At 36.0% G+C, this 104,510-nt stretch overlaps 1 protein-coding gene across 3 annotated transcripts; it reads left to right on the top strand.

The window, feature by feature from the left end:
- Positions 1-8,585: 8,585 nt before the first annotated feature.
- Positions 8,586-83,518, top strand: ZDHHC21 (zinc finger DHHC-type palmitoyltransferase 21). Of its 3 annotated transcripts, XM_044939847.2 has the most exons (10): positions 8,586-8,826; positions 10,029-10,130; positions 17,047-17,180; positions 27,928-28,126; positions 28,967-29,065; positions 35,231-35,342; positions 38,605-38,743; positions 61,918-62,034; positions 75,027-75,070; positions 75,617-83,518. In XM_044939847.2, exons 4-10 carry the CDS (start codon positions 27,973-27,975, stop codon positions 75,747-75,749), a joined length of 798 nt encoding a protein of 265 aa, XP_044795782.1. In that variant the 5' UTR covers positions 8,586-8,826; positions 10,029-10,130; positions 17,047-17,180; positions 27,928-27,972; the 3' UTR covers positions 75,750-83,518. The 3 variants fall into 3 exon arrangements, with proteins under 3 accessions (XP_044795782.1, XP_006061327.1, XP_006061330.1); XM_006061265.4 differs by lacking the exon at positions 10,029-10,130; XM_006061268.4 differs by lacking the exons at positions 8,586-8,826; positions 10,029-10,130; positions 17,047-17,180 and adding an exon at positions 19,871-20,286.
- Positions 83,519-104,510: the final 20,992 nt, after the last annotated feature.

A 104,510-nucleotide genomic window follows, 5' to 3' on the forward strand; every position in this document is an offset into this window, starting at 1 on the left:
ATTAACATGCTCCTTTAATATCTACAGCATGCCCGTAAAAGACTTTGATGATGACAGTTGGCGATTTCCGTGGCAGTTAATGAATGACAGCACATGGTGATCAGATTGCTTCAGGAAGGAGTCTCTCAGAATGCTGGTATTCAAAGATCCAGACCACAGGATGAATCCTGGGTGCAGGACTTTCTAAACCTAAGGCTGACCCATTTCATTGTTGCCTATACGGTTCTATAGGGTCATATCTCTAGGTTCTCCTCAAACAGCAGAAGTGGACTAGGAAAAGGTGAAGGGAATAAGGGGGTCACTTGCTAGAATAGGTATGAACTTAGGACAGACTTTTTGTTTTTGTGATGCAGTTACAGTGAAAGTATTTTTTCTTGTTATTGTTTAGTTGCTAAGTTGTGTTTGACTCTTTTGTGACCCTGTGGACTGTAGCCTGGCAGGCTCCTGTGCCCATGGAATTTTCCAGGCAAGAATACCGGAGTGGGCTGCCATTTCCTTCTCCAGGGGATCTTCCTGACCCAGGGATCGAATCCTCATCTACATTGACAGGCAGATCCTTTACGGCTGAGCCACCAGGGAAGCCCACGGTGAAAGTTAACTGCTTGATTAAGAGAGCGAAGAACAAAGACGTGTGTGCCTATGGTATGCATGTCTATCAGTTTGGCAGGCGTTGCTATCCAAAGCAGCACAGGTATTTAATAAACTGAAGATGTGGTCAGTGTACTCTAGCTGTTCATTAATCTTTCACCATCTCTTGCACTGAATTCCTCAATTATGCATTTGCTTGCTTCATGCTCTTCTCCATTGTAACATCATTGCCTATGGAATTTTCCCTGGCATCTCTGCTATTCCACCCATGTCAACTATATTTTTACCACTGAAGGCTCTGGCTCCCTGCTGTGGCACCGCAGGTGTCAAAAGGTGAAATATCAGGTGTCCTCTTTTTTAATCTATTGGATGTAGATTCCATGGACCCAAATCAGGTCCATTGAGTTAGTAGGCTTGGAAACCAACAAAAGTTAAGTCTCTAAAGTGTTTTACAGCCATAAATATGATAATACCCAACAGCCGAAAGTACTATTTTCATTACCTCTGGCACCTAGGTTTTCTTTGAAGGACTCAGAAACGATGTTCTTCTCCTAGTCAGCAGTCTCTCCACATGAACCACATGGGCTGTCCCTTTCGGTCTCCTCATCACCATTCCTGGTGCTAAACAGGCTCATGTTTTCTCTCTTTCAGAGAGCCCAGCATCTCCTGGGCTTCCCTTGTGGCTCAGCTGGTAAAGAATAGCCTGCAATGCAGGAGACCTGGGTTTGATCCCTGGGTTGGGAAGATCCCGTGGAGAAGGGAAAGGCTACCCACTCCAGTATTCTGGCCTGGAGAATTCCATGGACTGTATAGTCCATGGGGTTGCAAAGAGTCGGACACGACTGAGCCACTTCACTTTCAGCACCTCCTGTTCTTGTTTTTATACAAAGATGGGAGACATTCAGTTTTAACCCTTAGTTTTCCTCCTGTCCCCATCAAAATTTCCTGCTTGGTCATCCTTTGGCTCTTCTTTGCTTCTGACTGGGAATTAAGCAACTGTTTCTTTTCTTGCAAAGATAGCCCTCCTATTTGGACACTTGATTTTCCTGGTGCTCTTGCCCTTCACTTTGTTCAAGTTTCCAATTCTGACTTGTATATTCTGCTTCTCAGTTTTTATGGTCTTGTCAGTTTTCTCCATCTCTTTTTGCTATTTTCTTCATAATAACATCTCTCAAAGAACATCTCACTCCGTCTTTCTCCCATCATGCAAAGAGGTCAGCATCATCAAAACTGCCCTATTTTTAATATGTTCTTTGCATTGAATCAGGGCAGAACTTGCCATCGTCTTTCTAGGCCCATTTTATTTCTGTCTTGGAACTCTGTTAATCCTGTTTACTTAGAATAAGTTGTTTTCTGAAATACCACTCACAAAAATAGTTTTCCAAAGGAATAAAAAGCCTTCTACTTCAATCCACATTTCTCCAAAGGCTCAGGGCAGGCTCTGCCCAAAGCATCACTTCCTCCCATGTTGGAAGAATCCACGTGGGAAACTGCTGAGTCTCCCTACTGAGGATGGCAGCTATTTTGCTGTGCCTTTGACACAAAAAGGGAGACCTCTTTCCTGAAGAATCTTGACTGTTGAGTCCTGACAACATGTGGCTTTCATTATCAAATGGGCTCTTAAAACTTACTCAGTCCAGGACTACCAGAAACAAGTCTGTAGCATAACAAAAGCAGATTTATTGCCTTGGAAAAAGGGAGGACACATCAGAGGAGTGCCTGCCACTAGGCTGGTGGGTGGAAGAAAGCATCTTTGTGAACTGGGCTTTTACTGAATGACACTGAAGATGGTCTGAGGGAAGCAGGGATCATATCCCACTGGTTGTTGTTCTGAGGTGCGATTTGAAAAAGAGGGTATTTACTAGGAATTGGGTGTTGTCAGCAAGTGAAGGTGTCAAGAAGACTGAGCAATTGGGTATCCCTGCTGCTGCTGCTGCTGCTAAGTTGCTTCAGTCATGTCCAACTCTGTGCGACCCCATAGATGGCAGCCCAACAGGCTCCTCTGTCCCTGGGATTCTCCAGGCAAGAACACTGGAGTGGGTTGCCATTTCCTTCTCCAATGCATGAAAATGAAAAGTGAAAGTGAAGTCGCTCAGTCATGTCCTACTCATAGTGACCCCTTGGACTGCAGCCTACCAGGCTCCTCTGCCCATGGGATTTTCCAGGCAAGAGTACTGGAGTGGGGTGCCATTGCCTTCTCCGTAGTAAGACATGAAAAGAGCACGTGGTCTGGGGCATTATTGTAATTTCTAACTGCTGCATGACCTTGGCAGAAATAGTGTTTTCTATTAACGTTGCAGCTGCCTTCATCTGTGTCTGTCCTCCCAGCCTGATTAGTGGCAGGGCTTTTTTTTTTTTTTCCTCTTTTCAGTCCAAGTTAATTTTCGCTCTTTCAATTCCAAATAGATTTTAACTCTTTCAGCATCGTAGACTCTAAACTCACCTGATCATTCACTGGGATACATTTCCCCACCTAAACAGTTGTAAGCATTTTAGTTCATCTTGGTTTAAATTAGTAGGAACTTCTAGAGCAAACATCAAGCAACTTAAGAGCTTGAAGCAAAGTCATGTGGCTTCACTCCTAGGTTCCATTTTAGGATATTTAGAGCTTTTCCATATGCCCCAGACCTCCCCACAACTTTTGATAATGCTACTGCCCTCGCATAAAGTCTTTCCAGAGTATACAGCAGGTCTATTGTTGTTGTTCAGTTGCTCGATTGTGTCCAACTCTTTGTAACCTCATGGACTGCAGCATGCCAGGCTTCCCTGCCCTTCGCCATCTCCTGGAGCTTGCCCAAATTCATGTCCATTGAGTTGGTGATGCCATCCAACCATCTTGCCCTCTGTCGTTCCTTTCTCTTCCTGCCTTCTACCTTCCCCGGCATCAGGGTCTTTTCCAATGAGTCGGCTCTTTGCATCAGGTGGCTAAAGGATTAGAGCTTCAGCTTCAACATCAGTCCTTCCAATGAATATTCAGGGTTGATTTCCTTTAGGATTGACTAGTTTGATCTCTTGGAAGTCCAAGGGACTCTCAAGAGTGTTCTCCAACACCACAGTTCAAAAACATCAATTCTTTGGTGCCCAGCCTTCTTTATGGTCCAACTCTCACATTCATACATGATTTTCCAGTAGAAAATCATGGAAAAATCATAGCTTTGATTATACGGACCCTTGATGGCGGGTCTATTACTCTACTCTGAAAGCTTAATGCCTCCTCACTGGAAATCTCATTGTCTTTGAAGCTCACCATAATTGGGCTTTTTTCTACCTTTCCATTCTCTTCTCTGTCTTTCTCTGTGTTTTACCTTTGAGCCACACCAGAGGGAACCTTGCAATTCCACACCTCCATGCCTTTGCTTACACTTTCCCACATCCTGGAGGGATCCTCTGTCTAATCAAAATCTTACTCTCACTTATCTGATGCAAGAACTTTCTGTGTGAACCCACCCCCAATCATCTTGTTGACACTGTTAGCTGCTTCTTTAGCACTTCCCATAGTAACTTGTCCATACCTCTGGTTGGCATCGCATTTCTCCTAAGAATGCAGTATTTTTTAGAGTTATCATTAATATTTTTTGGGGGAAAAGAGTTATTTTACCTACTCTCTATTTCCTAGGGAAAGTTCTTAATGTGAAACTTATTAATTCATTGTGGTTCTCTGGGAACATGGGAAAGTAGAGCATTTTGTGAAACTCTAGGTATAATTCTAAAGGTATAAAACATGTATGTACATGTTTATATACTTGTGTATTTTGTTAGGAAGAGAGTCTATGACTTTCTGCAGATGCTCAAAGAGATGCATAACCCCAAAGAGGTTAAGAACAACTATTCAAATATTAGACTGTTGTGGAATGGGCACTCTGCCACTCAAACAGATGGGGGAGATGACTATAAGCAACCAAGAAATCATGAATGTGCATCAAATGTGGGTGCTTAGGGCATGGTACCCAGCTGGGCAGGTGGAGAAGGCTATCCATCCCAAGCTGCCAAGGGCTATTAGCCAGTACTGATTAAACTCTGGACTGCACTTGTTCTGACTTAGGGAAATTGCAGTAAAATTCTGTCCTCCCCAGTCAAGGCACAGAAGCACAGTTGTTGGCTGAGTTTATCCACATAAATGCCCCGACTGTGCCTTTGTTGAGAAGCCAAATTGGCAGCGGCAGCAGTGCTACTTGTCCTTTCTACTTTGTTCTATTCCCAGATAAATATTAGTTTGATTAATAATCACAGTTCAGTCAGTCACAGGCACCATGAAAACTAGAATTCCGGAGGGGGAAAATAAATAGTGCATGGCATATGTCTTCTCTAAGAGTAAGTAGAAAAGCTCCTCAAAAAGATTACAGGGTGCCATATCTTCCTATTCTGTCTCTATACATGGCTTCTAAGTGTATATGTTGCAGCACAATATAGTCAATGTTTAGCATGAATGATAAAATTATGACTTGACCTTCAGTGTAAGGGATAGGTCCTTGATGATACTTCTTAACTGCACATGCCCCCCCCCCAAAAAAAAGGCTCATGATTCTGAGAATGTTTTTCCTGCCACTTATCTCCTTCCTTGCCTTCCTTAGAAAATTCTCTGTGGAACTGATTTGCCTAATAATATTTTAAAGATGCATGAATAGCATGTACACTTCCATAGTCATGGGCATTCACACGCTCATTAACTAAGTCTCAACATTTTGGAACCTGTTGAGATTATTTGCCACAAATTATTCTCTTTCACAAGGGTATACTAAGAGGCAGCCAAATAATATGCACTTCAGTACCAGGGTTTAAGGGTGGTAAAACTTCACATGTTTCCTCTTCCTCAAAGCGACTATCACTATGACTTCTTTCTTTTCAAACAAATCCAGTTATAAAAATCCTACTACATCAAAAGCATTATGATAAACAATGATAATTCTTCCAAAAGCAGGTGTTCAGTTCAGTTCAGTCGCTCAGTCGTGTCCGACTCTTTGCAACCCTATGAATCGCAGCACGCCAGGCCTCTCTGTCCATCACCAGCTCCCGGAGTTCACTCAGACTCACGTCCTTCGAGTTAGTGATGCCATCCAGCCATCTCATCCTCTGTCGTCCCCTTCTCCTCCTGCCCCCAATCCCTCCCAGCATAAGAGTCTTTTCCAATGAGTCAACTTTTCCCATGAGGTGGCCAAAGTACTAGAGTTTCAGCTTTAGCATCATTCCTTCCAAAGAAATCCCAGGGCTGATCTCCTTCAGAATGGACTGGTTGGATCTCCTTGCAGTCCAAGGGACTCTCAAGACTCTTCTCCAACACCACACTTCAAAAGCATCAGTTCTTCAGCGCTCAGCCTTCTTCACAGTCCAACTCTCACATCCGTACATGACCACAGGAAAAACCATAGCCTTGACTAGACGGACCTTTGTGGGCAAAGTAATGTCTCTGCTTTTGAATATGCTATCTAGGTTGGTCATAACTTTCCTTCCAAGGAATAAGCGTCTTTTAATTTCATGGCTGCAGTCACCATCTGCAGTGATTTTGGAGCCCCCAAAAATAAAGTCTGACACTGTTTCCACTGTTTCCCCATCTATTTCCCATGAAGTGATGGGACCAGATGTCATGATCTTCGTTTTCTGAATGTTGAGCTTTAAGCCAACTTTTTCACTCTCCACTTTCACTTTCATCAAGAGGCTTTTGAGTTCCTCTTCACTTTCTGCCATAAGGGTAGTGTCATCTGCATATCTGAGGTTATTGATATTTCTCCCGGCAATCTTGATTCCAGCTTGTGCTTCTTCCAGCCCAGCATTTCTCATGATGTACTCTGCATAGAAGTTCAATAAGCAGGGTGACAATATACAACCTTGGCATACTCCTTTTCCCATTTGGAACCAGTTTGTTGTTCCATGTCCAGTTCTAACTGTTGCTTCCTGACCTGCATATAGGTTTCTCAAGAGGCAGGTCAGGTGGTCTGGTATTCCCATCTCTTTCAGAATTTTCCACAGTTTATTGTGATCCACACAGTCGATGGCTTTGGCATAGTCAATAAAGCAAAAATAGATGTTTTTCTGGAACTCTGTTGCTTTTTCTATGATCCAGCAGATGTTGGCAACTTGATCTCTGGTTCTTCTGACTTTTCTAAAACCAGCTTGAACATCTGGAAGTTCACGGTTCACCTATTGCTGAAGCCTGGCTTGGAGAATTTTGAGCATTACTTTACTAGCGTGTGAGATGAGTGCAATTGTGCGGTAGTATGAGCATTCTTTGGCATTGCCTTTCTCTGGGATCGGAATAAAAACTGACTTTTCTCAATCCTGTGGCCACTGCTGAGTTTTCCAAATTTGCTGGCATATTGAGTGCAGCACTTTTGCAGCATCATCTTTCAGGATTTGAAATAGCTGAACTGGAATTCCATCACCTCCACTAGCTTTGTTCGTAGTGATGCTTTCTAAAGCCCACTTGACTTCACATTCCAGGATGTCTGGCTCTAGGTCAGTGATCACACCATCGTGATTATCTTGGTCCTGAAGATCTTTTTTGTACTGTTCTTCTGTGTATTCTTGCCACCTGTTCTTAATATCTTCTGCCTCTGTTAGATCCATACCCTTTCTGTCGTTTATCGAGCCCATCTTTGCATGAAATGTTCCCTTGGTATCTCTAATTTTTTGAAGAGATCTCTAGTCTTTTCCAGGTCTGTTAAAACATCGATTGTTGGGCTTCTCCCCCAAAGTTTCTATGTCAGTAGGTCTGGGTACAGCTGGAGAACATGAATTTCTCATAAGTTCCTAGGTGATTCTGATGCTGCTGGTGTGGGAGCCACACTTTGATAACCACCAATGTAAGACTTTAAGATTGCAAGGTCTTATATTTGTAACTAATTCAGACACCAGGACATAACACATTTGAAAATACCTAGCAATACAAGGTAACATAAGGGTCCAAATAAACTACAGTGTGTGATATTCAGAGAGAGGAACTCTGGGCTGGCAGGATTTGAGCTGAGTCTCAGGTCTGGATAGAATTAAGATCATGAGAGGAAGATGCAGGACCTTTTAGGAAGGGTAGATTCAGAAGCAAGGTAGGTAGAGATAAGACTGGAGGGATAGGTAGGGACCAGTTTGTGAAGAGCGTTCAATGCCCTTCTGTAGAGTTCAGATTTTAGAGTTCAGCGAGTAGAATCCAGCCCCCGCCCCGCACGCCCCCCCTCCCAACACACACACACAATCCACACATTATTCCTCCTGTGGCAGACAGGCACAAGGGTCCAGCATACTGCAAACTTTTTAACCTTCCCAAAGACCTGTTCAGCAGAGGTGAGGGGGAGAGTAAAGGTTTTAATTTATCTTCGGTGTTGGGCGAAGATACGAATTGAGATTGAGAGGTGGATTATTTGCAGTGTTAGGTCAATGTGTTTTTCATAGGTTGCAGGAATGGGAAAGCCAGTAATTTTTGGATGAAAAACACAAAGTTAAGCTTGTTTCACTACGAATTTTGGTTGCCGACAGGAAAAGGAAAAATCTTGGTTGTCTTGGGCAACTTTGGCTCTTGTTACACAGAGGGTCTGAAGTGGGCAAGACCATTCACTAGAGTTCAGTGCTTTTCAATCTTCAAGGTGCACGTGTAGGCATCCCTTGTAACCCTTCTTAAAATGCAGATACTGATTCAGCACGCCTGAAATGGCGCGTTTCTAACAAGTTTCCAGAGGATACTGATGCTGGGGACTGTAATTTGAGGCAAAGTACCAGGGACCATCCAGTTTGAGTTACGAGTAGAGAGGCCCGCGGGACAGCCCTTTCGAAGGAAAGAGGATAAAGGCGATCCTTAAAGAAAGGCCCCTCTCCAGTCACTCAGGAGAGTGGGACAATGGTGTGGAAGGAGGAGGGCCTGGGCAAAGCTGGGAAGGTGGCAGCCAGGGAACGCGGCGGCGCCGAGGTGCGTCAAGTCTAGTGTTCGGGTAGCGGCGGTCCGGAAGGCACGTGGCCGCGGCGAGTCTCCGCCCGCCCGAAGCGCGATTTCTGGTCTTTGGGCCCTCGGCGGCTCCCATCGCGGCTCCCGGGCGCGCTGTGGGGACCGCGGCGGCAACCGCAACCGGTCACTCCACCGCGCGGGCGGGTGCACCTACCCCGCCAGCCCGGCGCTCCGGCTCCGGAAGCGGAAGGGGAGCTCAGGCCCGGCTGGGCGGCGGCGGCGGGACTAGAGGAGGAGGAGGCGGAGGTGAAGGGGGAAGAGCCGCCTGCAGCCGCGAGAGCAGTAGCGGGGAGAGCGAGCCCCCGGCGCCGGTGAGTGTATGCAGGCGCGGGAACGCCACGGCAGCCCGGCGCCCGCCCCAGCCCCGCGCCCTGCCCCGCACGCTGTCCCCTGCCCGCACCTGCCTTCACCCCCGGGTCTTCTCCGTGCCCTGCCCCCCTGGGGTCTGGCCTTTCTCCCAGCATCTTCAGCCAGGGAGCTGCAGCCACCCGCCAGCTGCCCCTCCCATTACTGGTAGTTTGGTGGTTTCCTGTTCCAGTCTAGATGGTTTGGGGTAGTTTTTTTGTTTGTGTGGTGTAAAAAATCTGTGCCCTGAGTTTCTCACGTATGAACTCTAGTTTCCCGTCTCTGTACCCACGCCCGGAGACCTGCTAGAGATCTGGGATTTGTTCTTGCCATCACAGCTTTTCGTTCATTCCCAGATCGCTGGGTTGAGGCTTCAGAGGATTTGCGGGAGGACAACTTGCTCCTTTGCTGACCTTCTGCCTCCCTCCCCTAGATCCAAGAGTGGTTTTGAGAAAATGGCTTATGGATGGCAGCAGTTTGCACTTGTTACCATTCACTATAATAGGCCACTGAATTTTAACCATTTAATGCTGTGGTCTTTTTCAAGCTGTATTTGGGTCATGTATTAAGATCCTTTGTGAGTCAGTGGAGGATGTCTGTACCTCTAGGGCGAAGGGAACCTGACCGGTTATTAATTGAAAATATTTCAGTATAGCCACCTATAAAAGTACAAGAGGAAAAAAAGTCAAGGTCGTTGTGGGCGGGTCGTAAATCATAGTGTAAAGTTACAGTATAAAATAAAGACCAGTAAGTATAATTAAGCACTCAGGTTAAAAATATTTGTCAAATGGATCCAGGATCTGTTATACCAATATGCGTACTTTAAATGTTCACTACCTTCCTTGAAGTAAAAAGTAATAATGATAATTTTCATTTGATGACTGTTCAGTACATGCCATTCCTTGACTAAAGGCTTTTGGTGGAATGTCTTGTTAAATCCTTCCAACTCCTCATTTTTTTTTTAAGAATAAAATCCAGAGAGTTGCTTTATTTTGCCTTAGGTGTGCTGTGTTGTCATGGCAAAAACTATTTTTGAAGAGATAAGATGAGAAATCAGTTGGAAAGAAAGAACCAAATAATTTGGTGTTGTGGAAAGAAAAACTCAGTCACTAGCTGTGATTTCATGGGTAGGTCAGTGACCAATGACATTTTTCATCTATACAACCAGGTGAAGTGAAGTGAAGTCACTCAGTCGTGTCCGATTCTTTGTAACCCCCATGGACCTGCCAGGCTCCTCCATCCATTGGATTTTCCAGGCAAGAATACTGGGGTGGGTTGCCATTTCCTTCTCCAGAGGATCTTCCCGACCCAGGGATTGAACCCTGGTCTCCTGCATTACAGGCAGACTCCTTAACTTCTGAGCAACCAGGAAGTCAGGCCAAAGTCTTTAAGCCTTATTTTAGCTGTCCCATGGTTATTTGAAATACGCTAAGTTTGTAAATAATTTAAGACCGTTTAACATGTTAAAGATACCCTAAGGAGTATTAGTAAAAGTATATCAAAATAGAACCAAAAATGTATAATTCCATACTTTTAGCATAATATTTGGTGTAGTACTATTCCAGAATTCCTCATTTGGAGATCAAACAATAGGGTTATATTAAGTCCTTTCAAACTGTTGTGATTTCTGTTTAATTTAACATACTTTTGAAGCCATAGTTGGAATAAATGAACTAGCGCGTAGTTTAAATGAAATGATAACTGTGTCACATTGCCTACCTCTGGGGTGTTTTGCTTAATGAAAGAAATTTAAGCATTTTAAAATGCAAACATGGAACCATCAGCTTAACAGGTAGGTTCTTAAGAAGTAATCAGTGAGTCATAAAATTTTTTACTTCTTATGTACTCACTGCCTGATTTCTCTAATTCATAGAGATGGATTCAGAGCCCGTGGAAAAGCACATGGGTAAAATAATGTCATGTATTAGTGAAGAAATGAATTGAGAAGTCTAGTAATGTCTCCATGGAGCTTTTTTTTCAGGAATTGTAATTGAATGTGAGTCAATAAAATCTTTCTCAGTGTAGAAGACTACATAGTGATATTATCAGTTCTACCAGACATAACAGGGAAGGCAAAGGAAAAGCTATTTGTATTACCAGGCAGTTGTCCCCTAAGCTCAGTTTTACTTTTGTATTAAGGAATGAAGGCATTTTATCTTACTGTAGTGAAACATTAGGACTCAGTTTCAGTTTCTCAAACACACTAAAAATAAATGGCACTTTAGCATTGAGAAAAATCAGTGCATTAATACATTTTATTAAAGTTGAAAATGTTAAAAAAATATAGGTGAATGACAAGAAGAAATGTAAAAACACGTCTGTTTTATTATTAGAATATTGATTTTTTTTTTTTTTTTTTTTGTTAAGAACCTGGTAAGTTGAGTTTTCTGAGTGTTGAGCTTTAAGCCATCTTTTTCACTTTCCTCTTTCACTTTCATCAAGAGGCTCTTTAGTTCTTCTTCACTTTCTGCCATAAGGGTGGTGTCATCTGCATATCTGAGGTTATTGATATTTCTTCTGTTAATCTTGATTCCAGCTTGTGCTTCTTCCAGCCCAGCGTTTCTCATGATGTACTCTGCATAGAAGTTAAATAAGCAGGGTGACAATATACAGCCTTGATGTACTCCTTTTCCTATTTGGAACCAGAAAGTGAAGAAGAACTAAAAAGCCTCATGATGAAAGAGAAAGAGGAGAGTGAAAAAGTTGGCTTAAAGCTCAACATTCAGAAAACTAAGATCATGGCATCTGGTCCCATCACTTCATGGCAAATAGATGGAGAACGGTGGAAACAGTTGCAGACTTTATTTTTTGTGGCTCCAAAAATCACTGCAGATGGTGACTGCAGCCATGAAATTAAAAGACGCTTACTCCTTGGGAGAAAAGTTATGACCAACCTAGACATCATATTAAAAAGCAGAGACGTTACTTTGCCAACTAAGGTCCGTCTAGTCAAGGCTGTGGTTTTTCCGGTAGTCATGCATGAATGTGAGAGTTGGACTATAAAGAAAGCTGAATGCTGAAGAATTGATGCTTTTGAATTGGTGTTGGAGAAGACTCTTGAGAGTCCCTTGGACTGCAAGGAGATCCAACCAGTCAGTCGTAAAGGAGATCAGTCCTGAGTGTTCACTGAAAGGATTGATATTGAAGCTGAAACTCCAATACTTTGGCCACCTGATATGAAGAGCTGACTCATTTGAAAAGACCCTGACGCTGGGCAAGACTGAGGGCAGGAGGAAAGGGGACGACAGAAGATGAGATGGTTGGATGGCATCACTGACTCAATGGACATGAGTTTGAGTAAACTCTGGCAGTCGGTGATGGACAGGGAGGCCTGGTGTGCTACAGTCCATGGGGTCACAAAGAGTTGGATGTGACTGAGCAACTGAACTGAACTGAAATTGAGTTAGCCTAGTTTGAAAAGCATATCTTAATAGATACAAAATAGCATTACTTGCATTGGTAGCTACCTGTCCCAAAGTAATGTGATGGTAGTTTATTAACTTATTTCCTTCTTTTGATATACTCTGGTGAAAAAATGTGATATTTGCAAAGTTTGTCTTCTGCCTTTTAGACCCCTGTTTCCTGGTGCCTTTTCTCTCAAGTGGGTTAACTTTGTCCATTTAAGAACTGAATAAGTTTCTGCTCTCTGTTGCTACCACTTCCACAAAAGGGCAGGTTAGGTAAAAATTAGTATTTTTCTACTCACTGATTCATTTAATTTTAATTTTAACTTAACATGCTCCACTGTGGTCTCAACCTGACTTCTGATTTTAAGCCTTTTATCAGTAATTATGGAATAAATAACTTTTATTTTTTTTTTTTTTACTGTTGTAGGATTTTCAGCTTCAGCAAGCAAGGAGAGATTTTTTTTCTTTCAGTATTATTGTTGTTAAATCATGTCTGCTTTGGTAAAGCCTGGTGTGAAGGAAATCTAATTTAGCCTTTTGGTATTTTTTTTCCCCCAATCTGCCCTTGGTGCAGCAGGTACTAGATAGGGGTAAGTAGCTGACTTGCCTTTCCTCATGGAAGAACATGCCTAATTCACATTCAGGAAATGCCAGAGCCTTATTTCTGGCTTTTCTTGTAGCTGAAGGCTTTTTCCTTATGCTGTTTTTTGAGCAGAAGTTACCTGTGTTCAAAGGTAGGGAGCTTCTGTCCCTACCTTGCATTTAATACCATTTCTTTCCTGGCTGCCCTGTCCCTCTTCCTAAATGAAGAGTCCCACATAGGCCGTTTGTACTGACTGAAACAGTATTAGGTAGTCTTTAATTCATATCATCACACACCTTTTGAGTTATTTTTGTTTTTTTGTTAGGTTTGTTTTTTGTTAGAAGAAGTCACTGTATTGCAGTACTTTTAATAATGGTATTAATTTACTTTTTTTTTTCCACCTATGAACAGAAGAGCCTCAGCTTATGTTCAGTTCTGCCCAGAATATAGTGAATTAAAAACTTGTTCTAGGAAGTGGATTCTTGAAACCATCAGTGGTACAGGTTTGACACTTTGTTCACCCACATTTTCACAGGGTCTTGCTGGAGACCTTAGCAGATGGGCCAGAATTTCCAACTATAATTCTGTATTTTTCCTTAGCTTTTAAAATCAGGTCCTGATTTTCTCCCATGCTTCATTCCTTAACTCACCAGGCCTTCTACTTTTACCTGAAAAAGAGTTAGCTCAGTCACTCTATTTTTAGATCAAATCTCTGGTTTTGGTTTTTTGCTTGAAGAGACCTCATGCATGCCTGCCTGGTGGAAATACAAGCTCCCTACCTGTTTATAGTATGATGCGAGGAAGAAGGCTGAATACTGTCTGAGGTTTTACATCCCTTGAGAAGTAGTTCTCAGACTCTGGTGTTAGAAAAAGTAGATAGCTGGGTATAGTTAAATTGTGTGTGCCTCTAAGTCACTGCATTCGTGTCCGACTCTTTGCAACCCGATGGACTGTAGTCTGCCAGACTCCTCTGTCCATGGGATTCTCCAGGCAAGAGTACTGGAGTGGGTTGCCATGCCCTCCTCCAGGGGATCTTCCCTACCCAGGGATTGAACTTGCATCTCTTACCTGCCTCTAGCACCACCTCAAATCACTGCTTTAATGATGGCAACCCAGAAACATTGTTTCATCTTGGAGTTTTTAAGACTAGATGTAAAATTCATCTTTAAGTCCTTCCTTCCCCTTACAAACTCCCATTTAAAATTACCATTGTTGGAGGTGTTTCTTATTTGCCAGGCAATTTCTCCTTTAGGTATGACAGTCACCTTGTGTGTTGATATTTTAATCACCATATTAGAGATGGTTAAACTGAAGCTTGAAAAGAAACTGAAGCTTGAAGAGCTAATAAAAGGCTCTGTCATAATTTGAATGTGACTCTCTTAAACATTTAAGATTAATTTCCTACTCTGTTAAAATAAACTGAATACCTCTGTGATATTTAAAAAATTGCATGACCTATTTGGCTAATTATTAATGACATCTATATCCTGATATTTTAGGTAGAATTACTTGACTAGTTTCTCGGAGTTGATAAAATTGGAAGTTAAATAGCTGTATAAATATATATAGTTATATATTTATGTTTTTAAGATTCATTTAAAGCTGCAATTATAAGGTTTAAATTTTATATATTTGTATAATATGTTAACCATTTTATTTTGACACTTTGGGGGAGGATTTTTTTTTTTTTTTTTGGTTTGCCCTGTAAATCATCAATTGCAGTCTTTCACACATAGCGATGTTAAAAATAATTAACATTTTGTAGTTATAGAACTTTGAGATATTCTTTGCTGTCACAAAATTTCTTGGATTCTTAAGATTAGGATTGCTTTTATGTCACATGGGTGAGATTTGATTCTACAGTAATGGCCATGCTGAATAGATAAAATGCTTATCTCATTTTCAGTGCTATGGCTGTGATGTAGTTCTAATAACTGTAAATACAAAGTAGGATTTTTTTCCCCTTGATTTTAAGCTGGTGAATGCCTAGGGTTTGACTCATGGATGGTTGACTTGTGCTGTTACCTAATGTTACTGACAGAAACTACTGTTTTGCTGTAACGTTAAGAAGCCACCCTGGGGTCGTAGCCCTAGCAGAATTACTGACTTTGGCCATGTTTCAGAGCACTTCCTTGTACCACACGTAATTCTGTTTGAGGTCTTTTCTAGAAGATGAGTTCATTCATTGCTATTAGAGTACCAGCTGCTTTGCTAAGTCATTCTGTATTTTGTCTCTGAGAAGCAAATACGCAGCCATGGAGACCACTCTAGCAAGCTAGAGTAGAAACAAGTTACATTTTACAATCGAACAATCATGATCCATAGAAAGAGTGATCCTGGGAGAAAAATGCCGTTAAAGTCTATAAAGGGAATGAAAATGCAGTGATAATAATTTTGATATTTTCTTCCACATCCTCTGTATGTAATAGGTTCCTATTGCTATGGTAAGCAGCATGCATAGCAAACTCACAACTTGCCTTTTATTCCCTTTCTTGGGGAATGGTACCACCATTCACCTAGACCCTAAGCCAAAACCTTGGGAGTCGTCCTAGAATCTGCGCTATGTGTGATTGATCACCGTGTCCTGTTAGTTTTCCTCTTAAGTTCTTATTCTTCCCTTTTCCAGCATACCTCCTGTCTTAAGTTTTCCATTCTCACCCCTACTCCTTCCTACTTCCTTTAGAAACTACTGCTTTTGGGGTACTTACCATATGCCTTCATCTCTCAACTGAATAACCAGTAAACCTAGCTTATTTCATATAGTCAGTCTTGGAGCTTTATCCATCCACCCAAGTTTGTTCTTCAGAGTGTTGCTCTTCTTTCTAAAATGCACATTTCATCATGTCATACTTTTGCCTATAATCCTTTAGTGTTTTCTAAACTACTGTCTTCAGGGTGAAGTACAAACTCATTGGCATGGTTTAACAGTGTTTTTTACTCTGTCTACTTGTAGGTCATGAAATCAGTCTAGTAGGCTGTGACCAACATTATATATTTTCATTAAAGTGAAATACAATAAAATAGTGCAGTATATATCACATATAGTCTGGATAAATATCACTTCATTAAACTTTTTCAGTTATATATTTTATACATATAAAATATATAATCACATATCTTATGTATTTCTGTATATTTACTACTAGATGTTCTGAACTGTATTTCTTAAAGATGATTGTTCTCGAAAGATTTAACATGTTTTATCCGATTCTATGAAATGACTCTAGTCATTTCAGTGTACTTAGATTTTCTTTGCCTGCCCTTATACCTTTGCTTACTTTGCTTTCTTATTCAAAAGAGCCTCCGTTTTTCATTTCACAGGTTTCACTTGCTCCAGAAATCTTTTCTTGGTGGCAACACCAAAAGAAATAAAATTTTCACCGTAGCCTGGTGGACACATACATATTCACATGCCTGAAAAAAGTCCCATGAACCAGTACCCTTCCTCTATGAGATACATTCTTGCCCCATTGCCCTCTATCTTACTTTGTCTTGGTTGGTGTTGATCACGTCTGTGTACTAGTTTGTCTCTGTTGAGAATAGGGCTGGTCTCTTTTCTTTTTTAAGTCTATACGCAGTGCCAAGGCTTGGTATATAAACAATAAGAAGTGATTGAATTAGTGAAATTCTGAATCAGTATGTTTTCTAGAACTCTTTACAGTAACTCTTAAACTCTTACTGTTTAAGCCTGAACTGCAGAAATTAACTTTAATGATTGATTCTCTTACTGATTTCATTATAGGAGGATAACTTTGTTCCTTAAAACATTTAAGTGAATATGTGCTTCTGTTTTTAAACTCTTTATTTTACGTTTATCAATTGTGATTAGATAGTCCTAGCCTAACATCTTGATAGATATTACATTGCATTTTGTCAGATCAGTGACCTCAGAATCTACTGTTATTTTGCGATTTGTGGTCAGGAAGTTTGATGAAGCTAAATACTGGACACACAACACTTACTTTGATTTTATGGGAACTGGGTAGTTTCAAAAGAGAAAACTTTCATGTATAATGGCAGTCAGATAAAGATTTTTGGGGGCTGGCGGGATTAGCTTTGAAGACAGAATTAAGTGGAGTTGGATCATTTTATTTCTAAATTGAAACTTTTGTAATTGGTGGTTGTTCAGTTGGAATATTGAGTTGTTTACAGTTTGTATCATTGTTGTGAGATCATTTTTATTAAACCATTAATAGAGTCTCATGGAGAACTGCTGTTGAGGAGAGATCCATTTGTTGGGATGCAATTAAAAAAAAAAGAATAATCAAGATAAAACTGCTAAAGCCAAGTACCAGAAAAATTACAACACATCTCAGTGAATTTGCAAGTGGTAAGTGCATTTAATTTTAATGGGAATATGTTTCTTAGTTCTGTGGCATAGTATTCTTAAAGTGTTATGTTTAGATGAGTTTTAACACTTTTTCATTTCCAAAAAATTAAAGTTACTTTACGTTTATGTAAAGTTTTTCATATTAAAATTTTACTACACATTTTCTTAAACAAGGCTTTTTCCACCGAGAGAAAAAAAAATCTGTAAATAATACTGAAACATCTTCCTGAATTGTATGTCTTATATGGCTTTATTGCTAATGCTTCTGTGCTGCATTTTTAAAGATACTAATTTGAAAAACATTCCATATAAAGATAATGCATAGTGATAAAGAGAGGCTAAAATGAAAATTTTTGGTGGGCGTGGCAACCCATTCCAGTATTCTTGCCTGAAGTGTCCCATGGACAGAGGAGCCTGGCAAGCGATAGTCCATAGGGTTGTAAAGAGTTGAACACAACTGAAGCGACTGAGCAAAAGCACACTTATATCATAATAAGCTTCAGCTCAGTTCAGTTCAGTCGCTCAGTCGTATCCGACTCTTTGCGACCGCATGAATTGCAGCACGCCAGGCCTCCCTGTCCGTCACCAACTCCCGGAGTTCGACTTATACATAAATATATGTACAAAATGTGATGGCATTCCTTCTCTCTATCCTTTCCTTCCTCAGCCCAGTGATAACCACTGTTAACAGTTTGGTAGGTGTATTTTCTTCCACATGTACAGAAATAACTTACACATTATTTTTTTTTCTAACAAAAAAAGAATCACGTTGCATAAACTTTTCTGTAACTTTCCCCTCCAGCATTTAATTATGAAAGATTCTAAGCAGAAGAACAGAAAGAATTTCATACTATAATACCTTCATACCCATCACCATAATTCTACAACTAATGTTTTACTGAACTACATCACATGCTCATCCATCTCTGAGTCCATCCATTAATCCGTGTTTTTTGGGATCCATTTGAAAGTAAACTGTGGTCATCTCTGCACTTCCTTCCCCCTCTCCCCAATACTTCAGTGTACATATCATTAAGTAGAGTTCAGCATTGGTTTAAAGAATTTTTTTTTTTAAAGGTGAATTGATATACCATGAAACGCACCCATATTAGGTGCACATTTGCTGGGTTTCAACAAATTTATAACCTATATATCTCAAATTTGTGTCAAGACAGAGATCTTTATCAGCACCCCAGAAAGTTCCCTTATATCTTTTCCCAGTTTACCTCTATCCTGCCCTCCTTTTAGGAAGATATCCACCCCCAATAGATTTTGCCATATAACTCTCTTCTTTTCACTCAACACTTGTGTGGGTAGCCATATGCAAATCTTGATCAACTTGCTTTTCTTCTTTAAAAATTGCAATAGCTTGGAAATAGTCTATGCTGTGGAAGTACTGTGATTTACAGTATACGACCATTTCCCTCTCTCTGTATGGGCATTTGTTGTTGTTTCGTTGCTAAGTTGTGTCCAGTGTTTTGCGACCCCATGGACTATAGTCCACCAGATGCCCAGGCAAGAATACTGGAGAAGGTTGCCATTTTATCCTCCAGGGGACCTTCCCAACTCAGGGATTGAACCCCTCCCTCACTTATGCTTGGCAGGCGGATTCTTTATCACTGAGGTCACTTGGGAAGCCCCTATCTGTGTATATAGATTGTGCCATATTTTTGTAATTATAAAAAGTGCTATATAGAACATCCTTATATGTATATTTATATGTATATGTATACCTGTACACTCTAGTGAATGATTTTATAGATATGACTAGAAATAAAACTGCTGGGTCAGAGAGTTTGACATTTTAATAGATAACTGCCAAATTGCCGTCCAAAGATGATTATATCAGTTTACATGCTTATCAGCAATGAACTGAAAGTGTCGTTTTCTCTGTGCCCTTTCAACAGTGGGTGTCATCTCTCTTTCTAAAATTTTGTCAATACAAAGGATGAAAAACACAACTAGTGATTTCACATTTTTCTAGTCAGCAGTGATTAACCATTGGATTTTTTTTGTCCTTTGTGAATTGCCTGTCCATGTATTTACTTTTATGACTCTTACTAATAATATGGTATATTCTTTTTTCCAAGGATGCTTTGTCTTTTAATTTTGTTTCTGCTGTGTTTTGAGCTTCAGAAATTTTAATCTTCATGTGATCAAACATGGCTTATGGGGTCTTAAGAACTTAGGTGCCAGTAAAAAAATTTCATATGGAGAGTGAGATTCAAATTGACCTTGAAGTATGAGTTGAATTTGAATAGAGCAGACAAAATGGCAGGGACATTTTGGACAGAAGGAATGAGAGAGGTATATATATTCTTATTCATGGAACAATAATAATACCACTGGCTGACATGGTGAGTCATATAAAACTGTGAATTTAGAGATATTCATTTGGGTCAATTTCTTGTAAATTATTTTGGCTCACTTTTATCATTTTCCAAAATCTGCATTCTGGTGTTACAATTTTCTGTCATAGTTTTCTGTCACTTTTCATAGTGACTTCAATATTCTTCCTGGAGAAAATACATGGTAAAATTTAGTTGCCTGAAAAAGGCAGAAAAGGAAAGGTGGTTTCCTACCAGAGTAGGTTGAACATTGTAAATATTTACATGGTCTAGTTTATTAGAGTTGAATTATAATTTATTTGGAAAAAAAAGTTGTGCTGTAGTAATTTATATTATTAATGAAGTAATTATTAATGAATTATATTATTAATGAAGCTCCCAAGTATAGTTACCAGATAGCAATCTTCAAAAATGTTGAAGTACTGGTGTGTCCACTAGTTACATCAAAGAGTTATGAGCTCATCACCTAATATACAAATTAATGCATTGAATTCTCTAGCTGATGAAAGTATTTACAGATGCCACCCTTAAAACTATGTAGCAACATAGTGTTCAATTTGGTTGTTGCTCAGGATGTGTAATAGTTTCTGTTCAGCCGTGAGCCACACCTGGTAGGTATTAACTGAGAGGCGCGATCCTGCGGCCCTACCGGTTACATGTTTCTGGCTGTAATCTGATTTGGAGCTCTTGGAAGGCTACTGTTTTTGTCTCTACTGTCCAGTTGTAAGGATTAAGTGGCACTAATTTTCACTGATCAGGTATTTTTTAAAAAAATATTCAACATCTTACTTGTTCATTCTTACGTATTTCTACCCTTAGTTCACTTATCCTTGGGGATTCTTGTTCTTTTAGAGCTTGTGGTCTGTGTATGTTTATATCCAGGAAAAACAGACACGTTTTAAACTGTGCTTTTCATTAATAGTTTCTGTTGTGAGGAATGTGTTATAGTGATAAGAAAAATTTGTTATTCTCTGGGAGAGGAGAGTGAAAATAGAGTTTAAAAGTGTTTGATAATTTTGCTACTTGTTTTGCTGGGTTTTATGCATCTCTGTTTCTGATACTAATATATTTAGAAATAAGTAATGACATTACTCTGTTCTATATAATTATTGAAATTCATTGTCTGTGTTTTAGTTCTGAATGGAACTGGAACATTAAAAGAAAGAAGATGCCTGAAGTTAATGATACTGATAATGTTGAGAGACAGAGACTTCTGTCATTTCCTTTAGGCTTGATAGTTGGCAAGATTGTAAAAATACACGTTCTTTTTAATGTTTCTCTTTTTTAGGTATGTTGATAGCTTATCATTTGCATTTGAGTTCATTGACTTTTTAAAATAATGATACGTAGAAAATTAAATAGCATGCTTTATCCTCTGTGGCTTTCCTTACATTGATGATACTGATAGATCTTTTAATTTTTTAGTTAAAAGGTAATGAAGTTCAACCTTTACTTTTTTAAAGGTCTAGGCATTATTTCAATTTTAAAATTCATGCATAAATACTAAGAGACCAAATCTGATTTAAAGAGTTGGGTGGTGTTGCATTTGAGTTCTTGGTCTTTTTTTTCCCTGCATTTCCAGTGTTTCAAGGTTCTAGGGATAATAGGATAAGAGTGTTCTTTTATTTTTTATTTTTATTTTTTTTTTTAATTTTATTTTATTTTTAAACTTTACAATATTGTATTAGTTTTGCCAAATATCAAAATGAATCCGCCACAGGTATACATGTGTTCCCCATCCTGAACCCTCCTCCCTCCTCCCTCCCCATTCCATCCCTCTGGGTCGTCCCAGTGCACCAGCCCCTCTGCCTTTTCTTTTTCTTTTTTTTTTTTTTAAATTTTATTTTATTTTTAAACTTTACATAACTGTATTAGATTTGCCAAATATCAAAATGAATCCGCCACAGGTATACATGTGTTCCCCATCCTGAACCCTCTTCCCTCCTCCCTCCCCATTCCATCCCTCTGGGTCGTCCCAGTGCACCAGCCCCAAGCATCCAGTATCGTGCATCGAACCTGGACTGGCAACTCATTTCATACATGATATTTTACATGTTTCAATGCCATTCTCCCAAATCTTCCCACCTTCTCCCTCTCCCACAGAGTTCATAAGATTGTTCTATACATCAGTGTCTCTTTTGCTGTCTCGTACACAGGGTTATTGTTACCATCTTTCTAAATTCCATATATATGCGTTAGTATACTGTATTGGTGTTTTTCTTTCTGGCTTACTTCACTCTGTATAATAGGCTCCAGTTTCATCCACCTCATTAGAACTGATTCAAATGTATTCTTTTTAATGGCTGAATAATACTCCATTGTGTATATGTACCACAGCTTTCTTATCCATTCATCTGCTGATGGACATCTAGGTTGCTTCCATGTCCTGGCTATTATAAACAGTGCTGCGATGAACATTGGGGTACTCGTGTCTCTTTCCCTTCTGGTTTTCTCAGTGTGTATGCCCAGTAGTGGGATTGCTGGATCATAAGGCATGTCTATTTCCAGTTTTTTAAGGAATCTCCACACTGTTCTCCATAGTGGCTGTACTAGTTTGCATTCCCACCAACAGTGTAAGAGGGTTCCCTTTTCTCCACACCCTCTCCAGCATTTATTACTTGTAGACTTTTGGATTGCAGCCATTCTGACTGGTGTGAAATGGTACCTCATAGTGGTTTTGATTTGCATTTCTCTGATAATGAGTGATGTTGAGCATCTTTTCATGTGTTTGTTAGCCATCTGTATGTCTTCTTTGGAGAAATGTCTATTTAGTTCTTTGTCCCATTTTTTGATTGGGTCATTTATTTTTCTGGAGTTGAGCTGTAGGAGTTGCTTGTATATTCTCGAGATTAGTTGTTTGTCAGTTGCTTCATTTGCTATTATCTTCTCCCATTCTGAAGGCTGTCTTTTCACCTTGCTAATAGTTTCCTTTGATGTGCAGAAGCTTTTAAGGTTAATTAGGTCCCATTTGTTTATTTTTGCTTTTATTTCCAATATTCTGGGAGGTGGGTCATAGAGGATCCTGCTGTGATGTATGTCAGAGAGTGTTTTGCCTCTGTTCTCCTCTAGGAGTTTTATAGTTTCTGGTCTTACGTTTAGATCTTTAATCCATTTTGAGTTTATTTTTGTGTATGGTGTTAGAAAGTGTTCTAGTTTCATTCTTTTACAAGTGGTTGACCAGAGTTCCCAGCACCACTTGTTAAAGAGATTGTCTTTAATCCATTGTATATTCTTGCCTCCTTTGTCGAAGATAAGGTGTCCATATGTGCGTGGATTTATCTCTGGGCTTTCTATTTTGTTCCATTGATCTATATTTCTGTCTTTGTGCCAGTACCATACTGTCTTGATAACTGTGGCTTTGTAGTAGAGCCTGAAGTCTGGTAGGTTGATTCCTCCAGTTCCATTCTTCTTTCTCAAGATCGCTTTGGCTATTCGAGGTTTTTTGTTTTTCCATACAAATTGTGAAATTATTTGTTCTAGCTCTGTGAAGAATGCTGTTGGTAGCTTGATAGGGATTGCATTGAATCTATAGATTGCTTTGGGTAGTATACTCATTTTCACTACATTGATTCTTCCAATCCATGAACATGGTATATTTCTCCATCTGTTAGTGTCCTCTTTGATTTCTTTCACCAGTGTTTTATAGTTTTCTATATATAGGTCTTTAGATTCTTTAGGTAGATATATTCCTAAGTATTTTATTCTTTCCGTTGCAATGGTGAATGGAATTGTTTCCTTAATTTCTCTTTCTGTTTTCTCATTATTAGTGTATAGGAATGCAAGGGATTTCTGTGTGTTGATTTTATATCCTGCAACTTTACTATAGTCATTGATTAGTTCTAGTAATTTTCTGGTGGAGTCTTTAGGGTTTTCTATGTAGAGGATCATGTCATCTGCAAACAGTGAGAGCTTTACTTCTTCTTTTCCAATTTGGATTCCTTTTATTTCTTTTTCTGTTCTGATTGCTGTGGCCAAAACTTCCAAAACTATGTTGAATAGTAATGGTGAAAGTGGGCACCCTTGTCTTGTTCCTGACTTTAGAGGAAATGCTTTCAATTTTTCACCATTGAGGATAATGTTTGCTGTGGGTTTGTCATATATAGCTTTTATTATGTTGAGGTATGTTCCTTCTATTCCTGCTTTCTGGAGAGTTTTTATCATAAATGGATGTTGAATTTTGTCAAAGGCTTTCTCTGCATCTATTGAGATAATCATATGGTTTTTATTTTTCATTTTGTTAATGTGGTGTATTACATTGATTGATTTGCGGATATTGAAGAATCCTTGCATCCCTGGGATAAAGCCCACTTGGTCATGATGTATGATCTTTTTAATGTGTTGTTGGATTCTGATTGCTAGAATTTTGTTAAGGATTTTTGCATCTATGTTCATCAGTGATATTGGCCTGTAGTTTTCTTTTTTTGTGGGATCTTTGTCAGGTTTTGGTATTAGGGTGATGGTGGCCTCATAGAATGAGTTTGGAAGTTTACCATCCTCTGCAATTTTCTGGAAGAGTTTGAGCAGGATAGGTGTTAGCTCTTCTCTAAATTTTTGGTAGAATTCAGCTGTGAAGCCGTCTGGACCTGGGCTTTTGTTTGCTGGAAGATTTTTTATTACAGTTTCAATTTCCGTGCTTGTGATGGGACTGTTAAGATTTTCTATTTCTTCCTGATCGAGTTTTGGAAAGTTGTACTTTTCTAAGAATTTGTCCATTTCTTCCTCGTTGTCCATTTTATTGGCATATAATTGTTGATAGTAGTCTCTTATGATCCTTTGTATTTCTGTGTTGTCTGTTGTGATCTCTCCATTTTCATTTCTAATTTTATTGATTTGATTTTTCTCCCTTTGTTTCTTGATGAGTCTGGCTAATGGTTTGTCAATTTTATTTATCCTTTCAAAGAACCAGCTTTTGGTTTTGTTGATTTTTGCTATGGTCTCTTTTGTTTCTTTTGCATTTATTTCTGCTCTAATTTTTAAGATTTCTTTCCTTCTACTAACCCTGGGGTTCTTCATTTCTTCCTTTTCTAGTTGCTTTAGGTGTAGAGTTAGGTTATTTATTTGACTTTTTTCTTGTTTCTTGAGGTGTGCCTGTATTGCTATGAACTTTCCCCTTAGGACTGCTTTTACCGTGTCCCACAGGTTTTGGGTTGTTGTGTTTTCATTTTCATTCGTTTCTATGCAAATTTTGATTTCGTTTTTGATTTCTTCTGTGATTTGTTGGTTATTCAGCAGCGTGTTGTTCAGCCTCCATATGTTGGATTTTTTAATAGTTTTTCTCCTGTAATTGAGATCTAATCTTACTGCATTGTGGTCAGAAAAGATGCTTGGAATGATTTCTATTTTTTTGAATTTACCAAGGCTAGCTTTATGGCCCAGGATGTGATCTATCCTGGAGAAGGTTCCATGTGCGCTTGAGAAGAAGGTGAAATTCATTGTTTTGGGATGAAATGTCCTATAGATATCAATTAGATCTAACTGGTCTATTGTATCGTTTAAAGTTTGTGTTTCCTTGTTAATTTTCTGTTTAGTTGATCTATCCATAGGTGTGAGTGGGGTATTAAAGTCTCCCACTATTATTGTGTTATTGTTAATTTCTTCTTTCATACTTGTTAGCATTTGTCTTACATACTGCGGTGCTCCCGTGTTGGGTGCATATATATTTATAATTGTTATATCTTCTTCTTGGATTGATCCTTTGATCATTATGTAGTGACCATCTTTGTCTCTTTTCACAGTCTTTGTTTTAAAGTCTATTTTATCTGATATGAGTATTGCTACTCCTGCTTTCTTTTGGTCCCTATTCGCATGGAAAATCTTTTTCCAGCCCTTCACTTTCAGTCTGTATGTGTCCCCTGTTTTGAGGTGGGTCTCTTGTAGACAACATATGCAGGGGTCTTGTTTTTGTATCCATTCAGCCAGTCTTTGTCTTTTGGTTGGGGCATTCAACCCATTTACGTTTAAGGTAATTACTGATAAGTATGACCCCGTTGCCATTTACTTTATTGTTTTGGGTTCGAATTTATACACAATTTTTGTGTTTCCTGTCTAGAGAATATCCTTTAGTATTTGTTGGAGAGCTGGTTTGGTGGTGCAGAATTCTCTCAGCTTTTGCTTGTCTGAAAAGCTTTTGATTTCTCCTTCATACTTGAATGAGATCCTTGCTGGGTACAATAATCTGGGCTGTAGGTTATTTTCTTTCATCATTTTAAGTATGTCTTGCCATTCCCTCCTGGCTTGAAGAGTTTCTATTGAAAGATCAGCTGTTAAATTAAGTAATCCTTAATCTTTTTTTTTTTTCTTTGTCCTGGTAGCTTTGTAACTTTAAAGAACATTGGCAAGGCCTCTAAAGGGTAGTTCTGTGAGCCTCTTCAACTGATGATAAATTATTCCTAGAATGAAGTAGTCTGATATATGTTAGAAATCTGGGAGATACCCTCCAAAAGCTTACCGGTTTGATTCTACAACTAATTTCTCCAAAACTAATTTTGACTTTTGTGTTCTCTTAACCCAAATGAGTCGTTGTCTTTAATTTCATCCTCCACACCAGAGCTTTAATAGTTTATTTAAAGTATAAACCTCACTATGTTACCCTGCCCCCCTGCTTGAGTAGCTTTCCAAGAATTTGTCTTTGAATGGCATCTTAGTCTAAGAATGGCATCTTTACACCCATTATGATATAGCCCCTTACTTCTTAGCGCTTGCTCTCCCCTAAAAGTTTTTAGTCTTAAATACCTCCTGCACGTCCTTCTGTTTGCAGTACTGTTGTCACTTTTCTTTGGTTGGATAACTTTTACTCTTCTTTTAAGATTGAACTCTGCTCCAGGGAGTCTTGTCCTGATTTAATTAGTCGCCATTTGTGCCTATAGGAATATATTGTCCACATCCCTGGAATGTATTATGTCATATTAAACCCATTTTATGACTTTTTCCTCCGTTAGACTGTCAGTTCCTTCAAGCAAAGATCATGTCCTATTCATCATTGTATTTACAGTGTCTAGCAAGTGACTGGTGTATGGTGGAGGCTCATTGAATATTTGTTGAACTGAGTTCAACTCATTGCTCTACATTTGAAGTCATAGTGAAGCTCCTGGATTAGTGGTTCCTGGATACCAGTCAACTGTATCAGAGACACCTGGAGACCATTTTATCAATAGAACATTTTATTGGTTTTTGGGTATTACTCTGTAAAGTATTATGATTCAAGTGTTTTTAAAAAGCTCCTCAACTGATTCCCGTTTGCTTACAGGTTTGAGAAATATTGAACTAGTTTATTACTGTATTATTCCATTGTATTTTATGTAAAAAAGTTGCCACCTAGACCTTACATGTATACTCAGTTGCTCAGTTGTGTCTGACTCTTTGCAACCCTATGGACTGTAGCATGCCAGGCTCCTCTGTCCATGAAAATTTCCAGGCAAAACTACTGGAGTTGGTTGCCATTTCTTACTCTAGGGAATCTTCCTAATTCAGGGATCAAACCCATGTCTCCTGCATTGCAGGCAGATTCTTTACCACTGTGTCACATGGGAAACCCAGACCTTACATAGTAATTTATTATTGAGGGTTTATAAGTTGTATCCACTAAAGGACGTATTTTAAGTCACTTTTTCATACCTGTGTAGAAATATCTTAACTTTAAGCATCTCATTGTGAGACGCATTAGCATTTAGTTAACACCGAACTGAAAAAAACCCACATTTTAAGCAGGAGTCTTCTTGAATTGGTAGTATTAATAATATTAGTTGGGCTTCATTCCATGAACTTAAGTATTTCTGGCAATTTGTATTTACTTTTCATTTTTTATTATAGTTTTTCAAAATGATTTTTAAGTATTTTATTATGATTTAAGAATTAAATTGAACAAATCTTAAGTGTATTGCTCAGTGAATTTTTACATATATGCATACCATAAAGCAACAGGTCAACATATAGAACATTTCTAGCTCCTCAAAGTTTCCCCTGTGTCCCTTTCCAGTCAATAAACATGCTTCCCACCATGAGATGGGTACTCTTGACTTGGATGACCATCAGCTAGTCTTATGTACAAGATTTTTTTAGTAGTTTTAATAAAATCTTTTGGTGAATATATGCACTTATGTCCCTTGAACTTATACATGGAATTGCTGAGCTAAAGACAGACTTGTGTTTAACTTCAGAAGGTAATACCAGTTTACTCTGTGATCTCAATCCATAATGAAAATTGAAATTAAATTATTGGAAGCTTATGGTGAAATTTGAATAGCCTAAAACTTCCCTTTGTTTTCCAAAGGGTTTTATATTGTCATAAATATATGTACAAAGAAAATTCGTGTCATTTTATAGTTGCCAATAAGGTAGTTTTGTTTTAGTCCGATAATTTTTCCTATATAAGTAATTTTTTTCTTTTTCCCTTTCCTTAGGTTCATCTTCGCTTGTGGATTGGTAGGCAGTCATAGGGCTGCAGAATGGGTCTCCGGATTCACTTTGTTGTTGACCCACATGGTTGGTGCTGCATGGGTTTGATTGTCTTTGTCTGGTTATACAACTTTTTTTTAATTCCTAAGATTGTCCTCTTTCCTCACTATGAAGAAGGACATATTCCAGGCATATTAATAATAAGTAAGTTTCTAAATCTTTATTTTCTTGTATAATTAAAGATTTTTTCTCATTGTGAATATTTTTGGAGTGTAATACCACTATAATAACCTTCCTTTTAATATTATTCAGTGCCATTAATATGAAATTATTTACTCATTTTAAAAGAATGATCTTTATATTTTTTGCAGGGTAAGGTAATTGGCATATCTTCATATCTAACTCTACAAAATCTACAAATACCATTTTGTTTAAAGCTACACTGGCACAATAGTTCTATTTATGTAGGTGTGTGTATATTTTTAATGTTTCTGTTATACAATTTAAATTTAGATAATTAAAGTACATGTATAAATGTATATAATTTAAAGTTTTATTCATTGTAAAATACAAAAGTTTCTAAATTCTGTATTTTCAGATTAAGAATCTCAAGATCTATTGAAAAGAGCAATTGAACATCACTAATCCAATGTAATTTTGAAGCTAGCCAGTTAGAGTTAATGAAGAAGTTTAATTCTAGAATAGGTTTAAAAATGCTGCTTTGATTCTATCAAATATAGTATATGTAGTAATTAAAAGAAATTAGTTTCTGTTAATATACCATTAATTTCTGTTAATAAAGAATCTGATTTATAACACGTTTATCAATTGTTATGCAAAATAACTATTTAAAATTAGTATATTTTAGAAAGTCCTCTTGGCAGTATTATTTGATGGATGAAATGAGTTAATTGTTTTTCCATCTTATCTCTGAGAATTTAGGCTGATGCTGTTAATTAAAATATACTTTTAGCCTTTAAACATGCTTGTCAAAAAACATTTTGAAGGGTAATTGCTAATTTTATTCATTTGTTTATTTTCAAGTATTCTATGGCATTGCCATGTTTTGTCTGGTTGCTTTAGTGAGGGCCTCAATAACTGATCCAGGAAGACTCCCTGAGAACCCAAAGATCCCACATGGAGGTATGGTGCTCTTCAGACTCATCAGTTTTACTATGGCAGAATTATCCTCTTTATTAATGTATATTATTGCCTTTAGTACATTAATTACATATGTCATCTAAGCCACTTTCGTGTCTCTTCTCAAGTGTTTTCTTTCCAGATTTCTCAATTTAAAGCCACAAGTCCCAGCTTACTCCTCGTATCTGCCATCTCTGGCCCTCCTTTTCAGTTTAGTTCTTTATTTGTCTCTCACTGCTCCCACTCTAGATCTGTATCACCTCTGTGAGGGTGTAGATTTTTTGTTTTGTTTTCTTATTTTGTTCAGTACTGTATCTTTAGGGCTTAAACAGTCTCTGTCACTTAGTAATAATTGCTGGGTAAATATTTGTTGAATGATATTCTCTGAAAAATTACATCTTTATTTAGTAGAGGAGTTTTTGATGATGCCCCTTGCCTCATGATATTATAAGTATAATATTGCTTACGATGTATTTACAAATATTTACAAAATAAATATCTGTTGTATTATAATGCTATTGTTTGTATTTCTCCAAGTTGGAAAAATTCAGTGAAAAATTTGAAAGCCTTTTGTTCTAGTGTCAATGGAAGTAATTTTTGGTCACCTTATTGCATAGTAACCATTTAGATCACAGAAATAAATTAAAAATGTATTGCTTGCCAGATATAGTAAACCTCCCTTAGCCTCTTTCCTGAGTTTTGCTTTTGAACATTTGCTATGTAATTTTTGAGAACCCTGTACTTTCTTCTAGGAACAAATTTATATGTCTTTTTTATACATTATAGAACCAGAGAATTTTTATAGTAATTCAGTAGTTCCTGAACTTGCTGTACATTAGAATCACCTAGGGAGCTTTAAAAAACCTCAATGTCCAAATCACATCCCATATTAATTAAATCAGAATGTCTAGGGGTAAGAGCCAGGTATCCATGCTTTTGAAAGATCCCAGGTGAATCTAATGCATAGAAGTTTGGAAAGCAATGTAGTCATTCTTTCCAAAATTAGTTTAAGTGGCAAGTCACTTAGCCTCCTTTGAGTTTGTGATTGTTTTTTGAGATCCATGATTTTGGGGCTTAATGGGCCTTGCACTTTTAATGATTAAGTGGGAATGACACTGATATTTATGTAGCTGTAGACATTTCTGAAAATAATCTTGAGTATTTAGTTTTTATTAATTGTAGAACAGTATCACTGTCACTTAATGGTTATTGTGTGTGTGTGCGCGCCCGCCTGTGTTTGGGCAGGGAGGATGGCAGTCTGGAATTTGTATAGAATCTCTCTTCTCAACTAACCTAAAACAAAAGACTGTCTAAAATATTGATACATGTATTTTTCTACTTCAACTCTAAAACCTGATGTTCCCAGAAAATCAAGGAAGCAGGGTTTTCCTAACTCAGGACTCATTTCTGATGAAAACTTCAGTGTGCTGTGGTCAAATATTCAAATGCCTACATCTGTCAGATAGTACAAATAAGTGAAAGGGGCCAGGGAGGAACTATTTCATCTTGAAAATCTCCTAGCTTATCTAAAGGAAGTGGCACTCATCAGCTACACTGAAATTGTCATGCAGGACGGGTATTTTTAGATCTTGGAATTTTTGAAGAGAAAACACAGAATCTCAATTTTTATGAGACATTTTATGATTTTGAAAAATATTAGCAACTAATTCAAAATTTTGAAAGCATTGTTTTTAATGAGTACCAAACAGATTATACCTGAGGGCCAGATTGAATCCACCTGAAGCTGCTGTGTTACCTTTAATTTATAGGCTCGAGTGATGAGGACACCATGGCATCTTGCCAACCTTTTGGTTATCTGCATTATATCTGCTCTCATTGACATTTGAGCTGTTTTTCTTCAGTGGAGAATTCCCCTTTGCCCAACACCCCCCCCCCCAAAAAAAAAAATCCACGCATTTATTTATCACATTTTAATGTTTCCAAAGTCTTTTGGTATCTCCTGTCATATGATCCTCACAGTGTTGTATGAGGTGGGTAGACTGCGTAAATCAGGAGCATGGATTGTCCTTCACAGGTCATACAGTAGGTTGTTACAGAGTTGCTGTGAAGCCCAGATCCTTGTCTCCATCATCTTTTTTACCATGAATCCTCTTACAGATGAATTATCTTACCTCTTTATTCATCTTTGCTTTGGTTTGAAGGAAATTAATTAAAGCTATCCTGTGCTTTTTGCTCAGTTACTTGATGATTGTGTAGATATAGTTTTAACTTAGTTAAAAAAATAAAAATTTAATAGTGAAAAATAATGACTACAGTGTTGGGGTCTACAAAATAGTGACCTGTATTCAGCATTGTTTTAAGGGTGAGCAGGTTTCCTTAGAAAAGAAAACTTAAACCCTAATGCTTTTATTATTTTAGCTACTTTAAAAAATTTTTACATGCCTTTCTGAAATATTTTACATGCCTTTCTGTTTTTTTAAACATAGTAACTTAGTTTCTATATGACCCACCAAGTATGAGGCAATTTGAATATAGGAGAACGCTTCCGTGTGAAGATCCCAAAAATTCGATTTTATAAACTTTGGGATATGTAGATGGAATAGTCAAATGAAACTATTAAATGTCTATTTAAATTACATGCATGTTTGAAATACAGAAATATTACTTTTTGTCATTTTTGAATTTTATGAAATGATTTTATTTAGTCTCTTACCTTTTAAAAAACAACTTTGAGTGTAATTCACACATCGTATAATTCACCTATTCAAAGTGTACAGTTTAGTGTCTTTTATGTATACACAGATTTGTGCAACCATTAGCACAGCCAGTCTTGGAGCATTTGCACCATTAAGCTCCTGACTTGCATGTTAGACTTCCGTTTCTGTCATCACTAGTGCCGCTTGGTTTTTATTTTTTTATTGTTGTGTACACCCCCTGTTGTACCTTGCATCCCTGTGGCTTACTTATTTTATAGCTGAAAATTTGTATTTCTTAGTCCCCTTCACTTATTCTGCCCCACGCCCACCCCTCTCCCTCTGGAAACCACTAGTTTGTTTTTTGTTTCTTGAGTCTGTTTCTGTTTTGTTTGTTCATTTATTTCTTGCATTACCAACCAGTTCTGCCAGAAAACCTCTATTAAGACCCAATCCTTGTATTGATTTTTTTTAGTTTCAAGTTATATTTTTCTCCCCAAAACATTACTTTGTGATCTGAAATATAGTCATTGAGAAAAGTCCCCCTAATATGTGAGTCTTTCAAAAGACTCAAATGGAAGGTGATTTGTTCCTTTTTGAGGGATAAACCAAACCAAACCGGATCTGTCTTTATAGTCTTTCATGCAATTAGCATTAGTAAGTTTCCCTGTTAAACAATATGATACTGTTTACCTTATATTAAAGAGGATCATTTATAGATTTTACCTTTTTTCTTTTGTTTTATGTTTTGATTTTTCTTTCCTTTAAAAAATGTATCTTAATTTTTAACTTTCTATATAGCTGCCATAAATGAGCGGGTGGATTCTGTCTCCCATAGGCTTTTATTTTGTTAGATGAGTAGTGCAAAAGTCTTACAGGTAATCATCAGACACCAGAATGTATCAGTCACCAAGATTCTATTAGGACTTGAATAAATCCTGAAGAAGAAAAAAGGGAGAAGACTAAGAAATGGTTTCTGGATACATAGGGTAGGTTAAGATGAATGGCTTTTTTCTTGTTCTGCAAAGCAAAAACATAGATGATACTTGAAATTTCTGAATTTTAAAAATAGTGATTTTTTTTTCCTTTCTAAAAACATGAACATGTGTGTGCTTGTGTGTATAAAATGTGCATCTTCATTTTAGATTTTTGTATCTTAAATTGAGCATTAAATGACTCAAACTCTTTGTTTGAACAAATTTATGGTCCAGACCATAGGTCAGCAAATTCTACTGTAGCATTAGTGCCAGATAGATATTTTTAGCTTTATGAACCATATAGTCTCTGTCACAACTCCTCTGCTCTGTCATGGTAGCCCCAAAGCCAACATACACAGTATGTAAAAGAATGGGCATGGCTGTGTTTAAATAAAGCTTTCTTTATGGACATGGAATTTAAATTCCAAGATTTTTACATGCCACAAATTGTTATTGTTATTATTATTTTCAATCATTTAATTGTTAAAAACACTCTTAGCTCACACATGCATGCTAAGTTGCTTCAGCTTTGTCCGACTCTTTGTAGACTGTAGCCCTCCAGGCTCCTCTGTCCATGGGATTCTCTAGGCTAGAATGCTGGAGTGGGTTGTCATGCCCTTCTCCGGGGGATCTTTCTGACCCAGTCATCTCTTACATCTCTTACATTAGGCAGGTGGGTTCTTTACTACTAACACCACCTGGGAAGCTCATGGATCACCCCAAAACAGGTGATGGCCTGGGTTTACCTGTGGACTGTAGTTTGCCAACCTTAGTTTACACCACAGAATGAATTACAGTCTTTCTCTAACTATAGCCAAATTCTCTGTTTTTTCCTGAGAGTACAGCATTTTAAGGATGAAATAAATAATTTATTCTTTGGAATATTTTATGCTGAAATTGCCAATAGTGAATACCTCATATTTATTTTTTTAAGGAGCTGGTTTGAGAACATAGTTTTCATGTTATCTTTCAATGAAAATGGGCTCACCTTCACATATTCCTTGAAATATGTGAATTCAGAGTTTTAACATTGGGATATTTGGGAACATCTAGTTAAGTGGGGAAAAAAGTGATATGTATGTGACATTGTATTATGCTACATATGAAATGAGTTTCTATTTCACCAACAGTTAAATAACAGTAGTTTAATTGTACCTAAATAAGCTTCAATATTGTTGCTCTCTCATGTAGTATGTTTTCATTAAAATAAGAATTGTAAGTAAGAAATGGAAGAGAATTTTATTTTAAAATGAAATATTTTAAATGTAAAAAATATCTCAACTTTCATTGAGAGCAATTAATTTGTTATAGCTGTTATTCATGCTTTATTGATTTCTCCAGAGATGTTTGTAGCAGAATGTTTTTCCAACACTTTACTATAAAATTCCAGTATATTGATCTTACTTCTTCTGGTCATTTAACTAGAAATAATGGAATTAAAGTAGGATATCTTTTTAAAAAATTGAAAACTATGTACTCTTCTCTTTTGTTATTTATGTTTAGAATCTTTCATTAAAAAAATTAAACTTGTCATGTTTTAGCAAGGATTTAGTGACTATGGTGTGCTCGGTCACACTTTGCATATATTAATATTCACTTGGAGTATTGAAGTTGTGTTGATTTTACTATACCCGTAATTTTAGTGAGGTTAGGGTATAGTTTTCCATAAGTGATACAAAGTTTAAGAATTGTTATAAAGGTAAAATTCCATGTCAAGAGATATTAAGATTATATATTCTGTATAACAGTTGTCTTGGTAGATGACAGTCCCGTAGAGTTTTTAATGGCTCTAGCTAGAGCAGTTCTTAATGGAAAGAAATTACTTTTTCCTTTATTCCTGTAAACTTCATGTCTTTAGCACCAAGCCTAGTTGTGTGCTCGTTCACAGCAGACTAGAGGAAACGTACTTGGTGGTAGGATAGAGTTTTGTAAAGGACTCCTTTATTTCCATTAAAGAGTATTTTCTTGTAATCTTCTTCACTTCTGAAACTATTTTAGTACCTCTTAAATGCATCTGAACTGTTTTTCCATCCCTCTGTCATAAATATTCCCAAATAAATCCATTCAAAATATGGTTTTGTGTGGGAAGTTTGGGGGCATGCCATCTCTGTTTATGCAGTTGATTTTGACTTACTAATCTATGAAACCAGTACTCAGCATTATCTCTTCTTTAGAACCATTAGATAATAAATTTCTAGAAATTAACTTGTTTCAATAAAATTCTGTTTTAACATACTAATTTGATTCTAAATAAGAGTTTTGTCATTAGATTTTACTTACAGCAATATACTTAAACCCAAATACGCTGTTTTTTTATCCCTTTTGACTATTAACAGTCTTATTTTATAATGTTTAAAATTAGAAATGTACAAAATAAAACATGCAGAGAATAGAGAAGCAACGTTTACGGCAAACATTTACAATAGAGACTTAGGCACATGTCTCGAAGAATTCCTATAACTCTTCTAAACACTTGTTGCTAAATTTCAACATTACTCATGTTCCTTTACTAAATGAATTTTAATTTCCTTCTCTAGAAAGGGAGTTCTGGGAATTGTGTAACAAGTGTAATTTGATGAGACCGAAGCGTTCCCATCACTGCAGCCGCTGTGGCCACTGTGTTAGGAGAATGGATCATCACTGTCCATGGTAAGAAATGAATAATTCACTTTTGAAAAAAAAATGTAGTAAAAAATAGATCTTGGTACTTAGCAGATTTAAACAAAGGTTATATCAGAGTTATACAGTTTAAGAAAGCCTTTTTATAAGGAGACCTTTAATTGATCATATGGTTCTATCAACTCCCAGGGTCATTTTTTCAGAGATTTTTCTAACAAGGAGATATTTGAGCAGAAAACTAAAAATTAACATGCACCCAAATATACAAAAGAACTAAAGTGGTTTTATTAAATGAGTCAGTATAGGTAAAGCATTTAGTATAGTATAAGACATATTGAGAGTACTTAAATATAAAGATAGCAGCTGTTATTGTTTCTAACTGTAATGTAAACCATATACATCTCATTGTTTGTATTTCCCTTCCAATTTAATTAAAGAGTAACATTTCTTATACCTTATACCTCATTTCACTTCCTTTAAGCCTTTTTTTCAGTGTTGTGTGTTGGATATAGGGATTAATATTAGATGCTGCTGCTGCTGCTGCTGCTAAATCGCTTCAGTAGTGTCCAACTCTGTGCGACCCCATAGACGGCAGCCCACCAGGCTCCCCCATCCCTGGGATTCTCCAGGCAAGAACACTGGAGTGGGTTGCCATTTCCTTTTCCAATGCATGAAAGTGAAAAGTGAAAGGGAAGTCGCTCAGTCGTGTCTGACTCTTAGTGACCCTGTGGACTGCAGCCCACCAGGCTCCTCTGGCTAGCTAGAAGCAAAAAAAAAAAAGTGAGAGTTGATTTTGCTGACTGCCAACATTTTTGGTCAGTAGGGGGCTCTCTTGTAATATTTAAAGAAAATGTTCAGTTGAGAAACAATTTTTGAAAACAAATGCTGTGAGAGTTCCGCATTGTATCTCATTTCAAAGCTGTCACAAAAATCTGTGAAAAGATATTGTATTTAATTCTGTTTTTCTAGCATGGGATCTCTGCATAAATATTTAAACTGGTATGGTGTAGCACTTTATAAATATATCTATATACATGTATATTTATGTTTATACACACATGTATACAAAGTTAGCTACATAATAATCTTCTTAAATTTATAACTGCATTTATCTTGAGGTTGTCTCAAGGGTAGATTTTAGTTTTGTCTAGTAATGCTAATCATTTAGAGCTTCCTTTATTTTTGATAGCACAAGTTATCAGCAAGCTTTTAGTGGGAAGATGGTTTTCACTATAAAATGATTATTTGACTAGAAGATAATTTCCTGAGACTCAGAAAAAATAAGAGCACTGTGTTACTATGTAAAAAGGTTTAAAATTCCATCACAACATAGTTTAGTATATAACATACAGTTGGTGTTTTAAAAATGTGCCTGGAATTTATTCAGATTAATTCTCAAATGATTTTATAAACTTCAGTGATCTGTTTACAGTTACAATAGTAATAGGGTTTGCTTTTAAAAGCTGTGTGAAACATGTATTCAGGTAAGTGATAATCACACTGAAAAACTCAATTTTATATAATTTTTTGGATTATATATATATATAATATATATATATAATTTTCTGATTAAAATATAATCAGTGTTCATGATGGTTGGATATCGATATTTCCTTTTATGTGAATGCAGTAATTTAAGCTTAAAAAATAATCAACTATTTTATAACTTTATAGAGTAGTATATATAGATTATATAGATTAGTGATATTATTTATTTATTTTCAAGGAATTAAGACTGACTTGGTGACCAAATAAAGTTCTTTTTAACCAAAATTCTAGGACTGGGGAGAGCTCTCTGTTCCTAGGCCTTCTGTTTCCACAGTTTTAGTCATCTTCTCAGAGCCCTGGTGAGAAGAAGAGTGGAAGTACAAAGAGCTGTAGATAGGAAAAGAGGGTAGATCAGGGTCATGAATAGATATAGGGACTTACGTGCTTGAATTCCCTAATAAAGCGTTGCTGAGCTATTCAGAGAGTGAGGGAAATGTACAGTGTGAAGCAGAAGCAAGGAGAATTTTTGGTATTTTCAGAAATTGCATTATCTTAACTGCTTACCAGGTTTAGATTTAGAGGTCAGTTCTCTTGATGACCTCAAAATTTACTCTATTTTTGACTCTGATCACTCTTTCTAAGGAATTTGTTACCAAAACAGTTTTTACATGTAGATGATAGTAGTGTTTTTTACAGTTCTATTCTTAAGAAGAATGCAGTGTTCATAGCAGTTATATCTCAGATTTTGGGGGGACAGAAATGGTGGGGCAAGGATAAAGCATCTTTTAAGCTATTGGAGAGTATTTTTGAATGCACACAGAAGTACTCTTCTCTGGTAGCCCTGCTTACAGATAACAAAACACAGGAAGTTTTCTTGTTTATTCAGCATGAATTCTTCAGTCTAAGAAATACCTCTTTCAGGTTTTCTGTTCAGTTAAAAAAATAGACAGCACATCTTTAATACAATTTAAGTTAGGAATTTGGCCCTATTTATTATTTTTTCAAACAGTGGCAGTATAATGCTATAATATGTTGAAAATAAAACATTGTGAAAGATAATTTGTAGTTTTGAACTAGGATTTTCTGCTGGAATTGTATTTAGAAAATTTAGATACAATGACTTTGGAACAATAAAATATTCAGCTTGCATTAATCTTGAATTTTTGGAATTCTAACATTAATCCTTTTTCCTAGTTTTGGTTCATTGTTGTATTGGTGGAAATGTAGTTCTAAGAATTTATATATACTTTTGAATGTATGTTTATTTTCAGCCACCAAGGGTTAGACTGTAAAAGTAAGAAAAATTGTGAATGCTTAGCAGTGTGTCAGAATGGCAGGCTTAAGTTACTTTGCTTCATATCATTCAGCTTTATCTCCATAGCTTGAATGCTGCAGTGAAAGAGCAGTGTACAGAAGAGGGTTCTTGTTCTCTTGACCACGGTCTCTCCTAACTGTACATCCTCTGGCAGTTGTCCTAACTCCTCTGTTCCTCTTTTGTATCAGTGAAGCAAGGAGATTGCCATCTGTTCTTCCTGCCTCGCTGGCTTGTTGTTGAGTTGAATGGGGAATCATATGCAGGACTTCTTTGACAAGTAGAATGTGCTTTACAAATGTGAGATGGCGTTTTTATGTCATGTCTTTTCTTATATACTCTTTGCTTTTAGGTTTGAGTGGGTTGGGCTTATCTCTATGAACTTAAGCACTTAAGAAGTTGTTTGTGCTTATTTCTAGTTTTACCATCCTAAAATTAACACCTTATTAAAGTTTGAAATATTTTTTCTTTTTCCCTTTTTTTTTTCTTCAGGATTAACAATTGTGTTGGTGAAGATAACCATTGGCTTTTTCTGCAATTGTGTTTCTACACTGAACTTCTTACTTGCTACGCACTGATGTTTTCTTTCTGCCACTATTATTACTTTCTTCCGCTAAAAAAGCGTAATTTGGTAAGAATGTTTATATCCATTAATGTTAGAACAGCTGTAGTATATAGTTATTAACATGCGGTGCTTTTAAAAGTGTAGAAAATCGAAAACAAGAGTAATGAACATAAACCCTCAAATTGGTGCGTTTTAAAATGTATTGGAATTGAGAAAATGGACCTATTCTGATATTGCCTTTTAACCAAATCTATTTATGATTACTTGCTAGTGTCGAGTTCTTTAAAAAGTGACATATTAGATCTCTCAATGTATACATATTTTCGTTTTAAATCTACAGTAATGAAAAGCAAAGTGAAAGAGGTTGACTTCTTATTTCTTTTCAGGAGTAAAAATAGACTTGTTTAATTCTTAAAAGTTCTCAAAGGAACATTTTGAGAAAAGGATTTGTCCCCCCACACCCCAACTCCAACGTTTAACATTGGTGATAAGATGAATTTGCAGATGCTTTAAAAAGTTTTTGTTATATATCCATTTGAGGCAACGCTTTTCCCACTTTGTAGAGGAACTACAATATATGTTAATAAGATTTGCCCCGAACGGTGGTGTTAAAGGTAGTAGTAGTAATAGCGTCAACCAGGAGTTTTAAGTCTTGACTGTGTTGTCAGCACTGGGCTATGGACATGGGATTTTAATTCTCACTTAAATGCTCACCACAATCCCATGAGGTGGGTAGGATTTTTCCTCCACTTTTTATAGATGAGGAAATAGACTAATAGTGGTTAAATAAGTAGTTACCGAAGGCACAAAACTAGGAAGTGATTATTCAACTGGTTTTAGTTGTAGACTGGGATTTGAATCTGGGTTTGTGTTTTCTGAATTGTATCTCTTGTGCTTTGTTTGTAGAACTTGTACTTCAGCCTGATCCTGTGTGCCATTTTGACTTAGATTGTGTTTTTAGAATGCACTGTGTATGGGTGTGTGTGTGAGAGAGAGAGAGTATGTGTGCTTACAGGAAGCAAGATAGGGAAGGAGACAGGGAAGAGGAATAGAATTTATATGGCAAAACCAATACAATATTGTAAAGTTAAATAAAATAAAATTAAAAAAAAGAATTTCTGATGAAGAAGGGTGTTTTTTTAAATTTCCTATTTAAGTCATTTTATACTCTTTAAGTCTTTTCCATTAAAAATAACAAGCTTAGTGATGGCACATACAACTAAATTTTGTAATAATGGAACAGTTGAGAGAAGGTCTTTGAGTTCTGTGTATTTAGATCTTTTTTGTACACATGATCATTTTGTGTAATTAAAAGGATATTTACTGTTGTTGCTTGGTTGCATATATTAGTGGGCCTTGTCAAGGTAATTCTACGTATTAAATGCAGAATGAGCAATTAAAATTAGATGCAAATAACTTAAAAAAGTTCAAGGGGGAGAACTGTAAATATAGGTGTTTGACATTTATCACACTGAGAATTTAGTGCATACTAATACTATAGTCTTAGAAATGTTTTATCTTACAGATGAATTTCTTTTTTATGCTTTCTTATATTTTGACTTTACTTTCTGATAAAACCAGGTACAAAAGAATGGTCACCCAAAGCATCCAGATCAGAAGCCCTAAAACAACAGCAGTTAATATTTAAAGAGTCATTTAGGGTCAGCAAAGTGCTTTCTGCACGTGTCATTTCTTTTAATTCCCACACCATGTGAGGTGGCCTAGATGTGAGTGTGACTTTAAAGCCAGACTCCTTGGGTTTGAATCTCAATAATAGATTAATTTCTGATGTATTTGGTATTGTAGTTAGAACATGTAAAAGGTTATATGTATTTTCCAAGTAACCTGTTTCAAATATTCAATAGATGAGCCTAATAGAAGAGCTTTAAAATAAAAATGTACCTGTAAGATTACGATCAGAATGTTTTAAGAATGGAGAGAGAGGTAGAATCTAGTGGTATTAATGAAAGGCTAGTAGAGTTTCTCTAGGAGGGAATGCAGCGTGGCACTGTGGAGGGATTGGCATACTATGGGTGCTGGGATAAATTTGACCCGCTACCTGTTTTTATTAATAAAGTTTTGTTTGAAACATAGCTACTCTAATTTATGTTTTGTTTGCAATTGCCTTTGTAATACAACAGCAGAGCTAAGTAGCTGTGACAGAGGCATATGTCCTGAAAAGCCTAAAAGATTAGGTGTTGTGCTTTTTATCTTGCATTTACCAGCTTCTGGTAGTGGAAAGATCTTGATTTTATAAATAGACACACCTAGAATTAAGCCTGGCTTTTCTTATTGTGAGTATAAGCTTTGACACATCCTTTAACCTTTCTGAATTATAATATCCACTTGAAAAATGTGAATAGTAATGAGATTTAATGAGATAACACATGTAAAAGTTCTTGGTAGATAAGAGATTTTCAATTTATGTTACATTTGATTTTGGTGAAAGCTCTCAGAAGAAGGGCACAATTTGTCTTTGCCCCTTTTAATTTTTATGAACATTTAACAGACTGTTTAACAATATTACTAGGAGATCAATGACAGAATAAAAAAGTTCCAACACTCAAATAAGAATATAATGGTAATATGTAAGTGAAGGATTAAGACATTACAAATTACAAACTGATTTGTCTCTTCAAACGAAAGGTAGAAACTCTGGAAAAATTACTACCACTTAGAGGAAAGAGCCCTTTTTTTTTAAATGGAAAAACTGATTACAGATGATACAATATACTTAGAAACATATACATAGACATGTATTTACATGCATACTGACAAAAGACTAGCAGCGTAGTAAAGGTTTATTAAGAAATGTAAAGTCCAGGATGAAAATATAAAAAGGCAGTACAAGTTGGATTTTAAAAATTCAAACCTGAGTTTCTTTAGAGCAATCACTTGTATAAACAATACAGGTAATTTTAAAATTCTTAAAAATCATAATTATTATTAGTAGGATTACCAGATGAAAATCAAATAATTAGTTCTATCATATTGGTTGTGATAAAGCTACTTTGGTTATAGCAGTAAATTACAGATAGTTCTAGGGACCTTACAGAGTTTTAGCTAGTAGTGCTGAGCAGGAATTGTTCAAGGTTTATAGTATCCTTGTTGTATTAAGTAGGATGTTTTTATAATTACCTTTATGTTAGAGATAATGAAATTGAAACCCAAAGGGTTTATGTTATGATAGTTCTGAGAGCATTTGGCATCCTATTGAATAATCCTTTGTGTTTTAACCCTGTTTATGGTGTATTTTCTGAATGAAGTGATTTGTAATATTTTTAAGTTAGGTAATGGAGAGGAGAATTTTACCATAATGTTATCCAGTATAAGAAAAGACTATTTTGTTTGACTAATACTGTTTTTATATAGTATGTTTATTATTGGTGTCTTTAACCTACTTAAACTTACTAGTGTGTTAGTTGCTCAGTCGTCTCCGACTCTTTGCGACCCCATGGACTGTAGCCCACCATGCTCCTGTGTCCATGGGATTTCCTAGGCAAGGATACTGGAGTGAGTTGCCATTTCTTTCTCCAGGGTATCTTCCTGACTCAGGGATTGAACTTTTCCTTCAGATCCTTGGAATATATAGCCCTAAATATTCCAAGGACCTGAAGGCAAATGAATGTTCAATAGTACTTAGCATTCATTGAAATGAATTCTAATCATTTCATTGATTAAGATGTTGATAATTTAAAGCTATGTTTCCAGGTACATAGGGCTTCCCAGGTGGCACTAGTGGTAAAGAACCCACCTGCCAATGCAGGAGACCTAAAAGACTCAGGTTTGATCCCTGGGTTGGGAAGATCCCCTGGAGAAGGGTGTGGCGACCCACTCCAGAATTCTTGCCTGGAGAATCCCATGGACAGAGGAGCCTGGTGGGATACAGTCCTTTGGGTCACAAAGAGACATGACTGAAGTGACACACCAGGTACATACAATCTTAGAATTCTAATACTGTGCTAATGAGTTTACTCTGGTATCATTATAAATTATACCTTTTTATCTGCAGTAATTATTCTTGCCTTGTAGTGTTTTCTGTTATTAATTTAGCTATATTATTCTTTTGGTTAGTATTTTCAACTTTTTACTTACAACCTTTATCAGTTGTCTTTGTGTCTTGTAGACACCAAATATTTCTCTTGTTTTTGAAGTCTAGTTTGATAATCTTTGTCTTCTAATTGAAATGGTCTATTTCATTTATTTTGACTGATATTAATCCTGTCATCCTACTGTTTATTTTTTACTTCACCCCTCTATTCTTTGTTTCCATTTTTCTCCTTTTCTTATCTGCTTCGAAATTTTCAAGTAAAAGAAATTTCCAACATATCCCTTCTGAGGCTTTTTTTCTTTTACTCTTTTAAAAATGATTTTCCCAGAGATCAAAACATTCTTCCTTGGTTTTCTGAAGTTTAATATAAATTGGTACTTTAAACATTACCAAGATAATAAATGGAGTAGCTTTAGAACCCCTCCTATCATCATCATTTTTGGTATTGTGGGGCATAAAATAGATGTAGAAATAAAACTAATAATGATAAGATTTAATTTTCATTTATAAATTATGTTATAATGCATGTTATATAAAGTCAGTATTTGTTTAGAATTAACCACATATTGATGCTTTGTTGATCCTTCATGACTTCATAAGTTTCTAAGCTTCTTTCTGATAATATATTTTCCTGTCTTTTGGTGGAAGTGTACTGAAACAAATTTTGCCAGTTTCTGGTTCATCTGAAAATATCTTTATTTCTCTTTCATTTTTGAATGATTTATTTGCTTGGCATAGAATTATAGGTTTAGAGTTATTTTCAGGTTTTAAAAGATATTATTTCCTTGTCTCCTGGTTTCCATCATTTCTGCTGTAAAGTCAGTTGTTTTATAGTTCATTCATTGAAGTAATGTGTCTTTCTCTCTAACTGCTTTTATGATTTAGTTATTTATATTATTTTGGCTTTGTTGAGGCATAACTAATGTATAAATTTATAAGATACTTAAATTGTGCACTATGATAATTTGATGTATGTATACACTTTGAAGGGCTTCCCTGGTGGCTCAGCCGGTAAAGAATCCGCCTGCAATGCTGGAGACCTGGGTTTGATCCCTGGGTCAGGAAGAACCCTTGGAGGAGGGCATGGCAACCCACTCCAGTACTCTTGCCTGGAGAATCCCATGGACAGAGGAGCCTGGCAGGCTACAATCCATGGGGTCGCCAAGAGTTGGACACGACTGAAGCAGCTTAGCACAGCACATATACTTTAAAAGGATTCCCACATCTAGTTAACACATCTGTCGCCTTACATATTAATCTTTTTTATGAGAACATTTAAGTCTTCTCTCTCAGTGAATTTCAGTTGTGCAATATGGTGATAAAACAGTAGTTACCATGTTTTATATTAGGTCCTTAGACCTTATTCATCTTACACCTAAAATTTGTACCCTTTTACCTATCTCTCCCTTTTATCCCAACTCCAGCCCCTGGGAACTTTTCTACTTTCAGTTTCTAGAGTTAACTTAAAAAAAAAAAATTTCCACAGGTAAGTGATACCGTTTGGCTTATTTCACTTAGTGTAATGCCACCAAGGTATATCCATGTTATCAGAAATAGCAGGATCTCCTCCTTTCTCATGGCTGAATAGTATTCCATCGTGTGTGTGTGTGTGAGAAACATCTTTTTTATTCATTCGTCCATTAATGGATGCCTCAGTTGCGTCCATATCTTGGCTATTATGAATAATGCTGCAGTGAACATGGAGGTGCAGATATCTCTTTGATATTCTGTTTTCATTTCCTTTGCATATATACCCAAAAGTAAAGTTGCTGGGTCATATGGTAGTTCTCTTTTTAATTTTTTGAGAGGTCTGCTTACTGCTTTCCATAGTGGCTAGAGCAGTTTACTTTCCCACCAACAGTGCAAAAGGGTTTCCCTTTCTCCACATCCTTGTTAACACTTACCTTTTACTTTTTGATGATAGATAGCCATTCTAATCTAACAGGTGTGAGGTGATATCTCATGGTTTTGATTTGGGTTTCCCAGATGATGAGTGATATTGAGTACCTCTTCATTTCCCTGTTGGCTATCAGTATATCTTTGGAAAAGTGTCTATTCAAGTACTCTGCCATTTTTTTAATCTTTTTTTTTTTTTCTGTTGAGTTATATGAGTTCTTTATGTATTTTGAATATTAACCCCATATTAGAGAGATGATTTGCAAATATTTTTACACATCACATAGGTTGCCTTTTCATTTTGTTGGTAGTTTCCTATGCTGTGCAAAAGGTTTTTAGTTTGGTGTAGCCACACTAGTTTATTTTGCTTTGGTAACTTTGTTTTTGGTGTCAAATCCAAAAAATCATTGCCAAGACCAGTGTAATGGAGCTTACCCAAAACCCTTTCTTCCATGAGTTTTATGGTTTCAGGTTTTACATTCAAGTCTTTGATTCATTTTGAACTGATTTTTGTGTATAGTATAAAGTAGGGATCCAGTTTCATTCTTTTGCATGTTACTGTCCAGTTTCCCGAGGACCGTTTATTGAAGGGACTGTCCTTTCCCTATTGACTCTTCCTGGCTTCTTCATCGTGAGTTAATTGACCATGTAAGAATGTTTTTTGTTTTCTTTTTCTGAGCTGTCTGTTCAGTTCTATTGATCTCAGTGTCTTTTTATGTCAGTATCATACCATTTTGATTGCCATAGCTTTGTAATGTATTTTCAAATCAGGAAATGAGATGCCTCCAGCTTGGATTTTCTTAAGATCACTTTGGTCATTTGAGATATTTTGTGGTTCTGTACACAGAATTATTTGTTCTATTTCTGTGAAAAAAATGAAGTCAAAATTGTGATAGGGATTGCATTGACTCTGTAGACTGCTTGAGTACTTGGGCCATTTTAAGAGTATTTAATTTTTCCAATTTGTGAGTCTTGAAGAGCTTGCCTTTATTAGTTGTCTTCAATTTCTTTCATAAGTTTCTTCACTGATCAGATCTTTCACCTTGTTGTTTGAATTTATTCCTAGGTATTTAATTCTTTTTGATATAGTTATCAATAGGATTATTTTCTTAACTTTCTGATAGATTATTATTAGTTTATGGAAATGTGAATGATATTTGTATATTAATTTTGTATTCTGCAACTTTATAGATTTATTTATTAGTTCTAACACTTTTTTGGTGGGCTCTAGGTTTTCTATATGTAATACTATATAATCTGCCAATAATGTCAGTTTTACTTCTTCCTTTCTAATTGAATATCTTATTTCTTTTGCTTGCCTCATTGTTTTGATATCCAGTGTTGAATATTCATGATGAGAATGGTTGTTCTTGTCTCATTCTTGATCTTAGAGGAAAATCTTTCAGCTTTTTATTGAGTGTGATGTTTCTGTGGGCTTGTCATATATGGCCTTTATTATATTGAAATACATTACCCCCTATACCTGGTTTGTTGAGTTTCTATCACAAATGGATATTGAATTTTGTCAAGTGCTTTTCTGTGTCCTTGGAGAAGATCATATATTTATCCTCCAGTTTATTAATGTAGTATATTGATACAATCAACCACTGATTGATTTGCAGATGTCAAAGCATCTTTGCATCCCTGGGATTAAATCCCACTTGATCATGGTGTGTGATCCTATTAACATATTGTTGAATTTGGCTTGCTAATATTTTGTTAAGGAATTTTCTTTGTTCATCAGGTATATGGGTCTATACTTTTAGTGTTATTTGGTTTTTATATCTGGTTAATACTGGCTTTGTACAACATTTCTCACTGTTAGAATTTCCATTTTTTCATAGATCACTTCGCTGGTGAAATTCTTCATTTGTCATTAAATTTTGAACATTTTAATGCAAATTCTTTTAATGTTTATGTCTGATATCTTCAGTGTTGAGATCCACTTGTGAGTCTGTTTCTGTTGACTTTTTTCTTCTCTTTTAGTTTCAGATATTTGTCCTTTCTTCTGATACATCTGATAAGTTTTGTTAGATACTAGGCATTTTATATGACAAATTGTAGAAGACCTGGTTGATGCTTTCTTTTTCACGATACGATTTACTTGTCTTTGTGGACAGTCCATAAGAGAGGACTCATCTTGATCCAGCCAAAAATTTGTGTAATAAATATTTCTAAGGCTAAATAACAGAACATTGGTCTTAATACAGCAGTTCTTTTGAAGATGAAATTTACTACGTTTGTTGAGACTTTGTAAGGGCTTAAGATTTGGGTTTTGTCTTCATGAAGAACTAGTTTCCGTTTCTCCCTTCTCTTATCTTGTAGCCCTTCAGGGGTTTTTCAGCTGGAAACTTCAGTGTGTACGGGGGCTTCTGCCGTGTTGTTTCCCCAGCTCTGGGGGAGTGTAGACGGCTCTGAGCCTCCACTTTACTTGACCTTTCATACAGTCCTGTTTATGAGTTGACAGTTACCTTTAGGTAAAAAACTGTGGAATGTAGGACTCACCTTAGTGCATTTCTACCTTTTCTGGGATGTTGGTCGTTTACGTCCTGGCTAGTTTGGCTGCTTCTCAGTGTCTTCAGTCAGCTGCTTATTTACCAATTAATTGGGTTTTATCTGATTTTTAGTAGTGTTCTTATTGGTAGGGTTATTCTCATACAATCTCCTCTTTCATAAGTATCATTGGCATACAGTTTTGTTTAAAAATTTCTTCCCAAGTGATTTTATCATTGCCTCCTAACTGCACAACTCCAGGAGACAGCACTCATATCGTAATCTGTGTGAACAGTACCCTTTGGAGTTGTACAGAAGAATGCTCCTGTAACTGTAAGGTTTGAGAGCTGTTATTGTGCTGTAGAGAATTAAACTGGTGATGGACTTTATAGTATCAGTAGAGTTAAACCAGATGGAGAAATGAAGGAAATCCTTGCTGGACAAGAGAATAACAAAAGGCTAAAAGGCTTGAGGCAGTTAATTGGAAATTGGTTTTAAGGTCACATTTGCTCTAAGATACTGATAAACTCTATAGAAAATATTCTTAAGTCTAAATAATAGAAAACTCTCCTTACTATAGCAGGTTATTATTATTATTATTTTGGTAATGACATTTATCATATTTTCTATAAAGGTAGAAAACTACCAGTAATTTCAGTACAAAAATCACTATTGGTGTTTTTTATAAAGTAGTGTTTTGTAGTGGAATATTCTTCAAACAATCCTGCCCCGTCCATTTTTTCCTAAGCCCTTGCCTGACTCATTTTTCTCTAAAACAAACAAAAAAGGTATATCCAGCTCTTTGTTTTGTATGTAAAGTTGTTTTGATAGTATCAGAAACCTTCTTCATAAAACTTGCTGTTCTTTCTGTTATTTGGGCTGTGGTATAAAGATCCCCAGATATCCCTAATTATCTTTGGAGATTGTGTTACTGATTACTGTGCTTCTTTCTTGTGAAGAAAAAGTACAATCAAAGTATGCCGTGGTCTTTGACCCTGTATTCTGTTAGCCAGAGGAAGTGAAAGCTTTAGTCTGCATTTTCTTTATGCCCCTTCAGGTAGATAGATGGCAGCATATATCTTTTCTAGACCATCTTCAGTTCTAAAGCTGAGTGCTTATTCTCTAGGTGGGAAAAGAAAGTGTTAACAACTCTTGCTTAGGTTTTTGTTTCTTTTTTTCTTTTTCTTAAATGTGAAAGTATTCATTAAATAAGAGAAAAAGACTGACTTTTAAACTTGTGGTGATGTTACTTAAACTGTATTTAGGAGAAAACTGGTAGATTATCGGTTAAATGCACAGGAAAGAAAGAATTGAGAGAAAGCAGGCCGGTTCACAAACTCTGCGAAGTAAAGGGTTTGGAACCTGATTTTCTTCCATTTCTCTCTTTTCTTGGCTTTGCCTTTTCAGGAAAGTACATTCTCTGCTGGATTGTTTTAATAGCTTTGCAATAACCCCTTTGTTTTTGAGAGTAACTTAATGCTTTTTAGATTTCTTCTTAATCTTTACTTTTGAAATATCCACCTATCATGGGCTTCCAAGGATTTATGTGTTTTTACTATGTGAAGTTTTAAGGAAGTGCTTTAATATATCCCTTAGTTAGAGAAAGGGGTAATAAGAAAAAAGGAAGACAAGGAATTCATTCACCATAAATCAGTGCCCCAAATCAGGATTTATTTTTGTGTTGTAAATATTGATTTATAGCCTAAGTCTTATACTAAAGAAGGCCTACAAACCCAAGAAGAATTAGTATTACCATCCTCTTTGTGAATAGTAACTAAAAAAATCTCTAAATTCTCAGGTAATATTGAGACAAAAATTCATATTTAGAAAATTGCAGAAACATAACTAATAGGTGTCTTTCTAAATAAATGGGGATAAATAAAATATTTTCAGTTAGAATCACAGAATCCAAAATTAATAAAAATTATAAACTTGGAGATATTTGTAGGAGTTTTTCAAATGTTAGATGTCAGATTAATTCAACCATCATTTGTATTTATCATGCGACTATGTTATTTTTTATTTAAAATCCTCTTGAAAATAATGTCTTCCTTTAAGTATGTATGATTGGGATGAAAATCATCTTAAAGATTTCAAAACTTATAGATTGGGGAGCAATTTGGCATTTTAAATTAATAAAATGGACAGATATTAAAGAAAATAAATTTTCTTTGGTCAGAGTCTCAATTTGACTATATTTTACATTTTAAGTAAATTTTAAATGTTTATAAGCAAATGTCTGGTCATTTGGCATCTTGTTAAATTATAAAAATTTAGTTTAACTATTTACAGAATAAATTACAAAAATGTAGTTGATCTTATTGTATGCTAATTGTTTACCAAAACCATTATTAGAAAATTATAACATTTTAATTAAATATGAGGGAAAGTATCATTATAATTAGGGAGTATGCTTTATATAGTTCATTATTTATTGATCCATGAATATATCATTCATTTATTTCAGGAATTTTACTTTATATTTTTCTTGATTTGTAACAATTGAATTAGAGGAAAATGTCAACTCTTTTAAAATACCATGAGAGGATAAGTAGTGTGGTTCCCATTGTACAGAAAAGGTACTGAGATTCAGAGAGGCCCAGTAACTTGTCTAAGCAGAGAATTATCCCACCTGGCAGAGGTGTGTTTGGGTCCATTTCTGTCTATCCCTGAGTCAGTATTCTTTCTGTACTTATCAAGTTACTATTTCACTGTTTGCACTTTACCCTGAGAAAGATTTTTTAGCAGTTTAAAAAATAGTCAAACATCCACAAAATCTCCAGAGAAATCTTATTGAATCTCCTGATTGGTAAATTCATACTTGGCTGTTTTCATTTTTAATTGAATCGGCACATTTTGAGTAGTTAATCTAATGTAAAGATTGTCAAAATACATGTTATAAAAGCATTATAGAAAGTTAAAAATATTTTTAAAAATATGTACATGCTGACAATCACACATTGTAGGCCGTACTATCTCTACACTCTTTCTATGTGAGAAAATAAGAGATTATTTTCTTTCTTAAATAATTTGTAACTATTAGCATAGAGTTTATGCAACTAATCATTTGTGGCACAGTTCTGAAGTAACATCTTTTAAATTGTTTTTAGATGAAGTAGATTCAGATAATTTCTAGTTGATTCTTTTGTATCTATTTTTATATGAAGGGCAAAAACTAATATATTAACTGCATTTAAGGCTATGGGGTAAGTGGCAGAAGTGGGAAAGGATGGGAGAGAATTTCAATAAAGGATATGCTGCCAGTATTCAGGAGAGGAAAATAAATAATGTTTAGCAGTCCAGCCAACTCTTCTGCTAGGAAGATGCATTATTATTATTCCAATTAGCTCCTATCTAATAGTGTTGCTAGGGATTGATGTCAGATAGAACCTTGCCATGGAGTTATTTGCATAGATTTTTGGCTAACAAAGAATAGAAGTAGCTAGAGGACTTGGTTGCAGGTAGTTTTGAGTATTAATAAATCTCGTTATACTTTAGTTTAATCTTCTTATATAATCAATCTTAAAGTATACTGAGTACTTCAATTATTTATTGCCATTTTAAAAAATGATTTAGGCTTTACTCTATATTTATATAGAGTCATTTAGTGTGGACATTTTAGAATGAATACAATTTCTGGAAATATGTATTTAGTTTATTTTTGGCAAGAATAGCCAAGAATAGTGTGAAATTGAGATAAATATGAAATGAAAATTATTTCATTAACAAGTATAGAGATAATTTGGGGTTTTTTTGTCTCTTTCCTGAAATGCTAGTCAAAGTAGCATCTCTTGGTAAATTTTTCTTTCCTTTTTTTTTTTTTTTTTTGCTCGAAAGGTATGGTGTCAGATGTATAATTAGTTAATATGTGTTAAAAACACAAGTATCTAAGAATACCGTACTGTTGTAACGGTTGTCAGTTCTGTGTGTCGTATATCCTTGTGCTTTTACCGACAGGTGGAACAAAGAAACCTTACACTAAATCTTGACCTTGCCTTGCAGTGCCAGGTCTCCTGAATGTATGTCCTCATTAAATTCTATATAGCTAATTATTTATGAATATTGTTACACTTAGTGTAAAAACTTAGCAGTTTTATTTCTCTGCGAGAATATTTCAGTCACTGGGAGTTTAAGTGGTTAAATGCTGACGGCAATTTTATAATCTCACTCATCTCTCATTTTTTATCAAACGCATATAGCATATAGCAAGAAAGTATGGTATCCTGCTTTCTTACCAATTTGCTCTAACTTTTCTAGAGTTTTTCCTGCTAAAAGATAGGAAGGCAGACAAAATTATTTTTCTGAGATATTTTACCCTCCGCCATGAACCTGGCAGGCAGGTGCCAGTGAAATTTGCTCCCTGAGATAGCTGCGTTTATATCTGTATCCAAATATAATATATGATTCTGATCACTTAGCAAGAGCCTTGAGTCAGGTATGAAGAGTGATTTTTTTTTTCCATCAGATATTAATTTCCACTAGGATTTAACAAAACTGAAAAGTACATTTTACCTGGGGACTGGAAGTGAGAGCACTATACACTATAGTCCTGTAACTGCTTTGTCTGTGATTTTGAATGTAATGATAAAATTGAAGCTGAAGCCATCCCAGAAAGTGCTGCTAACTGTACATATATGGTAGGATTTTACTTTATGCAAAAGCAAGTGCCACATGAACCTAACCTCAGCATGTGAAGTTGGTTATTTAGCCATTTTCAGAATTCAAATCTGTATATTTTAGATATCTTAGTTGTGATCTTAGCTATTTTCATTTTTGAAAAACAGAGAAAACAAACCCCTGCCAGGAGTACAGTGGGGGAAGAAGGGAGAGTTTGATAAGGATGTCTGGAGATACTTGTGATTGTCACAACTGGGAGAGTGCTGCGGGCGTTTAGCAGGGATGCTGCTAAATGTCCTGCATAGTGCCATCCCTTACAAAAGAGGATGATTTGGCACACAGTGTAGTAATGCGGACGCTGACAAACCCCTTCACAGTAGCAGAAAGATCAAAGATACCTCTCATGCTAATTTTCAGGCTAGTCTCATAAAAACACAGAAAATGGGGACTTCTGCGGTGGTCCAGTGGTTAAGACTACGTGCTTCCACTGCAGGGGGCACAGGTTTGATTCTTGGTTGGGGAACTAAGATCCCACATGCTGGGTCAGCAAAACAAAACAAAACAAAACAAAATAACTTAAAAATAATAGTTATAAATAAAATTGCTTTCTACTAATTACTCTAAGACTATTACCACTTTGGATGTAAAATTTTCTTTGTAAAACTGTTATTTATTTTCAAAAATTTTGAAGAACACTCATGAATCATTTAAAAAGTATTTGTCGAGTGTCTTCTCTGTGCACAGTGCCTCTTCTAGGCTCTGAAGATGCAGCAGGGACCACAATAAAGTTCCTGAATTAAGGAGCCTACATCCTAATTGGAGGAGCCAGGCAATAAGCAAATATATAGTATACAAGGTTAGTATTATGAAGTGCATAATAAAAGTGGGTAAGGGATAGAAAGTAATGCTGATACAGTCACAGGAGGCCTTTCTCATATTGACACTAGAGCAGAAATCTGAAACTCAAGCATGTCACTGATACTGGGAAGAAGAGCATTCCAGAGAGAGGAAAGCATCCATGCCAAGAATGTGAGGTGGGAGCATGCTTGATATTTTCAAGGTACAGTAAGGAGGCCAGTGTATCTTAAGTGGAGAGAGGTAGGGCAACAATAGTAGGAGATAACTGAGAGCAGTGAGAGCTGGGGTTGGAGGGTTTGTTTTTTCAGGAGGTTTAATTTAAAGATTGGGACTTTGGAATCTATTGAAGGATTTTTAGCAAAATTACACAAACTCATTTACATTTTAGAAGGAAAACTGATTGCTAGGAAGAATAAATTTAGGGACAATGATGGCAGCAAAAAGATCAGTTACTAGACTATTAAAATACAGTCCCAACAAGGTGACAGTGGATAGGGTAATCGTGGAAGTGTTGAAAAGTGGTGCCTTATAGTTTAAGAGCTAAGAGGATTTGGAGATGATTGGGATGTGGGATATGAGATAGAAAGTGACAAGCTAAGTATAATTGCAAGGTTTTATGTCCTGAACTGCAAGAATAGAGATACCATTTATTGAGAGGGAGGAGCCTGGAGGAAGACTAAATTTTAGGAAAAAGTTCAATTTTGTATCTGTTGAAGTACCAATTCAGTATCCAAGAACAGATGTTAAGTAGACAGATATAGAAGTCTGGATTTCAGTAGAGTGATGCGAGCTAGATATATAAGTTTGGGGCCTTTCAGTATAAAGATGACATTTAAAGCCATGGAACCTGATAGGAGATTTTCTAGGGAGTGAGTATAGATAGACAAGAAAAGAGATCTTAAGACTAAGCTCTGTGTGTGTTAGTTGCTCAGTCATGTCCCACTCTTTGCAGCCCCACAGACTGCAGCACGCCTGGCTTCCCCATCCTATGCTATCTCCTGGAGTTTGCTCAGACTCATGTCCATTAGGTCTGTGATGCCATCCAGCCATCTCATCCTCTGTCATCCTTTTCTCTTCCTACCTTCAATCTTTACCAGCATCAGGATCTTTTTCAATGAGGCGGCTCTTCACATCAGATGGCCATAGTATTGGAGCTTCAGCATCGGTTCTTCCAGTGAATATTCAGGGTTGATTTCCTTTAACATTATTGACTGGTTTGATCTCCTTGCTGTCCAAGGGACTCTCGGAGAGTGTTTTGCCTGTGTCCTCCTCTATGAGTTTTATAGTTTCTGGTCTTAAGTGTTTAGATCTTTAATCCATTTTGAGTTTATTTTTGTGTATGGTGTTAGAAAGTGTTCTAGTTTCAGTCTTCTCCAGCACCACAGTTCGAAAGCATCAGTTCTTTAGCACTTGGCCTTCTTTATGGTCCAGCTGTCACAGCCGTATGTGACTACTGGAAAGACCATAGCTTTGACTATACAGACCTTGGTAGGCCAAGTGACATCTCTGCTTTTTAAGACACTGCCTAGTTTTGTCATAACTTTCCTTTCAAGAAGTGAGCGTCTTTTAACTTTGTGGTTGTAGTCATCATCCACAGTGATTTTGGAGCCCAAGAAAATAAAATTTGTCACTGTTTCCACTTTTTCCCCTTCCGTTTGCCATAAAGTGATGGGACTGGATGCCATGATCTTAGTTTTTTGAATGTTGAGTTTTAAGCCAGTTTTTTCACTCTCCTCTTTCACCCTCATCAAGAGACTCTTTAGTTCTTCTTTGCTTTCTGCCTTTGGAGTGGTGTCATCTGCATATCTGAGATTGTTGATAGTTCTCCCTGCAATCTTGATTCTAGTTTGTGAGTCATCCAGCCCGGGATTCCAAGTGATGTACTCTGCACATAAGTTAAATAAGCAGGGTGACAATATACAGCCTTGATGTACTCCTTTCCCAGTTTTGATCCAGTCCATTCATTGTTCCACGTCTGGTTCTAACTGTTGCTTCTTGACCTGCATACAGGTTTCTCAGGAGACAGGTAAGATGGTCTGGTATTTCCATCTCTTTAAGAATTTTGCACAGTTTGTTGTGATCCACACAGTTATAGGCTTTCACATAGTTAGTGAAGCCAAACTAGATATTTTCTTGGAATTACCTTGCTTTTTTCTATGACCTAGTAGATGTTGGCAATTTGATCTCTGGTTCCTCTGCCTTTTCCAAATCCAGCTTGTACATCTGGAAGTTCTGAGTTCATGTAACGTTAAAGCCTAGCTTGAAGGGTTTTGAGCATACCTTGCTAGCATGTGAAATAAGTACAATTGTATGATAGTTTTAACATTCTTTGGCATTGCCCTTCTTTGGGATTGGAATGAAAACTGACGTTTTCCAGCCCTGTGGACACTGCTGAGTTTTCCAAATTTGGTGGCATATTGAGTGTAGCACTTAACAGCATCATCTTTTAGGATTTGCTGTAGCTCAGCTGGAATTCCATTACCTCCACTAGCTTTGTTTGTACTGATGCTTCCTAAGGCCCACTTAACTTCGCAGTCCAGGATGTTTGGCTCTAGGTGAGTGATCACACCATCGTGGTTGTTTGGGTCATTAAGATCTTTTTTGTATACTTCTTCTGTGTATTCTTGCCCCCTCTTGTTAATATCTTCTGCTTCTGTTAGGTCCATACTGTTTGTGTCCTTTATTGTGCCCATCCTTGAATGAAATGTTCTCTTGGTATCTACAATTTTCTGAAAGAGATCTCTAGTCTTTCTTATTCTGTAGTTTTCCTCTATTTCTTTGCATTGTTCACTTAAGAAGGCTTTCTTTTTTCTCCTTGCTGTTCTCTAGAACTCTGCATTCAGGTGGGTATATCTTTCCCTTTCTCCTTTGCCTTTCACTTCTCTTCTTTTCTCAGCTATTTGTAAGGCCTCCTCAGGGAACCCCTTTGCCTTCTTGCATTTCTTTTTCTTGGGGATGGTTTCGGTCACCACCTCATGTACAATGTTATGTGTTACAACTGGTTTTTTTTTTTTAGGGCTTTTTAAAATATAAAATATTTATTTATTTTTGGCTACACTGGGTCTTTGTTGGTGTGCACAGGCTTTCTCTAGTTGTGGTGAGTAGGGGCCACTCTAGCTGGGTGTGCGGGCTTTTCATCGCGGTGGCCTATCGTGTTGCAGAGCACAGGCTCTAAGGGCATGGGCTGCGGCAGCAGTGGCTTGTGGACCCCGAGCAGGGGCTTGTGGCTGTGACACATCGGGTGGCTGCCCCGTGGCACGTGGATCTTCCTGCACCAGGGATGGAATCGGGTGGATTCTTATCCACTGTGCTCCCAGGAAAATCCACAACTGTTGTTTTATAATAAATCTTGTTATATAGTGTAGGAGTGTTTCTCAGCCTTTTTATTTCCATTATTTCTGTTCTCCTCAGGAGCCTTTTTAGACACTTTCTCCTCTTCTCTCTGTGAAGTTAAATACTAAAGGAATAAGATTTTATCAGGTAGGACTGATTTTGCTGCTGCTAAGTCACTTCGGTCGTGTCCGACTCTGTGCGACCCCATAGACGGCAGCCCACTAGGCTCCCCCGTCCCTGGGATTCTCCAGGCAAGAACACTGGAGTGGGTTGCCATTTCCTTCTCCAATGCATGAAAGGGAAAAGTGAAAGTGAAGTTTCTCAGTCGTGCCCGACTCTTAGCGACCCCATGGACTGCAGCCTACCAGGCTCCTCCATCCATGGGATTTTCCAGGCAAGAGTACTGGAGTGGGGTGCCATTGCCTTCTAGGACTCATTTTGGCCACAAATCACTGTAATAGCTAAGATTTTTTATCCTCCAGGAACCAATTTTCTCTCTCCTGGGGGCAGTACTGCCCGCACTGAGAATGCATGCAGTAGAACAAATCCTCCCCTTATTCTTTTTATATAGGAGTGCTGTGCTGTCCTTTGCCTTTATTTTTCCAATGAAATTTGGAAACTGCTTACTTGGCAGTTTACAAATCAAAAGAAAGTGAAAAACTCCTACCAGTAGGACTCTACTGGTGGGGGACGTTTATTGGGATTGTATTAATTCTGTACATCAGTGTGGATAATTGACATCTGTGCATTACTGAGTTTCCTGATCGTTAACATAGTATAGCAGCAGGAACAATCTGGAAACATGGGTAATCCAATGATGATGAGTGAGTAATTAAAACTTTTTCTGAAAAGAATATTCACACATTTACCAGTGAGTTCTAACTCTGTCATGTATGAAAGGGAACGATAATTCCAGTCTTATGCCAACTTATTAAAATAATAGGTAAAGAGAACTCTCCCCAACTCATTTTATGTGTATACATATGTTGGATATATAACCTATCAAAGATAATAAGAAAAAGAAAGAAAATTAGACTAGTCTGATTATGAACATAGATAAACAACCCCTAAACAAAATTTTAGCCAACTGTATCTGGTTATATATAACCAGCCTGGACAAGTTAAGTTTATCTTAGGAATGAAAGGTTATTTTTACACTAGAAAATCAATCAGTATACTTTATCACACTAGCAGATTAGGGAAGATCCCCAGGTGTATGAAGACTACATGTATCAGTGTATGAAGACAAAGATACAATTCAGCCTCCGTTCATGTATAAACTCTTAACAAACTAGAACTAGAGAGCTTTTTGAGTGAGATAAAGGGTTCCAAAACAAACCAACAACCAAAAACCACACACAGAACACAACACAGCAGCTGTAGCTTGTTTAATGATAAAATGTTGACCTCCAAGTTGCGGGACAAGGTATTGATGCCTCTGTGCCCCCGTAACCATTGTTATGAAACTCAGTGCTAGGAATTCTAGTCTATACAGTGAAGCAAGAAGAAGAAGGAAACAGTAAAACTGCTGAAATAAATAAGCCCATCGTTACTCTTATGTAAATATGATGTAAAAGTCATGATGGCATGATTGTGTAAATAATTTATTCATAGATTCTTTGGGATTTTTAAAGAAAGTTTAAGAAGTGTGACTCTAGTAAAATATTTTTAAAAATCAGTTTTACTTCTAAATGCCAGCAAGCAATGCTTTAGACAGTGAAATTAATAGCAGAACTATTTATAATTGAATCAAGAAATAGGAAGTTCCTGAATTAAATCTGACTAGAAGAAGCACAAGACCTCTAGTGGAAAATTGTGACTCTTAGTGGAGAGAATATGTCAGGTGTGTGTATGTCTTGAGTGTGTATGTCATAACTTGAAATCTGATTCAAAAGTTATTATGGAAATATAAATTATAGTTGACCGTTGAACAACACAGATTGGAACTATGCAGGACTGCTTACCTGTGTGTATTTTCAGTAGTAACTACTCCAGCAGTTGGTTGAATCTCCTGATGCTGAGGAACTGTGGGTATTGATTGCCTACTATGAATTACATACAGATTAACCCCTGTGTTGTTCAACAGTCAGCTGTATTTAGAATAACCAATATTCCTTTTTTAATTGAAGTATACTTGATTTACCATTATATCTTATTTTCAGATGTAGCACACTTAGTGATTCAATATTTTATAATATTTAAATATTTAAATATATTACAATACAAAGGCTGAATTTCCCTATCCTGAACAATATATCCTTGTTGCTTATCTATTTAACACTTAGTAGTTTGTGTCTCTTAACCCCATAACAAGATATTCTTGAAAAAGAACAAGTTGGGATAATTTGGCCACCTAGATATGGAGAGTTAGTACAAAGCCATGGTAACAAAGATGTGCTCACTAGTATGGGGGTAAATAAACCAAGAAAACTGAATAGAAGAGCCCACATCAGACTCATGCATGTATGGAGACTTGACCTCTGATCACTGAGGAAAGGCCAGGTTTTTAAATAAACCATCCTGGAACTATTGAATATCCATACAATAAAAGTAAATTCAGAACCGTGTATTTCTCTGTGTACAAAAATGAGTTCCAAGTGGATTAGTGACCCAAATATGAAAGGCAAAATTATAAAGCTTTTAAAAACTTTAGAAGATGATATAGAATGTCATTATTACCTCAGGATTGGGAAAGATTTCCTAAATACGAAACAAAAAGCACTAAAAGAAAAGATTGATAAATTGGACTACATTAAGAATGTGGGGTTATCAAAAGTTGCCATAAAGAGAATGAAAAAGTAGACTCAGAGTATGAAAAGATATTGTAATAAGCAATAGAAATGTAGCATCGAAAATGTCTGAAGAACCAATCAGTAACCTTTCCCTTAAGTTAGGGATAAGGGATTGGATATGATGGGGAAGAAATACAGTGAGGAAAGCCTGTGGATGTTCTCAGATGTCCACGTTCTTTTCTGTAACTTGTGTTTTCTGTGTTCATCTATGTACAAACTCATTTCTTAACAAAAATGGGAAGAAATGAAAACTATAAACACAGTTACTGTATTATTAGTTTTCTAGGGCTGATACAGTTTACCACAGACTGGGGGACACCAACAACAGAAAGACATTTTCTCGTAATTCCAGAGCCTGGGAGCCCACGATTGGGACGTCAGCAGTTCTGGCTCCGCTGGAGGCCGTTCTGCAGGTGGCCCCTCATCGCAATGCCCTCGTGTGGTCGTGCCTCTGGGCTTCAACATGCATGTGTCTCTCTGTGTTTCTCAGTTTCCTCTTAATAGTCAGATTGGATTAGTGCCCACCCTAAGCGTCGCATTTTAACTTCATCTGCTCTCTAAAGGCCTTTTCTCCAAATATGGTAACATTCTGAAGTACTGAAGATGGGGTGGGATGAGGACTTCAACATACAAGTTTTTGGGGAGCCATAATTCAGGCTTAACACTGATTATGTAGTAAAGCTTCGAATAGCAAATGGGTACTTGTGATTTAGATAAAATTTCCCAAGCCAATTTTTGGATTCAAAAGTACTGTATCTAAAAAAAAAAAAAAAGAAAGAAAAATCAAAGATAGAAGTAAAGATGTTGTGCTCTGGAGATGTGTGTTAAATGCCTCAAAATATGGATTTAGTACTAATGTTAATTATGTGTCTATAAAATTGAAATACATTTTTTGAAAAAGTGATAAAAAGCAACTTCTGAATTATTTTACTATTTTACACAAATACTCAATAATAAATGTATATCTAAGTGGATAAATGTAATTTTAAATAGATCTTTTATAGTCTCATCTTCATGCCTAAGAGGTATAAATTCTAGTTGGCAAAGAATTTTTTAATCTTTTCACTGGGGAAAAAGAGGATGCATTTTATTTGGTCACATGTGTCACCGATTTTCCTTGGCTTACAGTGGGATACATCATGATAAACCCATCCTAAATTGAAAGTATCTGAAGTTGCACTATCTTAAAGTCAAATAATCATAAGGTGAACCATTGTAAATTGGGGACCATATGTTTTTTTATTAGGGTGAGCTCTACATAGCACAGTGTGTGAATTCCTAAAATTTGCCCCACTGTGCAGAATCATTCAAAGAAAACCATAGGGGTTATGCAGAGAAATGAAAACATTCAAAAACTTTGTCAGTGACACTTAAAAAGGACACCTAATAAAAATAGCAGCATGGTTTTACATGTTAACTAGTTAAGATATGCTATAAGGAACATTGTGTTTTACCTTAGAAGAGACCTAAAATTTTCTTGTGGAAGTGGGTATCCAGAAGGGTTGCCTTATGTGAGTTATTACAAGTGATGGGAGGAGAGTCATGTGAAATTGGAGGGGAAATTTAATACCAGATGTGGATGAATGTGACTTATAACACTTATGACAAGTTGAGGTAGCTGGTAGATGTTTGATAGTGTGTATTTTGTGTATTCCAGCATGGGTTGGGTGAAGATTTTATTGTTCATCTTGGGTTTCTTGCAGATAAAATCAGTATAAACAAACACAAGAGCCTTGCTATGGTCAAATTGTCACTTAATGTATCAGTCATATTGGAACATATTTGTGCTTTGAAAAAGCATTGTAGAAGAGCTTACTGTACTGAATTCATGGTGTCATTTATAGCCCCATCTTTTCCTCTTTACATGTTTTGTAGGGATTCTCTGTTCTGTTTTTACTCAAGTTTTGAAATGACTGCCTAATATGTGACTATTACGTAACATCTTAAGTGTCTTGGTGAATTTTAATTTCTTCCCGGCTAATAAACTGGGTGGTTTGAGTGTGGACTCAGAGTTGTGCTTGAGCCTGGTGGATGATCCCTGTGGTACACAGAAGAGCATCAGTTCTTTTGTTTCAAACAAGATCATTATGTTCAGTGACCTCCCTGTTGCTGGTATTGCTACCAGAGTACTGTTAAGCCTTAACCTGAATCAGTATTAAAAAAAGCATGTGGATGGTTATGTTTTGGGGTCCTTCCCATTCCTTTGTTGCTTTTTATCCACCGTAACTTTTTTACTCCAAAGCTTCGCAGCAACAAGCTTCCAGAAGTCTTTGTTCTTCCACTTTGTCTCCCTTGACTGGACTAGCCTATCCAGAGGAGGGAGAGAGAATGAAAGAACTGTGAGGTAAATGAAATGGCTTCTCCTTGTTTTCCTGACCTCCTGCCACAGTTTCTTTGGATCACTTTCAAGATTCTCTTCTTCATGCCCTGGGCTGGAAAATCAGCTTCTCCTCACAGCTTTTCTCTTTCTAACCTTCCAGTCTAGGCATTCCTCTGTGTTTCTCCTGTCCTCTGTGCACACATTCCTGTTAAAACATATATCTCTTTGTTCTGGGGTTTTGCAAAGTTGGCTTCTCTCTGTGAATAAATTGCATACTTCTTGAGGGCACAGACAGACCTTTATCATTTTTACATTTCTCCTACATAGCTCAGTGCTTGGCAGTGGTAGCTGGATGAGCGAATGAATGAATGAATGAGGGGGAATTGAGGAGAGCTGTTCATGTGATCCTATTGTTTTTGTGTCCCTCTCATTTTGACCAAAATACATAATCTCCAGGTATCTTGGCCACTTGAACTTTAATATTATGAATCAGACTTGTGCATTCAAGCTTTTTAGCAGTGCCATAATAAATTTTTTGTTTGTTGAACCAGAGATTGTGCACCATCTGGTTTTTTTTTTTTTTTTTGAAGAATGTTTTGTTTTTGCTCCAAATGAGCATGGGTAATTTGCAACTTTAGGATTGAGTTTTTATTTGATAATACAGTAGTAAAATCCTGTTTTTTAGCTTGCTACTGTGAACTACAAACAATTAGTTTTGATAATTTCAGATATTTATATATTTATAAAGTGGAATAAACTCATAAAAGGGAAGTATAGTTCTTTTAAGATAATAAGGGAAATTGTTATGGCTCAGTTCTTGATTATTATTGCAATTGTAAGTAATTTTTGAATTGTTTTTAAGACTTTCTTTTTCTTACAGGACCTCTTTGTTGTTAGACATGAATTGGCCATAATGAGACTAGCTGCCTTTATGGGCATTACAATGTTAGTTGGAATAACTGGATTGTTTTATACTCAACTAATTGGCATCATCACAGTAAGTATGTTTTTAATGTAATATATTTATGAACATATGTCCTAATTATGAACTTAATTCTAAAAAGTTACAGAAAATTTAGAAATTAAAGAGAAACTTACCCATAGTCATTTATATAGTACCATTTTTGTATGCCTGTGTAATTATAAAGTAGTTATAATCAGTGTACAGAATGTACATGTAATTTTGTATCCTGCTTTTAAAATTAGCTTAAAGTAGTTTTATATGGCTACAAACTTCATGTTTATAGTTTTTGATAGTTTGATATACTTTTTAGTGACTACATCATATTTTAATTAATCATTTTTCTGTTGATCAGTATCTACTATGCAGTTTTTTTTTCTATATTACAAATAGCTCTTTGAACATCTCTACTTTTCTCTTTTAACTACTAATTTAAGGTAAATTCCAAAAAATAGAGTTGCAGGTATAAACATTTTATTAGTAAGTAAAGGGCTTTTTTTTTTGCATGTGTTTATTAGCCAAAGTGGACTTGTCACAACAGAAAAGATTTTTAAAATGTGAAAAATACACTGAGAAAAACAAAACAAGAAAAAAAAACAAACTTCCAAAAAACGTTTGGAAATACACTGCATTTCAGATGTAAATAGGCTTTCTCATTTGTTATTGGTGGGGGTGCTGCTACTGCTGCTTCAGTCGTGTCCGACTCTGTGCGACCCCATAGACGGCAGCCCACCAGGCTCCCCCATCCCTGGGATTCTCCAGGCAAGAACACTGGAGTGGGTTGCCATTTCCTTCTCCAATGTATGAAAGTGAAAAGTGAAAGTGAAGTCGCTCAGTCATGTCCGACTCGCCGCGACCCCATGGACTGCAGCCTGCTAGGCTCCTCTGTCCATGGGATTTTCCAGGCAAGAGTACTGGAGTGGGTTGCCATTGCCTTCTCCAGGAGAGTATAATAAAGATAATATCAGAGGTGAGGATGCAGAGGCATCAGAACCCTAATACACTGCTAGTGGGAATGTAAAATGGTGCGTATACTTTAGAAAATATTCTGACAGTTCTTTAAAAAGTTAAACATAAATTATCTTTTATTCAGCAATTCCACTCCTAGGTATATACCCAAGAAAATTGAAACATATGTTCACACAAAAATTTGTATATGAATATTTATAGCAGCATTAGTCTTAATAGGCCAAAACTGAAAGCAGTCCACATATCTATCAGCTGATGAATGGATACATGAAATGTGGTGTGTCCATAAAACGGAATATTATTTGGCTTTGAAAAGAAGTGAAGTATGATGCATGCAACAACATGGATGAACCCAGAGAGCCTTATGCTGAGTGAAAGAAACCAGTCACAAAAGGTTACAGATTTGTATGATTCCATTTATATGAGTACCGATATGGGACTTGTATCTAGAACAGAAATTCAATGGGGGAAGGAAAAGTCAACAAATGCTGCTGAGACAACTAGGTATCCACATGCAAAAGAATGAAGTTGAGCCCTTAACTCATACATTAATGTAAATTTACTCAAAATGTATCATAGACAAGATTTACGTACAATGGCATAAATGCATACCTGCGCATCCCAACCCTCTTTCACAATAGAGCTGCTACCGTTACCCTAGAACGTTCTCTCATGCCTCTTATCAGATCTATGTGCTATGAAGAAGCAGCATTGGTCTGGTTATTTTTCCATCATAGATCAGAATTGGTTACAGAACTTGATTCGTATCCATTTATCTAGGTCTTCTTTCTTTCAGCATAATGTTTTTTGATTTATCCATGTTTGACATGTACTGATAATTTCTTTTTATTACCGAATATATTCCATTATATGACTATACCACAATTTGTTTATACATTCTATTAATAGACAACTGGTCTGGTTCCAGAGTTTGGTAATTATCAATAAAAATGGTATGAACGTTCTTGTTCAGGTATTTTTGTGGAAACATGTTTTCATATCCTTGGGTAAATATCTAGGAGAAGAATAGAGGAACTAAAAAGCCTCTTGATGAAAGTGAAAGTGGAGAGTGAAAAAGTTGGCTTAAAGCTCAACATTCAGAAAATGAAGACCATGGCATCCGGTCCCATCACTTCATGGGAAATAGATGGGGAAACAGTGGAAACAGTGTCAGACTTTCTTTTTTTGGGCTCCAAGATCACTGCAGATGGTGACTGCAGCCATGAAATTAAAAGATGCTTACTCCTTGGAAGGAAAGTTATGACCAACCTAGATAGCATATTCAAAAGCAGAGACATTACTTTGCCAACAAAGGTTCGTCTAGTCAAGGCTATGGTTTTTCCAGTGGTCATGTATGGATGTGAGAGTTGGACTGTGAAGAAAGCTGAGCGCTGAAGAATTGATGCTTTTTTTTAAATTTTATTTTATTTTTAAACTTAACATAATTGTATTAGTTTTGCCAATGCTTTTGAACTGTGATATTGGAGAAGACTCCTGAGAGTTCCTTGGACTGCAAGGAGACCCAACCAGTCCATTCTGAAGGAGATCAGCCCTGGGATTTCTTTGGAAGGAGTGATGCTAAAGCTGAAACTCCAGTACTTTGGCCGACTCATGTGAAGAGTTAATTCATTGGAAAAGACTCTGATGCTGGGAGGGATTGGGGGCAGGAGGAGAAGGGGACGACAGAGGATGAGATGACTGGATGGCATCACTGACTTGATGGACATGATCCTGGGTGAACTCCGGGAGTTGGTGATGGACAGGGAGGCCTGGCGTGCTGCGATTCATTGGGTTGCGAGGAGTCGGACACGACTGAGTGACTAAACTGTACTGAACTAAGATAGGTTTATCTTTTATTTCATAAGAAACTGCCAGGCCTCTTCCCCAAGTGATTTTACCATTTTGCAATCTCACCAACAGTGTATGAGAATTCTGGTTACTTTACATACTCATCAATATTTATTGTTACCAGTCTTTTTAATTGCAGCTGTTCAGTTCAGTTCAGTTGCTCAGTTTTGTCCGACTCTCTGCGACCCCATGAACCGGAGCGTGCCAGGCCTCCCTGTCCATCACCAACTCCCGGAGTCCACCCAAACCCATGTCCATCGAGTCCGTGATGCCATACAACCATCTCATCCTCTGTCGTCCCCTTCTCCTCCTGCCCTCAATCTTTCCCAGAATCAGGGTCTTTTCTAATGAGTCAGCACTTCTCATCAGGTGGCCAAAGTATTGGAGTTTCAGCTTCAACATCAGTCTCTCCAATGAACACCCAGGACTGATCTCCTTTAGGATGGACTGGTTGGATCTCCTTGCAGTCCAAGGGACTCTCAGGAGTCTTCTCCAACACCACAGTTCAAAAGCATCAGTTCTTCAGTGCTCAGCCTTCTTTATAGTCCAACTCTCACATCCGTACATGACCACTGGAAAAACCAATAGTGTTGACTAGACGGACCTTTGTTGGCAAAGTAATGTCTCTGCTTTTTAATATGCTGTCTATGTTGGTCATAACTTTCCTTCATAGGAGCAAATGTCTTTTAATTTCATGGCTGCAGTCACCATCTGCAGTGATTTGGGAGCCCAGAAAAATAAAGTCAGCCACTGTGTCCACTGTTTCCCCATCTATTTGCCATGAAGTGATGGGATCAGATGCCATGGTCTTCGTTTTCTGAATGTTGAGCCTTAAGCCAACTTTTTCACTCTCCTCTTTCACTTTCACTGTTCTATAGGTTTTAATAATAAACAGTTGTTTTAATTTACATTTCCTTGATGACTAATGATATTTAACACTTCTTCATGTGTTTATTGGTCATTCATGGATTGGATGATGTCTGTTTAGATATACCTTTGTTATTATTCAGTGGCTTGATTTATTTTCTAATATCTCTTGTGATTTATCTAATGGTGTTGATAAATAATATGATATTAATCATATTCCTGTGGACGAGAATAGATCTTCCCCTAAAATCTTTTTTCTCTGCTTTTATACCCATTCATAATTATCACTTTATAGTCCATTCATAAGTTGAGTCTAAATTGACAGATTATGCTTGCATTTAAAAATTTCTACTTTTGAGTTTTTCCAAATCATGTTTATATTTCCTGAAATGAAATTTCTCTGATTTCCCTAATTTCCTATGGTTAATGACTGGAAATGGACATTTGATAGCATTGCTGTTAAGACTACAAGTTACTTCTGAGAGTCGTCAGGCTTATAGCTGACAGTAACAATTTCCTTGTCACCTAAGCAGTCCTAGTAGCTTCTGAAAATGGGGTTTGGCAGCATAGGCTTCAAGATCATTTAAGAATTTCTGCTCTCAAATTTTTGTATCACTTCTGGGTTGGACATAAAACTGCTTATCATATCTGATTCACTTCTGAGTTGGACCTAAAGTTATTTATAGTATAGGTATATAATTTATATATATATATAGTTATTTATGCTTTTTCAAGGATATACAGTATCAGGTTCCCTTCTGTGTTTCAGACTACCAGTACATTAATATTAATTTTCAAATTGTATGTTCTCTTTTGCTATAATATTGAACCACATTTCATTGTCTTTCTTAAGATAGGGATATTGGTTTTAAGGTTGTGACATTTCTAAACCTGAGTGTGTGTTTGTTGCTCAGTTGTGCCAGACTCTTTGCAACCCTGTAGACTGCAGCCTGCCTGGCTCTTCTGTCCATGGTATTTTCCAGGCAAGGATACTGGAGTGGTTTGCCATTTCCTTCTCCAGGGGATCTTCCCGACCCAGGGATCAAACCCAGGTCTCCTGCTCTGCAGGCAGATTCTTTATTGGCTGAGCTACCCGGGAAGCCCCTGAGTAGAAATTCCAGTTGTTAATAAAGCTCTCTCCCAAAGTTTCATCTCTTTCTGTATACATACAGTATAGTAGACAGATCTCATGTCTAGAAATTAAACATTTGTGAAACATTTGAAAAAGAATGCAAGTATTAAGAGACAGAATACATTCTATTTGTTAGTTCAGCCTGTAGTCACTGCACTGCCTCTCGAATCTAAATCCCTAAAAAAAAAAAAAAAAGTAAATTTCAATTGCATTTACCTGGGCATTCATGGTGTACTTCAAGTACCACTCTTTGAAGAAAAAAAATTTTTTTCGTTTCCAGAATGCACTACTAGCCACACTGATAGAAGATTCTTTAGGGCTTAATTATATAAAGTTGTTATGTATTCATTGCTTAATTTTAAATCTAATGAATTGATTAGTATTTTAAATAGTATTTAGTGTTAAAATTAAAGTTTAAAATGAAGATTTTTTGCTTCCTTTCTTTATAAAATTTGCCTTCTGTTTATATATTCCATTTGCTAGTCCAACCTTTAGTTACTGTACTTCCTCTTGAATCTAAATCCCTAAAAATTATAGTAAATTTCAATTGCATTTACCAGGGTTCTCATAAGGTACTTCAAGTACCACTCTTTTTAATGAAAAAAAAGTTGTTTTTTTTTTTTTTTAAGTTTCCAGAATGCACTACTTCCCACATTGATTTAAGGTTCTTTAGGGCTTAATTATATAAAGTCGTTAATGTATTCAATATTTAATTTTATATCTAGTGAATTATTCGTATTTAAAATAGATTTAATGTTAAAATTAAAGTTCAAAATATAGATTTTGCTTCCTTTATAACATATGCCTCCTGTTTAATTTAATGAAAAAAATTGATACTACCTATAGGATATTTCACATCTGGACATCTTTTTGTCACTGTCAAAATCCATGGATCTCTCTTTACAATGTGAAAGTAGTGATGAATTTGTCAGGTAGCATAAAAAAGAAAAGGAGGAGAAGGAATCATGGTAAATTTAATCCTTCCATTGATGTGTTTCTCCTTCCCCTACTCCTGCACCCCAAAGACCAAGATACATTTTTGGAAAACATTGGTAGGAATATCATTTCATTATAAAAATTATGTAATTACATAGTTTGAAGTAGACAACAAAGAAGCAGAACAAATGCTGTCTCTATTTAGGTTTAGATTGAAGTTTTGAGGAAGCTACATGTTCATTTTTGGTAATTTTTTCCCATCATCTGCCCTTACTTGGAAAAATAAACCATTTCCTTCCTGTAGAAGAGGAAAAATCCCATCTTTTTACTGATAGTAGAAGGTAACAGAATAATCATAGTTAATGATAATCCAGTGTCATTTTAGACCTGGTAAGACAAATTACTGTGACCCAGATAAAATAATTAGAAATTACTTAAATTTAAAAACATTGGATTTGTGATCCTATTTCCAAGGTTAAAAGATTTCAACCCAGCCAGATGTTTCTATGAAATAGGCTAATCTTAAACCCGAATTTTAAGGATTACCTTTTGATTATTTTAGACTTAATTTTAAAAAACAAGATTTAAATATATATTCTTTCTCCTTTTGACTAAAATTAATATTGAGGTTAAAAGTGTTTTCAAAGTCTGCTTTGAAACATTCTTTATTTAGGGAACAGATTATTCTAATTATTCCTCACTTAGACTCTTTAGCCTTTTTGTTTGTTTCTGAATGAAATGGATAGTGATGTTATTAGTGTAATTGCTGTTGTCAGTATTTCTTATCATGCAGTAGTTCACACACAGCCAAGAATAATGTCCATTCTGATGAGCACCAATACTAATCGTGCTGGATGATTGTATCAGTCATGTTTTCAGTCGCTGGGCTTGGAGAGAGTTAATCAAGAAGCCCATAACAGCTGGTACAGCGCCTTCTGGTGAGGGTCTGACAGTGAACTATTGTATACCATGACACTGTTCTGACAGTTTATCTCAATTTTGTATACACGCATTTTTATTTTCAGGGCACCGTGGAGTTTGTGTAAAAGCTGAAGCTTTTGATGGTGTCTCTGGAGCTTAGTGCTTTTCTCAGTTGTGGTGAGGTTGAGGGTAGGCTGAGGAAGATATATTTAGTTGCAATTTTGTAAAAGGCTTTAAGTTCCCAAAGAAAAAAATTTTGAGCTTTTTATATTTGGTCTCACAGGTACTATTTTTGGACTCCCTACTTAAATGACTGAGGATAGCTTAGAGCAAAGCTTTTCAAAATAAAAGGAGAAAACGTTTTCCTCCCTAAATTCTCACTCATGATTACCCAAATAAACATAGACGGACTCACAGATGCAGGAGTGATTTTAATTTTAACTTGATTATGTTTTACAGTGAAAAGTATCTTATGTTCAAAATGTTAAATTAGCTTCAATGAGATTATCTATTAAATAGCATTCTTATTAATCAGAGTTAGTGAACTTACCTGCCTTTTAGACATGTACCCAAAATAAGTATCCCCTGAATCAATGTGATTAATTAAGTGTTCAGTACAATCTCTGTACAAATTGTTTGGTTTACTTAGCTCCAAATCAGCATTGCAAATATGGATATCATTGCCAATTATGCTGAACCTAGCTCACTTACATTTCTATAAAGGGAGTTCTGTGCAACATTTTGTTTTCCTTTCTGAATATATTTTCATTTAATAAAAACAAAATATGTTTCTAATACAGCATTTCTAATTATAATATTACAGAAGTATTTGTGTAGCTTTTTAAAAAACCTAGAAAAATCATTAAAATGTAAAATGTTACTTTTTATATGTTTTCAGTATCATATTCTAATATTGGCTATAATATTTCTTTGAATTTTGGATACAGTAGAGACCTGTATGGAAACTAGATTCACTCTAGCAAAAGAATTAGTTTAAATACATGCTAAGTTACATTGCCTAGTAATAGAAAAGCTTTCATTCTAAAAATGCCTCCTAGCATCATGATTATTATGTGTGGAATTGGATTGTTCTTTAGCATAAAACTGTTCCTGTGTGTAAATGCATTTATACTACATCCTCTCTTTTTATTTAGTGTAATTAATTAACTATTTCTGATAAGATTAAAAGTCATTTAAAACAACTTAGGTCTATTTCTGTACTTTTTAAAATAGGAATAGTGCATTTTAATTTTCTTTAGGCATGAATAATTGCTTCAGTGATTAAGTAGATGCTTTTTTTTTTTTGGTAAGGAAGCTAAACATTTATGAGTTTCCCTTTTAATTGTGATTTTCCCTACTTTATTGTTTCATGTTCTGAATCCACATGAATTTTTACTCTGACTTTACAACTTACAGGATTGGAGAAAACAGTGAACTTTATATTTATAGTTAACTTGGTAGATCTTTTTCCACAGCAATTCTTATGTTTTTCTCTGTCACATTCTGTCCCTATATTACTTACTCCTCAAATCCAAGCCAAAGGGGCACATTAGCCCATCTTCTACTGATAACAAAAAATCTTCTTAAAAGTATAGTTTCGTATTAAAAATGTAAGGATAGTTGACCTTGAGTTGATTGTTGATTGTAAACATAAGTTTTCAGCTGTTTTAAAATAGTGTATGGCTTACTTATATGTTGTTATATATGATCGTCCTCTCTGATATCTTCTGTATATTTCTCTATAATTATTTCTTATATATTTAACTGTCACTAGCCTGTAAGCTCTTTGTTACTGTATAATATGTACTTATTAAATTTTTGATAGAGGAATAAATGAGTAAATGAATCATGGTTTATGTATAATACTTACTACTTATTTTTTCAACCAGATTATAAGTCCCTTGTGGACATTATATTTTATCTGTGTAGTCTTCCACAGTCCATGTCATTTTAATTATGAAAACCACTTTTGTTTAAACATAATTTTGTCTAGTTACAATCTAATATAACTGAGATATCTCTAAGTCCTACAGTAAAAACTTAGGTTTGCCATTTATTGAGTTATTAAGGGCTCTAACATATTAATTCATTTGATTCCTACAAAAACCCAGTAGTAGTATTTGAACAGCCAGAAAAAGGCTGATTAAAAACCTGAGTAGCTCAGCTGGTAAAGAATCCACCTGCAATGCAGGAGACCCTGGTTTGATTCCTGGGTTGGGAAGTTCCCCTGAAGAAGGAATAGGCTACCCACTCCAGTATTCTTGGACTTCCCTGGTGGCTCAGATGGTAAAGAATCCACCTACAATGCAGGAGACCTGGGTTTGATCCCTGGGTTGGGGAGATCCCCTGGAGATGGACGTGGCTACCCACTCCAGTATTCTTGCCTGGAGAATCCATATGGACAGAAGAGCCTGGCAGGCTACAGCCCACGGGGTCACAAAGAGTCGGACACGACTGAGTGACTAAGCACACACACAAAAGGAGTATAGAAATTCTTTTGGAAAGAAATTTTCAGTGGCTATAAATGTAAGATCTACTGCCTTCTGAGTTTGGTTTCATGATTGATTAAATGTTTATATGAACTTAAGATCTCTAATAAAAGATATAGCTGATCCTTTGTGAAAGATGGATTTTTAAAGAACTTTCTCTTCCAAGTGAATAATATAGTGAGTTTGACTTTAAAGGATAAGAGAGGTCTAAGGTTAGGAGGACGTTTTCTCTCTCTGGATTGAAAAAAATAAAGATAAGAAATAATGTTATTTCTGTCCATGTTCGATTAGTTTAGTGCTGCAAACATATATTGAGTATCCACTTTCTGTGTGGTTTGGTGCTATGAAAGATACAAAGTGAAATGAGTTGCTCTCTGTATGTTGATCAGAAATTATAGGAAGTCAACTAACGTCTGTTTTAGAATTACGGAAATTATTAGTAGACACAACAGGTATGTCATCTCTAGTTGAAATAAACTTTCCTTAATAGTGTTTTTTACTCCAGGTTAAATCAGCAAAGTTATTGAGTCAGGTATGTGCAGCAGAGTAAAAACTATCAAGAAGACCTATACTAAGATGAATGGGAGCAGGCAGTTAGGTTGAACTGTCTTCTTTCTGATAGAATGTTCTTATTTTCCTCAGACCTTTGTTTTGATAGATCTGGAAACTCCATTTTGAAAATGTTCCCAGGGTTAATCAGGCCTAGAAGTAGTAACTCTCACTTCTAGATGCAAAAGTGATAGTCATATAAACCAGGGTGACTCTTTATTCCCTTATGTACGCCTGTCAGGTACCAAAGGACTCTGCAGTACACTCTCCTGTACAGCTATGTACACAGCACAGTGTTGCTTGGTGAGGATGAACTCAAGGCAGAGTGAGTGAGTTGGATGAATTGTATCATCAAGCAGTCTATCCCAAGAGGACTAGGTTCTCAGATCTGTTAACCAGGAAATGTTTGGTGATAAATACTTGCTCTTCGCCTCTCTCACCCCCCAGTTTTTCCCATAGGCAATAATACCTCCCTCTCCCTTCCTATTAGAAACTTTTTTTTCATTCCAGTTATAATCTTAATTAGTTGAGAGATACATTGTTCTTTTATAGTCAAACATATTTCCTTAGACTGAACCTGAAAAATCATTTCTTAGAGTAAGGTCAGCCATCAGGAGAAGACAAAGTATATTTGATAAAATACATGAGGACTATATTTCTGTAAGTCTTGCTTGTTTCTAGTTTATTCTTTTATTTATTATTTTTTTTTTTTAGAAAATAAACTTCTGGTTTTTAAACTAGGAAAGGATTTTCATATATCTCAGTTATGCAGACTGACACAAGTCTTGGCTATTTTGATCATTAGACCATAAACAAGACATAAATATTTCATTGGAAATAAGATATTTTGATTGTAGACAACACACAATAAAAATGTGTTTCTTATCATTCCTTGAGGAATTTTATTTTTTCTAGATAGCTGTCCTACATATAGCAGGAATTTAAAAGATTGTATTATTTATTACTCCTTGAAGATAGTAATTATCTTAGTGGTCCTTTTGTGATAGTCACTAAAGGTATTGAGTCTTTTATGTTCAATAGAATTATTTGTAACAAAATCTATTTAAATTATTTTTAGTTTTTCTGTGAAATATTCCACAATTCCCTGCCTAAATAAAACAAAACAAAAAGTATATTGAACGTAGTTTGGCACTTGAAAATAACTTGTAACTGTCACCCTTCCTTCACTAGTAATCTCTCTTGTAGTTTACTGTTTCTATTGTGTGTATGAATGTGATAGCTGATAATTTTTGTTGCCCTGAGTATGTTGTATAAAGGCCAGTGCAAAAACTTTGTGACATGTTTGGCCATTTATTGTTCTTATAATAGTATTTTAGATAGCTGAGAGCTAAGCATTTGCCCTTTCTAGAGGAAAAAAAATAGTCCTTTATAGGTTGCCTCACAAATCCTGTTCATAAAGTCATGGTAAACCACTACATCCTTTGATAGAATAACTGTTTATGATGACTTGAAAGGTAGTATTCCTGCTATTTCTTGAACCAGATTCTAGAAAGATATCAACAAAAGCACTTGAAAGTAAGAGCTTTCCCCATAGGAAGTCTAAATACAGTCTTTTAAGTTGATCTTTTACTGTCACAAACACATTCCTCAAAATTATAATCAAGTTGTGAGTTTAGGCATGGTAAAAAATTTCCCGTATTGTTAGCTAGTTATAATAATCTAACCTTATAATTGCCTTCCTTATCCTGAAATAGTTTCTAGTTTCAAATATTATCCACACCTGTGATTCAGGGTCATTCATACACCTTTCCTCATAACACTTTTAAATTTCTTTTCTGTTTCTTCCTTCATATTTTTGTGCAAGCTGTCTTAATTGTTTCATAATAACCTGTCACCATCAATTCTAAGAAACCATTTAAATTACTTCCTTCACTTTTTTTTCAGATACAGAACCAGAGCTCCAGCTTTCCTCTAAGTCTCTAATCAATGTTTACATGTATTTGCAGACTATGTTTTCACAAAGTAAAACATTATTTTGAGCAAATTATGCAGTGGAACTAGGAAAGGTTAATTATGAGTAGAATTGTCATTGGATATCATGAATTTCAGAAAATGCTAGGGAAATTAGTGAATATAGAGTAACTAATCTATAACCTCCTCACACATTCCTGACAAATCTGCAAGTGAAACTCTGTTATTGGTTACTAGTCATCTAGAAAAACCATAGATTTGTTTTCCTGTGTGTGGGCCACCTGAAGTTAGACAGCTGTTCATACATAAGAATTTACTATTATGAGCCATTCATGTAACTTCTTTTAAAGAATTTTTTGAAGCAAAGATATTTTTTAGTAGTAGTATTGGAAGACAATCACATGTAAAGAAGTTCTTGGAATTGGAGTTGCAGTTAGAAATATTTGCATGAATAGTACTGCTTAATAATAGTGCAGCCCACCTGCTGTATATGAGGAAGCTAATAAATAGGGTAAAGGGAGGAAAACTCTTAACTTTTTTGTATATTTAAAAAGAATATATTTCTTTTGTACTATTTAAAAGTATTTTTAAAATGTAAATATATATATAAAATAAGATTATGTAACTTGTGTTTTTAATGATTTCTATATTCCTTATCCATCCCAGTTTCTCAGACTAATGATAAGTCTTCCATTAACATGAATTAGACTAGTATGTCTAGAAACTTTATTGTCTTTATTGAGTTCTTTTTCTTATATATTTGTGTTAACAGCCTTTTAGAAAACACATAATGAGAAATTGCATTATTATGAAGGGACTGTTTTTTTCTTTTGAAGCAGTTTTTACTAAATACTAATCAGTTAGCTTTACTTTTCGAGTAATAGTGCGGTAGCATGGTAAATGCATACATTGCATTGTTGAATTTTGTGTTGGTTTACAGAAACCCATAACCAGTAGCAATTTTTGACTCTTTAAAGTTTTCTGTTCACTAGTGTCTTTAATTTAATATTTTGGTATTTAATTTTGAATGCATGTGACAGTTGAATTAACTATAGGCTTTAAAAGAATTATCAAGAAGGGAAATGTAATAAAAGGTATTTTTTAATGAAGTGAGACTTCTACAATTTGGGGAATAGGGTTTGTAATTGAATTTTTTTTTTTTTTTAGCACAAGGTAATATTGATTCTGTTTTTCCAAGGGAATTTCAGCAATGTACATGGATAATTTAGAGTTCTTAGTACCGACTGTTTATTTCTTCAGAATATTCTCTTAATATGATTAAAAACATCATAAAGTAGATATAGAATAAAGCCCATAAAATAGATATAGAATAAAGCCTTGAAAACTTTGTTATACCTGAGTATAATTTTTTAAATTTTTGATAGGATACAACATCTATTGAAAAGATGTCAAACTGTTGTGAAGAAATGTAAGTATAAAAGTGAACTCTGTAATGTTCTTATTTAAAAATGTGAACAACTGGTTACATTTGAAAAATGTGTGCATGTAGTGAAAAGATAATATAATGATGGCTTTTTCTTGGTACCTTGTCTAAGGTCTGAGCTAGACAAGCATGACCCAGTCTTACAGTAGGGGTCTTCTAGCTGTGATAGTTTTCAAACAAAATAAGTACTGATCATTCTTGTCCCTTGTCTAACTAAAGTAAGTTAAATTATTTGTCCTGAAAGTACATCAAAAGAGATTTGCTACTGTGTTGTTGACACACATTCTGTTAATCCTGAGATTCTCCTCTGCTTCAAAAGTTGCCTAGGTTGATTGACGACACAGATACAATATCTGCTATCCAGAGTTAAAACTCAGCTGCATGCCATAATGAAAGAAAAGCTGTATTTGTGATGCTGGGACACAATTCATCAGAGTCCAGTAATGGATCCCCAGCCAACCTGTATTGTTTTAGCTGACTGAAGTGCACCATGGGAGTGCTGTCTTTCACTAATAATGCTGTCTTCTGTAGATCGAGGCCCCGAAAGCCATGGCAGCAGACCTTCTCAGAAGTTTTTGGCACTCGTTGGAAGATCCTGTGGTTTATTCCTTTCAGGCGGAGGCAACCACTGCGAGTTCCCTACCACTTTGCCAATCACGTCTAAACAGATGGATGGTGGGCACAGATGGGTCCTCCATGCTGGAAATGCGTTACAGGTTTTCTGATAATAGAACTATGACAGTCTTCAAGTCAATTAAAATCCACCCACCAATCTTAAGCATCATAATGTGCCCCAGGCTTTATTTTAATAGTGATCTTGATCCTGTTGTGGGACTAATAAAAGATCTATATTTAAGTTTTAAAGCATGTTTACTTTCAAATTAGCTTTCCACAGGGATTTCTTTAAATGCTTTTGTTATTAAACTCAAAAGGCACTGATTGGGATGAAATAATTGTACATAATTTCTTGTAGTACTAACAGTGTTACAGATTTCAATTTATGGGAAACTTCAGATGTTTATTTAAAATTTTCACTCTTAAGCAGTACTAACCAAATCTGAATTTAATTCTTCAGATTTTACAAAAGTTGATATACCTTTTATGTAAATTTTCTTTTTCAAATACAGTTTAAAATATGATATACTCCCTTTTATATGTGCTGCAAGATTTTTTTAAAATGCAGCATATAAGATTGAACAGCAAGAAAAACCAAAAGCAGCAACACAAAAAAAGGACTGTGTTTTCTTAGAAGTAGCTTTTTGATTTTTTTTTCTCTTCACCAAAAACTAAATAAAAATACCACTAAAGTAAAATACCAACTACCTACCTTATTTTAAGGAAAAATTAATTTTTTCCACATTAACTTTCCCATTTCTTCTCCCTCTGCTGTTGTAATTATTGGTTTTTGTTGAGATATTTGCTCCAAGGAAGAATTTTTGACTAAAGAGACGTGTTCCTATTTTACCCTAAGATTTTGATGAGCAAAAGGGTAAAGAATTTGCAATAATTCCACTGATACCTTTTTTCGTGTAGTTATATTAGAATGTGTTATGTTTTTTAAATGCTAGTAAACTAGATAATATGTAATGTATAGTATAAAGAGTATTGTGCTTTTGAAAAAATGTATACTTTTTACTTGTACCTATTAGATCTAAAAATGACACCTTTAAGATTTTTATGTAATAAATATTGGCCAACTAATATTGAAACTTTATTTATAGAAAGTTACTAGTAAAAGTAACTTTTGTGTACCTGTAATCACCCAAATTGAAATTAAATTTTAATTGCCCGTATGTAATCTAGATGGAGAGACCTTTCGTTGTAGCTAACGTTAGGAAATGACCTTAAAATAAGAAAATATAGTGATCTGTATTCATGATTAGCCTTATAAAAATTTGAATTGCTGATAGTGATGGTCTCTTGGAAAGTAAAGAACATTTGTGTGAAAAAAATATTTAGTATGTTTTGAAAAAAAATTCAGTTTAAATTTTTTTTCCATTAGAATACTGCAAAATCCATATATCTTTTCTAAAGAAATTATGTACTCAGTCTTTCTCTTGAAGAGAAGATTGAAGGGGTGTCTAGTGTTCTTGGAGCATAGCAATATTTTCTTTTTAGTTAATTTTGATAGTAAGGAGTCATACCTGAGAAATCATGGAACAGAAGGTTAACCATTGTCAGCTAGTTAACTCTGCTGTGTTTAGTTTTTAGAAACTGTAAATAGTCTTCTAAAGTGATAGAATAAGGTCTTCTCAGAGATTTAAGTGCCATGTCTCTCATGTTCTGATTACAATGCTTTATTATTTAAAAACTTGGACGTGGCAGATAAAAATATTTATTGGTGCTGATAAGTTGCATAGTAAATTTAATATAAGAAATATATTTATAGAGCTTAATGAAGCACAAAATTAGTATATTCATGCCAGGCAAATAAATGGGTAGGGTTTTGTGCAAGCTAACATATTGACCAAATTTGGCCTGGTGACAGAAGTTATAAGGAGTATAGATAATGTAGATAGATATCAGTCAAATGCCTTATGGTGTGTACATTCCTTTCAAACGAGGACCCTGAGAAAACAGCGTAGCCAAGTGAGGACTCCTCAAGAGCTTTTTGGATGTATTTATACTTCATGTAGTAGCAGTAGCTACCTTGAAAGGTACTGGGGAGGTCAGTGCCAACCTCTGCCTCAGTGATGAGAACCAGAGGTGGTCTCTTTCCTACTCTAAGGGTCTCTGTTTCTGGCTTTCTTAGCTTTCCCAATTATAGGGCACATTGTTTTTGCTTCTTTCTCTTTACTTTCCCTGATCCTGATCCCATTGTAGCTGATTCTTCTAAGTTACTGAAATGCAAAGTAATACACTAGGCAAGGCATATATTTATTTTTCTTTGAATGGCAGAAATGCTACATATCAATATATTTATATAAGAATCTATATAAAGTATAGCTGTATATACTTATGCTGTAACTTTAAGTGTTTTCAAGTTAGCACACATGACTGGGTTTTGTGATTCTTGGTAGACCACGTGAGAGAAGCCACCTGGCACTTTCCTAGGGAGTGCATAAACTCTAGTGTTCTCTCTGCGCCCTCTTTTGGCAAATTGATGTAATTATACTGGCTTTAGAGATTTATTGCCCCACAAGTGAATTGTATAGTCAAATTCTGAACATTTCTAAGGTACAAATTTAAGGGAAGTCTGTGTAAAAAATGTAAGGGTTTATGAAAATGAATGTGTTCCTATTTATGATTTTGATGTCTAGTTCATCCAGGTATGACCTCTTTTCTTCATTTATGTGTATTCATATTGTATTTTTTTTACTGTCAGATTTATATCAGATGAGGATAAATACGTATGAAACCATTTCATGAATTTTATTTTGAACCTTATTTTGGCTAATTAAGCCTTAGAATTGAAAAAACCATTACCTTAAAATTACCAATTTACTACAAAACAAATTTATTGTAGTTACAATAGCAAGCAAGTGTCTAGTGTGTTTTACTGAATATATAAAAAAATAATTTAGTTTTTAATCCCAGTTTTGAAATGACTTTTTTTACTGATTCAATTGTATTAAAATAGTGAGATTACTAATTCTTTCTATAATTTTCTTCATTCCTTTTAATTATCCTACTGTGAGTTAGAACTGTACCTTTAGTAGCCGATTTATTACGTATTCTGGATAACCATGAAAATAACTAATGATGTTGAACATTAGAAAATAATTATGAGCAGTGAGATTATTGATTTAATCTATATATTGAATGAAGTATTTCCTTATAAACATTCCATTTCATTTTAAGTGAAATGTATGTTAAAGGATGTTATTAATTGGGCTTCTGGAAATGAAAGATTTTTAAGTGGTTGTTAGAACTTACACCTCTTGAACAATTATGTTTGTTGCTATTTATTTCTGCAAACAAAAATATTTTATAGGCTCAAGATTGTGGGCAAAAATTGACTGAGTTCAAAATTTTAAAAATATTAAATTAGCTGATGTTCCATTGTAAGAAAAATAATTATTTTGCTTAAGAATTGTATTAAAAATATTTGTGGTTAACTTAAGAAATAGGTATATTTAAAATAGTAATATATTAATCTCTTTGAGCAGAAGAAAGCATAGTTTTAAATAATAGAAATAGAAAACATAAGCATAGATAAAGTTTAGTATAACAGCTAAGTTAAAATTTCTGTCAGAATGGGCATTAGTGATTGTTTGCTAAAGCTTAGGGGTATTTTTCTCTAGGATGGTGGCTAATTTTAACTGTTCTTCATCAGGCTTTTTCAGGCCACTTTTGTACAAATAATAAATTGAAGGTATGTTTCACCCCAAAGGGTGTTTTGATGCTAATCATGAAGACTTGAGTTAGGAGAACACCTCCACCCAAGACGTATGAAGTAATTTTGATTTTTAAGCATGTAGCTTTCTATGTGTTAGATAATGGAGTGGTTTGAATGTTCTCACTTATGTTGGTATAAAATCACAATATATGCAGCTGTAGTTTACAAAAGCGTTAATATTAACAGAGCTGCTAGTCTTTCCCTGGACATTTCTCTAGTGTCTACTTCCCTTAGTGCTTCCTGTATGAATAGACTACTTAACTCAAGTTTACTAAACTATTGCTGCTTTATTAAATAGGTTTTTGACATGACCTCTATATATGAGGATATATCTAGAATTTATTTGGTACAGTTTATACTTATAAACATTAAATAATTTATTATTAGATATGAATTTTTTTACCCAATTCTCCTACTGTTGCTTTAAAAAAATAAGTATTAGCAAATGTAGTTAGTAAGTCATACACATTTAGTATGTTCTACTTGCTAGTATTAGTAGCCATATAACTAATGAATGAATGAATGTAGTATTTAATGTCCACATTTATTACTTTAGATCCTAAGAATCCTCTGAATTTCTCTGTAAATCACTAAATTCATTGAACTCTGAATTTAGCCATTCTCAATTGAATCCTAGAATATTCTTCAGTAGAACATGAAAAAGTAATAGAACCAACTTGCTTGAAGTATTGTGATCCAATGCTGTTGTTCTGTATATCAGTCAGTATTTAACATTTCTGCTGTGTTTGGGATGGTGATGGTTTAACTTCAGGAAAGTTTTCTCTTATGTCTCCTTTCATTATCATTGTGCAATTTTTAACAACTAAATTTAGTGCATTTTTGTCTGTTCTTCAGATGTTATAGTATGCTGCCTGCTATGCTAATTTGAAACAGAAATAATAGTGATCTTTATTCTTATGTTATTAGTATTTTCGGTATTTTCCATTATCATTTTTTTTTTTTTTGCTATATTATTTCCTTTTTCCTTTTACTACCATAGAGTACAGGTATAAATGAGGAGTGAGTAGCCAAAACTGGATAAAGAGAGTAGAGGAGCATAATGAGAGAGAGAGAGGGCTAGACAGACTATGTATAATCAGCATCTTAACAGCAGGGTTTACTGGACACAGAATTTCCCTGCTACAATCACTTTAGCCTTATCTCTTGTTGATACCGTTTTGCTGTAAGAGTTGTTAATGCATGTAAGCATTTAGTTTGAGTTATTTTACTTAAGGAGTTTATATTGCTGATTCTTGTCAGCTAGTCAGATGCCTTTGAGAAATTCTTTTTAATTTTAAACATCATAATTGTATAGTGTCTGCTGTCAGGAAGTTTCAAGAATTATGTGGTCGTATAGCTATTTAATGCCAAGGAGAAGTGAATAGGTTGCCTAAAGTTTGACTGAAAAAACTAGGACCTTATTATAAGTCTCCTATTATGGAGAAAGGATACTATGTATTAAAGTAGAATTCGTCAACAGAGAGAAAATCAACTGTTTGTATAGGAAGGGTGATTTTTCACTTTAAATTTTGGACTACTTCAGATATTTTGAGATCTTGAGGGTCTCCATAGCTATTGGTATTGTGAATTCCTGCAACATGTAATACGGTGCCTACCACAGTCGTGCAGCGCTCTGATCTTTTTGGTGTTGATAGCTTTATATATACACAGAGATGTGGACAAAACAGTAGCAACAAAAGGTGTGCTGCTTTTTGTGGCTTTGCTTGCCTGTTGACTTAAGTACAGGGCCTAATTGCGTAGGCTGTTAACTGAAGGGAAAGCTTGCCTGCAATTGCAGGCTCGTTCTTGCCGTATGTGTTGGGTGGACTTTGCACTGCTGGTGCCTGAAGATAGTGTTTCGCAACCTCAGTAACTAAAATCCTGGTGCTACTCACTTTAGCCTTGAGGGACATTTTTAACTCCCGTACCAAAGAGTTAATTTTCTTTTCGGTTCCCTGAAGGTTCTCTTCTCACATCCTTGTGTTTATAAAGGAGAATTTGATGTTACTAAGAACAATTCTGATTAATAGATGTTAGTTTTTGCACACTACTGCCTCAATTTAGTTGGCTTTAAATGTCTCTCATTTGGACTTTCTGTTTTTTAGTTAGGAAGATTAGTATGATGTTTAATTTTGTATTTTCATATAGATTGGCCACTTTAAAGTGTAGTATGGTAGGTTGAACTTACAAAAGTTAATTGAAACACTTTTCACAAGATTTTTTTTTGGTCTTAATCTGCAGGAATAAATGAGAAATAATAAGAACTCTACTATTCCTACAAATGAACTGTATGGCTTGTTGGGCCCTGTTAATAAATTCTGAAGCAAAATGCTAAAAGGAAACGTTAAGGGCCCATTCTGATAACAGATGAAGGTTTCTGCATCTCTGTGTGTGTATTAGTGGTATTAAAGAATGATATTGTCATTTTTCTATTTTGCAAATAAAGATAAAATTAAAGGAAATGTTAAAATATACACATATATATGTGTGTACACACACATACCACATGCACACACGCACACATATGCTTCTCTAAGAGGAAATGCAAAACTTTGATTTAAACAAAACTAATAAGAAATTGAACTTTACGTCCCCCCAAAAAACCTAGATGTTGTTACTTACTTCACGTAAGTTATAGTTAAGAGTATTTTAAAAACTAATTCTGCTTAGTGATTCATTTTGTAAAAAATGAAAGAAAACATCCTTTAGAAGTAGTTGTAATCGTCCAAATGTAATACTGTTATGTTTACTATCCTGTTTCCCTGTTCTTTTCCCCACAAACCTTGAAAGCATTCATTTAATGTCCCTAAAAAATGTAGCTGAATTGATTAAAAATTCTGGCAAGAAGATAACTGAGCGTGCGTATTAGGAAAGTAGACAATCACATTTGAGAATGTTCCACATAGTTTTCAATCAACTAAAATCGTTCTGTCTTTGAATATAGATATAATATATGGTTTTGCAGTGAATTCTGAATGGAAAAAAATCATGCCTGAAACTAATGTGAAATGTGACTTAGGATCACGTGAATGATACATTGAAATACAGATGTATATATTATTGGGGGAAAGACAAAATTTAAACGCAAACTGGAAAGAAACAACATTGTCTCTAATTATCCAAATATATTTTCCAGATCTTGTTGCTGCAATATCAGTTCTGAGTTACTCAGATTGTTTATGTGTTACTTAATTTAATGTGGCTAAATGCAGTCATTTATTTAAGTTATTGGGTAGTAGAAGATTCACAACTGTTGTCCTATAGAGTATTAAAAAGAAATGTCTGCTTTAGCATAGGTAGAATAAAGTGACTAAATGATATCATAGGAAGAATTTTCTCTACAACTGGAGATACTCAGGCAAGTGAGTTGTAAGTTTAACCTGAGGGAATAAAATAGACTTTTGCAGGAACTGAGTGTAGATGATCTTGCTTGTATGGGCTTTGTGTCCCTAGAATTAGTCTTTTAAAATATGACTGGCAAGTTTAATGAATAGGCAAAATTTGTGATATTTTGAGGCTCTTAAAATTTTGTGTCAACCTCGTGATGTTTAATATCATATCCTCCCTAAAATAAAAGACTTTTATTTTGATAGTGGTATGTTCCAAGTGCCATGTGAAGATTCTGTTCTTAAATTTGTTGGGCATTTTTACATTCAGTGCATCTGTTTAAATCTGAGTATTATTTTGCTGCATGTCTGCTGTGTTACCTTGTCAGTTCCCCTAACAGCATTTAAAGAAAAATTGTCACTGACGTTTCTTGTGCTAAAGGTAATAAAGAAAATAGTAGTTGAGGGATATGAAACTAGATTGAGAAGAGGGAGGAAAATGATAAGTGGGAGCCATGTATCCGAGATACACTTGTTGAAAAGTCTACACTGGTTTTTGAATGGAAAACAAACCATGTATCTATCTACCTTAAGAACGATGTTTTGTTTTGTTTTTAATTTATTTTACTTAGTTTTATTCGTGTAATATTTCTATTTTCTTTGCAGATTGTTTTTTAATTTCAATTGTGAAGTTTTTACTTCTCTCAAAATGTATTATGTACTGTATTTTTAGATATCTTATTTTTAAATAAATATTTTTTAAAAACATAGGACTATTTTTCTTTCACACCTCTGTATTTATTAAAATAAACCCAAATTCTAGAATTTAGGACTCTCAATATGACTGGCCACTTTGTTTAGTTTTGTATAATTTGGATAATTATTCGTACTTAGTACCCTTAGGATTTTGTTCTTTCATAATCTCAGAATTGTTTACATATTAAAGAAAAACTCAGTATACATAGTGGAGTTGAAATTGACAGAGTATTTCTAGTTAGGTATATTTGTGTAGAGATGACCCAGTTGACTATATTCAGTCATCCCTTTAGCATTTATTGTGTCAGACATTATTCTATGGAAATATTTTCTCTTTGTGGAGTAGTCTACGTAAGGTAAAATGCAGAGAGTATATGTCTAGGCATTGTTTATTTTCTAGGGGTATTACTTAGAGCTTTTGCTCTTACCTAGTTATGTTCTAAAAATACCTTCCTAAGTCTCGACTAATTACTTTACATGTATATGCAAGAAATCAGAACAGAGACATATATATTAGTGAGTATAAATGGGTCAAAAATATCATCTGAAAACACAAATCAGTTTGTGTTAGGAAGAATGAAGAAGTAGAAACTGCCCTGAGATTGAAAGATAGGGGCTTAACACTTATTTTTAAAATCCCTTCTTAAATTTTTATTACCAGAAAAATAATTTGATAAATACTCTGAATTAAGAGATAAATAAGTTAGTAGGATTTCAGGTGAAACTATAAACTTTGCTGCGTTGGTAATTCAAAGCAAATTGTTGCATGCTGACAAGTCTTAAAGGATTGTAAAACTTTACTCTTGTTCCTTCTTCAGTTTCCTTCGCTCTGATTCTAAGCAGCATATACGATAATTGTGCTTTCTCAGTGATGATAAATTGTAATTCTCAAGTTTTTGGTCTCAGAACTTCTTTATTTTCATAAAAATTATTACATGCCCCAAAGAGTCTTTGCTTATATAGAATGTCTTTATCAATATTGACTATGTTAGAAATTAAAACTGAGAAGTATTTTAAATGCTTATTTATTCATTTAAACATACAATAAACCTATTGCTTGTTAACGTAAATAATGATTTTTACTTAGAGAGTCATGATTCTAAATTTTTTTTCAAAGCTCTAATATCTGGCTTTAAAAAAGAAAGTTGGATCTTCATAGAACACTCAATCCATTACATTGTTATTTTGGCTGAAGTATCTGGAAAAATCTCATCTCATTCAAATAATGGAATTGGAACAAGGAAGAATATTTTAATAGTCTTTTCAATTGTCTGTGGATATTCTTCTTTGATAATATAAAAGTCTTAACAAGTTATGGTTCCTTAAAGTTTAGTTACATTGTAGAACCAGAAACAATACCAAGGACTTTTTCAACTCTGTCACATTAAAAGTCACTGGTCTCCCATCCAAGTACTAACCAGGCCCGACCCTGCTTAGCTTCCGAGATCAGACGAGATCGGGCGCGTTCAGGGTGGTATGGCCGTAGACAAATTATGTAAAGTTTAAAAATAAAATAAAATTAATTAAAAAAAAAAAAGTCACTGGTCTCTTTTTCACTTTGGAAAGTTCTCTTAACCCATACATGATTCTGTGACATCGTTCATTAGTCATTTAGAAACTACTGGAGTAACACAGATGTTTCAAGTGTTGACACGTTCATTCTATAAAAATAAAAATTAGATTAAATTAAAATTTAAAACTAATATCACCACTGATCTTGTTCAGGAAAAGTAAGTATTAGAACACTGTTCGGCTCATGCATTACATTTTGCAAAATCCTAATTTTCATGTGAAAACTTGAGTTTTATTATTGGTAACCACAGATTCAGTGATTTCCCTTAATGTGGCAGGTTCACTTCACTCATCTTGAGAAAATATTTGCCATATATCCCTGTCTTAAAAATGGAAGTTTGCCAGTTATTCTTTCAAGTAAAAAATGCTATCCATGAAAAATGTGGTTAGTTCAGCTTGCAACTCAAAAGTTACACCAGTGCTTTTTTCCCTCAAGAATGAAGAGTCATACTTTGGAATACAGGTAGAGTGCCTCGTGTTTACTTCCTATGCTGTCAAAGAAATTATTGAAAATGTACTCAAAGGCTGAGATTTAGTAAAATTATTATTTTTACTGATTCATCAAGGGCATATTAAGTGAAACTGGCTTGTCATTTTCTTTTTTAAGCTGAAGTTTGTTTGAATCTACTTAATTTAAGATCCCCTGGAGAAGGGCATGGCTATCCACTCCAGTTTTCTTGCCTGGAAAATCCCAGGGACAGAAGAGCCTGGCGGGCTTTTGTACATAGGGTTGCGGAGTCGGACATGACTGAAGCAACTGAGCACGCATACACAGGGAGGAAAGCAATGAGGGAAGGTAAGACAGAACATTATCCATTTGAGACTCCAGTTCATTTACTCTTCATTTGATAAGTGAAAAGGAACATGAGCTGCTTAAAAAGAGAATTTGTATTTCTATATGCCTGCTTTTGAAACACTTAAAATATAGCATTCTTAAGGATTCACCTCTATTTAGCTAGTTATAAAGAGACAAAAACTAAAAACACATGACAGTATTATAATACTGCAAAATCATTTGAGAAGCTGCCAGATACTGTAAGTGAACAAATGCATACAAATACTGCTCTAGGCTGACCAATTACCCATATGAGCAGCAATTATATTAGCGTGCAAGGGCAATTGGAGGGAAAATTGGACCCTGTGGACATCCAGCTGAGCAAACAGGACTGAGGAAGGATAGAGGATGTGTGTTGCTTTGGAAAAAAAATACATCTAAGCTTACTTAAAAAAATACTTGTATCAGTCACAGCACATTCTTTATATGTCCTCTGGTTGCCTAGTATTTTTCAAATTAGTCCTTTTCTCCAAACAAAAATGTGCCTCTGCTTAAAGATCAAACACCCAAATAGTAATGTGTTTTGCATGTAAAAAAGCCAGAATAATTCAAGAAATAGAGAAACTTGAAATATACAAATCCAAGCATTCAGATGGTACTGTGCATAAGTGCTTATGTGTGTTGTTAGCAGTACATTGTGGAATGGTTCAGATGAAACTTATCCTTCTTAATACTGAAATTTATTATTTTTGTAACTACAAGTGGCCCCTCTTGCTAGTGCTGGTTCTTGGCATACATTGAATGATTGAGGATCTAATACAATGTGGAGTTTTTATAGTTCAACCTTGAAACTATGGGTGAGTAATCTTGATGAATAAGGAATGACCATCAAGTTAATAAATTTCATTCTGTAAATTATGTAAGCTGTGTAGAAGTTGGGCCAAATAACCCTCATTCCATTTAATAGGTTCATATTTTTTTTTAATAGGTTCATATTTTAATGGTAGTTAAAAATAAGAAATATCAAAATTTTGGGGTGGTCTATCTACACTATAACTTGATGTCTGATTTAGAGAGTTCTTAAGTGTTTGAAAGCATTTCAAATCTTCTCAATATGGAAAACCTACCCACAATATGGAAAATACCAATCCATACAAAATGCTATAATTTTTGCCATTTATTTTCCATATGTATTTTTTGATATTTGAAAATAATTTCAGTAATTTGGGTGATCTCTGTGGTAGATAATCTCTAAGAGGGCTTCAGGTATCCACATCTCCTGGTTTTCAAACTCTCAGAGGATTTTCCCCTTTTCCCTCCATTGAAGTAAACACTATTCTAAATTTCACTTCACTTCAGCCACTCAGTCATGTCTGACTCTTTGTGACCCCATGAATTGCAGCACACCAGGCCTCCCTGTCCATCACCAACTCCCGGAGTTCACCCAGACTCACGTCCATTGAGTCAGTGACGCCATCCAGCCATCTCATCCTCTGTCGTCCCCTTCTCCTCCTGCCCCCAATCCCTCCCAGCATCAGAGTCTTTTCCAATGAGTCAACTCTTCGCGTGAGGTGGCCAAAGTACTGGAGTTTCAGCTTTAGCATCATTCCTTCCAAAGAAATCCCAGGGCTGATCTCCTTCAGAATGGACTGGTTGGGTCTCCTTGCAGTCCAAGGGACTTGCAAGAGTCTTCTCCATCAACACAGTTCAAAAGCATCAATTCTTCGACGCTCAGCCTTCTTCACAGTCCAACTCTCACATCCATACATGACCACAGGAAAAACCATAGCCTTGACTAGACTGACCTTTGTTGGCAAAGTGATGTCTCTGCTTTTGAATATGCTGTCTAGGTTGGACATAACTTTCGTTCTAAGGAGTAAGCGTCTTTTAATTTCATGGCTGCAGTCACCATCTGCAGTGATTTTGGAGCCCCCAAAAATAAAGTCTGACACTGTTTCCACTGTTTTTCCCCATCTATTTCCCATGAAGTGATGGGACCAGATGCCATGATCTTCGTTTTCTGAATGTTGAGCTTTAAGCCAACTTTTTCACTCTCCTCTTTCACTTTCATCAAGAGGCTTTTGAGTTCCTCTTCACTTTCTGCCCTAAGGGTGGTGTCATCTGCATATCTGAGGTTATTGGTATTTCTCCCAGCAATCTTGATTCCAGCTTGTGTTTCTGCCAGTCCAGCATTTTTCATGATGTACTCTGCATAGAAGTTAAATAAGCAGGGTGACAATATCCAGCCTTGATGTACTCCTTTTCCTCTTTGGAACCAGTCCGTTGTTCCATGTCCAGTTCTAACAGTTGCTTCCTGACCTTCTAAATTTGGCATGTATTGTTTCCAAAGATGTTCTTGTAATTTCATGTGTGTAAAGATGAGAAATATATTTTGATTGTTTACATAAACCTCTTCACTACCATTTCTTTTTTTTTTTCACTTTTTTTTTTTAAATTGAAGGGTATTTGCTTTACAGAATTTTGTGGTTTTCTGTCATACCTCAACAAGAATTAGCCATACGTGAACCCATGTCCCCTTCTTCCTGAACCTCCCTTCCATCTCCCTCCCCACCCTTCTAGATTGTCACAGAGCCCCTGTTTGACTTCTCTGAGTCATACAGCAAATTCCCATTGGCTGTTTTACATATAGTGGTGTAAGTTTCCGTGTTACTCTCTCCATACATCTCACCCTCACCCTCCTCCCCTCCCCCCATGTCCATAAGTCTGTTCTCTATGTCTGTGTCTCCATTGCTGCTCTGAAAATAAATTCATCAGTACAATCTTTCTAGACTCCATATATATCCATCAGTATTCGATATTTATATTTCTGTTTCTGACTTACTTCACTCTGTATAATAGGCTCTAGTTTGTCCGCTTCATTAGAACTGACTCAAAAGTCTTTCTTATATATATGTACCACAGCTTCTTTATCTGCTCATCTGTTGATGGACAGCTAGGTTGTTTCCATGTTCTATCTTTTGTAAATAGTGCCACAGTGAACATTGGAGTACATGTGTTTTTTTCAGTTTTGGTACCAGCATTTATCTTTTGTTCCTGCTATTTTTTTTTCTCCATAGCACTTTTCACAATTTAGAACAAAATGTGAAAAATCCCCACTTCTACTGTGCTCCCCAGAGGCAGCTACTGACAGTAGCTTCAGTTCAGCTCAGTTCAGTCGCTCAGTCGTGTCCGACTCTTTGTGACCCCATGAATTGCAGCACGCCAGGCCTCCCTGTCCATCACTAACTCCCGGAGTTCACTCAAACTCATGTCCATTGAGTCGGTGATGCCATCCAGCCGTCTCATCCTCTGTCGTCCCCTTCTCTTCCTGCCCCCAATCCCTCCCAGCATCAGAGTCTTTTCCAGTGAGTCAACTCTTCGCATGAGGTGGCCAAAGTACTGGAGTTTCAGCTTCAGCATCAGTCCTTCCAAAGAACACCCGGGACTGATTTCCTTTAGAATGGACTGGTTGGATCTCCTTGCAATTCAAGGGACTCTCGAGTTTCTTCTCTAACACCATAGTTCAAAAGCACAATTCTTTGGTGCTCAGCATTCTTCACAGTCCAACTCTCACATCCATACATGACTACTGGAAAAACCATAGCCTTGTAGATGGACCTTTGTTGGCAAAGTAATGTCTTTGCTTTTGAATATGCTGTCTAGGTTGGTCATAACTTTCCTTCCAGGAAGCAAGTGTCTTAATTTCATGGCTGCAGTCACCATCTGCAGTGATTTTGGAGCCCCCAAAAATAAAGTCTGACAATATTTCCACTGTTTCCCCATCTATTTCCCATGAAGTGATGGGACCAGATGCCATGATCTTCGTTTTCTGAATGTTGAGCTTTAAGCCAACTTTTTCACTCTCCTCTTCCACTTTCATCAAGAGGCTCTTTAGCTCCTCTTCACTTTCTGCCATAAGGGTGGTGTCATCTGCATATCTGAGGTTATTGATATTTCTCCCGGCAATCTTGATTCCAGCTTGTGCTTCTTCCAGCCCAGCATTTCTCATGATGTACTCTGCATAGAAGTTAAATAAGCAGGGTGACAATATACAGCCTTGACGAACTCCTTTTCCTATTTGGAACCAGTCTGTAGTTCCATGTCGAGTTCTAACTGTTGCTTCCTGACCTGCATATAGGTTTCTCAAGAGGCAAGTCAGGTGGTCTGGTATTCCCATCTCTTTCAGAATTTTCCACAGTTTATTGTGATCCACACAGACAGTAGCTTAGTATCCATCATTTCTCTTCCTTATCTTCACATATCTCATATCTACCTACCTACCCAACAACCTATTTTCACATGCACAGTTGTTTGGCTTTCAGGGAAGACCAAACTAACTTTTCTGTGATTTTCATTGTTAACAATGTATTTTAGTGATCAACCATATCAAGGCATAATAGTCTCCCCCATTCTTTCTACCTTTAGTGTAGATTTCATGATATCAGTATCCTATAATATATTAACTATGCCTCTACAATGAACATCAAATATACTCTTTTTTGCTATTAGGAGCAATGTTATAGTAAACACTTGTACAAAAATCTTTACATTCATTTGCTAGTATTTCTGTAAGTAGATTTCTAGAAGTGAAATTGACAAGTCAAAGGATGTACATATTTTAAATTTTGATAGAAAATACCAAATTGCCTTCCAAACTTCTTTAGTGTTTACACACAGCCTCACTTGGTACTATTAATCTTTAAAATTTGTGTCAGTCTAATAGAGGTGAGCATCTGCTCATTTTCTTCTTCTCCAAGTTCCTTGTGTATGGCATTTGAATATTTGACTGGACTCTTTGCTTTTCCTTATTGAGTGTTATTAACTTCATATTTTCTGGATATTATTTTTTAACTTATTCAACATGTTTCTATATTTTAGCCCAGTCTCTTTTTTTCTCTATGGTTTTTCTGTACTGCTGTGTAACAAATAACCCCAAGCTTAGTGGTACAAAACAAACAACCATTTTCTTATGGTCACAGATTCTGTGGGTCAGGAATTTAGAAAGGGCACAGCAGTTTTTCTCTGTTCCATAGTGTGTCAGGCCTCAGCTAGAAAGTTTTGAAGACTGTGAAGGGATGTATTACTGGAAACTACAGTCATCCAAAGCCTCATTTGCTCACATGTCTGATGGTTGATGCTGGTTCTCAGCTGGGACTGCAACTGGGCTGTCATTGAGGACATCCACATGGTTCTTTCCATAAGTCTGGGCTTCCTCACTTCATGATGGCTGAGTTCCAGAAGAGAGAGTGGCCCAAGAGAACCAGGTAAGAGCTGTATCACCGTTTGTGACCTTGTTTCAGAAGTCATAAGCCTACCCAGATTCAGTGAAAGAGAATTTGACACCCTTCTTGGGAAGAGTGTCAAGTTCACATTTAATAGGAAAATCATTTTAAAAAGGAAGATATTGTTGAGGGCAAATATGGATAATAAAATTTGCCACAATCATTATGGTTTATGGAAGTATTAAATTAACTTGAAATTTAAGCATTATAAGATGTCTGGGGTTTTATATTATTAAAAAAAAAGTCTTTCCTAAATCAACATTATGCATATTCTTTTATTTCTCAGAAAACTTTGATAATGTTACTCATTTGTATTAGGCTGCTGAATCTATTTACTATTACAAACTCCAGTGTAACTTTAATTTTTTAAAACTTCAGTGTTTTTGTGTATTTCTATAAGCCTTTGTTTTTGTAATATGTATATATTAGAAAGGTGGCGCTAGTGGTGAAGAGTTTGCCTGCAATGCAGGAGATGCAGGTTTGATCCCTGGGTGGGGAAGATCCCTTGGAGGAGGGCATGGCTACCCACTCTAGTATTCTTGCCTGGAAAATCGCATGGACAGAAGAGCCTGGTGGGGTACAGTTTATGGGGCCACAGAAAGTCAGACGTGACCGAGTGCCGGAGCACACATACACACACAGAAGACTAACTTTAAATTTGTTTACATATACAGCATATCATCAACACAATTTTTTGCACAGTTCACTTTTTCATATATGATATATAATGTTAATTATATTCTTGAAGATATGTAGTGTGCATTTAATGCTTCAAATAATTATTGATTAAAATTTCAGAAGCATTCATCTGTATTTTCCTCACTGTGAACTTCATTTAAAAAATAGTATTTTTAACACCTCTACCCATTTGAAGCAAGAAATTTTTTATTTTTTCATTCCATATTTCCACTTATTTTATAATGAATATAATTTAAAATTTTAAAGTCATAATATTTTATCTTTCATTTTAGAATCAGTTTTACTGAGGTAGGTTGCATGAAATATAAAGTAACCATTTTACATGTGCATTTTAGCTGTGTGTGTGTGTGTGAAAGTGTTCGTCACTCAGTCGTGTCCGACTCTTTATGGCCCTATGGACTGTAGCCTGACAGGCTCCTCTGTCCATGGAATTCTCCAGGCAAGAATACTGAAGTAGGCAGCCTTTCCCTTCTCCAGGGGATCTTCCTGACCCAGGGATCAAATCTGGGCATCCTGCGTTGCAGGTGGATTCTTTGCTGTCTGAGCCACCAGGGAAGCCCACATTTCGGTTAGTGCCATACCTTGTGACTACCAGCACAATCAAGACGCAGAATGTTCAGTCACCACAGAAAGTTCCCTGGGGAAGCTCACTCCCAATTCCAGAAAACACTGGTCAGCTTTCTCTCACTATAGATCTGCCTTTTCTAAAACTTCATATAGATGGAATTATATAGAATGTCCTTTTTTTGGACAGGTTTCTGGTCAGCATTATATTTTTGAGATTCATTCATGTTGTGAGTATCAATTTGTTTCCTTTTCTTACAGTGGTATTTTGTTTTATAAATAATCCTAATTTTTAATATAATATACTTGCTTAAATAGTTAGGAAGGATTGGTATTATTTATTCAAATGTTTGATAGATTTCACCAGTGAAACTAACTGGACCTAAGCTTTTCTCTGCTAGAAAATTTTTACTTATTCAATTTGTTACTTTGTTAGAGATCTACTGAGGTTTTCTATTTCCTCTTTTTTTTTTTTAATTTTTAACCATTTTTAATTGAAATAGTTAATTTACAATGTTGTTAGTTTCAGTTATACAGCAAAAGCAAAATTATTCAGTAACATATATGTACATATTATATAGTATATAAATATATCTTTTTTCATATTCTTTTCCACTATATATTGTTATAAGCTATTGCATATAGTTCCCTGTGCTATACAGTATGTCCTTGCTGTTTATATATTTTATGTATAGTAGTGTGTTTATGTTAATCCCAAATTCCTAATTTACTTCTTCCTGTGCTCCCCTCCTTTGGTAAATATGTTTGTTTTCTATATTTGTGCATCTGTTTCTGTTTTGTAAATAAGCTCACTTGTATCATTTTTTTTAGATTCCACATGTAAGTTATATCACATGATATTTGCCTTTCTCTGTCTGACTCATTTCACTTATATGATAATCTCTAGGTCCACCCTTGTTGCTGCAAATGGCACTATTTCATTATTTTTTATGGTTGAGTGATATTCAGTTGTATATACGTACCACATCTTCTTTATCCATTCTTCTGCTGATGGACATTTAGACTGCTTCCATGTCTTGACTATTCTAAACACTACTGCAGTGAACATTGGGGTGTATATATCTTTTCAAATTATGGTTTTCTCCAAATGTATGCCCAAGAGTGGAATTGCAGGATCATATAACTCTGTTTTTAGATTTTTAAGGAACCCCCATACTGTTCTCCATAGTGGCTATGCCAATTCAGATCACTACCAATGGCATGGGAGGGTTCCTTTTTCTCCACACTCTCTCCAGCATTTATTATTTGGAGACATTTTAATGATGGCTGTTTGGACTGGTGTGAGGTGACACCTCACTGTAGTTTTGATTTGCCTGTCTCTAGTAATTAGTGATAGGGCTTCCTTCATGGCTCAGTGGTAAAGAATCCACCTGTAATGCAGGAGATGTTGGTTCAATCCCTGGGTTGGGAAGATCCCCTGGAGAAGGAAATGGCAACCCACTCCAGTAATCTTGCCTGGGGAATCCCATGGATGGAGGAGCCTGGCAGGCTACAGTCTATGGGGTTGCAAAAGAGTTGGACACAGCTTAGTGACTAAACAACAATAATTAATGATACTAGGCATCTTTTCATGTGACTGTTGGCCATATATTTGTCTCCTTTGGAGAGATGTCTGGTTAAGTCTTCTGCTCATTTTTGATTGGGTTGTTTGTGTTTTTTATATTAAACTATATGAGCTGTTTATATATTTTGAAAATAAATCCCTTGTCAATAGCATCATTTACAAATATGTTTCCCAGTCCATAGGTTGTCTTTTCAACTTGTTTATGGCTTCTTTTGCTGTGCAAAAGCAGGAAGAAGTAGAAAATATAAACAGACCAGTTATCAGTACTAAAATGAAATCATTAATTTAAAAACTGCCAACAAACAAAAGCCCAAGACCAGATAGCTTCACAGGTGAATTCTACCAAACATTTAGAGATGAGTTAACATCTATCCTTCTGAAACTATTCCAAAAAATCTGCAGAGGAAGAAACATTTCTGAACTTATTCTATGAGGTCAGCATCACTCTGATACCAAAACCAAAGATATCACAAAAAAGGCAATTGTAAGGGCAATATCACTGATGAACGTAGATGCAAAATTCCTCAAATACTAGCAAACCAACTTCAACAATACATGTGTTTTGGCTATTTGGGGTCTTTTGTGTTTCCATATGGAGATGGCAATGGCACCCCACTCCAGTACTTTTGCCTGGAAAATCCCATGGATGGAGGAGCCTGGTGGGCTGCAGTCCATGGGGTCGCTAGAGTTGGACATGACTGAGCGACTTCACTTTCACTTTTCACTTTCATGCATTGGAGAAGGAAATGGCAACCCACTCCAGTGTTCTTGCCTGGAGAATCCCAGGGATGGGGGAGCCTGGTGGGCTGCCGTCTCTGGGGTGGCACAGAGTCGGACACGACTGAAGCGACTTAGCAGCAGCAGCAGCAGTGTTTCCATATAAATTTAAAATTTTTTTGTCTTAGTTCATGAAAAATGCCATTGATACTTTGATAGGGATTGCATTGAGTCTGTAGATTGCCTTGAGTAGTTTGAGATTTATTTCTGTGAAGCAGGGAATTTTCAAAATCTTGCAAATGAGTGTGATACCCCACATTAAACTGAAGAATAGAAATCATATGATCATCTCAAAAGATGTAGAAAAAGCTTTTGATAAAATTCAATATCCATTTATGATAAAAACTCTTAAGAAAGTGAGCATTGAGGGAAAATACCTCAACATAATAATGGCCATATATGACAAACCCACAGCTAACATCATACTCAATGGTGAAAAGCTGAAAGCATTTCCTCTAAGGTCAGGAACAAGACAAGGATGCTCACTGTTACTACTTTTATTCAACATAGTTTTGGAAGTCCTAGCCCTAGCAATTGGAGAAGAAAAAGGGAATCTAAATTGGAGAAGAAGAGGTAAAATTGTCACTGTTCACATATGAGATCATAATATACATGTGTGTGTGTTAGTCACTTAGTCATGTCCAACTCTTTGCGACTCTGGACTATAGCTCATCAGATTCCTCTGTCCATGGAATTCTCCAGGCAAGAATACTGGAGTGGGTTACCGTTTCCTTCTCCAGGGGATAGTATACATAGAAAATCTTAAATATGCTTCCAAATTAGAGTCCACCAGTGAATTTCATAAGATTGTTAGAATTAATATACAGAAATCTGTTGTATTTCTATATACTAACAATGACTATCTTAAAGAGAAATTAAGGAAACAATTTCATATACCATTGCATCAAAAAGAGTAAAATATCTAGAAATAAATCTACCTAAGGGGCAAAAAGAGCTGTACTCAAAAAACTATAAGACACTGAAAAATGAAATTGAAGGTGACACAAACGGAAAGATATATGTGTTCTTGGATTGGAAGAATCAATATTGTTAAAATGACCATACTACTCAAGGCAATGTACAGATTCAATGCAATTCCTATCAAATTAGCAATGGCATTTTTCATGAACTAAGACAAAAAATTTTAAATGTATATGGAAAAACAAAAGACCCCAAATAGCCAAAACAATCTTGAGAAAGAAGAACAGAGCTGGAGGAATCACACTTCCTGACTTCTAACTGTACAACAAAGCTACAGTAGTAAAAATAGTGTGGAATTGGCAAAAAACAGATGTTTACTGTATAGTACAAGCAAGTCTGCTCATTATTATGTAACAACATAAATGGGAAAAGAATTTGAACAAGAATAGATCCATTATATGTATAATTGAATCCTTTTGCTGTACATCCAAAACTAACAGATTGTCAACAAGCATACTCCAATATAAAATTAAAAGTTAAAGCAACAAACAAACAAAATGCAGACTTCTAGATCAATGGAACAGAATAGAAAGCCCAGAAATAAACCCACACAATTGTGGTCAATCAGTCTACAACAAAGGAGGCAAGAATATATAATGGAGAAAAGATAAGTCTCTTGAATTAGTGGTGCTGGGAAAACTGTACAGATGTGTGTAAAAGAATAAAATTAGAACATTCTCTAATACCATATATAAAAATAAATTCAAAATGAATTAAAGACCTAAATGTAATACCCAATACTGTAAAACTCCTGAAGGGAAACAGGCAGAACACTCTAGATGTGAATTGCAGCAGTATTTTTTTTAATCTCCTAGAGTAATGAAAACAAAACAAAACAAAACAAAAAAACACAAATAGAATCTGTTTCTTCTTATGTCTGTTTTGGGAATTTCTATCTTTCTAGAAATTTGTCTTTTTCATCCAACTTGTCTAATTTGTTGACACAAAGTCGTTGATAGTATTTCCTTAGATGTCTTTTCATTTCAGTAGTTTAAGTAGCAATGTCCCCTCTTTTTTTTTTTTTAATTTTATTTTATTTTTAAACTTTACATAATTGTATTAGTTTTACAAAATATCAAAATGAATCCTCCACAGGTATACATGTGTTCCCCACCCTGAACCCTCCTCCTTCCTCCCTCCCCATACCATCCCTCTGGGTCGTCCCAGTGCACCCGTCCCAAGCATCCAGTATCGTGCATCGAACCTGGACTGGCAACTCGTTTCATACATGATATTATACATGTTTCAATGCCATTCTCCCAAATCTTCCCACCCTCTCCCTCGCCCACAGAGTCCATAAGACTGTTCTATACATCAGTGTCTCTTTTGCTGTCTCGTACACAGGGTTATTGTGACCATCTTTCTAAATTCCATATATATGCATTAGTATACTGTATTGGTGTTTTTCTTTCTGGCTTACTTCACTCTGTATAATAGGCTCCAGTTTCATCCACCTCATTAGAACTGATTCAAATGTATTCTTTTTAATGGCTGAGTAATACTCCATTGTGTATATGTACCAGAGCTTTCTTATCCATTCATCTGCTGATGGGCATCTAGGTTGCTTCCAAATGTCCCCTCTTTTATTCTTAATTTTGAAAACCAATTTTTCTTTTTTGTAAATTTTGTGATTTTTTGTAAAAGACATATTTTTTTCAGAATTTTCTCTTTTTTCTATTTCATTGATTTGTACTATAATTTCTTATTTCCACTCTGTTTCTTTTCTTCTGCTTATCTTGAGTTTAGTTTGCTTTCTTTTTCTAGTTTCTTAAGGTGAAAGCTTAAATTGCAGATTTGAAGCCATTATTCTTTTTTAACATGGATTTTTCAAAGCTATGAATTGCCTTCTTAGTATTGTTTAGCTATATCCCATAATTTTGATATGCTGTAGTTTTTCATTCAATTTTAAATACTTTAATTTCCCTCATGACATATTTTTTGACCAAAGATTATTGAGAAGCGTGTAGTTTAATTTGAAGAATTTAGGAATTTCTCAAATTTATTTCAACTATTGATTTCTAATTTAATTTCATTATGGTTGAAAAGTACACTTTTTCAACTTTTACAAAATGTTTTGAGATTTATTTTATGGTCTAGCATATTGTACCTCTTGAAGAATGTTCCAAGTAAGTTTGAAAAGCATGTATATTCTGCTGGTTTTGGATGCAGCGGTCTGCAAGTGTCAGTTATGGGATGTTGATTAATATGTTTGTTCAAGTCTCTATCCCTGATGGCTTTTTGTTTAGTTACTTTGCCAGTTATTGAGAGTAGACTATTGAAGTGATCAAATGTATTGTTGAACTGTGAGTTCTCCTTTCAATTCTTTTAGTTTTTGCACCATTTTATTTTAAGGTTTTGTTGTTAGATGAGACTGGACTTGTAATTGCTCTATCTTCCTAACTGTAAATATAACCGTATCAATTACTATTTTATTATAAATTGAATAACAACTATCAAAAGGCACAGAAGGTCAGACTGGATAAAAAAAGCAAGATCCAACTATTTGCTGCCTACAAGGGACAAAATTTATGTCCAAAAACATAAATAGATTAAAAATAAAAGGATTACACAAGATATACCATGCAGGCAGTAATCATAAGAAAGATAAAATAGCTATAATGATGTCAGACAAAATAGATTTTATGCCGTGAAATATTACAAAAGACAAAGAGGCGGGAATATTTTATAAAAGAGGTACTTAATGGTCATGATTTAATAAATGTCAATAATTTGTACTGCTACATGAAACATTTTCTTAAGTGAGACTGACTCTTTTCTCTGTGCATTTAATGATAATGAACAGTACAGTGATTGCCAGTACAGTTTGATGTTCTATGTTGATTTCTGTTAAGGGACAAGTAGACCACAGTTTTAGAGCTACTCATTTAGGTCATTTACACTTAATGTAATTACTTTTATGAGTGAAAGTGAGTGAATCACACTGTTGTGTCCACCTCTTTGAGACCCCATGGACTGTAGACCCCTAATGGACTGTAGCCCACTAGGCTGTTCTGTCCATGGAATTCTCCAGGCACAAATACTGGAGTTGGTTACCATGCCCTTCTCCAGGGGATCTTCCCAACCTAGGGGTCAAACCCAGGCCTCCCACATTGCCGGCAGATTCTTTACCATTTGAGCTACCCAGGGAACCCTTTTATAGTTTTATAGTTGTGTTTAAATCTGTCATCTTGCTATTTATTTACTGTTTGTCCTATCCTTTGTTCTGTTTTCTTACCTTTTTGGATTAATTTAGTGTTTTCTTAATATTTCATTTTATCCCCACTATTGGTTTACTAACTGTACCTCTTTTTAATTTTAATGGTTTCTTTCAAAATTATAATATGCCTTTTTAAATTTATTAGTCTAATTTTAAATATTATTATATTTCATGTATAATATAAAAGCATATATTGTTTTGCTTTTTTTCCCCTTTTGGATCTCGTTGGAATATATTTTACTGATACATGTGTTATAAACCTCACTATGTTGTTACTACCTTTCTTTTACTAGTCAATAGTCTTTTAAAAAATTTTAAAGTAGGAAAAATATTTTAAAGATTTGCTCATCTCTTTACCATTTCTGGTGCTTTTCTTTTTTTCATTTATAGATCTTGATGTAAGTAAATCTTTTTCCTTCTACTTGAGAATTTCTTTTCATATTTATTATGATTCAGAACTACTGGTAATGAATTTACTGAACTTTTGTTTGTCTGGTTAAGTTTTATTTCACTTTAATTTTTGAAGGATGTTTTTGTTGAATATAGAATTCTAAGTATAGGATTTCTGTGCCCCCCACCTCACCCCACAAGACACACATTCAGCCCCTTCCATTCCATTGTTTTCTGGCATGCCTATTTTCTGGTGAGAATTGTGTTATAATTTTTTTACCCGTTTGTTTGTAGTTTGCAGCAGTTTAATTACAGTGTGTCTTGGTGTGGTTTTCTTTGTGTTTATGCTGCTTACGTTTATTAAATACCCTAAATCTATGGGTTTATTATTTTTATCAAATTTGGAAACTTTGGCCATTATATCTTCAAAGATTTTGTCTGCCCCATCACTTTTAAACATACACTGTAACACTTTGTGTTGTTTCACAGGTTACTAAGACTTTTTCCAGTCTTCCTCTTTCTGTTTGAATAGTTTCTATTTTGATGTTTCAAGTTCAGCACTTTTTCTAGTGCAGTGTCTAATCTACTACTAATCCCATACAGTGAATTTTTCATTTTAGATGATATGTTTTTCATTTATAGACACTTTGACCTAGTGAACCTCTGCTCTTAACAGATGCTGCCTCTTTTCCTGTGTGATTCTCTGGTATTCTGAGCCAAAAAAAGGAATGGAGAAGTATAGTGATCACGGTACACTGTCGAGGCTCCCTCCATGTACCAGCGCTTTGTGATGCGGGCTCTAGATTTTAGACAGCACCACGGTTTGTCCTTAAATTTCTGAGCAAGGTCTTTTGTATGTGTGTGTTACTTGCTTGGTTACAAGAAGATGCTGATGAGGACTACTGCAGGAAAAAACGTTTTCATAGAGCATTCCTAGTGGATAGAGAGGGGTAGTGGCCCTGTTTACTGGTTTGTGTCAGCTTGATCATCTGGGCCAGTGGGCTCATGGTAGAATGATTGGCATCGTTTATGCCTTTTCTCAGACAATTTCTGTTTCATGATTTAAAGCCAGCAGTTCTCTTCTTAAATCTTGCCCCATCAGCCTTATAATTAGTAATAATAATAACATATATTTGGCCACCTCATGCGAAGAGTTGACTCATAGGAAAAGACTCTGATGCTGGGAGGGATTGGGGGCAGAAGGAGAAGGGGACGACAGAGGATGGGATGGCTGGATGGCATCACTGACTCGATGGACATGAGTCTGGGTGAACTCCGGGAGTTGGTGATGGACAGCGAGGCCTGGCGTGCTGCGATTCATGGGGTCGCAAAGAGTCGGACACGACTGAGTGACTGAACTGAACTGAACTGATACTTTATTGAGAAATCTCACATAATGAATCAAAAATATGAAAGTTTTTCTAAATATGCGCTGTTAACTGCCATTTCCACCACTGGGTGATGGTTCCCTTGTTGGTATTTTGCTCAGATTCTGCAGTGTTTTCAGTCACTTTTGATTATTAGAACAGATTAATAAGCCTCGCTCATAATGAGTTTTAAGTGTCAGTCTTACATGCAATTCGAAGCTCTTTCTATCCCCATCCCTACTGCAAAGATGGCGCTACAGAGCTGTCTCCTCTCAAGGGATTTAAGTAGGAAAGAAGGACAGGACAGAGGACAAGAAGCAGGTCCTTTCAATGTTCATTGTCTCCGCTTCTCTGACTGCAGCTAGTGGATCGTTGACACTTCTGTGTGGCCAGTTTCCCCTTGCTGGCTTTGGCTCTCTGATGGTCTCTTTGGAGGAGCTGGGAGACAAAGGATCCTGAACTCTGTAGAGCCCTTGATTTGAGGGATTGGGTTTCTCTCCCCGCTTTTGATTCCAGCAGCCTCTTGCTTTTACATGGTAGGTGGGGCTGCTTGTTGAGACATAGATGAAATGAAAAAAGGCCAGCCATCTCAAGGTGGTGTCCACCCAACCATGGAACATTCATTTAGCCTTGCCTTGAATGCAGTGGAAACCTAAGCCGCCTCTCAGTCACTTCTTCCCTCAACTCTACCGTCTCTTTCCTGTCTTTTCTCCAAGACCAAGGAACACGTTGGATATTCAGCAGACCTATTGCCTCACCAACCTTCAGGGGAAGGATAGTCATTAAGTCTTTTAGTTAATGAAAAATGGGGTGTTGGAAACCCCAAAACTTAGAACTTTTCTTAGGATCTCCCTCCATTAACCTCTTAGAGAAGAAGCACCAGGTGTCTTCCCCCATGGGGAAGGGGAGATTATTATAGTCTGTTTTTCCAAATACTCACCCAGAGGACACACTTCTCTGCCAGTTTCTCCTTTATATTAGTTGCAGATAGGACTGGGACTAGGAATAGGAGCACCTCTAAAATGAGCACCTCTCAGTAAATGTAGAACATTCTTTGCCATTACTTTCTCCATTTGCTACAATTTCAGGATGACAGAGGAAATACTGTTTTACAATGACAACATTAATAATCATGAAGCTATGCTACTCATGCTAACATTTTCTAAGTATTTACTTGGTGTCATGCATAGTGGTGAAGGCTCTACATAAGGCATATCTTCTTCCAATCCTCATACCAGTCTATGAAAATGTCCCCATCATCTCCTCTCTGCAGATGAGAAAAAGGTACTCAACTATTAAATAGGAGAGCCGAAGTTCAGAACGCGTCTGCATTTTTAGCCATTTTCCCCATATTGTGCATTGGACTGTTCATCTTTGATGCTATTGAAAGTTTCTATCTTTGGGTTTATCTTTATAGGTATGGACTGGAGAAATTGCAAGGGAAGCAGTAGTCCTGTTAGAAGCCATTCTCAACCAGAAGTCTCATTTTTCCCTTTTATAACTTTAGGATTCTGTGATTCAGACGTAAATAATAAACATGGTTTGGCAAAGGTTAATAAAATACTCATTGACTTACTGCCAACTTCACTCCAGGGTCCAGTTTTTTTGTTTGTTTTGTTTTTAGGTTTTGTTTTTTTTTTAAGGAATAACGACCTCTTTGGCAATTAATTTCCCCATGTGGGTTTGAATGAATTCCCTCAGGCCATAGAACTGTAATCTGGAAGAGTTCATTTAGCAAATGGCACCCAGCTTATCTCACCCTGGTTTGCCAAAGACCTGGGAGGCTTTGTTTGAACACAGGCAACAGTACTGGACGGCAGATGTTTGCAAATACCATTTGTTTAATTGCTCGAGCACTTTATAATGTATTTTTCTCCTAAGCTGAAACAATTCCTTTTATCAGCTTTAAAACAGAGTGCAACTTTCAGAGCCATTCTGTCTGCCTTTTTCCCTTGTGCATTGGTCCAAACAGATCAGTGAACAAAAAGAGAGAAAGGAGTAGCCTTTGGCAGTTACCCTCACTTTGCCTTTTAGTAGCCTCAACAGTATAGAAATGAGTACCTTTTCCCATCATGCTCCCCGTCCCCTAAAACATACAAAACCAACAGAAAAGAACTCCTGACTATCAAGCTGAAAGGGTGAACAGATAGTCAAGGAGAAGGAGGTTCACATGGCAATAGCCCTTCCTAGCAGCCCATCTGACAGCATCTATAGTTAGTGTCTGAATTCTGGCAACTTCACAGGGATCCGGCCCTGCCTCGTGGCTGGTGCGTGTGCTAATACGAGGTTCTCATGGGCTACAGTGAGTGCCCAGCCTGCCCTGTCAATCTAACGCCATCACTTCAGTCTCTTAGCATGCAAAAGAGCCCCTGACAGTTGTACCTTAGAGGATGTGGGTTGTGTTGAGTTTATGTAGGTTTCAGGAGACTTGGAGGAAAAAAAAAAAAGAGCATTAGGACTCAACATGAAGGAGACCTCTAAGGCAATTATTCTAAAGAAAATGGATAAAAAAATACAATACCTCAGGCTGGCAATGACTTGTAACCTAATAAAAGATCGCAACTTTGGCCTTTATACCACATTCCACTAATAATTAGAAAACCAAAGCCTCTGGGGGAAGAGATACTCAGGTCTTTCCAACCCAGACACCAAGTTTTGGAAAGAGTTTAGCAATGCGACCTGGCAACACACGGCCCTTATCTTGTGGATAAACAAGACTGCTTCTCCTGTGACACAGTGTTCAGTGTTCTCCTGTTAAGGTGCTTCGTTTCAAAGCATTCGTCACCTCTCTTCCAACGGATTACAATAAAAGGACAACATTCTTTTGTTTTCCTTTGATACTTTTTTTGCATGCTGCGTGTCTCAGCAATGCATTAGTAGTGAGGTCAGTTTAAAATGGGCCCTTTCAGAAACCCCCAGTTGACACTGGCAATATTCGAAGAGATTCGCAAACTTCCAGTTCATAAGCTGGTGTGGATGTGGTAATACTATTGTGTGCTCTGAATCAAATCAGGTTATGCAAAGAAGAGACTCATCCCAGATGGTCCAGACTTACCCTGACCTCGAAGACACACACACACATACTAAAATAGCAGTTAGCGGATCAACCTCCTTCTCTCATTGAGATATCAAGATCTCTCCTTCTTGGGGATATGGAATCTCAATTTTTTATGCTTTTGGCATATGGCTTCCTTGGATGGGTTGTCTTCCTCTTTCCTATACTTCCAGGAAAGATCAGAAACCAACAAAATGCTCATTGCTTGCTTATCAGCCTCCCTGCTTCAGGCCCCTACAGCTAAAGAGCCCCTGTTTGCCCTATTCTTAAGTGTTCTTTTATTTGAATATGTAGGATGTGAAAAGAGTTACTTCATTTTATGTTATTTAAAAAAATATTTTTAATTGAAGGATAATGCTTTATAATGTTTATTGGTTTCTGCCATACATGAACATGATCACCTTAGGTATACCTGGTCCCTCCCTCTTGAACGTCCCTCCCCATTTTTAATAACTGCTTATAAAAATCCAAAAACAAGAAAAAATATCTGTAACTACATTCGGAGGACCACAGCCTTTATTTTCATGTATTCCATCCAGTCTTTTCATGCTATGCAATTTTTATTACTAATTGTACTCACTGTCTAATACAGTTTTGTATTGTTTTTCATTTTAGTTTTATGTCTGAAGCACCCATTCACTCTCCATGCCTCATCCTAAGAGTGACACAAATTTCATACCTTGTCATGTAAAGTTATGGGAACCGGGTATTGACCAGCTCTCTCTTGAGGGAAATGCCTT

This window comes from Bubalus bubalis, chromosome 3, assembly GCF_019923935.1.
Source record: "Bubalus bubalis isolate 160015118507 breed Murrah chromosome 3, NDDB_SH_1, whole genome shotgun sequence".
Classification (NCBI taxonomy): Eukaryota; Metazoa; Chordata; class Mammalia; order Artiodactyla; family Bovidae; genus Bubalus; species Bubalus bubalis.

Coding starts and splice junctions, on each gene's coding strand:
- ZDHHC21 (XM_044939847.2), top strand. CDS start 27,973: ATGGGTCTCCGGATTCACTTTGTTGTTGACCCACATGGTTGGTGCTGC. Junction 35,343..38,604: donor ATGGATCATCACTGTCCATG/GTAAGAAATGAA, acceptor TTTTTTCTTCAG/GATTAACAATTGTGTTGGTG. Junction 62,035..75,026: donor AACTAATTGGCATCATCACA/GTAAGTATGTTT, acceptor AATTTTTGATAG/GATACAACATCTATTGAAAA.